We start from the raw sequence: 138,580 nt of genomic DNA, 5'->3' as shown, positions 1-138,580 counted from the left end.
GCCTTGCATCACTCCGTCATTCGACATGTGGAGCAATATTCAGCTGTTGTGGGGTTCAAAATACTCTGTGAAGCTGTATAACTCTTTCTGCTAGTTTTGTAGTTGGGGTTTGACATGTTGCCGTTTTGATTTTCAGGCTTCATGAATAAAAACTAAACTGATTGGCAGCTTCAGACGAAATTTTTTACATCTTATCTTAGCCTGTTAGCCCAGATTATTGTTTACCACATAAACTAAGACCCGTTTGATTTTCAGGCTTCAATGAATAAAATGATAGAAACTAGCTGATTGGCCACTCCATGCGGAATCTCTTAATCTTAATCTGGGCATATAAACATGGATTAAGACGTAGTTTCAAGTTTGGCAGATTTCTTAGAGATTGGTTAAGAGTTATATACTAGCTTATTATTATTCTTTTTTTTTGTCGGAGACGAAAATTGTTATGTAACATATTCTATCCTAAACTAGACAGGAGGTGGAGCGTAAAGAAACTTGTGTTCTAAGAATTGACTTGGTGAAATCTCCCATTTCGTATATCGTAAAAAGGAATGATCCATCGGGTTCGGGGACTAGCATGTATACAGATCTTATTAGATCAAAGGAGTACTTTGGCACCATTCTTGAATTTCTTGTGTTGGGGACTAGCATGTATACAGATCTTATTAGATCAAAGGAGTACTTTGGCACCACTCTTGAATTTCTTGTGTTGGGGACTAGCATGTATACAGATCTTATTAGATCAAAGGAGTACTTTGGCACCACTCTTGAATTTTTTTGGCTGCAGATGAGATTTGAACCTTCACCTACCGCCCAAGTGGGATTTCCGCCCAAGTGGGATTTATTGGTGGCTATTGAGTTTGACTTAGTGGTTACCAGTCTATTATATTATTTAGTGGGTCGAATTAATTTTTGAGGTTTTCATATTTGACGCGTTCTCTGACATTCTATTTGACTTAAATCAGATATTCACCTTCACATACTAATTATTGTTTGAGTATTGCATTATTGGCATATTCCCGTTCCACGCCTTTATTTATTTATTGGGGGCCGGGCCACTCAAAATTTCTTACCAGTATATATTTTCAGTAGCGCCTTTATGATTCGGGCATCTCGGGGCCAGCAAATCACGCCTTTGCTCTATGTTCAGATAATAAAGCGCGTGAGAAGCAGAAAGCACCCGCATGATGGCGGGCGGCGATCCGGTTCGGTGCCCTTATCCTCCTCTTTCTTTGTTATTCTCTTTGGGAACAAAAATAGAAAGTACTTATTCAATTCAACTCCAAAAACGAAAGCCAAATTGGAGTTTGTCTTCCCCTTGACCGTTTATCTGGGCTTTTTATTTCCTATGGGAGAAGTCTACTCTTGATCTCTAATGTTTAGCAAATGTATTATTTTAATCTTTAACAATGTTTGGTAATTTCACAATTTTAGTTCTTAAAAGTTTCGATAAATAGAATTTAGTTACGCATTCATCAAATTAATTTTTTTTCTTAAAAAAGAAGCAAAACAACGCCTGATTTTAAATAATGAGAATAACACTTGAAAAGGGTTTTTCACCTAGGGTTGATGAGATAGACAGTGAAAATGAGTTTTGGATCGATGAGTTGGACGCTTTGATTGGATTTAATTTTCTTATTTAACAATTAGTTTTATTGGTTAATTAGTCTTAATTTTGTTGTTTAGCATTAGCCGCTAGTTTGCTTCTTTATTTTTAAATTCTTAAATTCAAATTAATGGACACACTAAACCAGACTAAATCCCGTGAGTGAATTGGAAATTTTTTTTTTTCCTTGCTTTAAATTGGATACATCAAGAACCAATTTTATTCTTATCAAAATTTCAGGGACTAAAACTGTACAAGTGTTAAATGTTGAGAACTGGATCTATGTTTAGCAAAAATTTTGAGGACTAAAGCTACATATATACTAAATATTGGGGACCAAAATTACATTTTTCTCTTTATTTATTTCGGCTTTTTGCTCGACAGATTCTTGAGGAGGCAGTGTAGGTGGAAAGAAAGAAACTAAAAAGAGAAACAAAAAATAAAAAAAAATGGGAATTCCATCAGAAATGAGAAATACCTGGCTGAATAAAAGAAGAGAATCGTTGTGGATTACATCTCCAGCTGAAGAAGAGAAGATTCGTCGATCAAGGGAGTGCACTCGAGGTTGGAATCCAAAAGGAAAAAAGAATCCTTTCCTTTTCTTTTTCTGGGTTTTTTTTTTAGCTTTTTGGGAAGCTGATGAAGAAAAGAAACTTTCGTTGGTTTTAAGTTTTGCATTTTGATCATTGTTCTGTTTTTGGGCCTGTTTATTCTGCGATGTTTGTCTGAGTTTCATCAGGTGACCAGATGCTTTAATGAATCTTACAATTCCATAGGCATTTAAAAAATTCTTGCGAGGATTTCCTGATGTATTTTGGAGGAAAAAGGAAAAAGAGAAAGCAAGATGGGAACTTTATTACTATTTTGGGGTTGGAGAATTATGTGAATTTGAAGAGAAAGCTGAAAAGAAGTATTAAGGGATGGAAATGGCACATTAGCAATTGTATATTTTTTTAGGCTGTATATTCATTTTAAGGCATCAACACAAGCTATTCTATAGTTTAACACTACTGAGTCTTAAAAGAAAACTTGTCAGTAATTTTTTTTTTTTGCTGTTTAGCAGAAGGATGAATTTTGGACATCTTTGCTTGACTTCCCAAGCAAAAGGGTAGTAAGCTTTTGTCATGACTTTTGTTTTCCATGAATGATGACATCCTGTTAGTGTAGCTTTGGACTCCAACTTGCCAGGGATTGGCATTCCACTTCTCTTGATTTCCTTGTGTTGTTAGTAAAGCATGATTATTTTTACACAGTATCAAGATCTTTATGTCTCTGTACCTATGCATAAGTGACATGTTTCTAGAGCTCTTAGAAGCAAATAATCATGGTTTCTATGCACTCCTTGCAGAAGGTGTACGTGCAGGAGCCAAGGCAGCTGCAATTGCTTGTGTTGCCAGTGCTATCCCAACGGTATTGAATTTGTTTTGGAGCAATTTGTGTTACTATATGTGATTGGATGTATTGGGATGCAATACTAAGTGCACGTCTGGCTGTTGGTAATATGTCATAGGACTGGTTAGATTCCTGGCTTTTTTCCTGAGAATCCTGGCAGTTTATCGCTCTACAATTGTCTGCTTGGTTCCAACTTTCTAAGCATGTAAAACTGCCTTTGTTTGTCAGTGTTGTTAAGGATTTTAAATTGGAGGATAATGAGGTTTAATTACTGAGATTGTTTTTTACTGTCAACTGTGAACGTGGATCTAAGCTTAATATTTTCCCGACTTGTGCAATTTAATCCCTAAAGCACATACTCGAATATTTATTCTTTCAGCCCCTTGAAAGTAGAATGCAGATGGTGGGAGGTGGAGCTACTGTCTAGATGGTTAGGATAAACTTGAAATACCCAATATATGCTCATGCAGATCTTCTGCACTTTAGCAAACATATTCTTGTCCCATGAATGAGAAGATGGGCCAGAACTATGAGATGTCAGATCTCCATTAGATTCCGCATATTTGTCCTATTTCCTGCCTTTGGTGAAATGTAGAAACTCGTGCTTATCTCTGATAATTTTTTTTCTTTGGACTGGTCCTAACAATTTCAGTTGACTGCTGTTCGAACAATTCCTTGGGCTAAGGCAAATCTCAACTATACTGCCCAGGCACTCATTATATCTGGCGGTAAGCATGGGACTTGACTTCTCAATTTGATGACACATCTTAATGTCCATTTTAATGTAGTTGTAAAATGAGGGCCTTGCTCTGTTGCTTATGATAAATTTATACAGCGTTCGTAAGGTAAAAGCTGTGCTGCTTCCTTAACTTGCTAGTTACTCGAGTGTGTAAACTGAGTTGACGTGTTCTCGTTTTCACCAAACATTTTGAGGGCCAATAAGGTTTCACGACGCAAGACTTTTTTGAGATTTAATAGCGCATTTCAAGTAAGATATCAAGAAGAAAGAATAAGACCACTTCCTAGTGCATGAATTTAGACCTGAGGGAAACTTTAATTTGTAATTAGCAACCCACAGATTTTTTCATAAATGTATATAGATTTAGAACATTCAATAGCTATGCATTCTTCTCCTGAAGGAAGTGGGAAGACTTGATTACATTACACTGTGTGTCAAATCTGCTCCTGGTTTAGTTAACCCAGTAAATTCCAAGAACCACACAGTGGATCTGGGGCTCAACTTTTTTGTTATTCTCCTAAACTAATCGGTTGGATCTTATATATGTATGAATCTTTTCTAAACCCATGTAATGCATAAATGTTCTGCATCTCTTAGAAGCTTCAACAGCCTTAAAAATTTCCTCTACTTTCATCTTTCAACTGAGTACTGCTGGTATGTAGACTAAACTCCGATTTGCGTGTCAAGTTCGTTGATGGTACAGAAACTTTGGAAGGCGCATATATATGTCATGAAAGATGAATGAGAACGACTTTTGTCCTCTCAACTGTACATATCTTTTAATGCTTCCTGGAAAGATCATTGCAGTATACTTGCTGATATAATTTCAGTAAACACTTGAACTTGCATAAGAATTGTGCCCTTTTGACCATCATTGCTCACTGATGAAGATTAAGAAGTGAAAACACTCTCATTAGTTGATGTTAATTCATACTTGATTCGCAATCTCGTGCAGCTTCTATTGCAGCATACTTTATAACTGCAGACAAAACTATCTTGGAGTGTGCCAGGAGAAATACACAATACGATAAATCAGCTTAAAGCGAAGGAGGATCTGCTGGTGTAGTTGCAACATCTAGTAATTATGTACATCTCCTGCTATGGCCACCACCGCCTGCATTACTGCATATGAGTTGGATGTTGTTTTCCAAAGTTTTGTGTAATGCCTAACCTAAATCTTTCTTCGATGTCTCTTCTAGGTAGAATTCGAATCAGAACTGCCTTATCTTTATGCTTCACTTAAGCGCAAGGTGGTGGTTCCACATCTTCCTTGGTTGGTTGTTTACAAACGCTTGCTAAGGTGCTTTTTGCTTGGGTTCTAGGACAATTTCGTCATTCTTGATTTTCCATTTTCTGGATTTGATCCATTTAGCATCATCTTCGGAGGGTATTGCAAGAGGACCAGTAACTTGAATAATGCTGTTAATCAATTTCTCTGAGGGATGGTCTAGAATAAGTATGTTTTTCAAAAAAAATCAATGTTACGCTTGTGACTTCGTTAATTAAATCTTTTATTCTAAGAGAAAAGCATTTTATTCACAGCTCGTGACAACTGATTCCAACGGGATTTTACCAATCGGTATTTTCCAGCTTGAATCTCCTTTGAATTGCCTCGAAAGGAGAAAGCAAGGAAAGGAACTACAAAAGAAAAACATCTAAAACTTCAAAAGACCAGCCTTACTCATTTCAATGAATCAGGTTGTGGTAATTATAACTGCATTCATCAGTGCTCTACCCCCACCCCCCACCACCTTTCCCCCCACAAAAAAAAAATACAGGCACACGCATCCATTTGATGAGGTTTCTGTCGCTCTCTCCAAGATTAATCCCATGGAGGTCAATCATTTCTTTAAGAACTCTCTCCCAACAAGAATTGTATTTGACATAATAATAGTCATTAGACTTGTTTTTCATTTTGTTGGAGCAAAGAAAGTGCGATAATTCACTCAGGGAAGGAGGGCATATCTTCACTCTACAACTTTCAACCATCAAGTTTTGGAAGAAAATTTTTCTATTTTCTGATATATTGAAAATCTTAGATACAAATTTTAAGAAATGTATTCAACTATCTAGCATTTTAATCCCTCAGCAGGGTGCCATCCAGCCATCACTAGTTAGGTGATGGCAGTATTTGCAATTATTCACTGGCATAGTCTTGCTTTAAAATTCAAATACAAAGGATGTCAATTTTCTAGTCCTTAATATTTCTGAGTCGAGGCTTCTAAAAGTAATAAATTACTCCCTAACACTAATAATAAATAGGGAGAAAAAAATGGCACTAAAATAAAACCTGTAAGGGTTTCAAAAACTCTTCGCCCTATTAATTGGTGGAGTTCTTTCCTATTCTAATTGCAAAAATCACAAGGATATCATCCTTTAATAAAAGAAAAAAAAAAAGAGTTCACCTTAGTAACTCTTAAAATGCGTATCTGTAGATAGCATCCGCTGCACCATCTTCATCATTGCTCAGGCCAACCACATCGGCTACCGCTTTTGCCTTCTCAGATCCATTACTAAGAGCAACACCCAGAGAAGCCAATTCAAGCATCTCAACATCATTTTCCCCATCGCCAATCGCCATCACCTGATAATGGATGGAAAGTAAAAAGAATAGAACGCAAAAACATTAATGAATTTTTACCAATAAAGAACCATCAAATAAATTTGTTTTACCTAAACAGAAATAGTAACATTCTATGCAAGATGAGCTCTTGGATGACTGGATGCTAACAAACTCATTTAAAAGCCTAAGTTCTAAGTGTTTGAGAGTCTCTTACTTCTCAGGATACACACATTATGCAGCTCCAATGGAGGTTAATGCATATTATACCAGGAATTAGGCCTTTCTGACTCTGTTCCAGCAATTTCCCCGCTCAGAAAGGGGGACAGCCACTTCCAAAGAAAAGGCTGGACTGTCTTTCAAACCATACCATAATCAACTTTTTAAATAAATGTATCCTCAACTTATTCCAATCCGAAACATTTTAATATCATGTAAAAGTTGAACAATAATCTAATAATCTACATTTGGTGGTGGAAAAAGTAGTTTTGTAAATAGAGGTTTTGTTTAACTTTTACAAAAACTACGGATTAGAATAGTTTTGTAATCACCAATTGTTTTGTATCAAACCTTAAAAATGTTTGCTCACCATAATAGTCTACTATTTTTTTTTGTTTGGGAATGAATGATGTGAAGGATGAAAATTGAAATACAACAATCAAATACTATTCTTATCCTTTTTAGATTCCTCTCACCTATTATTTGGTCAGTGCAGACACTTTTTCAAGGTTACAATCCAGAAAAGGAAAGCCAGTGAAACTTTTTAGTGGAGATGAAAGCATAAACACCAAGACCAGTTGTAGCCAAGTATACATAGGAATGGGTTTTTAGCTTTTAGTACGATCTTGATTTGATCTCTAAGAGTTCTCTAACAATTAATTTGTTCTTGCGTAGAGGTTATAGGTAGCTTCAAGATGACAAGGGGTTACTGAAATTGAAAAAAATGAAAAAAAGGAAGGGAACATTTAGGCAAATACCTCAGTTGGGGAAGCACCCAAATGATCAAGAAGCAATCTTACTCCTCTTCCCTTTGACGTACCAGAAGGAACAATTTCTAGCATATCTGGAACAGCTTGAACTACAGATGCATAATCTCCAGTTGCTTCTGCCCAGTATGGCCGCAAAGTAGTAGCCACTCCCTCGGCGGAGTCTAAGAATATCAGTTTCTGAAAATCCAATTTCATGTCAACCCATGCAAACTTAAGAATATTTAAGAATATTATTGGTAAATATTTTACATAGTTATGCATTTCTCTGACCAACAAGGCCGATGATTTGAAATTTCACTTGAAATTTAAAAGCATCATTGAAGGCATTTGGTTCACATGTAATGCAATGTTAATGAAAGAAAATTTGGACTTTCAGAAATGAAATAAGAGGATGGCACACTATAAATAGATAAAACAGACGAGCAACATAACTGGTACTAGAATCCCATTAATAGAAACCAAGTATCAATTTAATGATATGCAACAATTAAATCCATAATTACACCACCCTTGGAGATTTGTTTATACAAGATAGATATTGGCATGATTGCAAATGTGGGGAAAGAAGAACAGCAAAGGAACCATAAAGGAATTGAAGCATGTAAGTTTAAGCACAAAGGTAAATTTGATCCTTGTTTACGTGAAATCTTCTAATACTCAGAGAAACCAGTGCAAAAAAAAGGAAGACCATAGATTAATGCTACAGTTTATTCTGACAAACACAGTGAGAAAGGATCAACATTAGTAACAAAGTTCTTTATACAAATATTTATGAGTAAAGGATAAAGAATCTGTCCATATTCAACAACCTACCTGTATATCCCCACCCGCCAAAAGCTGGTCGACTGTAGGTATGATCTCTGCCTGTCAAAAGATTACAGATAGAACACATTTAACAACTGAGAGATGAACTGATTGAAACTATTAACATGAGAATAAATTTGACAATTTAGGCACCTTTGGCTCAGAATATACTGTATGAAGCGAGTCTACAAGAGGGTGCTCAAATAATGTTAAGCAACGATCTTCACTAAATGCAATAAGAGGAATTTGATGCTTAAGAGAATACATGGATGCCTGCGAGCAAGAGAAGGCACACGTTTATCAGTATGAATGAAAGATAGAGAATTGCTTAGAACATCATAGGCTCTCCCCAATAACAGTTAATCAATCTCTCAGTTTACATGCTCAAAACCATGAAAAGGCGCACATTTATAGCACACCAGTGAAAGAATTAGAAAACAAATAATATTTCGTTTTATAGATCTGCACGTAAACAAGGCAAAAAATAGGCTATCATTATCAGGGATAACCTTGAAGCAAGTAATCATGCGGAGATACAAATAAAATGTGATTATGGACCTAGGAGTAAGCAAGAGAACATTTACCTCTCTGCAGACATTTGGATCTAAATTGCTTCGAAAAATTTCCCTGCCCTGTCTCCCATATACAAGCAATCCCTGAATCAACCACAGACAGAAAAGAATTCATTTAATTACATGATTGAAGCAGGAACTCATCTTCACGATATCATTTAGTTGCTAGCATGCAAACAGAAAAAAGCCTGGCATTGATGGCATACTCTTCACTGGGTTTGCAGGTATAAGTAATTAAATACAAGGTTCGCTTAAGATTTGTTCAGTCCTTGTTCATTCTTCTTCTAGTTAATTTCTCTCCTTCTCATTCATATTATTCTTCTTTTCTCAATAATTTCTCTACATCTTCAAACTGTTCAATATGGGTCGAGTTTACCCACTAAGAAACAAGCACATTTAACATCTTTTCAATAGCTTCACACAGAATTAAAACAAGACTCAGCAAGCTCTACTAAGCTAAGAAATATTTGAAGAAGGAACTTTAAAATCATCCTCTTTTGGGTCACTCCTCTATTTGGTAGCCAGTCCCTTTGCTCTCCTCAAGTTTGGGAGGCTAGTGAATCAATATCTACAGCCGCACCCCAATCCTTCATCCTCGGGAAAACTGAAATCTACTGTCTCCCAAGTATCCTTCAGTCAAAGCTGCCTTGAAAATTAGCATCCCTTTCTCTCCTCTGTCATTCTTAGTCTGATATCCCCCAACGCCAAGTCTACTAGAAAGGACCGTAGTAGGGAAACTAGAATAGAAAGTAAATTTTGGGCTGGCATTAATGCTAGGCAAGAGCACACCTTCAAATGAATGACTATGCCCATCCTTCCAGGCAAGGAATCTCTTTGCTACACCAGTACTACATTGGGAGGGAGTATCTGAATCGACAAGGTATGCACATGGAATAACACTACAAACAAAAGAACTTGAGCCAAAGGCCTCAGATCTACATGATACCAGGACTATTTCCTTGGAAAATAGGTTATTAGGGCAGAACATTTTTATGGGTCCTCATACCAAAAACCAATGAAAGAAGAATATATTGACGTACCTGTAGGAAAATGCCTGGAGAAAATTCTGATATGGCTCCGCCTTTTCCAGCCAAATCTACTTTCTTCAAAAGGCGGATGACAGCTGGACGAGTCTACAAATGGTACAGTAACCAACAAAATTTGTGAAATATGTACATAAGCAGCATATCCAACAAGAAACTATAGAAAACTTATAAAGTTAAAAGTGGAAGGGAAGTTGATCTATTAATTCTTACTTTCCCAGTGGCAATTACTATTTTCACACCCCTAGAGATGGCCACTTTTAGTGCTGTTGCATTTGATGTACTAACTTGACTTTCGCTGTTCAGCAGAGTACCTACACATTAAAAAGTTGAAATGAGGATATGAAAGTGACAAAATTCAGATTTTACAATCAAATCATCACGAATGCTACAACAAACATGCAATACTGCTGCTAACTTACCATCCATGTCACAGAAGATGAAGTTAAACTTTGGTCTATAAAATCGAAGGCTTCCTTCTCTCTTCCTGTCTTTTAACAATCCACATATGAGATTTAGAACTTCAAAGGGGCCAATAAGGTATTAACCAAGCTTGAATCCACCATAATCTGAAATTTCCAAAAGAAAAAAAAAAGGAGATAAGTTTACAATTGACCATACCATCAGGATAATTCAAAGGAGGACTTCCATTAGTCTCAGCATCATAAGCACTCTGAATTAATCCTTTCCCCTTCCACCCAAGACTCTTCAAAAGATGTTCTTCCTCTTTCTCCATTTCAGCTTCTGCCTTATCACTAATCTCATGGTCAAATCCCAGAAGATGCAACAACCCATGAACCTATAGGGAATAACAGAGAATAGCTCAACAATTTGATTTCATGGTGGAAACAGTCTCCTGCTGGAAGAAGACATCACCCAGCCTTCCCTTATATTTCTCTATATACACTATGTGATCATTAAGTTCATTTTTACTCCTCTTGCACATCTAGGCCATTATTTGAAGCTAACATAGCTGGTGATTCCCTCATGTCCTAAACTTGTGCATTTCTTTTTTCCATGCTGTATAGAGAGGAAAAGAATAAGTAATAATATACCCATACTAATAGCTTACAGGGAAAAATATTCCAATAAATCATAAAACTTTACTTCTTCAAACTTGAGCTGTCTATGCAGCCAGTGACAACTAGTCAGGGCTAACTGATCATATTCTATTTTTCAACATCGAGTTTGACTGAGATTGATAGCAACATCTCATTGCACTTTTTAAGAGATTAACAAGAACTAGAAATCAACTCAATAAAATACAAATTATTAGAAGATGAGACCAATGGAAGGAAGAGCACATGTCATTATGTTCCATGGCTTAAAAACTGAGCACCTAATTGACTGAGCATGTATTTCCCTAATAGGCATCTATTATGCAAACCAATAATCGGATAATATTACTAACTAAAAAGGTTAGACAACATAAATATGCTTGCACGCACCAATAGAATGCGTATCTCATCCAGAAGGGTGTGGCCTCTTTCCTCTGCCTGTCTTGCAGCTGTCTCAACAGATATTACGATATCCCCCAACATCAGCTACAAAGTAAGGAAGCATGTTATTAACAACATTCTGAACATCAAAAAAAAAAAGCCCAGATAACATGGGACAGAAAATCTTACTACTGGAAGCTTCAGTTCAGGGACGTGTTGAGACATTGAAAGGACATCAGTAGCATGGTCCTCACCCCGCCATTCTTTGTTAAGTTTGCAAATGAACTCATCATTGCAAAGAAGAACTGACAATTCAACACTCTCAAAACCGCCAACATCTGTAATTGAATTATCTCTGGTTTTATATACTGAATCTTTCAGCCCTTGGAGTCCTAATTTCATTGCCATTGGGACATTAACTCGAAGCAATTCTGCAATATCCTGCAAGGAGTAGAAGAAGTTACAAATATGATCATTTCTCTTAGCGAATAATTTCTCGGACACGTTCTTCAATCAGCTTGCTATCTCACAAACGAGCTATCCAATCAAACTCCACCAAAACGGATTCCAAAGAACTTCAAATCAATCAGAAGCTAATCTTTTTACACATGAGGGCATCAAATTAACATCCTTTGCGCCTAAAATTTCTGGAACAAATGCACACGCATTTACACAACTATTGACAGAAATAGATATGTATACACTAAAGTACCAGAATTTCAGGATCATCAGGCAACTGTTCTTCAATACAAATATTAACACTGAGCTCCAACTCCTTCTCTTTACTCTTGGCCTTTGCCCTGGCGGTAGGCGGCGCAGGCTTTCTCCTAGCCTTCCGATACTCTCTCCACGAAGCGAAAACTCTACCGAATCCTCGAGAAACGCTCCAGAACAGCCTTCTGTCGTCCTTGCAGCTCAATGCAGCAGCCGGCCCAAAAATCGAGGACTGCTGCTGCCAATAAAGCGACGTAGAAGGATAACGGAGCGGAGGAGCAAGAGGAAGAGAGATAGGATACCTGGAGGAGGAGGCATTTTGCGAAGGAGAGAGAGGCGCATGAGGAGAATTGGCCAGCGAGGGAATGAGGCGAAACGTAAGAGCACGCGCCGCCGCCATGGGCTCGGCGGCTATTTGAGAATGGGCGGGGGGCACAATCCGGAGGAAAGGAGATAATCGAGAAAGCATTCAGGTATGAGATTATTAGTATTAGTAGTATTATTGTGGTATTGGTTAATGAAATTCAATCTTCAGCGCCTTGATAGTGACTGCTTTTACTCTGTACTGCGAGGGAAAGGCGGCAATGTTAGAACGGGTTAAAGGGACTCGGGGCAGGGACTGACAAATTTCCTCTTCATCAACAGCGCGTAACTTCTTTTGTTCACCGTGTAACTTTTTTTCCACAGGTTGTATTTTCACAACAGATAGTGGTGGGCCCCACACTTGGCACGGAAATCGAGTTACCACTTGTTATCTGAGCCGCACATTTTTTTGAGGTCCAATCTGGACCATGAACCGTGCAGGGACGGTCACATTTTTTTGAGGTCCAATCTGGACCATGAACCGTGCAGGGACGGTCATATGACCGTCCCTGCACGGTTCATGGTCCAGATTGGACCTCAAAAAAATGTGCGGCTCAGATAACAAGTGGTAACTCGATTTCCGCGCCAAGTGTGGGGCCCACCACTATCTGTTGTGAAAATACAACCTGTGGAAAAAAAGTTACACGGTGAACAAAAGAAGTTACGCGCTGTTGATGAAGAGAAAATTTGTCAGGGACGGTTGCACCTGCAACCGTCCCTGCCCCGAGTCCGGGTTAAAGGGACATTGCAACCTCAGCCAGCCAGCTGCTACCGCTGCATATCTACGGCTGTTGTATTTTATGGAGGAGTTTTAGGTCGATGGTAACTATACACCAATGTACGAGATTCACAAATACTGATAGTGTTTGGATAACAAAAATATCTCAAATAATATTTCGCTTGCATTATAAACACATTTTTCAATCCACCCTTTTATATTTCCAATCACTTTTTTATCTCACATACATTACGTCACAAAAAGTACTACAGTAATTATTCCAAATAATATTTCAAATAATACTCTATCCAAATATCTAAAACTGTTCGAGACACAGTCAATGTGTGTGTGCAACTACAAAGACAATTCACGTTCACCTAATTCAAATGTGCAAATAGAATGTTATTTGGCAGTGGGTAGTCATGATACGAGGCAGAAGAAAATAATGACATGCCCATTTGACAAGTGAGTTTTTTAGATATTTATCTAAACTTTACTGTAACTTACTGTAGAAGTTGTAGAAAAAATTTTTAAAGTGTGTAGATTTTTTGATATTATGAAGTGTATAATTTAAAATTTTTGAGAAGTTTTTTGAGATTATTGTAACTAAAGTTGTTAAAAAATTTGTAGCAAACAAACTTGACTAAAAACTTGCTTGCCAAATAGTTACAAACGAGTCGAGTTGAGTTGCACTTTAACCTAATTGAGTTGAGTTTCGACTTAATTTTATCAATTTCGAGGTCGAACTCGAACTCGACCAGGTCTTAATGCAAAGTTCGAGTTCGACCACAACTCAAATTTGAGTCTAGTCGAGATCGAGGTCGAAATTTAAAAAATAAAAATAATTATTTTATTTTAAAAAAATAAATAAAATAATAATTTTTTTAACAAATAATAAACTATTAGGATATATATATATATAATTTTACTATTAAAATAAAAATATAAAAATATAAAATCTAGTCGACTCGCAAACTAACGAACTAAGTATTTTTGAACTTGAGTTTAACTTAGTTAGTTAAACTTGATGTTGACCGAGGTCGAGTTCAATTTGGTCAATTCGAGTTTGATTTGAGCTCGATATTGATCGAGTTCGAGTCGAGTTTTAATTTGAATTGCTCGTGATTGGCTCGCGAGCAGGTCAGATCGCGTGTAGCCCTAGTTCACACCAAAAGTCCCCCCCTCCCTTTATATATATCATACATGTTTGAATTGGGTGCAAATTGATTTACTTTTTGAGTAAATAAATTTATATTTTGTTAAAATGTATAAACCGTTCACTTTTTGGATTGGATTTTTGTAGGAATGACTAGGAAAGGCAGGAGAAGAAAATGATATGAACCTTCAACCGTTTTATTTTTCTTTTATAGGCAGGGGAAGGGTGTAGAAGGGAGGAATTGAACTCATATCTTTAATTTTTGAAGTCTCAATTTTAGCTAATAAAAGTTCACATCTTCAACAATCTTCCAAATGAGGTGAAAAAAAAAAGGAACTCTGCTAGTACCTAATAGAATAATGAAATATCTATACAACATACTATATAAAGTCAAAGGAATGGTAATTAGTATAAACTTTTTATCTCATTTTTTGAACTTTCAAAATGTTATTCTAAAAAGAAACTAATTTTTACCCTACTTATTTGGTCACATTTTTCCAGCATATCTACTTATAATCACCCTAAATATTGTAACTACTAAATTGCTATAACCTTATAAACCAGTTCTTTAATAAATTTATATAAACTGTATTTATGTGAAAAATAAAATTTGTATAAATTAATTCATTTAATTATTTTTAAATTGCACACACATTGGGTGTGCGCTTAACACTAGTATCCGTCAAAATCTAATGATCTTGCTCACCTTATATTGTTGAAGACTCTTTTGATTTTTCCCCAGAGGTCAGAATTGTTCTTATCTAAGTTATCAGGGATGCAAAGCTTGGCGGAATATTCTGGTTTACTTGTACATGACCAACTGGTGAAGCAAAGCAAAGAACATTGAATTGGCATCTATCAAGATTAAAACTGCTAAATGCATAACCTTCACCAAAAAATTTACATGATAGTATTACATTTTATACAGAACCCTGCATAACTATGAAGCATGTCAGACTCTATTACAAACCAAAACTAGTTAATAATTTTTCTGAATAATTCTCTTGAAATTAAAACTGATAGAAGTACTCAAAACATATAGCGCTGCTAAGATTGAGCAATTGATACTAAATCATTCAGCACTTCTTTTTTCCCTTCCTTGAGGGGTCAGGAGTTTTTTAGACACCGCAGCTGAAGCTGTCATCATCTTCATTCATTATCTTCTTAGACCTGCACTTGTAGCTTGAAAGATACTTGGCACTGCCCAGTAAAGGAGCAATGTCGCAGCCTGCCTTCAGGCCTCCATTATCTTCTAGAGGGGTGCAGCGATGGAGAATCTGCAGAATTTCTTTCATGGAAGGCCTACAATTCGGTATTGAGTTGGTGCATACAAGCCCCAATCTGAGCACAGTAGTCATCACTTCCAGACAGCGTTGCTCCCTGATCTCCTCGTCTATAGCATCAGCTATAGGTTTCCCTTCACCATAATGCTTCCATGCCCATTCTACAAGGCTTGTATGCTCATCCCCACCATTAGGTTCTCTTCCAGTCACCAGTTCCAACAAGACAACTCCAAAGCTGTAAACATCAGTCTTTTCATTCACCTTTGTTGTATAGGCATACTCTGCAATTCATGCAACACACCAGTTAGTCAACAGTGCCCATGATTAAGTGATTTGAGATTAAAAAGTATTTTAAGTTCATTTATTTACCTGGGGCAATGTAACCAAACGAGCCAGCAACAGCAGACATTGTGAGAGGCTCATCTTTCTTTACTAAGAGCTTGGCCAGACCAAAATCAGCTATCTTTGCATCGAAGCCAGAATCCAACAAGATATTGCTGGACTTCACGTCTCGATGGAGAATTGGAGGACTGCAGTCATGGTGCATGTAGCAGAGGCCTTGAGCAGCTCCATAGGCGATTTTCAACCTCATCGGCCAAGTCAAGACAAAGTTTTGAACTGGAGTGGTCAGTGAAGATGGCTTTTTCTTCTTCCCATGTAGCCATCTATCAAGACTATGGTTCTCCATGTACTCGTATACAAGAAGCTTTGAGTCTTCACTTGAAATACAGCACAACAACTTTACTATATTAGAATGTCTGATCGATCCCAGTATCTGAACCTCAGCAAGAAATTCACTCTCATGCTTGTGATCCAATTTCTTGCTACTCCAGATTTTCTTAACAGCAATATACTCACCTGGCCGGTGCACTGGGATTTTGTACACCTTACCTGAGCCACCGCTCCCAATCATGTTACCTTCTGTCAAACAGGACAAGATGTTTTCCTCTGTAAAATCTAGTCTCTGGAATGAGGTCAATTTCCATGTTGCAAGATCACATCTTTGCTTCTTCTTCCAAAACAAGGTCATCACTGCAGTAACTAGGAATGCAATTACTACCAGCACCAGAACAACCGCAAGAATTCTTGGTGACAACTTGTTAGACCGCTGTGATTTGACATTACAACTTGGTAAATTTGAGATCAAATTAATGGCACAAAGATGGGAATTATTTAAGAAACTCCTTTCAAAGGCCATGTTATCAAACTCACTGGGAATTTTTCCAGCCAGTCGATTGGAAGACAAATTCAAAGTGGTGAGTTTTAAACTGCCTAATTCTGGTGGTATTGAACCGGAAAGTTGATTCTCTGATAAGTCCAGATCAAGGAGGTCAGGTAAAGAACCTATCGCAGATGGAATTGGACCAGAAAGATCATTCCTTGAGAGATTCAAATTGGTAAGAGAAATCCAGGATATTATTTGTGACGGAAGTCCACCGGAAAGATAATTCCCATCAAGTGTCAGCGTGATGAGCTGAGAAAGGTTAGTCAGCTGAACTGGAGTAGGCCCTGAAAGCATATTGTTGCCAGCCTTGAACACAGTCAATTTCGCCCAAGACGATATCTCGACTGGAATTTGACCAGAAAACTTGTTATCATCGATCTCCACACGAGTCAAACTCCACGCTACCATCCTCGGAAGCCCACCTGAAAATGAGTTATTACTCAGCATCACACTTGTCATGTTCTTTAATGTCCAAATGCCTGCTGGAACCTCCCCCGACAACCCATTGTAATGGAGCTGAATTGTTCTCAAAGTATCACAAGTTTCAAGCGACTTTGGTATGCCACCATTTAGATTATTGGAGTAGGCGACCACACCAAACAAAGTCCCTCCTGCACACAAATTCTCCGGTATATTCCCGGTGAATTGGTTATTAGAAACTTCAACAGCTTCAAGTTTAGAATGAAGGCCTAATTCTGGTGGTAAAACACCACTCAATTTGTTATTGAAAATGCGAAAATTAATCAGGCCTGGAAGTAGGCCAATACTCGCGGGAACTTCTCCCTCCAGCTGATTGGAATACAGAATCAAAAACTGCAACTGCTGCAACTTGCCAACATCTGCAGGTATGATTCCTGTCAATCTATTAATGGAAAGATCCATTTGAGTCAAATTCAACGACTCGATCACCGATGGAATTGGTCCCGAAAACCAGTTTCTATACAAAAGAACAACGCTCAGGTTCTTTAACAAGAGTAGCCCACTTGGGATTCCGCCATCCATGTCATTTAGAGCCAAATCCAAATGCTCAAGATTGGTAAGGCTGCTAAAACTCTCTGGAATTTGGCCAATCAAGTTTGTACCCGCCATCCAAATGAACTTAGCTTTGCTTAGCTTTCCGAACTCTGGTGGGATTGCCGCCGGCAAGAACTGGTTATACGCCATCGCAAGGACTTCAAGATTGGATAAGTTCCCAATTTCAGCTGGAAATGTGCCATTGAACAAGTTTGAATGCAAAAACAGAGTCTTTAACTCTGTCAAGTTGCCGATGGCCGGTGGGATGTCTCCGGTGAAGTTGTTGCCGCTGATATCAAGGTACTGAAGTTTCTGGAGGCGGTTGATGTCTGGTGGAAGGTCCCCGACGAAGATGTTCTGAGAGAGGTCTAAGTATTGAAGTTTTGAGCACTCGTACAAAGATGTTGGGAAGGTTTGGAAGATCAAGTTATTAGCAAGAACAATAGAAGCGAGGTTTTTGAGGTTGCAAATAAAGTCTGGGATTGCTCCGGATATGCTTTTATCTGAGAGGTGAATTCCGGTGACCGTGCCACCGCCGGAGCAATTAATTTCTCGCCAGCTGCATGGGGAGGAGGTGGAGTTCCATGACTGGAGGGTTCCTGGATTGCCCCACTTCTCTTTGAGGTTGAGTAGAATCGTTCTTTCAGTAAGTGACGCTTGCGAATTTACCAAAAGGGGTAGGGAAATTAGGAGGAAATGAAGAAGAAGCTGTGGTATTTTGCTGAATGTCAAGGTTAGTTCAGTCATTTGATTCCTCGCCGGCCGTTGGCGATGGTGGTGGAGGAGGAGGAAGCTGAGGTGTTGTTAGTCAGTTTTCCCGGGGGAACTGGTGGGAGTAACGGTTAAATTTCGAAACTTTGGCCAGCTCTTGAATGTTTGCTGGGATTTATTGGTGTGAATAAGAGAAGAGGAAGCTTGTGTTTAATCATGATTCATTGGACCACATATGACCGTTTCATTATTACACGTTTTACTGGTTCGGTCAGCAAATCCTAAACAAAGTTAGTAAAATAAACTGATTAGTTAGTGGGAGACTGGGAGTGAAAGTGATAATGGGGGGCCGGAGCTTAGAGTTTGGTTTTTACACGGGTTGGACTAAGCTAATAAATAATTTCACGTGGGTCCGTTGTACTTTGAAAGCTAGGAATCTTATTTTCTAGCATGAGATTTTTGGATTAATCTTCACCGTCAATGCATTACAACTCATTTGAATTCCAAATTTTACTCATATGTCCGTACATACAACTGTGATAATATATATACACTGTGAGTATATAAGATTTATTCAAGATTTTTTTTTTATATTATGAAGCTTTAATGATGATTTCGTCTAATTTATAACTTAGGCTCTGTTTGATAATCTAATTCAACACTTAAATTTAATGGATTCAGATCTTAACACATTCAAACCGTTTGATAACAAAAATTTGAACATCTGAATTAATTAAGTGGCACTGAATTTCTTAGGCAAAACTTGCTTTCAAAATTAAGTGATAAACTATTTACTTATCAATGAATATGATATGCACTCAAATATATTAGATTTAATACTTAATAATTCAATAACTTAATTGATTCAGATTTCAGATTTCAGTTTTATCAAATGCACAATTAGAGTGCATTTGATAACCTAATTCAATGATGAAACTTGGATTTAACATGTTCATATGCGTTTAAATTAATTAAGTGACACTGAAGTTATTAGATAAATTTTGCTCCAAAAATAAAATAAGTGTCAAGTTATTCGCTTATCATTTAATCTAATATACGTTCAAATGTATCAGATTTAATACGATAGCTTAATGGATTTAGAATTTAGATTTCAATTTTCAATTTTCTGATTTCAGTTTTATCAAACACAACTTAAGACTTGTACATTTAATAACAATATTGTTATATAGGTATGTCATCTATGCAAAATATAAATTTAAAATTTAACTTAAAATTAATTATAATACATCCAAACTTGTCCGTGTATGTAAAATTAATTTATTTAATGATTTATTTGTTAATTTTGAGCAACAAAATTTAGGAGTCTTCCTGACTGATGCCGGCATCTGCACTACGAGTCTTCAAACTTCCTAGCAAAATCAAATGCAAATTCCAACCACTTTCACCAAAAGCCACGAGAAGAAGATCACGGTCTTCTTGTTGGAAATTGGGTTATTTCATCTTCCCAAACAATCTTTCTACGAAAACTAAGAGAATTTTACTTTGAGGTTTTCTTTTTTTAATCCTTCAATCCTTCTTTAAACCCTTTTCCATTGTCAGGCACATAAATTCAACTGCTAGCTAGACACATAATTCGAACCCTAAATCTGATTGTAAAAAAGATTTTAAGAACTCTCCTGTAATCGTCGTAGTCCCAAGTTTATAATAACTCCTCTTACTTTTCATGTGTTTCTTTCTTGTGGTTTTTGGTTGCCGTCTGATTTATACACATATCTTGTTTTTTCTCGCTAAATTCTCTCGAGACATGATAACTAGAAGTCTCTCTTGCATGGCTACGAACCAGGCAGTGCATTTGTATCTTTCCTTTTTCCTTCCAGCCAGAATCCGTATAAGAAGCTTCTGCCTAGCAAAGCCAATTTGAGGCCAAGGCAAAGGGAGAAGTTAAAATTTTCCTTTCAATGATGCATAATTTAGGCATTGATAGTGAAGTTCATAACCAGATTAAGCATAGGAAATTAATAATTTCTTAGGTAATCAAAGAGATTCCACCATAAGTCCACAACTGCTCCCAATACCACAAGCAAGCATAACGACATTCAAAGCTGCAGTATTTTAGAATCATAGAGATGAAGAAGAAAGATTTGTCTATTTCTAAATAAAGGAGAAAGAAGACTTAAATATTAGTACAATGAATCTTGAAGAGTTTTGTTACTCGTCATGAAATGAAGGTTCAACTTCTAAAAATTTTCATTCTCTTTTCCGTTTCTTATTAACCATGTTGTTAACCCTGAAACAGTGCTTGACTATTCATAAAGTTTGAAGAAAAAGATTTGTAAAAGCTTGAAATTATATTTAGCATGCCACTCTTTCGGCAATATTTTGAAAACCACATAAAACTTCTCCTATCATCCCTAATTAGAATTGAACAAAACTGAAAACTATCATTGGTAATGGAAAACCTCAAATTCTGGCCATGAAATGCTTGAAGTTGATGTGCATGAGGAGTTCAAAGGAAACTGTGCAATGTAAACTCCATATAATTGTTTTAAATCATGACATGTAAACAAATGGTGTATTATTATTTTTATCATTTTTTTCTTATCAAGAACTGAGTGGGACTTAAGAAACAATAAATGAGAGGAAGAAGGACAATTTGAACCCAGAACCCTTAAGTTCTAGGGCATTATTTCTATAGCAAATTATTTGGATGACCACCAAACTTTTAGAATCGTTGAATTTTGACCATTGAACTATTAAAAGTCTAGTTTTAATCATTAAACTATCTAAAGTTTAAATATCGAGCCATTCCGTTAGATTTAATCGTTAAACATTACAGATTTGAGTATTCGTACGATTCACGAGACAAAAGAAGGGAGCATATTTAACGATTAAATTTGACAGAATGACGTGAAATTTAAACTTTAGATAATTCAGTGATCAAAACTAGACTTTTAATAATTCAGTGATTAAAACTCAACAATTCTAAAAGTTTAGTGGTCATCCAAATAATTTCCTCTTATTTCTATCTCTTAGTACTGTAGATTTTATATTTTCCAGCCTGATTTTTTTTTTTTCTGTCAAACGATAGAAACCAACACACACGCACAATTAGATTACACTCAGAGGTTACACAATTAGATTTCCAGCCTGATTAGTCTAGAAAGGATCAGATTCAGGCCCCAGATTAATTGACAACTGCACAACATAGAGAATGGCCTTTTCCACGGTCAAAGAATTCAGTGGCCTGAAGACAAACAACGGTGTGTCTCACACCAGGGGTCCGCGACAAGCAAGTGGCAGCTAACTGGAAATTTAGGAGACTTTTGAGCTGATTGGTAGATTAGTCAAATTGATTAAAATCCCGTGGTCTATTATTGACTACCCTTGAATTCTGTTTCTTGATCCGACATTGATTTCACTCATGGAAATTTTCGTGTTGCTAAAATTTTCTACAAGGAGGAGAAGAAGAAAATAGCAATTGTTTGGCATGGTGGGGGCACATAAACGTTAAATAAAAGATTGATCCTTAAATTATTCGTCTGAGTTACTGTACTTATATCTAATCATTGAATATACAAAGTAGAATTGACTTGGATAGAATATAGGGTGTTTCCTAAATTATTAGGACAAAACACTAACAAGCCTGACGTATGTCAAATGTGTAAAAATAAAAAGGAAAATCGTTCAAAACTTCCCTCACATTTTATAAAATGATTTTTTTCGTCCATCACTTTTAAAAGTATAATTTTACGTCCCTTACAAATTCACATTGATCAAATTTGATCCTTATCTAGATTTCTGATTAACTTTTTATCGGAATCCACCACATACCTTGCACATGATCAATTTTTTAGGCACAAAAGTGTGAAAATCATATTTTATATAATTTGGTTTATAGTTTTCACATTTCATAAAATGAATTTTTTTGTCCATCACATTTTACAAAATGAATTATAACTTGATCACGTGTTATGCACATGGTGGATTCCGACAGAAAACTAGTCGAAAACGTAGATAGGAACTAAATTTGACCAATGTAAATTTATAAGAGATGTAAATTAAACTTTTAAAAATGAGAGATAAAAAAAGTCATTTTACAAAATGTGAGGGATGTTATAAACCATTTTTTCAAAACAAAATTTCAAATTTCAATAAATCTTAAGTGATATACATTCAATTCTCCTAGTATTAAAGAAAATTTACATTGAAAATCATTTTAAAAAATTCCTAGGATATAATACTATGAGCTTTTTCATTTCTAAGATCAATAAATGATCCCATCGGAAAGAAGGAAAAAGAAAAAGAAAACGAAAAAGTACAGCAAGTGTTACAGAGAAAAAAAAAAAAAAACTAGATTTTGGTTTTCATTTCAATGCATGAATTATAGCAACAACAAATGTGTGATGCGCAGCCAAAATAATTACGGATGGAAATTCAATAAGTTGAATGCACTTTAAATAAATGGGGACATCATAATTATTTGAAGTATTAATTTTTTGAGCTAATGCATATTATTATTTAGCAGCCGAATATATTCTTCACCAAAGTGCAGTTTAATTATGTTAGACGCATAAGCTCAGTTTGTAAACTTTTCCTTAACCAAATATCGAGATTACTCGAATATAAACGATGACTTGACCTATTATTTGCGTTTCTTCTATTATATGTGTGTTTTTATTTAAATGGGCATAACACAGAGCACAGTTCAATTTTTTTTTTATTATAATCTGTCTGTTATTTAGATTGGAGCTTAAAACACGAGGGACAATGCTTGAGAATGGTTTGTCGTCCAATACGAAGTTGTACAATTCTTTTATTCTTTCTAATCTACAAAAGTCGATAATTTTGTTGATAGAATCAGTGGCGGAGGCAAAGGCCTCTATTCAGGGAGTGCAATAATATTAGCTTAAATTTACAAAGTGTTGGATTGTAGATTTCTGAAATATTTGTTATAGTAAACATGCTATCATAAATTCATTATTTTTCAACTCATTCAATGGTATAAAATTATGAGTAAGAATATAAGATGTATATTCTAATTAATATATACAATTGGCAGATAATTTATACACAATTGAATTGTTAAATGAATGTTTCGTGGACTTGTAATTCATATAAATGGACGTGTAAAAAAAGTTAATATTAAATAAATACCATTTGCTTACAAAAAACAAATTACACTTAATGGAAAGGAAAAAAATAACATCATGTAATATAGTTTAGTTCAATGTTCACCATTGTGGAAATAGAGATGACAATTGTAAAAGATTTTAACAATTTTGGAAGGTAATTATGAGGTTTTTTTTTGTTTTTTTTATTTATCATTTTTTTTTGTCAATCGTCATCCCTCCTTCTACTCTATCCTAATCTAACTAGGGGGAGGCCCAACTGGACCTACAGGGAATGGATGAGAACAGAACCATCATCGGATCAGATGGGTGCGTCCATCACCGGACTGAATTTTTTTTTAAAAAAAAAACCATACAATGTGGCATTTTGGTGGGAGGCAAGGTTCAAACCCTTGCTTCCCACTCCACCAAAGCGTTAAAGGCTAGGTGGTGGCCACCAGCCTTTGGTAATTATTGAGGTTAAAGGGAACACTACCAAAATTCAGGGAGGGTAAGAGTGAAACTATATTATAATTTGTAAAATTTTTATAGACTATACTAAAGTTTTAGAAAATTAAGGGGTTACAATTCCACCCCTCGCCTCAACATGGCTCTGCCACTAGATAGAACGAATGATTATACTTAATAATTAGTCAACATATATTATTGTCAATAACATGCAAAAAATCTAACCTAACTAGTCAGATTTATGGTGAATAGTCAGTTTTCGATGTCTAAATTCTCTTTTTCATAACTTTGTGGGCATTATGTCAAAAAAAATAGATTATTCATTTAAGCGTCCACTTTGTTCCTCTTGTTTTTGCGCACATAGTTTTCCTTTTAGTTATTCGGCAGACTCCACTTCGCGCGAAGCGCGTATTATCAATACCGTGTCTATTGTTAGCAAAGCGTAGTTTTTCATTAAGTAAACTCATAAATATTAATTTAAGCAAACGCAAATTTGCCCAACTACCTAGTGAAATTAGTGGCTAGTCATTAATCAAGCGTTGAACCATAGTCCCCAACTCCTATTGCATAGGGCTAGGCCGCCACTAATTCTAGAACTTCTGCATGGAGCTTTACTCACCCCACAATACTTTTTGTGCTGTTGAAGTAGATTTAATAGCTTTATGTTATGAAAATACCATTGTGCATCGTTGACCCTGCAACAATCTGCTACAAGACTACATAATTCTTCTTCCTCATAATTATCATTACAAGCCTAGGAATTAGTAAATACAATTTTTTTGAATCAGAAATTGACTAAGATCATCCTCAGCCCCCCTAGTTAGCCAACAGGTCTGGGCACTGATAAACTAAGTGCGCGTTTGATAAAAATGAAGTATAAAACTGAAATTTGAATCTTTTAAACAAATGAATTATTAAGCACTAAATCTAATGCGTTTGAGAATGTATTGCATTAAGTGATAACTGAATAAGTTATCACTTATTTTTTAAAACAAGTTTTGTTTAAAAAATTCAGTGTCATCTAATTAATTTAGATGTTCTATTTTTTATCATCAAACGCTTCTGAACACGTTAAAATCTGAATTTATTAAGTTTAAGTACTAAATTAGGTTGTTTCACAGGGCCTAAGTTCATGCTTAGCAATTTCGTTATTATAATTAATATGAGAAAACTTGATGCTCAAATGCCCAATTAGCAAAGAGAATACGTACGACCACAGCAGTCAAGACAGTACTAAATTTGGGCAGGGAGGTCCCTTTCTGTAGCAGCGCGCACGGACAACTTTTCCAAGTTGAAAATGGCAGGTGACCTGAAAGCGTGCTCTTAAGCAAAAGTTTCATAATTAAGCTTTTGAGTGCGGTGCCGGCGGACCTTGAAAATTATGCTATATGAATCAAGAAACAAATTATATACTCCACATGGACTTGATTCATATAATAAGGCAAAAAAAAAAAAAAACAAAAGGATCAATTAGATATTGGATGATTTGCAAAATAGCTAAGTTAGGCAGGCAGTCCAACAAATACAGACCAATTTTTTTTTGCAATTTTTTACGTCATTTTCAGCTTGGTTTTGCATCTGCATGTAGAGAAGATAGATGGATGCAGGCCATGCAATGAGAATTTATTTATTTGTTTATTGATTGATAAGTTATTCCTCTACAAAATGTTCCATGACATTGATTATGTCTTAGGTTCGTTTAGATTGGTTGGTTTGAGTTTAAGGAAGGATTTGAAATGAGTTGACATGAGATCCATATTTTAATTTAATTGAATTACATTGTTTAATTGATATTATGTGACGAGGAGGGATTTGGAATCATACCTAAGTTTAGTGTAATTGAAATTCATTAGTTTCAACTCTACAAATTCCTCTAGGCTGTGCCTGGATTGAGGGATTCGATGAAAATTTTGAAATTTTCTCAAATCCCTCTAGTTGTTTAGATTATTTAAGAAGCATTTGAATTTATGAATCACCAATTATCGCAGTATTTAAAATATATTTCGATAATTGGTGAATTACAAATCCAAATATTTCTTAAACAATTCAAAATATTAAAACGATTTGGATGAATTTCAAATTCTTCGTCAAATTCCTTAATCCAAACGAATTTAATTCATAAATTTCAAATGCAAATCTCTTTTTAAGTCATCGAAACACGTTAGGGGATCTGGGAAAAAAATTTAAAATCTAGTTCCCCCCTAAATCCAAGGACTCAAAGACACATTTTTTGGATATTGTTGTGTTGCTAACAGTTCCTACAAGAAGGAGAAAAAGAATATAACAATTAGATCGCATTTTAAAACAACTAGGGCTCATAAACTCCACATAAAAGGATTGATCCTAAAATACTTTTAGTTCATGTGAGTTACATATGTCTTTTTTTTTTCCAAAAAGAGTTATATATGTTTTATGCCTACTTCGATCTAATAATTAGCAGCTAATCAATGAACATACAGGCTATAAAATTTACTTGGATAGAACACAGATTAATATTTTTCACACTGTAATATAAAATTTGTTTTAGACTAACAATTTGGGATATCGCGTGTGTAAATTTTTTTTTTTAATTTTGAATAAATCTTATGCAGTAAGCATCCAACTCCATTAATGTTTAAAGAAAAAATATAAACAAATTTTTTCCTTCCTAACCCTCTCTCACACCCAACTGCCAAGTACCAAATTCAAAATCTGATAGCGGGAAGACTCTAAAAATTCTCTCCTAACCACTAGGCTGACCCTAATAATTAAGAAAAAAAATATAAACTTTGACAAGTTAAGAAGCATACATATTAGGAAATAATAATATATATATTTTTTCATTTCTAAGCTGAATAGATGCTCTCATGGGGACAAAATTATGACAAGTATTACGTAGAAAAGAAGCTAGATTTTACAAAACTAAAAGTAAAGAAATATAGTCCAATTTAAATAAAAGATCTGGCTGACAGGTCGTGAGTAGGTAATAGTAGGTATTATGTAGAAAAAGAGCTAGATTTTACGAATAAAAAATTTAATAATATACCGTAGTCTAAATAAAGAGTTTGGCTAAAGGGTGAGGAGATTTGTTAGGTGTTAAATTTTTTGTAGAGACAAGTTAATTTGGAAAAATGTCTAAATACAAGGTTACGATAAATGTGTGTGTGGTAAGTTGGAATTTTTTTTTTTTTTTTACACAAATTATCCCATTTTTGTTCAAAATTATAGTCCAACTCTTTTAAATGCTTCCCAAAATAGATACTTTGATAATAGAGCTTTGAAGTAGCTACTTCAGATAGTGAAATCTCTACTTTGGGAAGGAATTTTTTTTTATATATATATGTATACAAAAAAAACCATATTGGATTTTCATTTTTCTAATAAGAAACCATATTATACAAATTAACAGAGAATACTACTAGAAAGCCAACTGGGATCTGATAACATTTCATCAACTCATAAACCAAGTGCATAATAAAAGAAATTTCTTGTTCTGGTTACTGTTGAATTTTGTAAGCCAATGTTTAACCACAAGTGCAATGCCCAATTAGAGAACAGAACACAGGAGTTCAGCAGATAAGATGTCGAAAATTTGGACAGGTTTTTATGGGCTTGTGGGCATGATTTCGTAAGTTGAAAATGGTGCAAGTGATCTGAATACATGCTAATGAGCAGCTTTTGTCTTCTGAGTGGACGAACACAGATCTTCAAAACTGTATGCAAATCAAGAACTGAATCAGTCAAGTCTGTAGCCTGCAGCCATATACTTCACTTGGACTTTAGGGTTCATGGATCAAGTAGGATATTATCGAACATAACAACAAGGGAAGGAAGAAAAGGATCAACTAAAGATTTGATGATCAGAAAAATAACAAGTTAGGCAGGCGGTCCAACAAATACACGCCATAGAAAGTGATCAAATTACTGTAACAGCTCCAGATATCATAGGATGGTGTTCTTCAATGATGCTTGCCATAAAAATCACTAATAGATAATTGAGTTTTTAATTAACAGAAACGGTGCCTTGAAACAAGACTAAGCATCCTAATGAGATCTGTAACCTTAAATTGAATGTCTCAATAGAATTTTCTCACTTACAAAATCACATAAGAAATCTGAGTACAATTTGCAGAAGGATTGAGTTCTTCGCATCATATGTTGCTCTATTTTTGGTTATTCAAAGACAAGATGATTTTCTCTTGAAGGAAACATTCTGGAACAGCTTATTTTCCAGGCTTCCTGATTCTTCAGTTCTTTTAACCGCGATGGATTATATTCAAGTCCTTTATTTTTTTTTTTGGGCATCAATGTTTAAGGCTCTAATGCTGAGTCAAAACTGTCTGCAAATAGAAAGATAGGAGGCTTGGATTGAGGACGGGTAATACACTAAAAGTTTCCACTGCCATGATTATTGATCAAGGAACTTTTTAAATTATGCTTCCATCAGGGAACATTATTAAAGATTTTGGCACATCACCATCCAGAATTAGAAATGAAATCAGGGCTTTTCATGGTTCCAGCATTTGTGGACACAAGTGTTAGGTTTTGCTGAATCTGCATAATCACTGAATTTCTAGTGGACAGTAAGTACAACAGAAGACTCCTGCCAAGAAGGAAAATTAATAGGACAGCTAAGAAGAATTTGCAAGATCTCATTCATGGCAGGCCTTTGAGAAGGTGAAGGGCTAGTGCACTTGAGTCCTAGTTTGAACACTGCTGTCATTGTTTCCAAGTAACATGGTTCCATGATTTCCTCATCCAAAGCAGTGATAATTGACTTTTCTTCTTCGTAATGCTGCCATGCCCATTGTACAAGGTTCATTTGTTCATCCACAATTATAGGTTGTCTTCCAGTTGTTAGCTCAAGCAGTACCACACCAAAACTATAGACATCGCTCTTCACATTTAATTTTGATGTGTAGGCGTACTCTGCAGACAAGTGAGTATGAAATTGTGAGCTTCTCAACAGAAAATGAGAACAAGATTCAATACTGATAAGTCGGCATGTAAAGAGAGGGCTAAACATTCCAACTCAATTGAGACTCGAGTAGAGAGTGCAGAAAAATATGGTTGAGGTTCACTCCTCTATTCTGAAGTGTCATTTAAGGTGAAAACCATAAGGGAAAATGGTGCAACCCGCAACGATGAATTTCTTAATGTGAAAAAAATCACCCTAGCTGCAAGAAGAGGAAAGGAGAGATGTACCTGGGGCAATATAACCAAAAGTTCCAGCAACTGCAGATGCTGTCTCAGGCTCTCCTTCTTTCACCAGAACTTTTGCAAGTCCATAATCTGCTATTTTTGCATTCAACCCCGAATCCAAGAGAATATTGCTGGACTTTATATCGCGATGTACTATAGGTGGAGAGCAGTCATGGTGCATGTAGCAAAGCCCCTGAGCAGTTCCAATGGCTATGCGCAGCCTTGTTGGCCAGTCCAGAACATCTCCTGGGGTACTATCACAAGCTTCTGAAGTTGTGCTTCCTGCTTTCTTATGCAGCCACTTATCAAGGCTCTGATTCTCCATGTACTCATATATGAGGAGCTTAGTGGTTTTGCTAGAAATGCAACCCAAGAGCTTCACTATGTTGCAATGCCTAATCATCCCCAGTACTTGAACTTCTGCAAGAAATTCCCTCTCAAGCCTTTGGTCCGACTTCTTGTCATTCCATACCCTCTTCACCGCAACTTTTTCACCAATTGGATTGATAATAATCCGATATACCTTCCCACTACCCCCTCTTCCAATCAGATTATTTTCTGACAAGCTGGATAAGATGTCTGACTCTGTAAAATTCAACTTGTGAAACCAGATGAATTCCCACTCAGGAATATCATTAGTATGTACTTTCCTTCTGTGCTGACCATACTTCTTAGCTAAGAAATAGACAGATAATCCACTAGCAAGTATAAAACCAAAGATGGCAGCGAGAATGTAGAGCAACATATGAGCTTTTTTTTTAGTGCAAAGAGGAAGTTGAAGAATTTTGTTGTCAGTACACAGGTTCAAGTTCTCACTGAAACTCAAGGTATAATCTGCTTTCTCATACTCATCAGGGACAAGCCCAAAGAGTCGATTGCTACTCAAGTCAAGTACTTTAAGATTTGGATTGACAATACCTGATGGTAGCGATCCAGAGAATTGATTGGAACCTAGCAATAGAGTTTGAAGATTGTGCAGTTTGTTAAAACCTCCAGGTATAGATCCTGCCAATCTATTATCTGAGAGGTCCAGAGTTTCAAGGTTTGTTAGATTGACAACAATAAACTGCGGAATTTCACCTATCAAATTTGTTTGGCCCATGGATAACGACTTCAACTTCTTTAGCCCAGCAAACTCCAGGGGAATTTCATCTGGAGCCAACCCCTCATTAACTGACAAACTCAACTCTTCCAGATTGGACAAATTTCCAATCTCCAGTACTGGAATAGTTCTTAAGCTATTCCACGAGATCGTCAATGATGTTAACTCTTGCAGCTGCCCAACGCCTTTAGGGATGCTGTAGAAGTTATTGTATCCTAAGTTGAGGTACCGAAGCCCTGATAAACATTGAATATCATCAGGAATTGGTCCAAGAAAATGATTCCCAGAGAGATCAAGATGATTAAGTTTCTTGCAGCTGCAAAGAAAATCAGGGAAGTTGCCGGGAATGGAGTTGTCGGAAAAGTCAATGCCTTGGAGATTCGGAAGGTCACATATGATTCTGGGCAGCGTTGTAGATATATTTTTGCGGCCAAGAGAAATGTAAGTGACTGTGCCATTGCTGCAAGAAATCTCAAGCCAGTCACAGGGTGAGGAGGATGATGGCTTCCAAGATTCTAAACTTGGTGGATTACCAAAAATCTGCTTGATTTTGAGTAGAATTCTCTGTTCTTCAATTCTGGTTGCGGGTGAAATTGCAAGCAAAGGCATCAAAAGACTTGTGAAAGCGAGAAGCAGAAGGAAATGTTGCAATTTTGACATTATTGTGTAGACAAATTCTCATAGCTCATTTAGTCGTCTAACAAACTTGAAAATTATGATGAAATTTATTTGGAAATGTATGCAATAGAAGTCAAGTCAGCTTAGCGTTTCAGTCCAGTCACTATGAAATAATCATGCCTATCTTCTACTCTTCTTTCAGTTTCGGTAGGCTGAGTTGAGGACAGCATATAGATTGATTTTGGTCAGCCATCTCTGCATTAATTGAGGCGGCCCGCCTGTTTGGATTGCATAACGTATAGATGAAGGAGGACCATTGGCCATGTGCATATAATAATTATAAATATATTATGTAATTATAGTAATATTATAGTAAAATATATAATTATAATTATATATATGTATATAATTATATATTAATTTTTTTAATGGGTGGCAGACGGGCCCCATTTCTAAATTGGAATCAGACTTGGGTTTTGTCCAAAACCCTCCAAGTTACTAGAGAATTGAGGAATTCTACCCTGTTTGGATTGCATTTTCCATCATTTTTCATGAAAAAATTACTGTAGCGATTTGATGTATGTGAGGGAAAAAGGTAATAGGAAAATGTGATCACAGAAAACGACGCAATTTTCTAGCAAAAAATGGCAATCCAAGCAGGGTGTATATATATGATTCCAAAATCCCGATTCTGATAATAGTAATCCAAACAATAATTATGGGATTTCTGTTCAAAGCTTACGTAGATCAATAGGTTTTCTCCCACAGACAGTAGAGGTGTCAAAATGGGTGATTTGGGCGGGTTTGAGTTTGATAAAATGAGTAATGGGTATAAGTGAGTCAATTTATTTATACCCATTTAATTAGATGGATATAAATGGATAAGTCAAAAAATGAATTGGATAACCTAATTACTCATTTATAATCCATTTATTTTAACTTTTTGTAAACTCATTTAAATTCATTTTTGCAAACTAAGCTATCATCAGTTTTAAATATTTACTTATTTCATTAGTTTTGAATATTTACTTATAATGTTCAACAAGCCTAATTACCAATTTTTTTTTCATCTGTACTCTATGTCGCAAAATTATATACTATTTAATAATTAAATAATAGTAATATAAAAATTTGAACTAAGTACTGTAAAAGTTAACATAAAAACTTAATCCAAAAATTTTGAACCCCTAACATTTTTTTCATATGTAAATTTAAAATTTCATTTTGGACAGGTAGGAAAAGAGGCTAAAACTTATCATAAATTGATAATGCTGAAAAATGAGCAAGTTAACAAACTAATAAAAAAATAAAATGATAAGATAAAACTAACAAATAATAATAATAATAATAATAATAATAATAAAACAAAAGTAGTTAATATCATGATAAAATGAAAAATCTGAAAAAAAAAATGGGTGGAGAAGAGAAGAGATTTGGGGGAAGATAATTCTAAATGAATTAATTGGGTTTGACGAGTTACCCAATAATACCCATTTATTAGGTAACCTATTTGTACCCATATGCAAAAACTTAAAATATCCATACCCATCCATTCATGGACTGGTACAGTAAATTTAGTTAAATGGGTGGTTTGACACCTATATCCCACAGTACTTGTACTTAAAGACTAATACAATTGCTACTATGTATTCAAGACTAATGGTATGGACCTCATATGGTGTTTAAACCGTACGTTGGACAAATTATGCAACATGCAGTAGGTCTGAACTCTGAACGAACGGACTCTAAGCAATTAGCCCTTGGATTGAAGTGATCCGAGTACACATTTGCCCGACATGTGCACATTTGCTTGTAATTCAGTATACTTCTTATTTAAATTAATATGCAGAGTCTAAGATGGAGACAGTGTTTGAAAATCTTCCCTCTTTTCAATTTCAACGCCAGCAAGGAGCTTAACAGGCATCAGATTGTAAGCTTGAGCTTACTTGGACAATATTGCATACAGCAAAGAGCTACAGTTTTATGATTGCAGACCAAGGTGTTTATGATTACTAGTCTTCGACCTTAAAAGGCTTGAAAGCATTGAGATCCTTGCTCAGTCCTTGAACTGAGCCACAGGCTGCAGCCGCAGCGACAAGCAAGCAGATAAAATTTATGAGTTGCAGAGCAATCCACCTTGAGGACCATCTTCCAACTTTCTTCTGTGCAATGTACATTTGTATAGGGAAATACACTGTCAATGGCCAATATCCAAGTGCTCCAAGAAGTGCAAGTATGTCATTGAAGAATGGCATTGCCATTGCAAGAACTGTTGCCAATACCACAAATAATGTTCTCCAGATGAGTCTGAGAAAGCTGGTGCTAAATCTGTATTTTGCGGAACCGCCTATGCTTATCAAGTGCTCTTCTGTGACAAACTTTGAATTAGGCCACATCCAGATAGCCCATGATTCAAACGCACTGAACAATGGTTGTGAAAACACCTGTAAAATAAAATTTAAGACGAACCTCTCAGTCTTAAACATGAATCTTTTTCATTTAACTTAGTGGATACAAATGTTTTAAGCAGATTTTTGGACCTGATATGCCCCGACTAGGTGCACCACAATGCAAATGTTGGCCATGTCAACCAGCCAAAATGGCTCGTAAAATCCGAAACCTGTTAGCAGGTTTCCTGGAGCATTGTCCCCAAATGCAGCGTAACCAAAGCAGCCACACATCATATAGAATGTAGTTGTGGTGAACACTCCCATAATATTTGCCTTTTTCATCACTTTGTTTTCTGATGGCTGTGATCTTAGTGTATCCTAGGGAGACAGAGAAAGTGATTGATAAGCATGAGTTGTGCTCATACTTTGACAAATCAGCATTTCATATTGCTGCCATATTCACTCATAAGGGACATCCAATAACCAAACATCAGGATCTAATTTAGGGCACTTAGATGCTGTCATCTGGCCTTTGGCCTGATGAGGCAATCATCTAGCAAAACCAAAAACACGCAGTAATGACTTTGACGACAAAAGCACAAGAGACCTTGATCACAAAACTGGTCTTAAATCTTTTTGTTTTTGTAATTGGCCATCACCGAGAATCAAGATGCATAGGCCATTCAGTTACCTGAATTTCAATCAGGATTTGAGAATATGTGTAGGCAAATGCAATATCTCCAAATGCTCTGAACATTCTCCAGGTCTTTTCAGCTGCTGATAAATTAATCCCAACTTCTACTCCTGTCAACGTAGTCCTCTCTCCTTTTCCTGCGAACAGAAATAACCACATGAATTTTTCAAGAATTAGAAAAAACTACGAAGTGATTAGAATCATGCACAAGTTCTCATATATTCCTGTCAATACAAACTCCTGCTTTACGAGTTCTCTGTGCCAGGATAGTAGATGACATGATACATGTCCAGAGGAGCAGCTCATGTCTTGAACTTGAGCGCCCTTTTTTTGAAGTCCCAATGTTCTTGTAAGAATCTTAAAGAGTACTGCAGATTTTTGTTTCACAACTCACAGAGTTAAGAAAACTTGTTCGAGCTATTTAGTCATTTTACCTGAAATGACTTTCGCAAAGGCAAGCCCCATTCCAATAGAAGAATAACTGAAAGACATAATTGCCGCAACGATAGAAAGCATTGACAACTTGTGGAAGTTCGGAATCTGGGATAGGAAAATTTCAAGGATTCCCAGCCCAATCATGTAGGGGTTATTTGAAACACTGCATGAAGCTTCATGGCCTCTTTTATGAAAGCAATCTGATTTTTGTATTGCCCTGTAATGGACCATCGATCCAACTAAATTTAATATTCAGTGACATGCTTTAATATGAAATGAAGATGCATCTTCAGGTAATCAAGTTATAAGCATTTCAGAGGGAACTATTCAAGGGCTGAGCAAGATAAAATCCAGTAGGCTACAATAAAGGTAATGAGCAAAATTTTCAGTTAGTCAAGAAGGCCATGCTGTTTTATTTGTACAAATTTGGAGGTGGGGGGGTGGCTGCCGTTCAGTTTAACTTTTTTTGGCCCCCATTTTTGTGCATGTGTTTGTGTGTGCATCTGCATGCTGATTTTGCCTGCGGAAATTATGTAGCTTCTCTATAATCTTTGGGAACAAGCATACTTACGCCATGCTTATTGATGCGGTAATGGTATAGCCTATTATCATCCCATAGAGATTGGCATATTGCACCATTCCGCAAGCAATATACATTTTTCCACCTGTTAAAGAAGCAAATAATAACATGTAAAAGCTCAAGCTCTCACGTGCTTTATCATGCTAAGTCCTTTGTTATGTTGATCAGAAATCTTTCATCAGACAGAAATCTACTAGAGGCGTCTAAACTTTTGAATGAATACCTAAGTTGTTCTTGACAGCTTCCATGTAAGTGTAGTTTCTCTTTCCAGTCTCAGGGGACCGGTAACAATCTGCTAAAAGGCTGGAGGTATACAGAGTAATCCCAGAAAAGACTACGAGAGTGGTGACTCCCACAATCCAACCAAGCTGTGCCACACCCCAGGCAAGTGATAGGACTCCAGAGCCTATAATGGCTGTAATAATGTGTGCACTTGCAGTCCAGACAGTTCCTGGATATATAAAATGGGGAAAGTGCTTTTTAGAACGAGATAGATGCACAGAAATGAGAAAACCTTTTCTTTTCCCAAAAAATGAAACTCAAATGTTGTTTCAGTTTTGATCAGAAAATGGTATTGGGATCAGTATTCAGGTTAGAAAAAGAAGCCAAGAAAAGACTGAATTCAGCATCAATGCAGGTTGTTATCATCTGAAAAATTTCCCCTGATCTTTATTTTACTCTATATGTGTGAAAATCACTCCTCTGATAAGCTGTCTGATGAGTTGGTAACACAACTCGCTATAGAAGTCAGCAAGCAAAAGTTCAAGAGTCAATTACTACCTTTGCCAACAATGAGCGCGCATGTTAAGCCTACTTACACGAGCTTAACCTTTTAAATGAGATAGACACCAATGAGAAAATTACTACACAAAACAAAGTCTGTAAGCAGACAATAAGCAAATTGTCAATGCGTGACTCCACTCTCTCCAATGACATAGTGACACAAAGATGCATGCAAAGCCTTTGAAGTTGGGTTGAAAAGACAATGAATGGGGAGCATCCCTCCAAAACAGGCAGAACAAAGCAGAAGTTTATAATTACCATAAACATGAGTTACTGTCTTTCTGATTCTTTTCCAAGCATAACTATGTAGAAAAAGAGAAAAAGTACCTCAAGTAAAAGTAAACAAATTATTGAAGCGCTAAAACTGAGGTGGGCAGAATGCATGATGCACTATGACTAATGAAGGGCAGCATCACACGGTAACTCCTTTCATGCATTCTTAAAACTTTGAAAAGAAAGAGAGCAAGATTGGTTTCTGATAAATGATATTTATACCTGTTCTTTTGGGTTTGCCATCATCATCTAGCAGCAAATTTGTGCCTTTCTGGACCTCCAGGCCATGTTCACACGCCTCGAGGTGGAATTGCATTTCATCAGCACTCACCATTGTCTGGTTCCCTCCTGATTTTCTCAAGTTAAACAGGGAAACTAGAACTAGTATACCTAGTGGTACAAATGATTAACTATTGTCTCTCTTGAATAATTAGTAAAAGTACATTTCAGTGGAATCTTTTTGAGGCAACTTATCTAGTGAAGAGATGACAGTCTGAGCCTCAGACACTTGCCCATATATATAGGCTGCGTGGTCTTGATAGTTATTCTCTTTCTTGTGCACCCTTTCTTCAAGTAGATGTCTGGGCTGTTAATAACAAAATATTGAAGTCTCGTGTTTCACAAAGTGGTGCAACTTGACTGCAGATGAGTCCTGTATAGATAGGGGCATGCAAGTTGGAAAACTCAACTTGCATAGCAAAACCCAATCATTATTTTAGGTGTAAATTTAGGTAACTTTATCTCTACATTGCCAAGCATTACAAAAGCATTTAGGTAACTTTATCTCTTAAAGCATGGCCTTTCCCACGCATAAGACTGTCTACATCAGTTTACCCTCTAATGTTGTTGTTTTTCTCGTGGGAAAATGTTAGTCATGTCAAGCTAAAATCCCCATCTTGTGGCTCTAATAGTTTATGTAAGCTACTGCTTTACATTGGTACAGAAATGTATTCATCTGCGAACTGTCCTTTGGCTTCATGGTTGGTCGTAGAATAGTTCTGCAACGCTCCACATTCTCTTGGGGACAATTCAAACAAGTCTAATGTTCTGTAGTGTTCCGTTTATACACTCCTCGACAAAAACTCAACCATCAGCTAGGGACGGTTGAGACTTCAGCACTGTGCGGCTGCTAGTTTCACGTAGTTGTACGATTGTTGTACTTTTTACATATAATTTAGTATAACATCATATAGATTCGTTTCGCTATACACGATTTGATATATGAATGCAACTTGGTTTTGGTTTGTAACTATACACCCCAACTTTGGAAAAAGTACAACAACTAGGAAACCATACAGAAAGTATTACTCCATTCCAATGTATAATTGAGTCTTGGAGTCGTTTGTAGCATTTGTAGCCTAAGAAACCTGTTCGTGGATGGTGTGGAGTTCGACTTTTACATGCCAATAGCCATTTCTTTGTCACGACACACTTAATCTCGCGTCCCCTCTTATGAAAAGGGAACCCTTTTTTTTGGTCGAAACGATAGGAATTAAAGTGAGCTCGAGACGGGAAAAAAATGGATGCTGCAATACAACTGTTATAGAGCACATCCAGAAATCGCAGAGTCATCCAGTGGCCTCAGTATTGCTAACCAACCCATCTCATCACATCAACTGCATTAGTGGAATTAATAATATAAATTCTGAAGAATCCATTTCCACATTCTTTCATGGGATGATTATAATCATTCACCACATATCTCCTCACCTTTTCAGTACAAATAAATCCAACTTTTTGCAATTTAATACTAACCAAACTCACGGCCGCCCGCCACTTGTTGGGTAGTGTGCGGTCCAGAAGAATTAAAAGATAAGCACAAAAGCAGAGAAATGACAAAAAGAAACTGAATGAGAAGTTGAAAAGAACTATGCAGTCTTGGTGCATTTTTTGCACTTTCAATGAGCATAAAGCGTCCATTATACTTCATTCGATCAGTCAAATACGAGGTCATTACAGAACCCATTCCTTTTTGAACAACCTTCGAACAAAAAGCTATGACCACGATCTCATGCACCAACACGGAGCATAAACTCTTGCCTGTCTTGATTGGACTTTCATTTAGGCAACATGGTTTGTTCAATACGAACTGGCATCAGTCTTTGGAAGATGGTGGAAAGATTCGAGTTAAATGGACAAGAATACTGATGAAAACCTTGTTCTTTCCTCCGAGCTACATGGTTCGATGCAGCAGATTCACCTCGTTAATGAAACTAGGTTGAAGATAAGAGTTCGCCATGTGGCTCGTAGAAGCAGCACAAACTGACCTCGTTGCTAGTTAGATCAATGGTGTTAAGCATATGGACTGATTACTCGATCCATGAACAAGTCTACTCAATCAATCGTGTAATTATACAGTACTGACAAGGGTCATCGTACAAGGATTTTTGAGCTCCTGGTAATTGTATGGGAAAAACGGGGAACAAGAAAAATTAAGATGGCGAGTGACTTTATCCAAGTTTTGAAAGACAACGGCTTAGAGTTTCATGAACATTTGTTATCATTCGGGAAGAGAGATAATGACAACATTCCAATTCTTGGATGGTAGACAGCATGCTTTGGGATTATTTGGACAATTTCAAAACTTCATAGGTTATCATTATATTAATACAGTCATCAAAAATACACAAAGCTTCCATTCACCAAAATTAAACGGCAACCTGTACTGCATTTTAGCTACTTCTAATCGAAAATCCGCACACGTAAATCAACAACAGTAGTTATTAGAATCTGTCTTCCCATCCTGTAAACTTCAAAGGCGCATGGATCAACTGACACCTTTTCTTTGCCAAAAGCCTACACAAGCAACCCACGAAGAACTCAAACACTTGGGAATCCAAAATTAGTCCAACCAAAAGTTATATTACCCGGAACCAGCATGAAAACTATTGATAAGGAGAAGCTTACCCACAAAATTAGGAACAGATTTTGATCATGACATTCACTCATCAAAGAAAAGACTATGGACAAGGCAAATATCTCAAACTGGCCTCTACCTTTTAGCAAAGTACTACAGTCCAGGTAGCATTCTTATGAGACGTATGCATAGACAGTTCAAACAATGTTTGTGTTCCAGAGAGAGAACAGCGTAAGAATCAAGTGCTCAGATACAGAGGATTCCCGCGCAAGTCAGTGTCACAAACAGAGAAAGAACAGAGGTTGTGGGTTATTTTCTAAAAATATCAAGCTCATGCAGTCAAAGTAAAAATCATGTATGGAAACCACACCATCCAAGACTTCCATAAATTCTGGGCATTCAACTAATGCTTGATCCAATTATGATATCATAACCATCAACATTTGTTGCTGGAAGAGAAGAGAGAAATCCATTAGATGGTATTGAGGAAGGAATTAACAATGCCCATGTAATGATGCACATTTTATTAGATGGTAATCATGTATTAAATGAACCACACCATGTATATTATCATTGCTCAAATAGTATATAGGTCACTTTATCCCTCTCTTTGTTACGTGGTTTTCTTTTACTTCCTTTTTGGGACCATGGAGAGAGAAGGGGCACACAAATAGCTCACTTTTGATACCTGGCTTTCTTTGTGTACCACAAAGTGCCTTGGCTTTCTTTATGGCTTTCTTAGGCATTTCTCAAACCTAGGAGTTCTCAAACTTTACACCAAAAAATATGTATAAAGCACTTTATCATTTACTGATAGCTAGTATTAGCAATGTGCTAACCAAAAAATAGAAGCCATTAACCCCATTGAGATCTAGCATTTTCTACAAATCAAACACCAAAATCATTGAAATTGCGTCATTAATACAAGGACATGATTCACTAAATTTAGAGGTAAAACTCACTTAATTTCTATCATTTAATACATGATTATGGATACTAAAAGCGAGACAGATTCAACTTGATTGAATAAAATGCCACTTACCAACCTTATTTGAACTCAAATGTTGGTGGGCTTGGAGCATCAAAACTCTCCAGGACCTGAGTTTTGCTTCCACTGCTCGATCCTGCCTCCTCCTCCTTTCCACCACCAAAAAATCCCCCAAACCACGATGATCCGGAGGATGAGGCAGATGAAGAGGACGCAGAAGATCCAGTTCTTAGGCCCTCAACATTTACAGGTGCTTGACCAGGCAGTTGACCCATTGGATATCCAGGTGCACCTGCCATGTGCGGTACTTGCATTTCCATCTGTTGCATCTGTTGAGCATTCATGAGTTTATTTACCATAATTCCAGCTCCCTCAATTAAAGCAAGCAATACCCCACCAAACATTGCAGATCTTGAAGCAGCACCAAACCCTTGACGCATCTGAAGAAGGCCACCAGTTGCTGCACCAGCAAAAATTGAGTTCCATGGATCCTCTTTCTGGCGAAGATAAACCATTGTGCAATCGAATGTGGAAAATAGTCCACCCCAGACAGCAAAACTACCCCCAACACGAGGTGCATTCATACGTATTGCTTGAGTACCCCCAATTAGGCGCTCACCTTTTGGAGAATTATAGATTCCTTTCAAGAAGTGGTAAGCAGAACCTCCAACAGCACCCATACCAAATGCTCCACCAACATCATCAAGTATACGATCAGGGCAAGGTTCTCGGGAGTGCTCTGGACTTCCCATGTCTCTAATAAACCAAGAGGCAGAAATGCAGGAAGGAGAGTACTAAAGCAAGATTTGACTAGTAGAAAAAGTAGAGCACCTAACTTGACACAATTAAGTCCTCCACAATTGGTTTAGAGATCAACCCACGTCCCCTGCATGTAAGAATAGGAAGTATCCCAATAACTTAGTGATTGTGGTACTTGCAGAATCCCAAACATTTATTTGGATATAGAATAATTATAGCTACTTAAATCCACTTAGACAACTGTCCTGAAAGATCGCGATATAACTGAATATCAAGTTCTCGAACAAATCAAATGCTATGTATAATTGAACTCAGAGTAAACCATTTTGATTTTGCAGTTGAAACTCTACCAAACAGTTGGTCAGAGTCCTTAAAAGGACCACCACTGCATATAGGGTTTTAATAAAAAGATTCACGTTTGGCATCATTCAAAACCTACTTTTCACTATTCTTTCAGTCCACCATCTGAAAGTTTCAGACTTTCAATTATAATCACCTGTAAACTCTTAAATGTTCATTTTCTAGTACTTTCTTTGTTATACATTCCCCGAATATTTTATTCTTAATGAAGTAGTCTGCAATCTCAGTAATTTCAGCATCAAGAAAAATATTTTCTAAGACAGACTTAGAACAGATAGAATCAAATAAACCAAATGTACAAGGTCATGAACCGTAAGCTTGCTATTTCCACTCTCAAGCCCTCCCCCTTCCCCTTTCCCCTTCTGAGGGTTAGAGTCTTCGGTTGAAAAAAAAAAAAGACTGACGAGTCATGGCTGATTCGAGCTGTCAGCAATACCCTCACTCATTTTCTTGTGGAAGTAACTTCTTCAATCTTCAGCCCTCCCAAAAAAAAAAAATCCATGACCTTATCTCAGTCCTAGTATATGCTCGTTGCACACGTCTTTCAAGTTCACCAGTGATCACCTATGTCCTTGATATGCCCTTTTTCTCATCGCATAGATTCAAAAGCACAAATACTCCAATAGTAATGCACCAGCTAACAACTACACATGAACAAGTTGCTACACTAGCTATGTGGTCCTAAGAGAGGATAAACACAAACGAATTTTGCAACCCAAATTGCATTTCAACATGGTAGAGTCTATATGTACTGCTACTACCTCTGAATAACAACCCAGACTAAATCAAAGATTCAAACTTTCATATTTTACAAAGTCAACGAATTCTACCCGCCACCCAATAACAACCCAGTGCCACGAGAGAAAAATCTAAATCTTTCATTTTAGTAAGTCAAGTTCAGAAATGTCACATTTCCTTAAATGGGGATTTGGAAAAAATAACTATGACTCAGGTGCGCTTATTCCTTTTCATACCCAATGAAAATACAAGCAAAAATTCTGTAAATTAAAAGACTCTGTAGAATAACTACCATACTATACCCAAAATAAAATATAAATGACAAAAAAAATCAAAACTTGGACTTTGCACTCCGCACCAAAATTTTCAGATTCTCGAACAAAAATTTGTGCATCTTTTTGCATATGTATTAATACCCCCGGCCGAGAAGAAGCCAGAAACCACAAATTCTCCCTACTTAATGTCAATTTAACGCAAACCCGAAACAAAACGGAAATAATAAGCACGACCCATTAATCTAAGAGTAGATTTCCTCACCTGGAATTAAATTTATGAAGAAAATTCTAAAAAAAAAATTGTGTTTGTGTCAGGAGAGATGAAATGGAAATTAATAAGAAAAAAGACCATAAAATTCAGAAATGAAAAATCAAATGCATCAAGAACATCAATACTAATATTATGCTAATGAAAGAAGAAAAGGATTTTCTTTTCGACGCACCGTTGAGGTTAACATCAAGGCAGCTTGCTATGGAGAAATCTTGGGCAGGGGGAGGGGGTCGAGGGGAGTGGTTCGTGGAAAAAGAAACAACGGAGAGGCTGAGACCTAAGAGATGCTTGATGGCGGTGGAAGACCGGAGTTTTAGTAAAAGTCAATAAAAGGGTTGGACTTTGGAAATGGGCTTCTTGGGCTACGCTACATCCGTTTGTCCAATAATATAAACCTTCACCTTTAAATTTAGAACCTTGCAATTCTTGGGCTACAAAGTAGCCGTTAACCCGACAATGCAAATCTCTCATCTAATTATTCGGGCACTGTTACTAGTATGTAAATATGCATAGAGGGATCGGTCTTTACTCAGCCACGCAAGTTTCCTGACCGCCAGTGAAAAGTTCCTTTTAGCCAATAGCACGAAGATACGTAAATTTTTGGGTATAAATCACAGGTTTTCCGTCCGTTTTATCGTTTGCGACTAATCATGTTTTTTTTCGTACGAAACTTTGGCACATTGAGAATGCAAAAAAAATTGAGTCAACAATAACTATATGATACATCAACAGGTTCTCAAGACAAGAAACTTTGTAACGATGATACTTTGGTTCGAGTAAGATTCAGAAAAGGAGGTGTTTAGTTTCTTTTCTTAACAATTTGGTTGCCCAACATAAATATTGGATCCCACCTTTATAACTGGTAACTCAAATTTCTAATCGACCCCCAATTGCAATAGAAATTTGCCTTTTGTCTCGACTCCTCTAATTTTATTTCAAAATTTCAAATTAATTCCTCAATTAAGTCCAACAAGAAAATAACCATTTTTGAGTTTTACTTGAGAAAATTAAAGACTTCTTAAAACAAGTAAAAGCTCATCACTGCGTGATTAAAGTTGGTTAGTTAACATTTTTGAAAAGTTTTCTATTTATTATGAAGAAGAAAGTTTTCTAATTGAAATTTACCCTTCATAGCGAAACTTCTTTCTTATCCTGAGTTTTGGAGCCAATGGATCGTCTTTCACTAAGTAGACAATTAAACTGCATTAGCACCTTACCTATCCGAAAAAAAAAAAGAAAAGCATAATATGGAAGCCCCATCTTTCTTATTCTAATTAATAGTCCACATATGCAAAATTCACATGCCAAAAGCTAATAATTAATCCAGAATACAATAATAAAACCTTATATGTTTAATTAAAATTCCAATTGCGAAATACTTTGTATACCTAATGGTAATTATACGTTTTGGAGTAGAAAAAGGACGTTATTTATAACGTGGAAGGACATAACAAATTTTGAATTAGTTATTTGCATAAAAAAATTCAAGAATTTTATGTCACATAATATACTGGACTAAGATTTTATTGTGAAATTTAAAGGCTCTTTTCTAGATTTTATTTTCATGTAAAACTCATACATTAACTGACCATAAGTAGAGCTGTTAATCGAGCCGAGCTCAACTCAAGCTCGTTAGGAAAACGAGCTTTAAAATGTGTTCGAACTCGGCTCGTTAAATGTACATGTGGCTCGAGTTCAAGCTCGAGCTCGACTCGTTTATCACAAACGAGTCGAGCTTCACGAGCTCAAGCTCGAGCTCGTGTAAATTAACCTTAATAAAAATCTATAATTTTTAATTTTTATAATTTTAATTTCTAAAATAACAAATATGCCCTTCATTAACGAGTTCTAACGAGTTACTCGAGTATCAAACGAGCCGAGTAGCTCGGCTCGTTAACTAAACGCATGTTTCGAGCTCGACTCGTCAACCAAAATTAATGAGTCGAGTTCTAACGAACTTTCGAGCTACTCGATTGACTTAACAGCTCTAACCATAAGTAAGTTACGGCGAGTGGTCTTGCTAAAATGAATTTAGTACTGGCAACAACTTTAGTAAGTTTTGCTTTTAACACTTATCTTTCACTTGCTTCAGTGACTCTAATCCAATTAGTTCTATTGTGTTAGTAACAAATGCCTCGAACTGTACTAATTGTTACGTAGACTAGATTTCATCCTCAAATTAAAGTTCTTTCAATGGAATTGTAAATAAATTAATCAAGTTTAGGGTATCGTATTTGATTTCGATTTGCATTTTCCTCATATTAGGCATCTCGACCATTGGCCTTCTATGTCGATCAGCATGTGTCATTTGCAAATAGAAACGGTGTTAAACCTCCAATCATTAATTTAGTGTACATTTTCATTTCATATAACAAATTTATAAGTCGAATATTTTTTTATTACTTTTCTTCAACTCTTCACTATTATTAAAATAAAAAATTATTCACATGTAAGTGTTTTTAAAACTAACTTTTCAAATTATTTATTTATTTTTATGGGCATTTAAGTATTACAAAAGGGTCAGGAGCTGCATCTCTGCTAAAAAAAAATTGAAAAATCTTATTTGCTTCATTATTTTATGTCAATAATTTTTTTATGCCATTAAGAGGTTGTTCGATTACATTTTTTGAAAAGCTTTTGAAAAAAATTACTTAAGCACTTTTTACCTTAAATCCATTACATGACTCACATATGATCATTTTTTGGGAGATCAAAAGGTTAGATCCCATTCGTAGTTTAAATAATGACCAAATTCGTATTCATTTTTAACCTTAAAAAAGTATGATCCAACCTGAACCACATATTTTTTTTATTTCTAAAAATGTGAAATCTAACCCAATCCATATTCATTTTTGCAACAAAAAAAAAATGGGATTTGACATGTGGTCACCTAGTTAATTTAGGTTAAAAAGTGGTTAAAAACTGAAGATAAAACCAACATTTGCTAACTTGAATGTATAAGGGATATTAACAATTCAAAAGATGAAAAATTTTATTTAATAAAATGTGAGTGACATTTTGAACAATTTCCCTTATTATGTTTAGGAGGATACATCTTGCATTTTTTTGGGATAAGAGAAAGATAGATATTTGCAAATAATCTTTTTTCCTTTTTTGGTTGGATGACGATAAAAATTTGTGTAATTCCCAAACAGCATTGGAAGTTGTAAATTTGTTCTTCTTTTTTTTCCTTGGGCAGGATGAGGCTAAAAATTTGGGTAAACTACAGGTTGTGACAATAGGGGATATAATCGTGCTAGGCAATTGAAGAGGTGGCAGGAGTGAAGAAGGGTAGAGGGATGGCCAGAGGAGCGAAGGGCAATGGGGGAGATGGTGGTGGGAGAGGCAAAATGTTAGGGTTGAGGTGGAAGCGGTGGCGGAGGGAAGAGCAATTGTGCTGAGAAAAAGCGGTGAATTAAACAGAGATGAACGCAAATAAACTTGACCCGATTTTATTTTTTACCCACATTGGATCTGCGTGTAGACCCGTATTTTAGGGTTTAGATGTGGAATTGGAATTAAAATACTTTTGGTCTAATAAAGAATTCAACTCATGGAATTGGAACCTCTTAGAATTAGAATTCAATGCTAATTCTATGGAAAAGTAGCATGCAAACACAAGAATTAGAATTGGAACTCCAATTCTAATTCTACGGGGATCCAAACGTATCCTTATCCATCAATCATCATCGCCACGACGAGAGATTCTGTTAAGCATTACTAGCTTACGTGCCTCATTTCTATTAGTCCAAATAGGCCAAAAGCGAAAGTTTAGTCACTTATAGAAGAATATTTTTTCTTTGAACATATGATATCCTAACCTTCAATGAGACTAATCTAGATTCAACCCGAGGAGTGCCTGCAGAGTCTAAGGGTCTGTTTGATAACATAAAAAAGTACTGAAACTGAATCTTTTCAGACATTCAGATGTTTTGAGTATTTGATAAATGAAAATCCATCTGCTGAACTTGTTAAGCAGTACTGAACTTGTGTGTGTTTTTTTTCAGCACAATAATCCTAACTGAATGTTTAATTTTGATAAGAATTAATAGAATTACTTCAATTACTTTATCTTATCTATCAAATCTACCATTGTTTGTTAATTATATTCAAAATTTTTATCTAATTAAGCAACCTTATATTCTCTATCTAACAGTTTTCTGTTTCTCTTTTCTCAATTTTTAATGATTTTTACATTTTTCCCATACTACTCATATAATATATTTCATCTTTTATATTAATTTGAATTTAAAAATAAATATTGTCATTTTCATACCTAACAATTTTAAACTAATTAAATCATAGATTCTATTTCTTTTTTGAATGAAAACATATAAGGGCAAAATTATCAAATTAAACTTATTAAGCATTCAGTTATAAATATTTATCAGGTTTAGTATTAAAATTCAGACATTCATATATTTCTTTTCAGCGCTTAAAATTTAGCAAATTAATTATTTCAGTATTCAGATTTCAGAATTTAGATTCAATTTTATCAAACGCAACTTAACTCTTACTTGGAAGTAAAGGTTTGGTCCAAAACTTTTAAGGGGCCACATAAAGTAGTCGAGCTTGCGATCTCATGTAAGCATTAGCAACCTGCTTACCAGCTGCCCCAAACTCCTAGATTATAGAAGAATTTTTCATGTTTTGAGGTGGCATATACTTTCCTATCGTTTGGACAAAAAAAAATAAAAGAAGAGGTAGCCTATACTTGAATTTCACATCTTGTGATTTTGAGGTCTCCAACCCATCCCCCTCTTGGGCACCCTTCTTTTTTTTTTTTGACTTCATTTATCCTTTGACGATTCCAAGACCTATAAATTACAAGTAAACCGTCTTATCAATTAATATTTATTTAGTAATCACTTTGATAAAAATTATGAATACTTTAAATGTTTGGATTAGATTTAATTAATAGCCAGTAACAAACTAGTACAGTCCAACTAGGGTAATGTGGATGGATATCAATTAATTCCATTCATCGTACATTGTAGCGAAAGGAGGAAAATCCAATACTTGAATTCCAACCATTGAAGAATCTGGAGCAAAGAGTCCACCATGCCAACTCTTTTAACCAACTAAATTCGGACCATGAACAGAGTCATTGCAGCAGTTAATGCGCATTTAGAATCCTTGCATATAAAAGTCTGAATTATTGCTTCTAAAGATATCAAAATTAATAATAATAATGTGTTTATGACGACTTCAATCGTGATTCGCATTTAACGGCATTTGTTTTATCACCATTTATTGTGGTCATCATCACTTGCCTTTTATGAAAACATCCTACTAAATATTATTGTTGACTAGCAAATGTACCATTGAGTGATTCAACTATTAGTACAATCTACTTTATCAGAAAAGAAAATAGTACTACTTGTTTAACTTCAAGTAAGAGTCACTTGACAAGAGCGGTTCAACATATTTTTCCTCAGCCAAGTTAGAAGACACTACTCCATTTTCAATAACTTAAAATTTATAAATAGCCTTTGTTAAGTACTTCCACCTTGTAATAAGTACTTTTAAAGTTCACAAATATGGACCTATGAACTTCCCCTTTTGTAGTTTGCTCCAACGCAGTTTAGGTAAAAATTCAGAGTTCGCGAACACGTTTCGACGTATATTACATAAAAACTTGAAATTCACAAACGTTGTTTCACTAAACAAACAAGTATTATGCAATCTAAGCGCTCTAAAGTTTCTTGTATAAATTGATAACTCTGATAGTTTTTTTTTTCCAAGTAAAGAAATGGATTCTTCTCAAGAAAAAAAAAAAAGAAAAAAAGAAGGAGAAGAAGGTGAGACATGGAAATGAGGAGAATCTATATAGTTTCCTTTTCAAGAATTTCCTTTTACCTCACAATCCTTTTTCCGAGTTTTCAGTTAACCGTCGACCGGGGTCAGGTCAATCCTCGACCCATGTTAAAATAGACCCCCATTTTCCCACTCTCAAAATTAGGATTAAACAAACCCAAAAGATAAAAGATTAAAAAAAAAAGAAAAAGAAAACCTCTCTTTTTAACCACTAAAAAGAGGCAGTAGTAGGAAAGCAGCGCAAGTAAAAAAAAGTAGTATAAAACCCTGCTTTTAGTGCCCGGTGCCCACTCTTCTCATTTTCCTTTTTCTTCCTTGCAGGGTACCTATTCTTCTTCGATCTCTCGGGTACGTTTCCACGCGCTTCTTTCGTTTGATTTTTGTCATTTTACACTTTTCAGCACTTGCATTTTAATCGAGCAAAATTCTCCTACTGAAGAAGAGTAACGTTAATTCAGTCTAGATATAGTTTTTTTTTGCTTGTAATTTCCGCTTATTTTCTTACTGTTTTTATATTTTTTTGTGGAATTTAGTTTTATTAACTTTCTGAGAAATGCTGAAGTGATATGTTGAAATGGAAATTATATGTGTGTGTGTGTGTTTTTTTTTTTTAAAGTAATTGGAGTTAATTTGTTAGTTGAACCGAGTTGATGCGTTGATTTTTAGTAATCCGCATTTCTAGTTCAAGAGAAATTAGATCGTTGATTATCGGACAAAATGTATGTTGATTTTCTGTTTCTGTTAATTTTTGTTTATTTACAATCAGATAAAGGCTTTGGAAGTTTTTGGTTTTTGTTCGGTAAAAGATTAAAAAGGCTTACGAGTTTGTTAATTCTTTATTTTTTTGATATATATTTTTACTTTATCTCTTTAATTATTTAATTTCCTATTTCTTTTTCTTCCTTCCTTAGCTTTCAGTATCTGCTTTTGTTATGGAAGATAATTGGAAAAATTCTGATTTTGTGTCTGCCTGGTTTTCTGCAAAATCTGTGAAGAATTTTGTAGTAGATTCTGTTGTAAAATATTGTACAACGCACCTGCATTTAATACCATGATGTGGGTTGCTGATACGAATATTGCTAAATTTTCAATGCTTTCTTTCGTCAGTGAGTCAGATTGCGGTGGACTAGATGGACCAGGTAAAGAACTACTTGATTAGTTTTGTTCAGTTTTTCATTTGTGATTCGTGTTAGTGTTGGAATGTGATAGTTTTGGGGAAAAATTGCAGTACGAGAAGGTTGAGAAGATAGGGGAAGGAACGTATGGAGTGGTGTACAAGGCACGTGACAAGTCGACTAATGAAACTATTGCTTTGAAGAAGATTCGTCTGGAGCAGGAAGATGAAGGTGTGCCGAGCACTGCTATTAGAGAAATTTCTCTCTTGAAAGAGATGCAGCATGGAAACATTGTCAGGTAGTCTGCTGACTCAGTACACATATAACTATCATATATATCATAGCTTTGTTTTGAGAATGTTTAGCATATGATGGAGGTTAGCAGATTGAATTTCGTTCTTAAAGTTGCATATTCATAAAATTATAGCTCAGACATGGACATGGATCATTGTACTTGTATTATGATCCTCTTGTGAATAATGTGGACAAATCTGCTGATTCAAGGTTGGAATGAAATATAGATTCTGATTTTACTTGTTCATGTTGTTAGTATAACCAAATAGTCTCTACTTGTTCAGTTTGCTGAAGTTTTATGATAGTGTAGGAACTGAAATTTTACTGCAGAAGTTCCTTTGAAGTGTCCATTATTCACACACCAAAACTAATGCTATCTGATGTTTATCTTATTTTTCAATTCTGTTCTGTAATTTTTCATTGTTGCTGCCTCAAATGGGAAGAAGAATGCATTTTTTTACGTCATATGTTTTTCTGTGTGCATGAGCTCCCTGCGCGGGGGGGGGGGGGGTGTTCTCAACCATCAATCACACACAAACATAGAACTGCATGATGGGAATGCCTATTCAAGGCCATTACTGAACCTTTTTAATACTGTACATGTTGAAACTCGTTTCCACAATACGGTCACAGCCTTTTTTCAGCAGATCCTTTACAATATTGGCTGACAGGTTGCAGGATGTGGTGCACAGCGAGAAGCGCTTATATCTTGTATTTGAGTATCTGGACTTGGATCTGAAGAAGCACATGGATTCCTGTCCAGAATTCTCTAAGGACCCACGCCTTGTAAAAGTGAGTGAGATCTTCCGTCTTTGCACTTGGTGAATATTATCCATGATAATCGATTTTTTCTTTCTGGGAGAGGAAATATGAGAAGAATACCGTTGAATGTGTAAGTTCTGGCTTTTGGCTTACCACTGTTTAAGCAAGTGAATGTTTCCCTCTCTGCAGTCTGATTCCAAAATCCTTCCCTAGATTTGTTTTGTAACTTAAAGCTTATCTGTACTCTATAAGGTTGGGCTTTTTGTTTTTTCTCTCAGATGTGCTAAATTGCCAGGTTGGGGCACATGCTTCTCCATGTGACTGGTCTTTTGTATCAAAGGCAGTATCCTATTTGTATTTTGTTCCATACTTGCATGGAATAATTGTGCAGAGAAAGTAGTGTCTTCAAGAGGGACATAAATTCAATCAAGTTCCTACTAATATTGCCTCAAATTGCATAATTCAGATTAGTGAACGTGGACTTCTGTGGAATGTTCATCACCATCTTACCATTATATGTTCTACTTTTGCAGATGTTTCTGTATCAAATCCTTCGTGGTATCGCATATTGCCATTCTCACAGAGTTCTTCATAGAGACTTGAAACCACAAAACTTGCTCATAGATCGCCGTACTAATGCACTGAAGCTTGCAGATTTTGGATTGGCCCGTGCCTTTGGTATTCCTGTCAGGACATTTACTCATGAGGTGAGTAATCATGAAGAAGTTGAGGGTTCTTTAAGATATTATAATTCAGAGTCATGGTAATTTTGCAACAAAGTTGAAATGACTTTCATGTAGGTATCAAGAGAGAGTTTAAAATCATGAAGCTTTTATAGCACTAACAAGTTTGATGTTTTTTTAAGAGTTGCTTTGACTATCCGAAAATTGTTAGCAGTTCACTACTATCCATCACAATTAATACTGGTTTTTGCATAGTTTTGATTTCAGTCCTTGTATTCTTTTATACACAACTTGTGAAACTTTTGTTTTTGGGCTTTAAGTTGTGAAGTTGTGACAATACTGCTAATGAATTAAGTCATAAGTTATAATAGGTTCTTTATCTTCCCAAATGTCTGTTAAACCGACGATTCTAACCAGCAAATTTTCCCTTATTGGGCCTTAATTAGTTTTATTCTTCCCAGGTTGTTACGCTGTGGTACAGGGCACCAGAAATACTACTTGGATCACGCCACTATTCTACTCCTGTTGACGTGTGGTCAGTTGGCTGCATATTTGCTGAGATGGTGAACCAGCGGCCTTTGTTCCCTGGGGATTCTGAGATAGATGAACTCTTCAAAATTTTCAGGTGTTAAATCTTCTCCATCAAGGTTTCCCTTCTCATCTTCACTGCTTGTTATTCAATGGATTGTTTCAGTTGCCTGCTTGGATAAGTTGGAAAAATATGCCCTTGTAAAGTTTCAAGAATTTTTTATTGATTGTTTTGCGACAGAAGAGCTTGATTGCTATGTTTCCTGGGGCCTCAGGGTTACAGTTTATGTTTAGATGAAGAAATTCTGGCACATTACTGACTTTTTTTGTGCTTATTATTGATTGTCCATCCAGAGTTATGGGCACTCCAAATGAGGATACTTGGCCTGGAGTAACCTCTCTGCCTGATTTCAAGTCTGCATTTCCAAGGTGGCCTTCACAGGTGATTACAAATCAATATCGCTTCATCTATGTGTTTTTGTTTTTTCCAAGCCACTCCATACCTTCTCTATCTCTCTCTCTCTCTCACACACACACGCACACAGAGACAACCACAAACAAACAGACACACACAGACTCCACTTTTGGGAGACTTAATTGGTGCCTCTATCTTAAAGGATCTGGCAACTGTGGTTCCCAATCTTGATGCTGCTGGTCTTGATCTCCTGCGTGTAAGTCCATTTTCTGAGACTGGTTCTATTACTGGACAAAATACTCCTCCAAAAGTAAAGATGCATCAGAGTCCTGTGTGTCCTGAACTCTGGCAAACACACACTTGTCAGGGCTATAAAAACTTTCAACCTGGAGTCACTAATTCTCATTTGTATGGTACTTTTATCACAAGCTAGTTGTGCGCTAGAGGTTTGATCACAAACTAATTGTGTGCTAAACGTTGTTCTTTTGCTGTGATTTTGTCCCTGGCATGAAACGGTATTGCTAACACAACACTGTATGCTCTTATTATGTTTATGGGGCTCATGCTTAACGTGATGCTGAAGGTTTTGCTTTAGAATGATTATGTCCTTCAATTCTCTCTCTCTCTCTCTCTCGCTCTGAGGGTTTAGGTCTGTTGCCAATATGTGTATGCTGTATTCTTTCAGCATTTCCTATCTCTGATATCTGTTTATTATTCCTTGATCTTCTACTGCCCTTCCAGCTTATGAATCTAGGTAGGCATTTAGAAAACTGTCATTGTTGGTTCTGGTAAAAGATATTGATGCAATGATGATTTCCTAATGCTGATTTCTTTATGCTTCAGAAAATGCTGTGCCTGGATCCCAGCAAGAGAATCACAGCTAGGAATGCACTTGAGCATGAGTACTTCAAAGATATCGGTTTTGTCCCTTAATATTGTCTTCGCCTCCTATTGGTTGCAAGTGTATATTGGTGTCTGTCATCCATGGGATTTTATTCAGTCATATATGTGTGCTCTTAGGGTGATTATTTTTTGTTCTTTGATTTCCTTGGTCGCATTCAATCTATATTGCAGTGGTTTGCTGGCGTGGAATCCAAATTTCTTGTTCTTTATATATGTTGAATTCCAGTTTAATGCTCAAAGATATACATTCGGTTTGTCAACCTCATTTCTTTTTCTTTTTTTTTTTTTTTGGTTAGTTTTCTTGTAAGGTCATTCCCAAAATGAAAGATACTTTTTTCTTTTGGGTCACAACCAAATTGAAAGATACGTTTTCCTTCAAATATGACATTATTATTTTCAGAGTTGAGCTTTCTCTACCGGAATGCTGCAGATCAATTATATCTGAAATGATATTCTCATCCGCCTCTCGAATACTAGATTCGTTTGGTGCTCCATGTACCATTCCTGAATATAGCTCCCAATCATTGAAGGAACCAAGAAATTTTCATTGTTTTTGGCATATTTTTTATTGATAATAAATAATAACCTCTCATCTTTCATGCTTAGCCTGACTGGTGATCTTACCCGCCTTCGGCCTGAAAACTTTTAAGCGTCTCGACTGCTCTAGATTACTAAATACTTGATGAAATTGCTAGCAGAAATACTTCTTTTGTTTACAAAGTATTTTGTTACTTAAAAAATTTTGCTTTGACCCTCTAGAGTAGACAAGCCAAGGCTTGAGGTTACGTCTTAAAGGTATTTTGAAGTTGTGTAGTCCTACTTCGGCAATTGTTTGCTAACTGGGGGCGGCCCTGGGGATATTCATTAGGCCATCGCTTCTTTCTAAGCACCCAGTTTATTTTCAAGGGATGCGCTAAGTTAGCACTTGTTTGAATTGCCATTTTTCCCAAAAATTCAGAAAATAGCAATTCAAACGGGTTCTTACTATCGAATGATAGGTCGGCGATATATTAGTGGATTAGTTTACATGAATCAGTATTTGAACCATCATATTAAACTCAATTGCCAGATGGATTGATAACGGAAAGGTGTCAAAGCTGGGAGAGTTTAGTCGGCTCTGAAGCTTTTCTTTTTTCATGCGGCTGGAAAATGCCGCGGGAGTTCATTTCCTTCTGCAGCATCCCTACTTACATACCTTTTTGAGTTTCCCCAAAAAGCAAAATTGTTACAAACTGGTGCTGAGAAATGAAAACTAAAGTGGAAACAATGTCCGACGATTTGATTGCGCCCCGAGCCAAGAGGTTTTGAGCTTATCTATTCATTTGCATTTAGCTTTCGCTGGATGTATGGTCTCTGTCAAATAAAAAGATTGATCTTTATTTCTGTCACGAAAAGAGGGTGATAGAGTGTTAGTGGTCCTCCGGAGCTGAGTTCCGAGAGCTAAAAGAAGAGGAAGAATGATCATTTTTGGCTCCGGGGGGGCAGGAGTGGAGGTAGGGTAAGTTGTGCGTGAAGTATATGGAATGAGGGAAAAAAGGGGTTGAAGTTGGACAGCTAGGGACACTATTGCACTAAATGCTTACTCGAGTGAGTTGTATAGTGCTGGCAATTTATCATATTGATATTGTGTCACTTTTACTACTTGTTAAGTTTTAAATTATGTTAGCTTGTTGTAGTAAAAAAATAAAATAAATTTTATGTGTTCAGATAGGAATTATTTGCTAAAAAATTATTTATTTACATCACAAACTCATTTTTCGTCACACTTTTTATCTTCTTAATCGTGTTTTATTTTATATACATCACATTGCAAATAAGTATTATAATACTTATTCTAAATAATATTTCAAATAACCTCCTGTAAGAACAGAATAATTAATGTTAGCTTATTGACTGTAATCAATGGACCTCTTATAGCTATGATTAGGGGTGCAAACGAACCTAGCCGACTCGAGTTTTGGTCTAATCGAGCCGAGTCTCAAGTTAATTTTATGAAACTCAAATTCGAACTTGAACTCGAAGAGCTCAAAATGTCAAGCTCAACCTTGAGTTTAAAAAATTTAAAAAATAATTATTTTTATTTTTAAAAAATAAAAAATAATTATTTTATTTTTAAAAATGAATAAAATAATAAATTTTCTTTAACAAATAATAAAATATTAGAGATATATATGTAATTTTACTATTAAAATAAATATATATATATATAATCGAGCTCACGAGCGGTGAGTTTAGTATTTTTGAACTCGAGTTCGACTTGATTAGCTCGACCTCGATATTGATCGAATTCATATTCGAGCCGCTCGCGATCCTCGATTTGTTTGCAATTCTAGCTGTGATCAAGTCATGCAGCAGCACCGGGGGTGGTCATTGGGTTTTACTCATTTCATTTTAGACCATTCAATTGATGGTTTTCAATTGTTCCCCTTGTGGATTTTTTTTTTGGTCAATCGTCATCCCTACTTCTATTTTATCCTAATCTAACTATGGGAGAGGTCCAACTAGACCAACGAGGGACCGATGGGGATAGGACCACACCCGTTTGGATTTTTTTTTTGAAGAACCACATAATGTTGCAATTTGGTGGGAGGCAAAGCCTTATGGGCTTGGTGGTGGCCTGTTCCCCTTGTGGACTTGGTTTCTGCTTTAATGCGTTGTCAATTGTCAACAATAGTATTTATCGTTTCATACCCAAAAATGAAAAAGAAAAAGAAAAAGAAGGTTAACAGCCCAAAAGGGGGCAGAATTGATGTGGCCCAGACTGGGACTGGGAGGCCAGTCATATAACTACATATGCGTACAATCAATTTAAATTTTAAGATAAAGTCTTTGGCAACGTTGTTATCATCGAAAAGTATAAAAAGTCTTTACAATTACATGAAATTCAGTAATTATTATTTGTCTGTTAAATTAAGAAGTTTAAAGACTTAGAAATATTTCTTAGTTGCGGCACAAATTAGTTTATTTTTTTAAATTCTTTCTAAAGAAATAACCCTAAATAAGATACTTAAATGACAGGAAAAATTGTTGTTTGCTAAGTAAAATCAATATGAAAATTCAAAATTTTCGTTGAAACTTGAGTTTGTTGCTACATTGGTCCTCTTCATTCACATGTTCTTTGGCAAATTACTATAACATTCATGATGGAGATTTTGTATTTCATAATTTAGTGAGGGCACAAATTATAATTATTAATAGATTTTAGCCTATTATGGTAATTTTGTTTCGTCCAGTGGGAGCACAAATTGTACTTAATAGATTTTAGGCACATCATAGTCGATCGTTTCCTTTTGGCTAGTGAAGGCATGTGCTGCCACAAACCAACAAGTACATCCAGCGCTCCTTGCAGTGTGGACAGCTGGCACTACTTAATTTGGATCCGTTTTATTTTTCTTTTTTGAATTTTAAAGTGGTGTGGATATAGTAGAACTCTTTGAAATTTGAAATTATTAGCATGCTATACTAATGATGAAAATATGGAGAATTAATTGAACTTTGTAGATTGAAACTATTGATGTAGAAAAAAAAAAAAAATTTTTGCACGATTGCATGAGGTTAGTAATGTTGTGCTATACTTTTTGTGATATAAGTAGTCTATGGAAAAACAAATTATAATACCATTTTAAATAGTGAATCTAATTATTTGTGCAATTTGAAAACATTGTATCCTTACTAAAAGTATTTTTAATAAGACAATTAGCAATGTCTAAAATCTTTATAAGTTTAAGTAAAACTCACAAAATTGTTTGGGAATGAGAAGAGATTCTACTTGTAAAAACATATCAAGTTAAAATTTCTCCTAAACATAGTTTTAATTTTTTTTATAAGTTTGTTTGTTAACTAATTTTACTTAGACATCTTTTTTCTTTATAAAATATCATAATTTCATTAAAATCTGCACTAACAGCAAAAATTACATCATCAAACATGTACAGATATCAAAGAATAGATCTAAAAAAAGGATACTCCAGATTTGAAAAATAATAAAAATTACATTATAAATATCCAAATTTAAAAAATAAGATAAAATAATTGTAACTCCACAGATATCTGTGCATACTTCCAATCATCAGATCTACTGATTAACTGTTTCAAATTTAGATATTATAGTGAGATCTGCCGAATAGATCCAAGAAATTCCAGATCTGATAATCAAAATCTGAAAATACTCAGATCTAATAAAAAATAAAAAAATTATCAAAAAATCTCACTAGGAATACCTAGAAGAGAATAAAACTTTCACTAAAAAATTTAGAAGAGAAACAAACTCTCACTAAATGACCCTAAGAAGAGAAGAAACTCTCATTATAAAATTTTAAAAGAGATTTTATTCACATAAATGAAAAGAAACTGTAGAGAGAGCTGGGAAATATATCTCTCCTATGAGAGAGTTGAAAGGAGTTTTAGTTAGAGAGTTTTTTCTAAAGAGAAACAAGAGAGCAAGAGGAGAAAATTAGACATCTTATTTTGATAAGATTGTTTACCTAAAAATTTTTTCCTACCTAAAATGTAAGGATTTAGAGATTTGAATTAAATTGACTAAAATAAAATTAGATAAGATTAGTCAAATTTACTAAAGAACAAAATAATTCAAAAACTTAAAAAAGTGACACACGGATTGTTCTCTCAAAATGTCAGAATCCTTCTAGAAGATATAAACTGGTGAACAATATAACTATAGATAGTAAATAGTATGGACTGATGAATAATATAATTTTAGAGAGTGTAATAAGAATGCAGTAGAAAAAGCTGTGAGCTATGATGAAAGGTCCTTTTCCTCTATAAAAGCCTCAATTCCCGCCATGGTAAAGAACACATTACACTTTCTATGTTTCATTATTGACACCATACATTTAGATCTTGACACAACCAAGTATCAAAAGAAACATTGTACCTTGAACTTTTGGATATTTCTTTGACAGATAGATTCCCTTTTCAATTCTATTGGTTAACAAAGAGAACATTCAAAAGATGGGATACTTTACCTAATCTAAGATGCTACTCCTAATGTTTTCCTCCTTTTCTACCATATCCAACTGTGCTTCTCTCTCTCTCTCTCTCTCGTGATGTTATGTCTACTTCCTTGTCTATTTTGCGCTCTTTTTCCAAAAGAGTAGAAACATGCTACTCTATGAGTGGTTTGGGGCCACTGGCCATTTGATCCAGTGGTCATCACCTTAATGGTGATGCTGGAGGTCAGGGGTTCAATTCCCGCCCCCACAAAAGTTTGCCACAATATGTGGCTGGTCTTAGTTGACCATTCCCCTTACCCCTTCCCTTAGGTTAGGTTAGAGTAAGTTATAGGACATCTATCGTTGCGAAAAAAAAAATATATATATGAGTGGTTTGAGACTTCAAAGCATGAAAAATGTAGCATGGAGAACACACTTGTATTTTCGTGAACACTGAATTCTATCCCCATCCTTCCACATTGTTGTACTGCTTTCTAATTATAGATACTGATTTTAGTACATATTTCACAAGCATCTCCATTTCTTTCTTACACTTCATCTTCTCAGTTTGAGTTATTGTTTGGCAAAGTTCCTTGGTTTCTTCAGTTTCTCGCTTTTCTTCAACAAGATCCCTTCTATAATTGATCCCTTCGGCATTCTTTTGGTTTCTTTCATTCTGCTATGTATCTGAAGCCGCATGTACTTAAAAACTCACTCTTTCTCAAGGTCAACTATAATAGTACTATTCACTATTGACATCATGTGGAAGCTTTTCAATGAGCAAGCCAAGTGTCATTTTCTAATAATTTATTTGTTAGTTTAATTTTAATATTTGAATCAATCCATTTGGGGTACAAAATTTCAAAATACTAAGTAAAGCCTGTCTGAAGTATTTTATTATGGATATATTATGTTGATCACGTTACAGATCCTTATGTTTACAAATTAGGGTTAATTTCACATACCTCCCCTAAGGTTTTTAACAATTGCAAAAAGCTCCCCTCAAATTCTAAAAATTACACCTACCTCCCTTATTTTCACTATTTAAGTAACATTTTAGGCCCAAAAGGCTATACTTTTTCTCAAAATTTCTATAATACCCTTGAATTATAATTCACAACAAAAATGTAAAGGAAAAAAATGGTTCACGATCTCTATTTCATTTATCTTTACTTGATATCACTATTACCTACCCATCAATATCCAAATCACCATTAAATAAATAATTATCTTTGTTCTGATGTTTCTCTTTTTTCTAAAAATTTCTGATGCAGACCATTGTATCAATTATAAATGCTACATCATATATCCAAAAATGTATTTACAATCTCATATCAATATTTTATTTTATTTCATACACAAAACTATTCATCAATATCCCTAAATTTCAATTCCATGTTTGCCACCTTTTTAATACAAAATAATCTAAATCATTACTTCTAATATCAATATCCAATATACTCCGTTGGCATAGAGTTCAAAATCAATCAAATTCTCTCTATAGGAATAACATCAATAGTTGTAAATCAAAAATAAAAACACAATGCAGTTATAAATATATATCAAGAATACTTTTTTTTCATGGCAACCATAACAGTATAACCTATATTTAGTTCCTATTTCACTTCCTATCCTTAATTTTTATTTTATTTTTATCATTGTCACTATCATCATCTTCATCTAGTTTGATAATGAAATTAGCACTCATGATGAGAGAGCACCAAGGCTTCAAGTTGCTGATTCAAAAGGCTCGAGTGAAGTCCTAAATGCTCCAATGATAAACCTTGGACCACTGACTTGAGCAAGGGCAATGAAAATGCGAGAGTCTCTTCAAACATTTCTACAAGTTGTTCACGCTCGTATAGAAAAGATTCAAGAGACTCACCACACGTTGGTGATTCTACTCCAAGCCAAAGAGGAGGTCACGGACTCCTAGGAGCATACGGATTGCTTCTTGACTTTCTTGTTCGAAATTAGTAGCTAGTTTGTAGGCATGACAATAAGGTTGAATAGCTCATGTTGAGCCTTAACCGACCAGCTTTTAGTTCATTAGGGACGAGTTAGTAATTTCGAGTTTATTTGAGTTAGTGAGTTTTTCCAAGATACGTTAGGATTAGGATTATTTTTGAGTTAGTAAAGCTTTCCATTACAAGTTAGGATTAGGGTTAGTGAAGCCTATAAATAGAGGCTTGGCCGAATTGTCTTCAATCATCAATTATCAATATTAATTTTCAGCATTAAGAGCGTTTTTTCTTAGCTTTGTTTATCCTTTGAATATCTTAGATTTGTTCTAAGTGTTCTTCTTGGCTTATCAAGCAAGAATCACACTTGTTTGTGGCACCATTCTACCAAACACTATAAGTTCCTTTAATGACTTCTTGAGGGTCAAGAATCACTCTTAGTTCTCATCCAAGGGATTCTAAAGGGTTTAGGGTTCCGCACGTTCAAGTCTTGGAGTCGCTTGTCTAGATCCTGCTTGTTGGAGTACGAGTTCGCCAATCGGGGTTGGGTTCGTATCAACTCAATTTGTTATTTGACAATTTCAATTTGTTCATACCTATCAAAAATTGGAAACAAAAATGGCCGCAAGGAAACTATTTAATAATAGTGAAAAATTGAGAATTGGGAATAGATACCAAGATATGTAAGTATTCGTAGTTTGGTGTGTATGGTGATTTTATTAGTAGCGGTAGTACATATTTGGTTGATAATAATAAATAAATGAGTTTGAAAAGAAAATAAATGTAGGAGGAAGAGGATAGATAGTTAAATGAAAAATACTGTAATTTGAATAATTATTTGTTGTTAATAGATGAGAGAGTTTTAATATTTGATAGAGTTTTTCAATGAGTTTACAATTAATAAAAGGCATTGTTTTTTTTTTAACACACCAAGGGAGGTCTCCGTAATTATATAAACATTAAGAGAGCAGAGTGAAATTGTCGAAAACCTCAAGGGAGGTTTCCAAAATTATCCCTACTAATTACAAAAGTCCTGACAAATTCTACCAAATCTTATTGCTTTCAAATTTAACAAATAAATAATACTCCCTCCGTCCCAATTAGTTTGTCAGTTTTGAGGAATTGTGTTTTTTATCAACAGTGGTCAAAGAGTGAAGAATATATTATCTTTTGTGCCTAAATCTCCTTACAAGTAGGCATGCTCTAGTATGCTTCTGACTCATCTAAATGTTAGTACCATCCACGTGCTATTTGAACATATTTCTTGAATGTATGTTGCAAAGAGAAAGTGGGACCTCTAACATTATTTAAAGATTTCTTGTGCAAGTGCATGAGGGGTAAAAATTGGAATGAGTTACAAAATTATTAGCCAAATTTGGTAAGATGACATAACTTTGAAACAGACCAAAAAGAAAAGCCGACAGTTTTAATAGGATGGAGGGAGTAATAAATACTTTATCTTAATATTAAATCGTTATAATCATTTTTAGCACGGAATATAAAGCCAGTTTTGACTATTCTTGAGTTGTTGCATTGTAGAATCCCTGTTTCAAAAGTAAAACCTCCCTTCAAAGCTCAACCTTTATGCTTTATGTATTAATGAATATTCCAATGACTCTTTGCTGTCTGTAGCATCATACATGGGACTCTGATATTATACGTGCATGGACAAGAAAAGGGTAATGGAATTGGTCAAATTCATTGAAGGAAAGGGGAAAAGAACGGAGAGGATGTTCAATTTTTGCAGTTCGAACTAGCTACTTTTGGGGGAAATGGCGGAACCCGTGGAGCAAAAAAGACAAAGAAAAAAACCCACAAATCATCTTTGAGCAATTCTAGGTATAGGCTGGATAACTATTGTCATATTATATCCGTAATTCTCAGATAGGTAGAGATATACAGTACATATATATGGATACAATTTCACGCTTCTCACAACTTCATCATGATGATTGAAGCTGCCAATTATTTCTTCTTTTGCTATTGCTACTCCTCTGCATCTCTGACTGTATCGAGAATGAAAAGTAACGCCATGCTATAGTATTATTTGCTAATGCTTTTACTTTCCGTAAATATCCATCCATGGTCATGGATGGAGATCCTATAGCAAGTGAAATGATATATCTCCCGATGCTGTAGTATTATTTGCTCGTCATAGTCGCGATATTTGGAAAGCTTGCTACGGGCGCCATATCTTTGTCTAGCTAACCCGTCCTTGAAGGTGTTGGGCTCACCTTCAACATTGCCTTGTCAACTAAAATTGCAGTGAAATCAGAGCAAGCAGAATTTATCAGTCATAATACGCCAGAACTACTTGTGCATGTTAATATGTATGTAATGACAGAGCCATGATTCGTAGGATTGAGTGCATGAAGTATAAAGGATGCAAGATGGTAAAACACACCCTTCCCTCTCCCCCACCACGGGCAACCTCTGGTACCGGGACCGTATTTCATATGTTTGTTTTTGTGAAGATTTGTGGGTGTTTTATGATGTTACTGAAAATGGTTGTCTTAAACAAAATTTGTTTTTCTATCTATAGGTCTTTTTCATGTCAACACTCAACAGGGTGTGTTGTGGATAAGTATTCAGAGAATTAATGCTACGGCGGTGAGTACTTGTACTTACGTTTCTCAGTGGTAGTTTTCCTTTTCACCTATTATTTCTTGGTAAAAGTAGGAATCTAGGAATTTCTAGATGCTACAGGGCTGAGAAGACAAAGTAAGATGTTTATCAAGTACAAATAATTTGCGTACTACTTTTGGCGGATTCCGGATCATCGTACTTTGGCAGTTATCGTAAAAGTTGGAAAGTGTGGGTCAAAATTGTCCTAGCATCAACGCTACTGCTTGAATGGTAGATTCATAAGGAAAGATATGCATTGTATTTTGGCTTAAACCGTAAAGAGATGGTGCATGCGTGTTCTGTCCATATCTGTAGGTAGAGGAGGGAAAGAGAAGTCGGAAAAGACACCTGAAAGTAAGCATCTAGTTTCCCCTTTAGGGTTGCATGTTCTTGCTTCACTGCTTGGAAGGCCCCCATGCATCTGCACGACCAATGAATCATGTAGCAATAGATCATCATTTAGCTAGGCTCATATAGGTCACTAAAAAAATAAAATAAAATCAAATTAAAAAGCATGAGGGAAAGATGTAAGCTGAGCAAAGTCAACTTGTACCCTTCAGGGTCCTCTTCCTTGCAGTAGTCTTGGAATCGGGTGCATTCCCTTTTCACCTTTTTGGCACCAATGCTGCATCAAGATGAAGGACAATCAGGGTGCTATGCATATGGTTAATTTGAATGATCAATCACTACCAAGAATGTCTACTATATATCTAGCAATCGATACGCAACCTTCTCAGCTGTTGAGATTGAAACAAAGAAAAGTTTTCTCTTCTGAAATGCTAAACCAGTTTACAAAGAAGTCGATTGCATCCAATTCTTGGAAAACTTTGATTGCCTAAATCCTTGTTTTAAGACTCAGATGCAGGGCCGAGTACTGTCTGTTTCGTTACATGCATGCACGCACGCATGCATGCATGCATGCAGATGTTATATATGTCAGTATTGATCGAAGAGCAAGAGTAGATCTAGCTTGCCACATGATACATATGTGCATTGGGGATAGAGATACTCATAAATCTGAAACTGAAACATTAAACTTTGTGCTAGGGCATCTTGGATAAGATTTTGTGTTTTGTCTGCAGTTTTTCAATGGACACGCGTTACTAGAATGGTGTATCAAGTCAGCAGCGTTGGGTCGTTTACAGCCCCACCTCATCCATATCACCAAATGTTGCATGGAATCTCTAGAGCCCGACTGAAAGATGGTGACTTCTAAAAACTCTTTACTTATGAAGCAAAAATTGCTTGTGCATCGACAATTTCTATCACCAAATGTTGCATGGAATCTCTAGAGCCCGACTGAAAGATGGTGACTTCTAAAAACTCTTTACTTATGAAGCAAAAATTGCTTGTGCATCGACAATTTCTATCACCAAATGTTGCATGGAATCTCTAGAGCCCGACTGAAAGATGGTGACTTCTAAAAACTCTTTACTTATGAAGCAAAAATTGCTTGTGCATCGACAATTTCTATGATGTCAATACGCCAAACAGTTTGTTTTTATGCATCCCGTGCCAAAAAATGTCAATACAGACAGCATCCTTTTCCCAGCTCCTAGCCCCACGGTCCCCGCCCCAAGTAAAAGAAATCCTGTGTAAAGATCCAATTACCAACTTTTTTCTGCATACATCAGTAACATATGTGTATATATATATATATATGTCGACATATTACCTCCTCTAAGATTATGTAAAAGAACTTAAGTAAAAGCAATATCAAACCAATCTAAAACTAGCCACAATTATCGTAATGATTTGCAGATACGAGCATGTTATTCTGGCTTCTATCAACGTGGACGAAATTACATCTTTGGAGCTCCAGCTTGCAAGTTGCAAGCGTGAGCATCTTTAATATTTTTCTAACTTTTCAATCCATAAGGAATATTTGGAGCAGTTGAATTTTTCTTTCAGTCAATAATATATTTGATGGGATGTTTTCAGATGCGTGCATTTGAAGAATAGGGGATCAGAAGTATATATGCTATTGCTAGCTATCATTTTTTTTTTTTGGCAACTTTATTCCAAGAGATACCCTCTCGCTTACTTAGCATTTGTACGTGTGCTTTTCACAACATTTTTTTTCTCTACTTATTGTTTGAGTCGACCTTAAAGTAGTTAGTCGAGTGTTGAAAACCTTTTCCATTTTCCAATAGACAAGACACCTTCTAAACATGGTCAAGGCCTCTCCCAACCCTTTTGCTTTTCACCTTTATTTTCACTTCTAGCTCTTAAATTTGTTGATGGGAAACTATTAAAAAAAAAAAGGAATAATGAAGAAAGGCTCTCTGGATATCAAGTTCTATTAGTGTCCGATTTTTCCAGGATGGATGAACATATCCCATTTGAATTGTTTTTTTTTTTAAATTATTATTTTAGAATTTTTATAGAAAAATGTATTATAACGATTTGATGCATATATATACATTAAAAAAATAATTAGAAGTCGCCGCGTTCATGAAAATCGTAAAAACTTTTCCTCTTAAAAGACTGCAAACCAAACAAGGGCACTGTTCTAGCTCCTCACTATTACGCCATTTTAGCACACTACTATTACTTCCAAATAACTACAGTTTACCCTGAGCAGCTACCCTTGAACTGGTGCATGACATCATCCAACTTGCCAAAGTCCATAGGGTTTTTTCCCCTGCATAACAATAATAATGTAATTGACAGGATTAATATTTACTAATTGCATGCAAAACCAAGAAACTAGATTGTTAAGGATGGGATTTTTCTCACATTGCCATTTCAATGTTACGGATCAATCTTGCTGAATCATTGTAGAAAACCCTGACAACTTCCTCCACAAAGTTAGGGTTAGCATCATCCTGCAATTCTTCCAGCTGAATAAATTGCTCATCAAGATAGCCCTGCAAATTAAACCACAACTCAGAATCAGATATTAGATATGTGGGCATCCATAAGAATAAGATACAATATCCTTCACATTTATTCACTTGGAATCTGATAAAAAAGCTTCTCTCGTCAAGATTCCTAAAAAAAGACCAATAAGCTTTTGGCTAGGATACCGTTTGTGTCCAAAGTATCAAATGACCAATGAAGTTTAACTTCGTACCAAAAAAAAAAAAAAAGACCAATTAGGTTTAATTGTATGACTTGCACATAAAAAATTTGGAATTCATATTTACCATTCCAAGTCCTGAAATCACTCAGGAGATTACGTTATACCGAAAGATAAATTATATAACTTCTTTAAAGAAAAAATGATATAACTTCTTGATTCAGCCTAACGGCCATCTTCTTTTATTGCCATGTTAACACAGATCGATAGTGGAAAATACCATCTTCCTTCGCCATCCCAGTTCTTGCTTCTATACTCAGTACTTACTCTTTCGACAACCATTTGTAAGGTAATAGTATTCCTAATTGTACAGACTCTGGATTTCAAGAATTTTTATGATCAAGGGCATAAAAGCTTTTTAGACAAAAATAACCTGATCAAAAAGGGTTCTCCTCATGTGGGTTGCTTGCCGTTGCAGTTGATTTCCCTCCATTATTAGTACTGATGAAAGGGAAAAGTTTGAAATGAACTGGCAAAAGGGAAAGCAAAGCCCTCAGAGAATTGAAGGCAAGTATGATATGTTGTTGCTGTGAAAATTTGTTGTACGAGGCGGAAGATTTGGCAGGTTTATATAGGAAGGTTGAGAGGACATAAGGGGTCCACATCCCTATTTCATATTAAGTTAGCTGTTTTTGGGATGTTTTTGAAAAATTTTACTATAGTTGAATTTTTAGAGTATATTTTGGCATATTTTTAGAATATATTTTGAAATATTTAAGAGTAGCAGAGTTTTTAAAATATATTTTGAGATATTTTTTAAATATTAAAATAATTTAGACTACCTTTTAAGGTATTTTTTAAAATTTTTATAGTATTTAAAAAATTAATTTTTGAAAAACTAATGGATCCAAAAGAACAAATTTCGGACTGTAGCTTTTTGCTTCACCACTTGGATGTGATCCACCAGATAAAGTTGAGATGCAACACTGTTTCACTGTGTGTGTTGATAACTTTGGCTACGATCAAATCTTCCGTCCTTCGCTTTTTAAATCTCTCCATTCTCTTATTAAAAAAAAAAAAAAATTGAAAAGAAAAAAGTTTCTCTTTTCTCCTTTCCACTTTTCAAATCCGCCGTCCCTCCCATCCTAAAAAATTTAAAAAGAAAAAAAAAACTTTGGCTCCATTTGATTGGTAACTTTTCCGAAAATGATTTTGTTTTATCTCATAGGAAATACTCCCGCCGTCCCACTTTGATAGTCCTGATTCTTTTTTCACACAGTTTAATAAAAAGTAGTTAACTTTGTTGGAACAATCAATTTAGGTAACTATTTTTCTAAAATACTCTCACATTAATTAGTGTACAACTTTATGGGAACTTGAATTGATGGTAAAAAAAGAATCAACTTTTATTAAATGGGGTAGGTTTATAGTAACAACAACTTACATTGAATAAGGGTATTTTAGGAAAATTAAAATACAATTACATTCTTCAATTGGAAAGTGGACTACAATTTGAGACAGACGAAAAAGAAAAACAGGACTATCAAAGTGGGACGGAGGAAGTAATACAATATCATGTTTCATAGCTATCTTTTACATGTGCCACTTCCATAATAGCTTATATAATGACATATTTCCATCTGTCTTTTACATATGCCACTTCTATATATAACAGGCTACTCAAATCTTCAATTATCCACCATCCTCCGTGGCTCGTCATGAGAAATTTTTCAATCCAATATATATATATATATATATATATATATTAGGTTTATGAATAAAGAATCGTGTCCCACATTAGTTCGAAAGATAGAGAAAGAGCAGTTAATGGCTTAAGCTTTTGGGTCAAAGTTGGATTCCTGACTTATATATTGGGCTCTTTAGTGGGCTCTCTCGAGGTATTTCTCCCATATCAAATAGGTATCAGAACTTCAGGTTGCGAGACTGGACCACTCATGGACAAGTGGATTCTTCTCGGAGTTGGACTGGTGAAATTCTCTTCTTGGTGGTGGATCAAAGTGCTAAGGAATTTGGTTAGTGTTGGACCAAGTGCGGCATGAATTTGGCAAGGGGTCTAGTTGGTGTTAGACCAAGGAGTCAAGGGTTGGCAGGGGTCTAAAATACAGTTTGGATGTTAAAGAAGAGTGGGTCCATATTTGGGAGAAGAGGTGATCTTAGATGATAAGGTGAGATTGTGTTGAGTATTAAAGTGGATTCGGAAAAGAGCTTGTAAATTTGGATTTAATATGAGGGGTTACTCGTAAAGAAAGAGATTTGTTAGATTCATAAATAAAGTATTATATCTCATATTGATCCGAGAGATAGAGAAAAAACACATCAATATATGTATATGCAAAGAACGCATATTAAATAATCAAATAAGCGTTCGTGTAGATTAAGGTGTAAAGAACTGTATTCATGCAAATAACTCTTCTCCACCGTGTTTCCCGTTAATCAAGTAATGGCATATTTCAGAATATTCCTCATTGTATAATTCCATTTTGTGTTTTTAGATGACTAAAGACTGTTATAATATTCCTCATACGAAGAAGCTAAATTCACACCTTCTACAAGCTTCAAAATTAATTTTACAAGTTGTAATTAAAGATTTGAATTTAGCCCTCTCTCTTTCTCCTATCTATCACACCCATCTCGTGTATTTAAATAAATGAGAGATCTTTATCATATTTCTCATATGAGTGAATTTTCAGTCTGCGTTCTATTTTCTCCAAAAGAGTAAGAAAAGACCACTTCTACTCTGTTCTCTCTCTCTCTCTTCTTTTTTTTTTTTTTTTTGAGGTTTTCTCCAACAGCAACTTCAAAAAGTTTGAATAAAGTTGAGATTTGATAGACTAATAACAAAGGTTTTTTTTTTTTTTTTGGGTAAGTGAGAGGATTTAAATCCAAAACTTCCTACTCACAATCCTTCTCTCCTTGCCCCAGGCACCGACCCAAGAATAATAACAAAGTTGAATCTCAAACAAACAGTCATTTTTCTTTTTTTGGTATTATTGGATTTTCCAGAACAATAATAACTTTAGAAAATTTGAATAAAGTTGGGGCTTGACAGAATAATAACAGAGTTGAATCTCAAACAAACTGATCCAGTTGCTTGATTCCTGTTAGTCCCTCTGAATCAAAAGACAATTGATGAAGCCACTTTCCAGGTCACAAAAAGAAGAGATACTCATGAAAAGGTTACATGGCCATCAGAAAAAGCGCTAAAAGAAGGGGAGTAGATTCTAAGCAACTGTCAAATTTGAGATCTTCGCAATGAACGGCTGTGGAAACTAAAAATGTGCTAAATCTTGCAAGAGGTTTTTATGTGAGAAAATACAGTAAGCTCGCAGACCAACTGCAAAAGCTAATTTGAGAAGACGTATTCTCCCAATAAAGGGGTTTGGCCGCTTGAGGAGCATTTCAGATCATATTTCTAAAGGTCCTAGGCATACCCCATCAATATGCGTAGCTGTTTTTGCAAGATTGATCTCAATCACTTCGATCATGCTTTGCGATCAATCAAATGCCACATAAGTACTATTTGTCACAATCCTATCAAATACTTCCCTCGTCCTCCCCACCTCCCCCACCCCAAAAAAAAGAAAAAAGAAAAAGAAAAAAAACTCTAACAAGATTAAATCAATTGTTAGTACCAAGCAAGAAGTTGAAAGCAAAATTTTTTTTTAGTTGAAAAAATGTCAGCCATCGAATAGGTTAATTACCTTAATCGAGCTCAAGGAGGAGAGACAAATTCGCCCTGCCTGTAGGCATGTAAGATTCAAATCAAAGATATATATATATATCCCTTTTTTACTTTATCATAATTTTCCTTTAATTTGCATATACAATCCTCGTGCCTTTCCAACTAGTTAACTATTACCAGGTGGGGACTGCATCTATTAATCTGCTGCTGTGTGTCGAGCCCTGCCTGCATCAATGTTCATTTTCCATCAATTTTAACCCGACCAAAATTTATGGCAACTTGAAGGAGTAGTAATGTACATAAATCAAAGGCCATTAGCATCTAGTTATAGCTGCATATGCATGTCTAACTCAACCTACATAAAGAACCAACGTTTATGTAAGGTTCTCACTTCAAAAAGACTAGTAGTGTTTGGCACAGAAAGGGAAATGGTCGACCATCCCGGAAATAGTAGTGCAATTTAATCAACCACGAAAAATGGCCATCTCCTACTTACAATGCTACTACTGAAAACAGGAAACCTTCACTGGCTATGCAAAACCTGAAATTCATTCAGCATGTAAAGTACTACTGGTAATTTGACAATAAGATGCAGAATAAACCACGGCTGACTTTACAAATCAAATTGAGCAATCAACTACTCAGACGAGTGCTATGCAACGCACGTCCATATAAACTATTGTTTCAGGGTACCTAAATCGTCTGATTACAATACGCTCAGTTTATGGTTGCTTCAGATTTTCAACAGCTACAGAGAATTTAAACTGAAATGCATGCATGTATGTGCATAAATATGTAAATAGATGTATATACAATACATGCATGCATGTATGTGCATAAATATGTAAATAGATGTATATACAATACATGCATGCATGTACAACTAGCCTAACAAAAAGCATATATATATATATATAGTATATTTTACAGGCAACATGATAGAGCACAAACTTGATGCATACACATTCCGGTATAGAGAAAACTTAGATACCCATCCAAATTTGCACATCATGCTTTCATGCATATAAGATTGCACTGTGGGATTAGTAATATAACCATGTAGAATGTATACTGAATACCAGTGATTGCTGTCCATTTTTTATTATAAAGAGTACTAATGAATGGTTTTATGAGAAACAAGACAATTTTATAGCAGACTCAGAAATCCATTAAACAGCCAAAGGTTGATACTAGAAGTTGAAAACTAATGGAAACCGACCTATAAATCACTAATTTATTATAAAAAAAAAAAAAACTCAGATGAATAGATCGAGAACCCCCGGTCCATGACCACCCATGAGGGAATCTGCTTTGTAACCGGAAGCGACAACATGTCTCTTCAGGAAACGTAAAAGCAGTACCATCATATGACCAGCAGGAATAATCACCGCATATGACCCAGTTTTCTGCGCCGAAAATGAACTGCTTTAGGAACTCAAGATCTATCTACTTCGGGTAAACTTAGCGCAATAAGAAAGAGTAACTTAGGAAAGTGGAAAGTTTCAAGGAATGAGTTAATACCAGGCTATGACAAAGAGATAAAAGAGAGAATCTCAGTAATCATTGAAAAAGAGCATATCCTTTACATTAGCAGACAGTAATCCTTTGTCCTGTCCGACACTGTTGAAGATCCATTTTAGCTATCCCAGCATATCATGCAAAGCAAAAGTAACTGAATGAGATTTACACCCTTTATTCCCTTGCCGCCCATCAAGAGGTTAGAGGAGAGAGTGGTAGCAAAAAATTACAGCTTTCACAGGAGGACCATTGACCTCTCTTTCACGCTAAATGGAGCTGTGTGGTCTCCTACTTGCCTTTCTAAAAGATTCAAAAGCTCTAGGTGGGTGGGTTACTAATCGGGCATCAGAACATGATTAAAACTTTTCCTCTTCCTTCTACTGGGACAGATGGATATTCTTCCTCCCCAGTCACCATCTCCCATGTTGATAAGGAACCCAGGGAGGATGTGGCAATTCTCCAAACAAATTTCAACTTGGCTCACATTTATAAGTGAGCTCCGAACAAAAATTCCTCACGTCCACATCCAAAAGTTCCATGCCACACGATAAGAGCACGACATGGATTCTTCTCTCTTGCTCCAATCCTGCCTTTTTCACTTTTATTTGATTTTCTCTTACCTTTCTAGTCTAGTTTTTCAGGTCAAAGATTAAAACAATTTACCATGGACCCAAAACCTGAAAACGAAAAAAGTGATGGAGGAGGAGCTTTCGGCACATCCGAAACCCTTTAAAAAGAAAAAGTTTAAGGAACCAGCAGATGGAAGTATACCAGAACTTACAATTACAAGGGACGTTGAACTAAAATTCAGCAAGAAACAATCGAACTTCCAATTGTAATGCCATTCATTTTCTTTTAAGAAGTGCATCAGGGATGCTAAACCTTGATTATGCCAGATAATTCAAGTGGAACGGAGCAAAGGTGTTTTAAATCCTTAAACTGACCATCAATTGGCATAACATACTGCATCTGGAATTGCAGCTACAATTTACATTGATTTATAGGATGATCAAGAGGTGTACGTTTCGTATATACCAATAAAGGCAAACTCCTATCAGAAATCATGGTATAGATTTCAAAGAATAGGGAATTAAGGGAATTAATTCAACTGCTCAAAATCCATCTGCTCACGCCCTTAAAAGGGAGGGGTGAGGATAGCGTAAAAGCTTTAATGCTTGCCTTTTTGGATAAATTATTTCTCCCCTCAACAGTAACGACTCATGATGATGCATGTTGGAGAATATGGAATTTGAACTTTTGATGAGTGAGCTTTTAGGTTGCTATCGAGCTGACCCTTTCAGCAAGTTCCAGAAGCAGCATGGGTTATATTTATCACCGCAAGAATCCCATAGCTTGGTACACATTTTTGAGGGTATTATCTGCAACGTCTGCAGCTTTTCTAGCACCTTCAGCCAACACTGAATCTAGGTAACTTGCATCAGACATGATTTCCCCATAACAAACCTGAAAAGTTATAAACTATAATTAGTGATGCACATGCCTTATGTGTGATATCCACTATAAAGTACCAGTCAGTGCAGGCAGAAGAAAATGTAAGGCCAACTATGAAGAATTAATTAGGTTGAAATGACATGGGATATAATCAGTCATCTGAGAATACATGATTGTCAATGGCTTGGGTTTAACAAACGTGAATTGAAGCACAAGGGAAAAAAAATTTGAACTCAGAAAAGGACAAATAGAAGAAAGAATTTTTGTTCGGCTTACAAGAAAGAGCACTACAAATTTTAGCTTGAAAAAAATTGGGCATATGGATGGTAGAAACATAGTACACATATACAGGTTACACGGAAAAATAATTGTCATGATATCGGGGAAGCAGGCATGCCTCTCTACATAATTTCACAGCCATGAAATAGTGTTGCGGCTACTCTTCGATTTTAACTCTGCAATTTTTACTCCCTATGCTAGGAAAAGTATTCACATCCCGAGCAGAGAATCAGTATGACTAATTGACTATATCTGATTGTCTGGCTTGGTAATGAAAATTCTAATGTAAGAACAGAAACCTGGATGGGATGTAAGTGAGCAATCAAAGCATCTGTAAGGACAGGTTTGAACGTCCCCCAGTTCATATCTCGACATTCTTCAGCCACTTCCTGAGGAAAGATAAAGATCAATGGTGTAGAAGAACCTATAAATGAAAGCGTATAATTGTTTTTAAAAGATTGTATTAAAGTTGTATGCATGATAAGGAAACATGAACACATCTTTCATAAAACAATAAAAAATCTGAAAAGATGTCACTTGTTTTTCTAGAATCACAATCACTGCATCTCATTTTCATAAATGTTTAAAAATATGTCAAAATAAGATGCACTAACCTTTCGCATTATAGGTGTTTTTTGTGTACTTTTATTTCTTTTTTTTATAATTATGTTTTTAAATTTTTTATCTCGTTTTTAGGTGGGTTGTGCCACGCAAAGGACGTAGTGCAAGGCCTAGGCAACGTTCAAGAGTCCTTGGTAGCAAGCTACCATAATGAGCTTTCCCCCTTGAAAAATCGAGTTAATATCATGTGGGCCATTGGCCCATGTATCAGACATTAAACTGATAATTACAGATACTACATAATCATTCCATGAATAAACAAGTTTCACATTGGGTCCACTTTAATATAGGACCTACAACAGCAAAAATACACATTATGCTTTAAGGTATTGAACCTGCTTTGTCTTCCCTGTGACGAGCTGATAAACTGAGAGAAGATTGTTACATTCAGGTCTTTCAGAGTTATCAAATTCCAGGCTGCATAATTCACCGCAGAGAAACAAGCACAAGAAAAAGAAAAATCAATCTAAACAAGCTTGTTGAATCAAAAAGCAAAGAATGAATGCAAAAGTATTTTCATAAATCAAATAATTGTTCCAACTACTAAGGTCAGTAAGGCACTGAATACATACCCAGGAAATGAGTCAGTCTTGCAACGCTTAATTTTATTATTGACAACCTGCGAAAAGCAAAAGAGTTCAAATCAGCCCATAAGGTAATGTATAACAACAAAAATCAGGCATAAGATTATCTCATCCACATAAAAACAAATGGAACTCAAAAATTCAAATTCAGCACTTCATTGACATTGACTTTCCAGAAAACTTGGTATACTAGCAGCACATCAAGGCAGTAAACCAATTTAACTCACATCTTTAGGGTCAAGCAAATTGATTCGAGACTGATCAGAAGGCGCCGATTTGGACATCTATAAACAAAAATAAATCAGTCACATAAAAAGTATCAAAAACAGCAATTACAAAAAATATTTGAAAAAAATAGAGCACCAATAAAGACTAGAGTCCTGCAATATTTAATTGTACCATTGTGTGTTGCTGCCATTTATGTGGTATCAAATTCTCAAGTTGAGGAACAAAACAAAAGGGCAATGTGCAGAGTTAAACACATCATCTTGGCTACTAATATTGTGGGGGGAGAGAGAGAGAGAGAGAGAGAGAAAGTTGTGTTAGAGAGAGAGAGATTTAAGGATCCATTTACTTTGTCTAAGGCCATCATAGTTATGTCCTCAGTTCAATCAGATCAATCTCTCATAGTGCTCCTAAGTTCTGGTTGCAATGGTGTTAGCCATGACTCACACAGGGTAGGTGAGTGCTTGTTCACATAGCAAGGATTCCAGGTGCCTCAACAGGGGATGATGAGGCGCAACAAACACACACAGTGCAGTTGCCCATGCCATCCTACCCATTTTCTTTAACCAGAGAGTGACAAAGGGCAGAAAAGCATTCAAATAAGAAATATCCCCTTTTAAATAGTCTGGGCCATTGGATCGGACTCCCTTTTAACCAAGTGATGTGGCACAATCTGGGCCATTGGATCTTTGAAGACCAGGTCTACCCAAGTTTTGGCCTTATTTAAGTAGTCTTTTATGGTGTTGTATTTACAGAGTGAGACCTAAGACAGAAAAATAACATAACGTAGTATAACTGTAAAACTCCAAACCTTTGAAAGACCATCAGTTAGGGACATGACTCGAGCTCCAGTAGGTGGAATAAGGGGTTCCGGAACCTACAATGATTATGCAAAATCACATGAGTCATTCCCAGAAATAAACACATATGAACTGAATATACGTAAAACCCTCAAACAGATAAGGAAGAAAACAGCCACCTTAAAAATTGCACCACCTCGCCTGTAACAAAAATTTGAAACCATGAGTAACTGTATCAAATGAAAGGCAAAGGAAATTCTCAATGAGATATTCAGCAGGTGCTCGACCCTAAGCAAAACTTGTCCCTTACCCTCCCAATTTCTTCCACTTCCTTCCTCCATAAAGATAGTTAACACGCTGAGCAAGTTCTCGAGTTAACTCCAGATGTTGTTTCTGATCATCCCCAACCGGGACATAATCAGACTGCAGGGGAATGCTGCAATGTATGAGAATCATGGATCCTCAGGATATTACCATCAAGATGTATAGGCAGCAAAAATTATTGAAGTAATAGCCTTCACCTCACAGAAAATAAATTCTACTGATGCTATATTAAAAAAAAAAAATCTAGCAACAAAAGAACTAATTTGGAAGCATGAGTCGTTTCCCTGAACTTTAAAATGTAACCTTCAGCTTTGGAATGAACATACACGGCTTTAAAGATGAATTCTCCCTATACCCTAACACAAAAATGCAGCTTCAACTTTGGAATGAACATGCATATGCTCAACTTTAAAGATGAATTCTCCCTACACCCTAACACAAAAATGCAGCACAGGACAACCCACCTGGTATAGCAAAATATCAGATGCCATTAGGACAGGATATGTCAGCAGAGCAACCCCAACATTTTCATCTCCCTACATACAGAAAAGATAAATCAAAACAAAATAGCAACACCATGAAACAAAATAAAGTGAAACCCCAGTGCCTGGCAACTCCTAGTATCAAACAGCTTCCAACTATAAGGTATTTGATCATTATTCTTGACAACTAAACCCAATAATTTGGACTAGGTCCACTCAGCTGAAGAGAGATTGACCAAGATCTACAGAACCCTGAGAAAGGTTGAACAAAAAATTCAGTGTAGTCAGCCTATATGACCCTAGGGGATGAGAAATCTTGAACCCTACCCAGTAAATTTGCCTATTTAAACATACAAGAAATCTGTCCCCAAAAATATGCCTAATTAACATGCAAGGCTGCTGCAGACCTATAACTAGAGAGTTGTCCAATGATTATCACTTTCTAGAATAAAGATATCCATCGTTTTCTTTCAATTTTTTGGTAGGGTATAATTGTATCTAAGTTTAAACGATAGCCTATTTACCTAACTGCATATATAAAATATAGGTAAAAGACTATCAAGAAGCTTCGAAGGCAAAAGCAACACCCATAGAAAAGGCTACATACAGCAAAAACGCACCGCTTTCAATGATTTCTCCTTGAATTGGATCATTCTATTCAGCCAACCAATTGGGGTTGTAGAACTGAGCAGCCACATCAATTCGACATGAGCACGGACATGAGACTGCACAAACACTGAAGCCTGAACATGAAAACAGAATCTACATTTAGGTTTAGCCTACAGAGATGAATAATTGGCAATATAAAAATAAATAAATACATAAAGAGAGCCAGACCTTGGAGGGATCCACTCCACATGCCAAGTAAATTGCTGCTGTTTCTTTTGTTGCTTTGGATAGCTGTTGTGTGTCATAAGGCAAGGTGATCTATGAATAACATGCCCAAACTGAAATTAGATAATTCGTTTCCATATCACAACCATAGTAAACCATGAACTGATGTCCTATACACACACACACACACACACATATGTATGTATGTGTGTGTTCGTATGTATATGTATATGTACATGCATATATATCCCCCACAGTTGAAAGAAGTTAAATAAGAAAATAGCTACCAGGTGAAAGTTCAGCTGGTCAGCAACAAATCACATGTCAAAAGAATGAAGATGAAGCACATATTAAAGACAGAAAATTTCCAGACTTTGTATATGATTACCTTACTTTTCAGTGACTGAATTTGTTCCAAGATTCTATCGTGCAAGTTCAAGGTGACAGGATAAAAACTTGAAAACCTTGTGATATAAGGCCTAGTTTCACAATAAAAACTATCTTTGATCTAGCTCTAAGGACAAAAAAAAATGCACAGCTATTTATTCCAATTAAATTTCATTAAATTATCTCTATGATTAATTTTTCATGCTTATCAATACAACCAGATATTCAGAAACAGTGCTTCCTTGTACCAGATGGGTTGTTCAAGGATAAATGAGTTCAGAAAACATGTAAACACAAAGAGTTATGGTCTTCAGAAAAATTACGGGAGATAACAAGTGATTAACAAATGCCAAACAACAGTAGAAGCAAGAAAAACAATGAAAGTGTGATTAATCAGCAGTTCAAAGCTACATAACAACAATCACAGTCCACAGATATGGACATACCGCATGCAGGTCCACAATGAAGAAAAGGGTGTCATATGCATTCTGCAAAAGGGAAACCAGAAGATGAACACAAAATCACGTTGAATCACGTGAATGATAATCCAGAATGTAACAACGTTTTCAGAACTTATAATTGCTCAAACAGGAGTTCTTCAGGAAGCATAAGATGCTAGACAAAACTCATAATAAGAACCCTCAGACCAGCAATTTATCAGGATGAACAAGAAAAGATGGGACCCTAAGTAGCACATTCATTTACCATGTCAAGCTATACCGGTTTGAAGATTACAATTAGTAAATGGTAAACAGAACACTGTAACTAGTTAATAAAACAGCATTTAGCATTATTTCAACTGTTTCACATCCAACCGGGAATGCAAAACCAACTTAACTGGTCATTAAAAATTGAACAGCAATCCAGAATGCTCAGAACTTAATCAAGTGAAAGTTATTGAGCAAGTTTCTTTTAAATAAAACTGTGGATTATTAGAGCATAAGACATTTGCAGGCACATAGAAGAAACATTTTCTGCAATTGCCAAGAAACATGGCCACACTGTCTTACCAATAATACGAGGCCAATACTAATGGCAAGCCAACTGTGCAAACAAAATGCACCAAAGCTTCTTTACATATAAAACCAAAAAGACAAACTGTTCAAGTTTCCCAAACCTGTATTTGAACCTTACTTGCAAGTCAATCCAATTTTTTATAGCCCCAAGATAATTGCCAAGATGTATGGATCCTGTGGGCTGCACACCAGAGACCACCCTCTTCCTATTAAATAAGAAGAAGGAAAGAAAACTTAAGTTCCACATAACAAGTTTTCTAAAATGAAGTAGAAATTTAGTACCTCCTTCCTTTCCTATATCTCATAATCATTCATCTTGGAAGTCCCAAAATGTTTGACACATGCGTTAGAATGTAACTACTTATTTCTACACTTTCCAGTGTTAGTAGTTTTTTTCACTCAAAGTTACTATATATGCCAAATGCAATACACATGAAATAAAACTCTTTCCACCAAAATTCAGAAACATATTTTGGTCAACAGTTAAAAAGTTCAAAATTTTGAAGATGTCATAGCCAAAAAAAAAAGGAACCTTTGGAACTCTCCAAATCAATCTTTATTTTCTTACCCATCCTCAATGATTCGTCAACCACATACAAAGTAAACTTCAAACAATAAAAGATAATGCAAGGAGATTTCTAGTTGAAAAACTCATCCACAAAGCTGAAGTCAAAGAAGGAAGGCACTTTTCTTCCTCAGCACGAAATACTAATCAATCACACAGTTAACCTACTATATTTCTCAGTTAAAAAAGAGTGCTCCTTGATTACGTCGTTGCCACAGACACATTTCTCATTCTCAATGATTTACAAACAAAAGATAATAATCATAACAGCAGCAGCTAGTATTATGCACCACCTCTAATCAATATACCAAACGAATTTAATAACCTTTGAGCTTTAAAAGATAAATGAACGAGTAAAATACACTAACGACTTGAGAAATACGTATTTTAATTACTTTACGGGAGTGGAAGACGGTTCTGAAGTCGCAGGCTCCGAGACGGCTACGCTACAGAGACATCGCAAATTTTCGCGAATCGGCGGAATTTTTGCGGTTCCGTTCAAGTATTTCCTCGGATTCAATCTACATGTCCTGCTCAGAATTTTTAGAGAGAAATCTTAATCAGTAAAAAAAAAACACACACACACAAAGAGCACATACAATAGAAGAATGGGGAAAATGAAATTGGAAAATGGAAAGAAAGTGAGATTAGTACATGGAAGCTCTGAAGTGAGGCGCGGCCGTCGTTGACAAAGAGAGGAATTGCGAGAGAAGTGCGGGTGCCCGCCCCATTGTTACTTTCTTCTTCTTCTTCTTCTTCTTCAGCGGAGTAGCGTTTCTCCCTTTTTGTTTTTGCTTTTTTTTTTTTTTTAGCAGGATAAGAAGCACGAGGTTTTAGTTTCCACTCCCAGAAGTAAACCTCGCGTTTTTCTTTTTATTTTTCTTTTTTTTTTGTTTATCTCAATATTTGTAATTCAGGAATTTCTTTAAAACAAAAATAATTTAAGATTACTTAAATGCTCCTAATTAGTTAGAAATCTACTTACAATGAGCCCGTTTAGATTGTATTTTTGGAAGTTTTTACAGAAAAATAGTTGAAACACTCTTTTTAGGATGGAATGTAGGTAGGATAAAAAATATATATGAAGAAAGATTCTCATAAAAATTAAAAGATTTTTCTGCAAAAAATGCAATTCAAATGATCAATAATTAGAAATAAACAATATTTTTTTATTTGTTGTGAAGTAATTCAACAGTGCACCTAATTTTTTTCATTTAAATATTCGATCATAAATAAGATATCAATTTCTTGAATGATAAATAACTAAGAGACAATTGTTTGTTTAGTAGGAGAAAAATCTAAAGAGACACTTAATATTATGTACCTAATTGGATATATTTTTGTACAAAACTTTGTACCTTGATATATTTTTCACTACAAAACATCATAAATTTCATCAATCCACTTAACTTTCAAACTTGCAATATTTGCTTGTTATTTTTTGTTTTTAAATAAATAAGCTAATTTCCATTCACCTTTGTTAAATTTTGATAGAGGGAAAAAAAACTTGGAGCTTTTTCTTGTATTTTCTTCTCTTTTTTTGTGTTTGGGAAATTTTCAGGTAAACATTTTGGAAATTCAATTTTGGTTGCACAACGGAACCCTTTTGCTAAATGAAGAAATTCATTCTCACATATCCCATTTTTTGATGGAGTGCCCTTCTCATCTGGCCAACCACTGGGCCAATGGCACAGTGGCCACGACGGGGGACTTGAGTCCTTTCTTGGGTTGTAGGTGAGTGTTCAAATCTCACCTGCAGTGAAAAAATTTAAGAGTTGTGTCAGAATAATTTCTTGATTTAGTTGGGTCTGTATATCCACAAGCTCCCTATCACACCCTCCTTAGCTCCCTCTCCTTCTAAATTAAGATAGAGTAAGTTATACTGCTGATAAAAAAAAAAAAACCCTTCTCATCTGGCCTTTACTCATGAGTCATGACGTATGTAAACATGACCTCACATAGTCACGCACTCACGCACCAATTGCCACACACTCACACAGTAGCAGCTATAACTGCGTGTGTTTATGTTTATAATAGCGGGTGTCTGAACCCCGAAGAAAATTGACAAATTGAAGTAACTAAAAAGAGGAGAAAAAAAAAGAGAGAGAAAATGGATGAGGAGAGAATTCTAGAGAGAGAAAGGTACCAAATCGAACAAATACGACAGCTCGAATTGGAGGAATTGCAGGTGGAAGAAGTCGACTCCGATGACTCCGACGACGACAGCTCATCGGAGAACAAGTATGTTTGCTTAATTTACACGTTTTCGACTTATTACTTTGTTTTACCTTTTTTTTTTCCTCATTTCAGTTTTTTTGTTGAATTTGTGTTGAATGTAGATGTATATATTGAAATTCTGGGCATGAAACACCAAATCGGTTTGGATAATATGACCGTTTTTGCTTAATTGCAGTTCCGAAACCCTTGATTTTTTTACAAGGGTTTAAGAATCTTCTCTTTTTGTGGTAATTTTTCGGTTTAAAGTCCAAAAAATGTTTCGGTTTAGTATACTAGTACGGATACAAATTCCACGTATATATGCATATTTTTCTGTCTTTGCCTGTGGCGAATTTGGTTTCAGTTTTAGATGCTAGCCTGCTGTGGGATCGCCATGTGACTCAGATAAATTCGAAAAGGAATTAAGTTTTATTTAGGTTTTTGTTAGCTCGAGATGGTTTTGGCACATGTTTCTGATGTATTTACAGCTTGGAGGTGACTTACAAATATGTTATGGGTACCCATGAAATTTGATTTATCTAAGGGACAGGGATTTGTCAAATGGTAAGGAACAGGTTGTAGATAGACGTGACGGAGCTAGCATTTCTTATCAGTCTTGTACTCTTTTGTGATGGACTTTTCTGTTGGTTTCCATTTCACATTGCTTATATATTCTGTATCTATGTCATATTCGCAGCTTTAAGACTCAGAATTGAAATTTGCAAGCTATTTGCAATTTCACCTGGTACTTTTAAACGTCTCCATTTGGGATTTTGGATCAACTTAATAGATGATAGCGTAGTTTTCTGAAGTTATCTAAGGACATTTTCCTTCCTTTTTATGTGCTGTGCTAAGGTTGGAATCCCTCAACCTCACCCCCAAGAACCACAAGTATAAGAGGCTGTATGAGAGGAAATCTATTCATGCTCAGCTATGTGTGTGTGATCCTGCCCTAGAGTTTTTCATGTTAAAAAATTACTTAGGGTGAAGACTTAGGTATGTTATCAACAGTTGAGTTCAAGATGGTTTGGTGTGTAAAGTTGATGAGAAAATTAAACAAATGCAAGAAAATTTATTGGATACTTTTGTCATTTCAGTTAGATATCAGCGATCCTGATTATTTTTTGGTGGATGAAGAAAATGTGGTTGTAGGATGTTGTCCTTGCTCTAGTTGAACCTACTTTTGTGTGTATCTGCAGGCACTGATTCTGTGATGAATTGGCTTTTTTGTTGTGGTTCAGTTATCGTACTTCTGGAGGAGCTTCAGCCTCTGGTGAATTTACTTATGACACCTCTTTGGTGGCTTTGCACTCCTACCTTGGTGGTAGGTCTTTCTTGGGGGTGTTAGGTACTGCTTGTATTAAAGCTCTTCAAGATCTAACAGTTTGTAGTCCCTGAACAGATGTTGAGGACACCCACAACAGGCTTGCTTTTTTGGATGGTGGTGCTGTATTGAAACTTCCCATGTTCTATCTTGAAGGTATTTTTTGTCCTTCATTAATAGCCAGTTTTGCTGGTTCTTTCTTTCGAATTTTCATATCTCAGATGCCGGATTACATACTGTCTGTTGAAACCTCAGCTACTTACTTCCATTAATTCTATTTTCTCAGGGGTGGTTCTATTTCCGGAGGCCACACTTCCTCTTAGAGTTGTTCAGCCTCATTTTATTGCTGCTGTTGAACAAGCGATGACTCAAGTTGAAGCCCCTTATACCATAGGTGTGGTAAGTGGGCTGCTTGTGATGCTTCCAGTTCATGTTCCTTTGTCTAATACTTGTTTCACTTGTAAAGGAGCTTGGTTTTGCGGTATGCCTTTCAGGTTCGTCTTTACAGGGATTCTCCTGATTACCAGAGACCGAGATTTGCAATTATTGGGACCACAGCTGAGGTAGGGTGGCAGAAATCTTGTACATAGTTTTCCTATATGTGCTTTTAGATGCAGAGTAATTTTTCTTTTAATGGTTTCATTGCACAGGGTCTCTAGTTTGGGAAAGATAAGAAAAAAAGTAGGATAGTAACTCTCTCCTGGTTTCCTTGAAAGTTTTTTTTTTCAAACAACTATGAGGCATGGAATCTTATTAGTGTTGTGTTTTTAGATTCGGCAATATCGCAGGCTGGAAGATGGCTCAGTGAATGTTCTTACACGTGGCCAACAGCGTTTTCGCCTGAGACGCTGCTGGATTGATGTGGAGGGTGCAGTAAGTGTATTAATGTGCTGAACAAGATGAAAATTGTATGAATCTTTTGGCTTCAATTGAAATATGATGTCGTGTTTTCTCTTCTGTAAATAGACATATGGGGAGGTTCAAATAATCCAAGAAGATTCACCATTGAGGACTCCACGTGAGGCTGTTGGACGGCTGGCACCGCTTATGAACTTGCGAAGTAATATCCTTCAAAAACAACCTTTATACAGTCCTAGAGCTTGTCGGTTAGGAGATTGGGATGGAAATGATTCAGATGCAATGTCTGAAGAGTCTTTTGAGAGTGAACTTTCTTTGCATGAGAGGGGATTGCATCAGTCTGCACTATTTTCGTCTTACCATACAATTCATGAGCCCACAAGTAGTGAGGATGAGAAACTTGATCCAGATGGAGAAGTGCATCAAGGGAGCTCTCGTTTGGACAACCTTCTGGGACCATTGAGAGAATATAATAGTGGGAGAGATAGTACTAAAAGTGCTATTTCTGGTAATTCTGGTAATCTTTCATTTAAACGGATGAAAGCTGACAAGTGTGCCTTAGACCGGCTACGTGAAGTTCCAAGAGCCTTCTGGCCCAATTGGGTTTATCATATGCATGATTCATATACCCTCGCCCAAAAGGCAGCAGGTTTGTCACTTTTATTCATCTAGAGTTACTGCTTTTAGCTGTACTAATATTTTTAACTTTCATTCTCTACCTCTTTAGCTATTTAGTAAAACATGCAGTAATGGTATTTAAAAGGTAAGGGAAACATTTTATACACGCCAGAAAAATGCTTCATATGCTTCATTTCATTTGTTTTATTGTTTAGGAATATGTATTCTTGACTCTCTCTCTCTCTCTCTCTCTCTCTCTCAATTGATGGATTTGTTGACTGTGAGGGGACTTTTTTGTCCTAAAAACGAGTAAAAAATGAAATGGAGTGTATGAAGCTTTTTCTTGGGGTGTATAAGTCATTACCCAAAGTATGGGCATTGATACTGATGGATTGCATGATAGATTCCAATTCGTGTTACATAAATCTGTTACTCATAGAGATTTTTTACTAGTCAGATAACTCTTCAGATATTATGTCACGGATTTAGCATACTGCTCTTTTGGACAACCCTAAAATTTCTTGTTTGTCATGGATTTTGTTGATTCTTTCCTTTTGTTTTTCCTTAGGAGGGGCGGGGTAGGAAAGTTGGGGGGTTTCAAATTTGTACTTCTAGTTGAAGATTGGTTAATGCACAATTCTTTTTTAGCAGATATGAAAGGGATATATACTCTTAGGACATTAGGTTCCAATTAGAAATTGCGATCTGTACGAGTATTGCCTCATTGAATCCTGTTTTTTATTTATTTAACCAGAAAAAAAAGAAGACGCCCTTTAAGGTTGATAATGTATTTCAGACAGGTGGAAACATATAGTTAAGGCACCAAGCATGGACGGGTTTGTGATGAAACCAGATCTTCTTTCCTTCCATATTGCCAGTAAGATTCCTGTGTCAGAATCACTGAGGCAGGAGCTTCTTGAGATTGATGGGATTTCATATAGACTGCGGCGGGAAATTGAGTTACTTGAGAGTTTTGATCGTGTTCGATGTAAAACTTGTGAGGTAATTTGGTATATATGGGAGCATATTTGAAGTTTTGCTCAAATTTATGCAGTATTGTTTAACTTGAAATTATGGCCTTACTATTTACTGATACTGTCTCCACTTTTTGCCCCTTTTAGAACCTCATTGCCAGGCGAAGTGACATGCTGGTTATGTCCAGTGATGGTCCTCTTGGTGCTTATGTAAATGCACATGGTTATGTGCATGAAGTTATGACCCTTCATAAAGCTAATGGATTAGCAGTCATCGGAGATCCAGTCAAAGAGCATAGCTGGTTTCCTGGGTAAGACTTCTTGCTTTGCTATCCTGTTGAAGTTAAATTTCTCAACGTCAAGGAGATTATGATTTTTTCATAAATTACTGTGATGTTAGTCACACATAACGCATCGAACTTGAAAAGCACTCTTTTTAAGTTGATTACTGCCTGATAGTTTGTAGCTGTTAGACAGCGGTGAATGGTCGCTTTTTTTCGCAAGGCAATGACAAGACTGTTCTTACAAACTAAGGGTTCTTCTGCAGTAATTTCTAATATTATGTCTAGGCTATGATGTTTTGGCTTTGAAGCATCTATTTTGTATATAGTGATTGTAGTCTTTTAGATGTAATTTGATGCTGATAAGATAATCTTTCCGCAGGTATGCATGGTCTATTGCCGAATGTGCAACTTGTGAATCCCAAATGGGTTGGCTTTTTACAGCCACAAAGAAGAAGTTGAAGCCTAGGTCGTTTTGGGGCATTAGGAGCTCCCAAGTTGCTGATGACACGCGATGAGAGTTACATGATTAATGTGCCTTATATAATATAAGTCAATCTGTATATAAAAGTATTCTGCTATATGTTCTTGGTATAGAGCAGTTATTGTTCCATATTAAGTGTTTTAGATGGAAACGATGCTGTCGGTTGTAATATGAGTTTAAGATTGTGGATCCCAAATTCCTGCTCGAGTTGCTACGTACCACACTTCTGCGTGCCTTTTATGTTGTCATTTTCCTGGTATGTTCTTGCTGCTGAGTGTACTCCCTGCATGCTATTGGTATGTCAATAATGTTACGATGTTATGGCAGAGAGACCAGGTAACGTCCGGTTAATGTCGTCCAAGATTCTTAACTGGATTTCTTGAGATGGTTACGTCTTTGTAGGACTCTTCAGAGAACACACGGGTACACTAAGGACACAGAGAAAAAAAAATTTTTGGGGCTTTTAAAGTACAAGATGACCTTGCTCTAGCTAACTTCTTGCTCCCACATCAACCCTCGGACTCGCACTGGCATTAGAGAAAACAAGGACAGTCTGTAACATGCATATTCACAACAGCAGAAGAAGGAACAAGAAGCGATTACATTCTGAAGTTATAGAAACAAGAAGTATTGGCATTGTGTACAACCATATTGATTGAATGGGCAAAATATATTTCCAACTCTTTGTTTACTCGTAGTTATTTAGATTTCTATAAAACCATTTACAAGCGATTACCTGTCTTCTCATTCTCATACTTGATTATCATTGTACAATTTTCAGTGAGAAATGAAGCAGTATCTGCTTCTGGGCTCAGGCACGTTACAGGTTGCCAAAACATTTTTACCGTCTGGCGTAAAAGAAGTCGTCGGCTCGAGCAACATAAAATAGGCAACAGCAGTCAGGCCAAAGCTTCTGCAAAGTTGCTGCAGCAGCATGCCTTGCAAGGAGGAACAATTGTGTCGAGACAGAAAAACGCACCTTGGCCCATATATCTTCTTCCCGGGCAGGAAATGTAATAGAAAAGGAAGCCAACAAATATTGCCAGCAGAGAGGGCAATGCTGCAATAAGATGCTTTGCTTATCCGCAAAACACAACAGTGGATTAATTGAGTCTTAAATAATTGATAATCCAATCCACTAGGAGAATTCAACTGTGAAGAACAGATTTGCAATGGATGCAGCTCTCGACTTATTGTAGCTGTGATTATAGAGGATGCTAAACGAGCACTTGAGTTTGCGAACTGATCAATATAATGCCCAGTTGGTTGATTTATGGAAGAAGAAGAAAATGGACCTCATCAACTGCGTTTTGTTGAATATGGACAAGTAAAAGAGCTAGGTAGGTATAATTGCTTTGTAAGTTGCAACTGACAAAACAAAGAAAGAATGTTCTTTTCCATGTTTACAGTTTGGAAGAATTATGGGAAGGATACACAAAATTCGAACTGAAGCTGTTCGTTGCTATTTGATCAATTACTATTAACTCACAGGGCAATCACCACTTTTCTCATTTGTGTGGACAAACTGAGGACCTATTCTATGCGAGTATCATAATAAATTATGCACGGGATCTGCCCCTTTCCTTTGCTGTTGACCAATGAATAAATATAGCGTGCCATTACGCTCGTACATTCCACAAAAATAAAACAAAAACTTTTGGTTTTATGTATTTTCGTAAAAATTAGACCTTGTTGCCCTCAAGATTTTAGAAATCCTTTTATATCCCCTTAAAACATTAAATTAATTGTTTTTTCTTATATCCTTGTAAATATTAGATTTTGCCCTTCAAGGCTTTTACACCAGTATAAGGATGTCCTTGAAAATACTTCTTGAACCTCTGCTTTTCTCCACCAATGCTTTACAAAAATAGGTTGCACCCTTCATTCTTATGATCTTTAGGCCTAGCTCTGTCTAGAGGTGCATTCTTAATTTCACTTCTCACACCTATAAATCAGTCAGTTACTTATAATCAGGTCAGTTCGGTTGACCTTAGGTCAAATTGTTGTTGGATCCCTAAAGTTTGAGAAAACTAGAGTCGAGCCGTTTGACTCCAACGCTATAGGCTATAATTGAGTATTTGGGAGATGGGATTTCTCAAAAAGTTCTTTTCTCAAAATTCCAAGTTCAGGCACCCTACAATTTGTTCTCCCTCCTTCCCGACATGCTAAACTTGAGCGAACGAACCAAAAAAAAAATGTTTATTTAAAGTTAGTTTAGCAGTTGTTCGTTCGTAGATCATATGGTCAAAATTGAATCACATCACCTAACATGGTACTTTATTTTTTTTATGTATAATCACACATTAAAGAACGTAATTGGATCTGGATGAAGTGATAATGATGTAATTCAATTGCTAAAATAGATCTACGCAAGTATTTCCCCAACCAGTATATTTAGATAGGTTTTAGCTTCTCTCGTAGCTCCACCTCCAATCTGCTGGCTTCATGGGCAACTTATTTAGCTGTTTCAGCAAGAAAAGAAATTAAAAGACGACTTTTTGAGCAGTTTCCTTGGCATGTGACACAATTAAGCTACAATCGGAGGATCTATTGTTATGAGAGGATTGTCTACAGATAGCTGCAATTACGTTCATTGACCATCAGAGCACTAGCGAATGCAGTTGTTATTTGCCATCTGATATGGCTTCGAGGTTCAAGCTATAGTTGAATATCATCGCACACCCTTCTTTGCAGGAGGGGCCATCAATGAACAAGAATAAAATTCTTTCAAAAGCATGTCAGGATCAAGAACTGCATGTTGGAAAAGGATCTTGTTTCTCTGATCCCACAACAATTAATGTATACTATCCATGTGTTGTACTATATTCTTTCTAATATAATTGTGTTAACTATCTATACTAATACACGGACCAATTTCAGATCAAAAATGAGAAGTTTAATGTGTCGGGCAAAATTGGAAAGAGGAACAGGAAGCTGAATACTAGTACCTCTCATTTTCTTTTGTTTAGGGTACAAACACTTTATATAACATCAGTGCTGCTAGCAACAAACCATTAAACACTAATGATCCACCTAAAAGAGTAATGAATAAGCATTGATCTGGGTTCATTTTTCTAAACAGAGTCAGAGAAGTAATTCCATGGCTAGAAACAACTACAAATTGAACTGTCAAAATTTCTTCTGCTCATGGTATGAATCAGCCAGTGTGTTGAATGTAAACTCTAAAACGAATTGCTGCATATGTATGCTTAAGGACGTAGAGGCCAACATTAATGACTAGTTTCCCACCAGCAAACTCCAAAGGAAGCAGGATTTCTGAGATCAGCGATATTGGCGGTAGACTGGAGTGTACATGCAGCTCTCTGCATATTTAACGAGATCCTGAGGGCGAGGGAGACGGGTAGCCAGACCTGAGAGGCATAAGCAGATAATAGTTTTAGAACACTTAAGTTTAGGATAATATTCCTAGCTTAGGTAGAACCAAAAACGAGGAGCTCACCAAGTTCATAAGCCTTTGCTGCTACATTAGCTGCAATATGTGCTGATATCTTTCTAATATTAGAGAATGGTGGATAGATAAGACCCTTCTCATAGTTTTCCTCTGTAACTTGACCAGCCAAAGCTTCCGCTGTTGTAATAAGATGAAAAGGTTTCACCAGAGTTAAATCATATACATTCATTTGTATACAAAAATCTGTTTACAGAAATGAGCAGGTCAGTTGTTTTTCTGGTTATCGTTTCCTTCTATTATGTACATCAGTTAATTTCTTAAGCTCATGAAGCACTCCAGAATTGCTTACGACAGTGGGCTAAAGCATGTGTGCGGCTATCCATCTATGGGGCATTTGATCTTGACTAGTACCTTGAATGCTTTATGCTCGTGCATATGGCAAAATTTCTCAAATTCAAGGTAGGACATTAGTGCCTAGTAATTTTCTACCATGTCCAACTTTTAATGCTGAAATGATATTTCATACAAAAAAATGGAAATTATCAATCACATGTTACAATACTTACAAGCTGCCAACAAGAGGTCATCATGCACACGTATTGTACCAGACATTATAATGCCTAAGCCAAATCCAGGGAAAATGTATGCATTATTTGCCTGCACAAATCAAGAAAAGAATCAAAGTAGGCCTTAAAACTTGTGGCTATGAAACTAACCACCATTATTGGTATAAACAAGCACCTGGCCAGGGATAAAAACTTTGCCATCATATTTGACAGGATCAAATGGGCTTCCACTAGCAAAGATAGCACGTCCCTGCAGGTTGCAGTATTGCATGGGGACACTTAAAATATTACATTTCTAAGGCAAGGTTTTGTACACAAAAAATTCATAAATATTGGGTTAAAAATTCTATTTACCTCAGTCCATGTATAAGCTTCTTCAGCAGTACACTCGGATTGTGAAGTTGGGTTAGATAGAGCAAGAATGAGAGGTTTCTGACAATCATATGATGTAATGAGCTCCATATTTTGAGAACAAATTAAGGACTTGTGGTGTATCTCTTCATTTAAGTGCATGAGAGAGAGAGAGAGAGAGAACCTCATTCAGAGCTGCCATGGCCTCCACAACTTCCTTGGTAAATGTTTTTCCTACACCTGAAGTTCCTATCAGAACTGATGGTTTTATAGCCTGAGAAATGGAGGATAAAATGAAAAAACCAAGAAAGAATGCACTTTGAGATATTCGACTGTGATATCATAGCTTAAGCAGATATAAAACTCCACACCTTCACAGCATCTACAAGCTCCTTAATGGGTTCATGCTCATGAGCCCAGGGCTGCTTGAAATGCTGAATGGATTCCTTACGAGAGCTAACAATCAGTCCCTATCAAGCAAGTCAGGAAACCGTGAGCTGCAGCCGGAAATATGGCAAGGTTACCTGATACTCAGGATCGTATTATAGGAGTCAAATAGTCACAAGCATCAAACTTGATTGTGACCCTGATACCTTTGAGTCAACGAGCCAAATCTTCTTGCGGGCCTCTTCCACTGGAGCTTTTGTCTGCCAAAGCAAACACCCTCAATCAGACACCATTGAATATGTGCAGAAGTGCATGTTCGTAGCTAATCAATACCTTCTTAGATACTTCTAGTGCTATGAGCTCTGCTATACCAGTTCCAGCCTGTAGAAAGCAGATGGAGAGTTCAGAAACGATATAAAGAGAGAGAGAGAGAGAGAGAGAGAGAGAGAGAGAGAGAGAGGCCATGGAGATGGAATAAACTAATATGCATACTTGCACTAATGCTTAAGATATGAATTTGCAGCCAATGGCAGATTCAGAGTGGTGAAAGCAAGAGGCAACTCTCCAAGCGTCCCCCACTAAGGCCCTTTATTCTAGAAACCTCATAAATTGAACCCTTTGCTCTCATTATTGAGTTCATCAACAATTTATTTCACTAATTAGTGATTTAGTGTGTATCAGAAAGATGATGATCTGCTGGAAAAAGGCAAGTTTATTGTACATTGAAGTGATATTTATCTGCCAAAGTATAAAAAGACAATCAAAGTATATTATCATTGTCACATAACCTAGTAAACAAACATCGAGAGTTTATGGCATCAAATTTCCTATCAACTTTCAGAGAGAATTTTCCAATGCTAATACAATGATATATTTATTAAGAAGAAGAAAAAGAAGATGATGATGATGATGATGATGATGGAAATTTACCGGGTTTAAAAATGTTGAGGAACAGAATAAAGAGTGTAGCATCACTCGTGGAATTTATCAAGACGAAAAGATAAAGTAATGTACTGAACAATGGATTAGATATTGCTCTCAGTGTCCAAAGATGTAATGCGCATTAGCATGCTGAACACTTCTGAACAAGATGTGCCAATCTAATAGATATTGCTCTCAGGGGCCAAAGATGTAATGCACATCAGCATGCTGAACGGTTCTGAACAAGATGTGCCAATCTCATAGCAAGATACTTATTACTCTCCGCCCAACACGAGTCACTATTGAAGTGCAGATATCCCTATACCCCCACGTAAGATGCTGAACTCTACAAAAAGCGATGCAATTCCTGTGCAAAATAAGTAAAATGCAAGTAACTATCACCTCTCCAGCACCCAAAAATAAGAAAGTATGGTCAGCCAAAGCTCCTCCCACTAATCTTAAAGCGGCAACAAGTCCTGCTAGAACAACAGAGGCGGTACCCTGCACAAGAACAAGATTTAAAATCCAGAAATGGATGAGTATAAAAGTTTCACCAGAACAGAGAACCACAAATTTACCTGTATATCATCATTGAATACAAGATGAGTTGTCCCATACTTTTTGAGCAGCTCAAATGCATTATGATTTGCAAAATCTTCAAACTGGCAAATTAAAGCAATATTCAGGAGAATGATGGATCCAAGTTCTCTAGCTCAGTAGTACCAAATTGTACTAAGTTAAAGCAGCACAGAAAGGGATGATACTCATAATACAGACTGTATTGGGAGCAAAGAAAAGCAAGTTTAAACAAACCTGTACAAGGACTTTCTCCCCATAGTTTTGCTTAACTGCAGACATGAACTCATCCAGAAGCTCAGCATATTCCTGTAAGACCAAACAACAAACCACCTCATACTAAGAAAAAAAACAAGACAATTGACAAAGACTTGATTTCTATGCTCTTCACTTGAATACCAAATGTTCAAAAAGGAAAACAAATCACCACACCTGCCCAGTTGCCCTCCTCTGCCTGAGTCCAATATAGAACTCATCCTCCAGCAAGTGCTTATTATTTGTGCCAACATCAATTGTTACAGGCAGGCACTGTTAAATAACAAGAAAATGTTACACTGCCACACCCATAAAATTCAAATCCTCATCCTGTAGGGCAGGGGATATGAAAATTACTTTCCTTCCCAACTTGCTCATAAAAATTGAAGTGCTAGTTGCAGAAGTAAATGGCATGCCAACAGTAATGGATATCCAAAACATCAAAATCATGCATGCTAAATATGGTCATGTTAAATAAACTTTCTGATCAACTAAACAGATATCTTTTATTACAAGTAAAATACTTTGCTGACAACTTTCTTTCTTTTTTTCTCTTTTTTTGTTTGTAGAACCAACATGAGGACAACTTTATTGAATATCAAGTAAAAAAGAATAAGAAATCCCAACAACTTGAGTAGAATCTTCACGTAGAAAAAAAAGGTTATGGTAACACTTACTACCGAAGGACGAACTCCTCCAAGGGCTGTGTAAAGAGAAAGCTTTCCAACGGGAATACCCATTCCCTGCAACAGTTTCCAGAATTTGGTCAATCATATCAACAATTAACTGAGGGCACAAAAAAATAGTGAGTGAACCTAGATTAAAAGCAGATTTCCTTCTCAATAAGCTATACTGCTTATGATTTGATTCCAAAGCACAGGAACAGGAAAAAGTTTACCTGGCAGCCAAGATCCCCAAGCCCTAATATTCGCTCACCATCAGTCACGACAATAACTTGGATACTCCTCTCAGGCCAATTTTTCAATACTTCAAAAATTTTTCCCCTAAAAATTAGCAGTAATATAAGCAAGTTACTTAAACAAAAACAATCTTAAAAGCCAAAGCTTCGGTCTCACCAAATCAAAAGAACTTTGATAATTTATGCCAAAGAAAACCGAAGGAGAGGAAGCAGACAGTACTTCTCTTTTAAGCTGATGTAAAGACCCTGTGGACGTCTGAAAATGCTGCCATACTTCTGACAAGCCTCACCAACTACTGGGGTGTAAACAACAGGTAAAAGCTCTTCAACATGGTCGATGAGAAGCTTATAGAACAGCCTCTCATTTCTTTCCTGCAAAATTGAGCAAAACACATAAGTAAACTAGGCAATGCTGCGAGAACCATAACTATTTTCAGCAATCACCATCATGAACTACTAAAGTCAAAGATCTTATTACAGTCAACACCAATCCAAACTGCGTATTCGCAAATCTTTGCACACTAATAGAATGCTTGAAGAGTACAGTATGGAGTAATAAGAAAGAACACAAAAGCTTTTTAGTCATTTACTGCAGATTAAGTACTCTACCAAATCAAACCAGGCTGCTCAACTAATCCTATAGTTGTTTCATCAAATTTACCATGAACAAATTTATGTCCAACTCCCATAAATTGAACATAGAGTATTTTTACATTTCTTTCCTAGAATTTTGGAGAAAAAAAAATGCTTGACCATGCCAGCTGTTACTTGTCCAGCAAAAAGGTTAGACAAAGATAATTCTGAACTTCATGTCCTGCCCAGCTTTAGCTAGTTATTGCATTCTGCTAAAAAACAGAACAGACCATTTTGCGGAGCTAGTCAAATTTATTGACAAACTTATCCCAAACTTATGCAGGTAACATGTGCTTAAGTAATTAGGATGAGTTTTAGTTTGACTAAGTTATACTGTTTCCTGAGTCTATTACTATAATTTTTATAGAGGGGCACATACCTGGAGATCCATCATAGCCATGTACCTATGGAGGGGAACTTGATATTGGCGAAGAGTGTGCATCAATCTCTTCTCCTGATTAAAAATCAATAAACCAATATTAATAAGGATTTTCCATTTCGTGCAGGGCAAAATAAATTATAGAAACTTTATTGAATTCAGCAAGGCCTTGAGGCAACCTGATGTTCCTGAGACAGTATAACTGGAGGTAGAAGACCACGCAAGTAATGAGCATCTCTTTCTGCTTCAGTGAAGGCAAGGCCTTTGTTGTAGCGTGGGTCTCGCAACAAACTATGACCACTGCATCACAAAAGAAGATAATCCTCAACTCAGGCTCAGAGAACCATGAAAAATCTCCCATTGATTTCATAGCTTTTTCATGTAAATGCTAACTAAGCAATCATTTATTGAACTCCTTGACTATGGGTATAGATACGTGAAAGAATGACTAATAACATAACGACAAAGCAACTCAACCCAATGCCCTAAATACTGCAAGCAACTATATCAAAAGACTGATGCTTGCAAAACCATAATAAACATAAAGGCAAAAATAAATAGGTCAGTTATTTAAACATTAATATTTTTCATCCAAATTACGGAAATATTGGTAGTTTTATTTAGCTTCCATAAATGCAGAAACCCATCAAAATTAAAATTGACTCTGAAAAGTTTGACTTCTCTTTGTTCACACCCAACACCAGCATACAAGAATGTAAGCAAACTCTTTCTGACTCCTCCGGGTTGAAATCAATGAATATCTTAATATTGCCTGTCAATTTATAGTGATTGGCAATTATGGCAGAAAGTAAAATCATTGGATTGAACAAACTGCAAATCTTGCTACTAGAATACCGGTGTCCTTAGGATTGACATTGGTGAATTTGAACACATCATCAAGGGCACCAAAAAAGATATACAGTTGCTGAGGGATTGAGTGCATTGCCTCAGCAAGTATTTGAACAGACCACTCACCTTGATATATTCTTATTCTATTCCCTATCAAATAGAAGAATACTCTATGTCATGCATAACTCTCGAAGAAGTTCTGGAACTAAATGTCCAGATTATGATGAAGTAAATAAATTTAGAATGAGTGGACTAAAATGAACAAGACTGTTGCTGATACTTTTGTCTTAGCCCCAGGGAAGAGTATGAGCAACGTGTATTTTTTATGAAAGGAGGAAGGTGTCTTCTTATCACAGAAGAGGCACACATTGCCGTAATATACAATAGCACAAGATTGGTAACAATCCACTCATCAGACCAATTGAGTCGGATGCAGAAGAAGAAGAAACATAAACTAGATAAGGGAACAAGGGGAAAAGTAAACTGGGCAAGGAAAGAAAGCGAGGTCAATTTCTAGGAAATGGAATTCTTAAGGTCAGAATCTTTAAAAATTGGCTTTTATTAAAAAAAAATGGCTTTTATATCAATAACACGTAAGAACTATGAAAAAACACGAAGGAAAAAATTATAAAGCTCCTTATATGTTATGTTTAACATTATTCCCCTGATCTTGTGAAAGCATGCTTAGTACAAATCAACATTTAAAAATATCAATCACAAATGAGCACTTCAGCATTAAAACAAAAGAGTCTATTCATATATCAAGATTATTACGAATATGTCGTAATCGGAATCAAGGGTTCCAACATCTAGTTATAAGAATCCAACTGAGCAATTTCATTATTGCAAGTTCAAAAATTACATAAGAATTTGACACTGAGCAGTTCAGACATTTGTGGATAACGGGGCAACAGTAAAACAGTTCAGACATTTGTGGATAACCTGGCGATAGTAAAACTCCAGGGGGTTAGAAGCTGATCCTCTGTGGCTCTATCCTCCCCATAGATATCCCCAACGCCACCACCAACTCCTCTTTCATCAGTCATATCGAGCACAGATTCCCCATTCCTCATCTCCTTCAATGTACTCTCCATCACTCCACTGATCTTTCTCTCTCGTCTTCTGATCAAACAACCAAATGCCTTTCTCTGCCAATGACAGAAACTAAACAAAACAACAAAGCCTAAAAATAACAAACAACCCACAAAAAAAAACACGGAGTTTTCTTGAAAACAATAAATATTGTCCCTTTGCAGAAAAAACTCAGGGAACACACCTTTTCTAAGCAACAGCAAAGAATAAAATGGCGATGCTTGACAGCAAAGGCTTTGTTGCAATCCCACTTTTTATATATCAAAAAAAAGTGAACTCTTTCTATGTGGGCTTAAGTCAAAATTGAAAATTTCTGACAAATATGAACTAAAAGATAAAAAGAGAAAGAATTGATGGGATTTATATCGTCCATTACCAGAAAATGGGGGGTGTTGGCGTTGAATGAGAGCAGCATGGTGAAAGTTACGTGTGGACACAGGTTCTCCGCGTATTTGGAGAGAGAGAAATTCAGAGATTTCCACGTTTTCAGTGAGATCGATAGAGAATGTGATGAGAAGTGAAAATTAGTTAGCTGAAGCTCTCTCTCTTCTTTCTGTTCTTTTCTTTCCTTGCTAGTTGCTGCTATCTTGTATTCTTTTTTTTTTTTTTTCCCAAGTACTAATTTTTTTATTTTTTTAAGTTAGAGATCTGAAATCCGAGGCTTTGAATTCAAGTCTTCTACTTATAATTCCTCTCACCTAACCATGCAATCCAACCTTTTTCTATCTTAATTTGGCACATCTTCCCTATGCGTGCTTAATCAAAAAAAGAAAAAAAAAAAGTTATCGATGAAAATTTATCAAATACCTACGTCCTATGCCTACATTTCAATTTTAATGTTTTATTAATTTTGTGTGAGCTCTTTGTACAATTTTATTCTTTGGTATAGGAGTAATATCAATGTTTAAGTGTCATTATTTGGGTAGTGGTTTGGATGCAAGTGACAATTTTTCTTTTTTTTTTTTAACAATTGGGGCGTGATTTCTACGGAGCAAATTTAACTTGTTCTTCTATATAGGGTTCGTATTTATATATAGGAAGTTATTAGTATATTATTTATCTTAATTATTTTCCAAGTCTTAGAAACTCGGACAGAAAGTATTTTCTTTTTTCAAGAATAAATAGGAGAAAGGAGGAGGAGGGAGGGCAAAATTCTTGATTTATATACCATGTGCTTACTCTCTTTTCATTTAGATGGCTCTCGTTCAACACCAAAAGTGCATTGGGACATATATACAATACTAATATTAATACCCACTTTTAGAACACAATGAAAACACTACCATTTTTTCCCCCATTTTCCATGGATTGAATTGAATGAAGATCCACCTAAAACGGTCACTTTATATATATAGTTTGGTTTCTAAACATAATAAAGAAATTAAAGCAACTAAAACAATTTAGTTTGGGAAAGTTTTTTTAACATACAACATCTAACGTGTTTGAGATAGAAACTACAGATCAAATACAAAAATGTCACCAAGAAAGAACATGTGAACTGAAGTAGCAGCCCAAATTACAAGAAATAAAGCTCCAAAATGTTAGGTGCCTGTGGGCTAAAAGCACCTAATTTTTTTGGTAGATGAAATCATGAAAACATTCAACTCTCGTTCCTTCATTTATTTAGACGTACCTCTTGCTGGTTCTCTCCATCTTCGTCTTTAGATTCCACAAATAGCAGTAGACGTCTCTTAATTACTGACAAAAGTCGTCCTTTTTTTTTTTCTCTCTCTCTCTTAAATCTGAAAAAAAGAAACAGCAACCAAAAGAAAAAACATGATGGGTTTGTCTAACTTTACTAGCATATCGAACTATACACTGAATTCTTTTCTTTTCAACGAAGGCATTCCCATGCAAATCAAACAAGTTAGCTATTCTTTATTGAGAAGTGGTCGTGTGGCTTGCACATGCCAAATAGTTGATTGCATCATGTTGGACTAAATCTCAAGTTAAGTCCTGCCAATCCCTCCACATCATTTGTTCGTCTTGTTCTTTCTTTAGTCATTTTTTTTTTCTAGATTTTGGATCACATGTATTGTCAATTCATGCTCATGCAATAATGCATATTTTTTTCTTTCTGATGAATTAGGTGATCTATTATGAGTAATTGGGGTCATGAGGAGCTAATATCGATCACATCACTCTTAGCTTTTGTCAAATGCATCATTAATCGAATTTTCCGTGTAATTGTGCACGAAGAGATCAAGTTGATGTGAAAGTTAAAACAATATCAATATTGGATCGTGCCCAGGTTGGGATTCAAATCCTTTCTTCAAGTTTCATGTCAACTTTATTTTTTAATCCAGTTTCAATTGCTATTTTTAGAGTTTTTATAAAGACGTAAAAAGATGATGAAAAACATGTACTGGCCTGAAAACTAACATTATTCTTAAACAGTTGAGTTGGTAGCCGACATTTGACGAGGGAGTACCATTTTGAACAGCCCAAATTCTTGAATATGACTGGTGATATCTGCAGTTCAGTGTGAGAAGGAAGGCACGCACAACCAAAATTTGGACCTTGCTATGAACCATCAACCAACCATTTCTACCTTGCAAATGTGAAGACTAAGTCGAACTCATACATCAGATTTCAGGCTTCCAACTTGAAACTGTAGTCTAATCTCACAACCGAGGAAAATTTTCATTAGTTGATGCAATCTCCACACAGGAATGTCCTCTTATTGAAAAGCAAAAGTCAAATAATCCTAGCAAGAAGGAACGTACAATGATACAAAGGTGGTTAGCTACAATCCCCATCTTTGGACTTAAGTTGCCTAGGAGCACAAGTCCTTTCCACTAGATCATCAAGTCTTAAAAAGTGGGAAATTTGGTGTCATCTGAATATCTGAGCGGCACGGCGTCCTAGCATTTTCATTCATTCCATCTTATGGGGATATATCTATTAACCTATTATGTATGTAGCTCTAAGTTCATTCATTAATTGAATAATTATTATGTTGATTAAGCTTTCGGAAAGACTTTTACACTATTTTAACTTTTTTTTTTTTGAGATTCTATAGTCATTTTTGAGTATCCTACCCACAAGTGAAATTCACTGTTGAACGGTGAAATAAGTGTTATTGACCCTTAGGTTAAACATTGTTAAATATTTAACATTTGAATTATTATCTTTAGTGGAAGATATAAGTTGATAGAATGATACCCAAAAGCAACCATAGAATTTTCCTTCTTTTTCCTTCCATCTCAATACAGAACGGTTAGAGAGCTCCATTCAACCATCGACCATAAAACACTTCAAATCATCTGTCTCGAATTTTGTCTCTGTCCCGTCTTTGTTTAATTGTCTTGCTGCTAAACTTATTCTCCAATAGAATTCTAAGAGTTATTGATTATTTAACTTATTCACAATATAATGTTAAGAGTTATTAATCAACACACGTAATAGTTAAACCGGAAGAAAGGGACAGTACAAAGACAAAATCCAGAGCAAGCGTAGGCCATGAAAGCCATGAGGCTGCGTCCTAGTGCAACTGTTCATTTTTCTGGGCCAAGGAAATGTGGGACTATTATTCCTCCGAGGTTAAAAAATCAAGGGTATGCCTTTCTTGGGCTCGGCCCAATTATTTCAGTTGTGATTTCGAATGGTTGTGCTCTTTTGTCCATCAGGACCCAATTCAAGAGGCAACCATATTAACAAGATGACCGTAAAATCTCAAATTCTCTAATTAAAAAAAAAATGCAACTACTTAGGTAACTTTTCCCTCAATGCCTCCAAAAAAAAAAAAAAAAAATTGTCTTAGTTAGAATTAATGATTTGTACAATTGACCATGAAACTTGTGCAAGTAAGAATTTAACTTTCTGAAAATTTTTTAGTATTACACAAAAGAGAAAAACTTTCTTAAATAACAGAATTCAGAAAGTGCCCCCATAACTTGTTAGGGTAGGTAATGTTAAAAAAAAGGCACAAACAAAGGATAAATGTTTGAAATAAAAAAAAAAGAACATTTTTTTTGGTCAAGAGAAAGAAAAGAAAACATGATTTGTGTTGATTATGTCTCTACAAGATACAAATGATAACCAACAATAATTTAGTAACTTTTCCTCTTTAGTAATTCTCCCAATTCTCTCAATTTTCAAGTTCATGTTATTTCTGCCAAATTGGAAAAAGTTTTTAGGATGAACCCTTTTTTTGCCCTAAATGAATCCAAAACATGGGCAAGAAGTGGATTATGGATACTCGAGAGGTGTGAAAACAGAACAAAACTTGAGTAGGTGTTTAAAAATACAATAGTAGTTGTTTGAAAAAAAATTTAATAGTACAAATTGTACTATATCATTTAATGAAATAATGTGACAAAATCCAGACCACCCAAATGTGAGTAGTGAACACAAAAGCTAAAAGCTATAAAGCTCAAAGAAAGGATAAAAACAAGGTAAAAGCTACCCAAGCTTTTTGCCTAGGTATGAAAAACCAAAGTAAGAGTGCCCGATTCAGGTGTTTACTGGTTTATTGACCATTGGTTAATAGAAAGAGAAAATGAAAAAGAAACAATCAGAAATGAATGAATGTTTGTAAAGGCGCCCAAAGGACAAAACCCAATTTCCCGTGGCATATTGAGTACAAAGAACCTGCAAAAAAGCTTCTCTCATTCTCAACAAATGCAGCTTTTTAGGGGGCTAGGGTTTTGGCCATTTGTTAGCTTCAACTACAAATTTAATCACTACTAGTAAAATCTTTCAGCTGTTGACTGGAAGGAACAACTTGCTTCCATGGATCTTCGTCCTAGGCAAAGAACACCCTTTTCTGGGTTCACAAAAGATGAGGTCCTTTTTTTCCCCCTAAAACTTTTTCCAAAAATCTTGAGTTTTTCTCATCTGGGCTTGCATTAAAAGGTTCTGATAATCATCTAGTTTTATGTAGTTAGCTCCATTTTTGTTTATGAGGCCTGAGTTTGTGTATATTTATTTGTGTAGATGTTTATTTTTCTGAAGAAAGCATGATTGATTGCTGAAATGTATTGACCCCTGCCCTGATGTTTGATCAGTTGTTAATCTGCTTATTACCTTGATTAGAATATTAGTTTACTCTGCATTTATGGATTTTGCTTCTATGCAATTACATGTTATGCGAAAAATGTGCAACTTTTTTGTAGTCTCTCATTGGAGAAATTTTAAGTAGTTTAAAAGTTTGTTAACTTTTTTAGTACCTCATTAATCTAAAGGCTGTTCATGCCAACAGGTGATCCATTGAAAGGAAGGGGAAAAGAATCATGAAAATTTTCCGTACGAAACTAATGTGGCTATTTATTTTTGTTGTTTGTTTAGATTTATTTGAGTATCAAGTTACAAGAATGAATATGTAGTCTGTGTGTTCCTTTCTTTGTAGAGGAATCCAGTAAAGACTGTTTGTATATGTCATGTGTTTTCAATTTCTTTCTCAGCTGTGAAATTGGTCATGTACTGTTAGATTACAGCAGATTTGTCCCCAGTCAGTCAGTTTGAGGTAAGAATACCACTTTGTTGAATAGCATCCCTTGAAGTTGGGCCTACAGAGATTCTGTTGTGAATAAGATTCCATGGCATGATTCTAGTGTGATACTTGCCAAATTTGCTACCTTGCTGTCATAAACATGTAAAATTGCCAGATGATCAGGAAACAAGCTAATGCGATTGTTTGTAGATTAGGGGATTTTGTGTGGTTCTTCTTTTCTAATGACTTTAGTAGGCCTGTCGTAATCTCTCAGGTTTCTAGATTTCTGCCTGAGAAAATGAGTGCTTGTGGACTTTTGTTGTTTCAAAAAGTTTGCTATCCAACATTACTACCATTCCCTTTTTTGTGGTGTGAAAGACTTGGCATTAACATTGTTAATTATCACTTTTATGTTTAATTTCCTCATGCTATTCTGGCAAGAGTTGTCTTACGTGATTCTTTGTAATGTTAAATGATGTATTTAGAGTGAAAGAATGGAGCATTTCCTTAAAGATGCAGCGGACCGATCTTTCGACCGGGATTTTTGTAAGAAGCTGGCAGGGCTTTTCAAGTAATCTTGGAACTTTTTGTGCTTTTTAATTGTTGGAAAAGATCAATTTGATGAATTTCTTATTGGATGGTTACTCCTTCCTTTGACATGCTAAAATTGCAGCCGTTCTAAAGGTCGTGCAGGAAAACCTGTTGTAAAGTGGATTGAGGTACTCTTGCTCTGGCTTCTTTCCAGACAGGCTAGTGGTCAAGCTGATAACGTTTGATGTGTATATTAACAATACTTATGTCGCTGGATGTGTATTTAGGTCCATAATTGGTTTCAGAAAAGGCAGCAAAATTATCTCTCTGAAGATGCTTCAGCTGATGCAGCAAGAAAATTAACTCCTTCTCCAGAAGCTGGCGCTTTGATCAAGAAGAGTGAGAATTCCCAGATGCCAAAAGGTGCTTCTTATAAATATGCCGTGCTTTTGTGTGGGGATATAGACAAACAGGGTTTGCTCATGGATCAATCCCAACCCAAATTTCCAGAGATTTAAGCACGATTTTATGGTTAATATATTTATTCCACATGCAAGTACTTTCCTACTACCTTATTCTCTCAAAAAGTCACCTTTAGATCTGGTTGGCCTGATAAGAGGACAAATTTCCTGGTTACAGGTTGATGAACTAAAATTTTTTCTGTCTTGTATGATGCAACTTTGCGAGCTATTATATTCAATTAGCTTATAGATTTTAACAATGTAAAACAAGTAATAACTATATTCTAACAAATGTGAGAGAGCTTTAAAGCTGATAACTTGTATTTCACTCCTTTATTCCAAATGGATGTCCTAGCTAGAGTCGGCACTGCTTTAAAATGGACTTGGATAACAATAATGTGTGAAGCTTAAATAAGAAGTGGGAAACACATGGATTGATTTATGAATTGAATTTAATAAATGGAGAAAGTTAGGAAGCAAGTGCTCAATGGTAAAATTGAGAAAATAGTTACCACTCTTTTTACTTATTGCTTTTTATTGAAGAAAGTGAAAGTGATTTTTGCATGGTGCTAAATGCAAAGTTAGACATCCATTTGGCTGAATAGGGAGTAAGTGGGGATCTCAGTAGATCCACAGAATTTTTATGTTGTTGGATAAGATCGAGTTCCCTAAGCCTTTACAAGTCAAGCTGGGTACCCCTTCCTTGTCTAATTTTTAGGTATAGAACTCAGGTATATAGAAGTTTATCAGGTACAGAGGTATTTGAGGACAAATTCTGATTTGATTGTATTTTTCAGTTGTCTTGCTTGTAAAGTGCTAGGGTGGTCTTGTTCCTTCAACAGCATGTATTGTCTTTGTGGTTATCATCTTTCAAAGTCCATTGCCTTTTAGTGCTGTAAGTGAAATCGTCTTTTAGTAGCTTGCGTATTGATTTGCCAACTTGCAGTCCTGCTATTTATTAACAAATCATGTTAAAAAATTCAATCATTATTTGTCAAAAATTTTATCATTACTTTATTCAGCAACTAGCTAGAATGAGTTTGTACTTTTCCAAAGATTTTGACCGAAGGCTTGTGAAAGCAGATGAAGAGGTTCCAGATGTATCAAAGTTGGAATTTGAGGCAAGATCACCGAAAGATGGGGCTTGGTAAGCTCGTTAAACTAAGTTTTTCTTTTTCCCCTTGTCAAAGGAAAGGGGACTTGTTACCAAGCTTCTCTCTTGTTTTCTTTTTTCTGGATCAATACTTTCTTTACTCATAGGGCGTGTAGATTTTATCTTGTGCTAAGGTTTCCTTCAATTTCAAGTCAATTTAATGTGAGTCACAATTAGTTTAATTTGGCGAGTTTGCTATGTTGTCCTATGTGATCACGTTGTTTGTGTTATGAATGTACACATGCCTTCACAGTTTGCTCTTTTCCTTGGATATTTGTGTGTTATGAATGTACACATGCCTTTGCAGTTTTCTCTTTTTCCTTGGATATTTTCTTTCCTTCAAGTGAAACTTCTTGAACCTTTCCTGTTTTCTCTAAAACTATTTTCTAGTTGGCACGCAATAGTAAGCTTTTGCAATTGATGCTTTGCATGATCTTGAAGCACAAAGGCAGGACATAAATCTATTTGTGATCTTAAAGGGCTCAAATTGTTTATGTATTTCTTCTTGTCCTCTTGATTGTATGATAAGGTAGTGTTTTTAACAATTAACCATATAGTTTGTTTGCATATACCAGATGTAAACCTAACATGGGAAAAGAATTCTTCAGGTCTTAGAGTCATCTTTCTGGATCAAATGTCTCATTTAATAAATGCTCATGAATTAACCTCTGTCAAAGTCCACTTAGGTTTGACTTGCAGTTGAATGAGAGTTCATTTTACAGTGTAAAGGAGGGAAAATTCTGTACTGTGTCCAAAACTGTTAGTTTGTGGAATGCTTACATCAATAAGGCAAACCATAAAGGAGAAAAATACCAGATGTGTGCAGTTCTACTCTGTTTTTGGGCTTGAATTTGAAATGCTTACATAAATAAGGCAAAACAGGCATAACATGCTTATGGAAAAGTTGGTCCCTGTCGTTACATGGTAAAGATTGTCATTCCTGAAGAAAAGGCTGCAATTTCATGCGTAAGACTTGTTCTAACCTTTTTTGATGCCTTACAGGTATGACATCGAGACATTTCTTGCCCACCGAATGCTCGACTCAGGGGAAGGAGTAAGTGCTTAAATTTGATCAAAGGATTTCCTAGTCCTAATAATTTGTATATATTTCACTATAGCGGTGTATATGCCGAGTTTCCCCACACTAATGTTGAACCCACAGATAAATGCTTCATATTTTTTAGTTTTAGGATGCAATGCTATTTGGTGCCAGCATATTTCTGTTGCTTCTTTTCCTCTTTGAGTCTTAAGGCAATATCTGTCCTGTAATTGCAGAGCCATTGTGTGAAGCAACATTATAGTAACCATTGGAAAGGTGCAAAAGCACATCCAAAGGCTGATTGCCTCATATTTATATCCTATATTTCTTGCCTGGCTATGTCTATAAAATCCAATGGCACTGAGTCCACCCAAAAATTACTATCATTCTGCATGGGTTTCCTTGTGCCCAAGGTTTGATCTTTCTTGGTTTATTACAGGAGGTTCGAGTAAGATATGTTGGATTTGGGCCTGAGGAGGATGAATGGGTAAATGTGATAAAGTCAGTACGTGAAAGATCTGTCTCTTTGGAACACTCTGAATGCCACAAAGTGAGAGTTGGAGACATTGTACTGTGCTTCCAGGTACCTCAGTTTGTCACCACCTTCTCTGTTACAGTCCAGTTGGAGGAGTTCATGACTCTGCCATTGTTACAAATGAGTGGAATTATTTAATCCACGAGGACTGGCCTACAGATGGCAACCTAGGATTTATATGTGGAAAATAATTGGTTGTGAACTGTAATTGCACTTTCTGTCATCTGAAGTCCATTACTTCTGTGACAATAGCAAAAGTGTTTTGAATGTCAAAAATCATGTTGAGCAAATAATACACAGAATATTCTCACTAGTTCAAAGGCTCACATTAGTGTGTAATGATTTTTATTTTTAATAGTTCAAAGGCTCAAATTATTTTTATTTTTTAAATTTCATTAGTGTGTAATGATGGGCTCACATTTTTTAATTTTTGCTGAATAACATCAGGAGCGAAAAGATGTAGCGCGATACTATGAAGCTGAAGTTGTAGGAATTGAGAGAAGGTTGCATGACATTAGAGGTTGTAGATGCCTTTTCACAATTCGGTACACTCATGATAAAATTGAGGTGAGTACCATTTCCAGGCAGTGTGCAAAATCCAGGTTTTTGGCTTCCTTTTCAGTTAGATGATGTATTGTTTCTTAAACACATTCTTTTGCTTAGCTAAGGTCTTCCGTAACTTTTTATCCTTGCAGGAAAAAGTTCGTTTGAGGAGATTATGTTTCCGGCCGAGCATATTAGGGGTTTCAGGAAAGCCTTAGCCAAGTAATTATGGTGCTGAAACAAATACATTTTTGAGCTTTTTGAGAAGTGGCTAATCTTTGTGAGGTTTGAGTTCAAGTACACCAAGTAGACAGCTGAGACTATACCAATTATACATAGACTAGGTCTTTCTTTGCAGAGAAAGCTCTAATGGTAATTAGTGGAGTATAATGTGAAATATCTTAAAGTAGTGTTTTTCTATTGATTCCATGAGGTTGTGCTTATGCATTCCTCATTTGTAAAGCTATGGTTTCTTGCTTATTTCTCGGAAACAATGAGCTTGAATGAAGACTACTAGTCTCAAGAAGGCAACTATTGTCTGAAATCTGCTATGCTGTGTTTTTTTTTTCTTCTTTTAAACATGGATTTTTGTAATTGGTGTCAAGCTGTTTGAGTTGTACATTGGTTGCAAAATGAACTGGATGCTGCTCTGCTCATCCCTACCTTGTTAAATCATCAGCTTTCATGTGCTCCTGTGTATACTGTAATTGTGTTGTCAAGTAAACTCTCACCTTTTTAATTTGTCAGGTTGAATGGAAATTTAGTTGAAGTTCATTTTTGCCTCATTGGTTGCAATTTTTGTTTTGTTTTCCCCATATTTTGCCACACCTGTTGCACTTTTTTTTTTCTTCAATTTACTTAGAAGAGAAGTCTCTCTCTCTCTCTCTCTCTCTCTCTGCTGTTGATCATTAAACAACAACAATTGAAAGAATGTATAGTCGAAGAGACGTATGATTTAGACGGATGGTCATGAGATAGAATCAACAAATCATTTGCCAACGGTGGGATCCTTTTGATCTGTGATTTGATGTGCCTCCGTAGTCCTCTAAACTGCTGTATGGACGTCAAGTATTCCAGCAAGCACCGCCCTCGATCAAGATTTCAAGATGGAGACTTGGAATTTTCGGGATCCTTTCAGGCCAAAAGGGCCCGCATCAAGAACATAATAAAGGTCGATGTGGGAGCTTTATCCTTGTTCTACTGGCTCTGAGGCCGTAACTAACAACTCCAGCTGAGGAGGAGGAATGGGACAAGAAAGCCATGTCCGTGCATAGGACATACCTGGTGCCAGTGCCTGATGGTGATTATCATGTTTCCTCCTCCTCCTCCTCCTCCGGCCAGCTCCTTTTTATAGATAGGCACGTTGGGGGCGATGTCAAACCTGATGGTACTATAGTAGATCCAGCCGAAGACTGACATTGGTTGCGACTTACCTTACAAGACTTGGACTTTTGACGTCTCTTAAAGTTTTGAGATACATGGAGGATTCTCTGGAAGATCATGCCATTTTCGTAGGTTTGAATCGAAGTTTCTGGCTCTCAGCAACCGATTTCCCTGGATTGAGGCCCAATTCCATTTACGTCGCTGATGATTAACATTTGGAGGCCATGATCTTGGCATTTTTAACTACAAAGACGAGACTTTTGAGCCCTGCTGTTATCCCTGTGACCGCAAGACCATTAAAAGGATTGAACCATAGCCAGTTTGGTTCACTCCTTAGCCGCTCTAGGCCCCTTCTACTTAGTTACTAATTATGTTTTTTCTACCTTAGTAAGGATGCTTGTCTATTTATTATCAGAAAAAGGACTGTTTTCTTGATTGACCTCAGCAGTTTCAGTTTCAGCAGCGTATTTCTTGATTAACCTCAGGAGTTTGTGCGCGTGCTAGCATTGGAGTCGTCGTGGCCTAAGTTGATAGTAGTAGATCTTTTTCTCTCTTTTTTTTTTGTCAGTTTCAAAAACTTTATATATTTGAACTTCGTTGCCAATATAAGTGATACATTGATAGGCGACCTGTCTGTAAGAACGTATGGTTTCAAAGGTATGTCCTAACTCGTAATGATAATCAGAGCTGAAACCGTTTAAACTTTTTATCATCAAAAAACATTTTAGCACCAAAAAAAAAAAAAAAAAAACTTTTCGCACCTTACTCTTCTTTTTTTGCCCCCGTCTGGTTCGAGGAACAGAATTTGTGTCCCAAGTTGGTAATTTCTTGCTCAATAAATTTTTCCTCCTTTGTTCCTGTTGCCCTTCTGTGTCTTTTTAAATATTGAACCTTTGCTGCCATATTCATCCATTTCTCTTAAATCAGAGATTTGAGAACATTCCTGATGTTGCACTTTCTTTTTTGTACTTTCTTGTTGGGTCATGGGTGCTGTCTTACATGTGGTTTGTGTATTCTGATTTGAACAATTTGGAAATGAAAAAGAAAAAAGTGTGATATGGGAGGATTATGAAAATAAGAAATTAGACAAGCCAAAACAATTTTTCCTTTTTTGGTCGAAATGCATTGAGGCTAATCACATGTGCTGAATTTCTATATATTGATCTGTTCTTTATTTTTTATCAATCTCGACTATTATTGGTCCTACTGAGTTCGCAAGTGTATGAGAGCATGCCATGAGGTCTTCATAAAGTGCATTGATTTTTGGTTTCAAGTTCACCTTCTTTTTTGTGTTTTGTTGTACTTTGTCGCATTAAACAGCTAGTGAATGTATTTTGTTACATTACTTGCCCTTTATTTGCTCTCTTCTCTGCTCAAGAACACAAGTGGAAAGCATGGGGGGAGGGGCAACAAAATCATTGTGTAAGAGCATTTCAACAAATTACACTCTTAACTATACACCCTTGAAACCTCTAGAAGGTTCTGCCCAATTCTAGTTCCTAAAGTCTCTTATATACAAACTCTAGACCCTTCTACCTCTTTCAAGATTAGCTCGGAGGAATCCGGAGCATTTACAAATTTTATCCAATTTTTAGCATGACCTCGATGCGTTTTTCTCAAAACCTCTTTGCCCTTTCTTCCGTAGTTTTCTTGTTGAACCTCGGAGGCTAAAGATCATAAATTTTCCCTAGCCAAAAGCCCTAAAGATGGTGCACATCCGATGCCTGTCGGGGTAAAACATGTGCAGACTGCATTGCATCACATGGAAGCCAAAGTAGCCTGTCTCGATGCCAATATTACCATAGCAAGGCCACATGCATGCTCGTACCACCAAAGAGTAGGAAAAATTACATTACAGAGAATATAAGATGCACTGATAAGAAGATTTCCCGAGTCTCGTGGATGATGATTATTCGGTGCAGAAATAAGACAAATACACCTAACGGCATAGCCTCCAATATCATTTTTCTCAGTAGCGTCTCCTCCGAGCTTGGCAGTCATATCAGACGCACCGAATCCAGGAGCAACAGACGCAATGAGAAAATAAATACTCCCCTCACAGTAGTGTTCTGTTGTTACTAGTGTTCTATGTAAGCCATTTTCAATCAAGATGGATTTACATTTCTCCTCCAGAAAGCAGTCACATTGCCCCCAAGCTTTTTCAACGGAACAGAACTTTTTTTTGCATCACAGAGACCAGGTGTAGAAAAATGCCCATAAATAACGATCTTCGGTAATTATCACAATCAACATCTCAAAGTTGTCAAATCCTAAGGATAAAAGTTCGAACTCAGACAAGGACCCAAAAGTGGAGAAGGCCATCAACTGATAACATTAGGACTTCATTGTAAAATACTAATCACAAGTCCAATAAAGCTATCAGCAACACGGGAGGCTGTGCACTTTGCAATAGATGATTATTGTTTTATGACTATACAAAGCTAGACCAAAGCCTAATCTACCCTATTCTCAAACTTGACTAAATACCTAAAGCATGATCAGGATTGACATCTGGTGCGCATAAACCACCACACAATGATCTGATAGCAGGACTTTTGCATACATTAACTCCCTCAGATGATGAGTCAGGTTGAAGAGAAACAAGGCAATATTTCTCTTTAACAGAAGAGAAGGCACTATCTTGGTTCATACAACAGAGCACTCCGTAATGCCCATAATAAATTCATAGCAAAATTGTGATATGCTTCAGGAAACAGTTCGCCCATAACATACGGATGCAATATAGAGATTCTTAGCCCATTTCTCCTGCAGTAACATCACTATAGTTCAGTACCAAAAGGGAGATTATCAATCAGAGGAAGAACTTAAAAGACAAACTAATGTATGGTCAACCTTGACATGTGTGCTGGGAAAAGCAGAAGTTCGAAGAGTCTCTTGTGTCTCATCTGCAGGCTTTCTTCTTGGAACACTAAGAACAAAAGCAGCTTGATCCCACGTAGCAGCAGTAGCTGTGATGCGATACCCAGCATCCCATCTCCTATGAATACCTTCACTAGGGTACAGGAAGTCCAATTCCACAACCTGAAAACAACACACACATAATTCAGAAATTACAAGTTCATCAGCAGCCGCAAAATTAGTCATAAGATGCTGCATCCCACAAACCTGATCAGAGAATCCAGCACCACGGGACATAACAATTGCCCATCTAGTTCCAGCAGTTGCCATGGCAGTAACATAGAAACCCTCCCTCCATTTCTTATTTATCCACTTAAATGGAAAAGACTCGCTCACTTTATAGGACTGCTGTAAATACTGAGTACCTATTTTTAAAGAAGCATGAACAAATAAGGCAAGTCTGCAGCACAAAATTTATCATAAATTGGCATTGACCTTAAGAAGCAGCACTAACCCTTTGACATAACAACCAATGAGCTCCCATTGTTTGCCCCTGCTATTGCACTAATGTAGTAATTCTTCTCCCATTGTTCCATAATCCATTCCTACACCAAGACAGTAAAATAGATGAGCATGTTAACGCCATAATAATAGATATCTGAAGAACACAATTAACAGCGAAAGCACAAGATGGCTGCAAGTCAAGAAAAATAGAGAAGACACCTTGTGAAGAAAATAAGCTGAGAGCTCATAAACTTGAGCAGTGAACCCAGTGCCGGCGTCCATTATCAGGGCCCACAAGTTTGAACAAGAGGCCACACTGCTGATAAAAAGACCATCCTCATTTCCTTTCTCAATATGCTGAGAAAGCCTCATATCTGCCACATTATAGTGATACCTGCAACACCAACCAACCACCATTATATCAATTCATTACTCAACAGTGAACCTGGAACACGGAGACCTGAAATTTAATACCGTTGCTTCATTGGGCGACGAGCATTGTAAACGCTAATCCACTGGGTTGCCGGCATTCCCATTCGAACTTTCTTCTTTGGTTGCTCATCGTCATCATCTTCAATTGTTAAACGACCTCTCTTATGTCCAACTTGAAATATAAGCTTCATGAAAGAGAGACCAAAGTTAGGAACAATCTGAATCACTTTCCAGAAGATCTCAAGCTCTTTACCAGGAAGCAGTAAGGAGAATGGCAATAGAAAATGCAAAGAACCTTCTGAGCACCATCAGTATTAATTGGCCTGATGTCAGGATTTGGGCCAACTATCCCGTCAAAAAGGGATATATACTTTGCATAATTAGGCTCTTCATCAAACTTCAAGTTCACCACATACTCAACAAACTGCCGGAAAGGTGCAGGACAGAAGCAACAGAGTGTATCTGGAGAGGTTGCCATCTTCTTTTTGCAGACAAGGAAGCCTTTATTCTCACCCTATATAAACATTGTATAAGAATAACAAAGTGTATAGGGTAGAGTTCAAAATATTAGATTTACAAGCAGTCAACCTGGTATCCTTGCCAAGGAAGGCGACCACGAAGAAGAAAGATGAGAGTATAAGCAAGAGATTCAAGATCGTCCCTGCGGCTTCCAGTTCTTCCAAGATGGGCATGAACACTTGCATAACGTACGGTTCCTCTGAAACATTCAGCCTTCTGTGTTAGCGAGCAATGACATGAAAGTAAAAGAAAGAAAGCAGGCCACGAATCACATGTAAAAGAAGCGAAATATTGCATTATTACAATACCTGAAAACATCTGGTCGCTGATCATAGTCAACATGAAGGCCGGTTGAACTATCACGCCACCGGGTAGCTGAAGGGCCAGACGGCATACAAAAATGAGAATTTGACTTTTTCTTATTAGTGATTGATAAAGCATTGATACACTTGGATGTTTACCTAGTCCAAGATCAACAAGAAACAATTTTTTCTCGTCAGCCGTTCCAGGTGGACCGAGCAAAAAATTCTCTGGTTTTACATCTCCATGCACATATCTGCAAAGTTCAGCCGTTACAAGAATAGAACAAGTAAATTCCTCGAGTTGGAAGGGAATCAATAAAGTTATTAATGCCTCTGAACTTCACATGGATATAAATCTGCCTAATTAGCTTTAATAAAGACATTGCTAATGCAAAGCCTTGGATAACCAGAATCATGTAACCACTTTAGCCAACCAATACAATCAAGCCACACATTATTACACATACACCAGCAATTAAATGAGAATCTGTATGCTACACTTAGCAACACAAAGGAACACTGTAATCCAGAAATTTTTTTTATTACCATGTCAATTAAATTCGTATACTCAAAATTTCTTGTAAGATACTAGCAGTAAACATTCTTATCCAGTATTTCCATGTTAAACTTTTCACAGTTCTTTCCTGCTACAGATTAAGAATTCCTCTCTAAATTCGATAAATCCCAGACCCTGCACACTTTTTGCTTGCACCAAATACTAAAACCAAGAAAGGGTCAAGGAAGGACTTATAGCAAGTCACCTTAGGTATCTCGCACAACATACTTTTAATTGAATATAAAGGCAAGGAAACCTAAGACAGCAGAACAATCTTTTTCTCATATAGGACCCAAAAGGATAAAGATTGCATGTGTTAATGACAGAAAAATTACCCTCGGGAATGCAACTTCTCTAGTATGGAGATGGCTTCAATGGCGATACAAGCAACCATCTCAATAGACATTCTGTAATCGAAAAACAAGAACAGGCATTATAAGTTAATCAAATGATTCAGTATTAAAAAAACAGTGATCACAATCATCTCCAAGGCCCAAAAGAGAAACTAACGTGTGAGAATTGTTATTCCAGACATCCCATAAACTGGGACCAAGCATATCCATGACCTGCAAAGAAAATAACGCTTTTCAAATATAAGTTTCCAGTTATAAATATGTAAAACAAAAGTATTGAAATGGAAAATATATTATAAGCTTAGTGGCATACCATAATGTAGTAGTCACTTTGCCGACCCTTGTGATGCACACGTGGTATGCCATGACTCCCACCAAGTGCACTAAGAAGTAAAACCAAGGAAATAGATGGAGGCATTGCAGCAGCAAATTACAAAGACAAAATTTCATAATGATAACAGCAAAGATGACTTACGTGTACACTTGCCACTCATACGGTGGTCCATAGTTACAGCCTTTGCTGCTTCTATGCTCAAATTTCAAGGCAACCTAGAATTGGACATTGAAATACTCCATCTTGTTATCATGAAAAGAAGTATAGATGCAGCTACTATGCAGAAAAAGAATGACAAATGCCATACCTCAACAGCTCCTGATCCCGTTCTCTCATTTGGATTTGGAGGATTAATTCGACGACCAACATAGACCTGCCCAAATCCTCCTTTTCCCAACTTCCTCTCAATCCGATATGCTGGTGAGCCACTGACCTGGACCTATAGACACAAACAAACAGAAATAGATATTCCAATCTCTGTAGGACAGCCTAACAGCCTTTGACAACTGACAGTAATACACACAGAATTCCACTGTGAAATTAATCATTATATGCAAGCACCTCCTAGAGAAAGCAAAAAGCAAAAAGGATTAGTTTGCATCAATCAGGTAAATTCACCTACTTCAGTACAACTGATCTTTATCCAAGAGGAAATGAAAAAGAACTTACCTGTTGAATAACTAATTCACAAAAGAACTCTTTCTACTAAAGCTGGTTTAGAAAAGTTCAATTCCTCACAAACTATATACCCAATCAACATTAAATTTTGAATAACGCAACAAACTTAGCAACAGAAAAATGAAAATTAACCAGCAAAAACATCACAGTCCCCAAATGCCCCTCCCTCAAACTGCACAGTTGAACACTTGTTCAACAAATTTCTTAAAACTCTGGCTTGCAGGCAACTCTTGACACCAACTAAACGCAGAGCTGAGTCATTTAGAACCAACTACTTTAGCGTCCCCAAAAGTTCATTCTAGACGGTCACATAAATTTGAAGAGAAAAACACAAAATTCCAAAGTATCAACTTGAAACCTCATATTAGCACCCTTAAGAAATGAAACAACACCTGCACCCACCTTTTGTTTTCTTCTTTTACTGGTTCCAAAATTTATTCAAATAAAACATTTGAACTCATAGTGTTTGAAATTTTTTCTCCTGAAATGCCTCATTAAATAATCATATCAAAACCACCATAGTCAATCTAACAACAAAAATACCAACTTTACCAAAACTTGCACAAAAAGTTGACAAGTTGGACCAAAGGGAAACAGGATTTTGCAGTTTCAAGTATGATATGCAAGGGCAGTAGTAAAAATAGATGTACCCTCTCGGGAAGGGGAGCAGTGCTGCCTTCGTCATCAGCCCCCAAGCCCTTATCACCACTCCGACCTCCGCTATCGTATTCATCCATTATTTCCTTTTCCCCTACCTCTTCCTTCAAGTTCAAATTAACTGCGTCTCTTTTATCCTCTTGTTCACCAACCGACGCCGTTTTCTTCACAGCATTCACATCATTTCTCTGCTCATCATCAGCATCATCATCCACCCCAAACACTGGCAACGGCTGCTCCGCCTCTTCCTTCTTAATCCTATTCTTATTTCTATTATTAATCCTCCCTCCGGTTTTATTCCCTGCTGTCGTTCGCCTCTGCCGAGTAGTCCTCACGGCTCTCTTCGCCGGCGTTGCAGCTCTCCGGCTACTGTTTCTCCTCGGCTGTTCGGAAGGCTCGTCCTGTTTAACGTTAGCAGCAGCAGCAATCGGCGGTCCACGGCGGCCTCGTCTCACTCCGCTACGCAGTTGAGGCATAGCGATCGTCCATCAACTCTTCTTCTGATGTGAATTCGCTAATCCGACCTTCATCAAATCTTCTTCCGATCGGCTAGGTTAAAATCGAATCCAAGAAAACAGAAATGAACCAGAAACTCCGCAGGGAAAAAAAAGGTTCGTTATTCCACGATCGAATCTCACTTGATCGATGAATTAATTGAAAAATTACGGCTTCAAAATTGGGAAATTAGAGATCCGAATTAGGGCCAAAAAAAATCACAGCAAAAAATTAGTGAAGAATGGTTCAAGAAATAGAAAGAGACAGAGATAGAGAGAGAGAGAGAAGCATATACTTCTTTTCAGTCGTCTTGATTTTTCTTTAATAAAGTATAATACCCTTACCCAGGCAATTATTTTTCGTTTTCTAGTGATTTTTATAGTAGTACAATTTAGGAGCCTTTTTTTAATTATTTTGGAGGAGGTTTATTTTGTGGATGCGCTCGTGTTTAACCGGGGCATGGTGACGTGGGTAATTTTCATTGGTTGGTTGGAGATTAAAAATTTGATCGATTCTTCGCCAAGGTTTTGAAGTGAGAATACGATACTCGCGGTTGGTCGAATAAGACGGTGACAGGTTGTGGTGGATACACGATTCTTTGGGGATGGGGGATGTAGGGTAACAAAGCTCCAGGGGGTTTTATGTGCGAGAGGGCAGGAATAGAGGTGCACACCAATCGAATAGCTTGAATCGGGCTCGCGAGTAGCTTGATTAGCTACTCGACTCGAGATCGATTTTGTTCGATCTCGAGTCGAGCTCAAGTAGCTCGAATATATGAAACGAATCGATCTCGAGTAGTTAGGATGAGGCATTTTTAGTTCGTCGAGTAGCTCGAGTAGGGGTGCATGATTAAATCGAGCTCGAGTCAAGTATTCGACTCAATATTGAGCTCGTGTTAAGGGTGCAGGATGAAATCGAACTCGAGTACTCGACCTCGAGCTCGAGCTCGAATGGCACGCCGAGCTCAATCGAGTCGAGTCGAGCTCGATTTTTATTTCTCGAACTCGAGCTCTGGAGGTCAGCATCGAGTTCGACTCGGCTCAATTTCACCCCTAGGCAGGAAACTGAGAGGGGATTCAAAATTTTTTGCTGTTTTAAAGAAATTTACCTACATTTTACCTTTTCCCTCCTAAATCCTAGGTATTCGTTGGTTTCATGACATGGTAATAGTCACTAGTAACAAGTACGTACTAAATGTACTAATACACTATTGTTAGTAGGATACTTGTTAGAGTACCTCTTACGAGTAGAAATAGAATATGACGATTAACCAAAAAAAAAAAACTAATAACTAGAAACATATTTTCTTTGACAAATAGAAGGAAGAAATAACTAACTGGGAGCTAACGGGCATAAAGAGCATGCGATAAAATTGTGTTTGGACCGAAGATTATTTGGAATAATTTTATGAAAAAAATATTGTATCACTTTTTAGATGTGATGTATGTGAAATAAAAAAGTGATTAAAAATATATTTATGATGTAAACAGATAAAATTGTGTAGATAATGATTATTAGGCAATAAAAGCAACAAAAATGAGAAAAAAATTGTAGGTGCGACACTACTAACTCTAGCTAATGCTAATGGCTAAATAGTTATCGATAATGCTATTTCCTACTCTCTTTTTTTTTTTGTTCTTTTTGCCTCGTTGTAAATTTCGACTGGTGCAGAACTCAGAGGCAGCAAGAATGCAACATATGAATATTTCTTTTGCGTGGATTTTGACATTTTGAACCGGCGGATTCCTTTGGACAAATTGATGAAAATTCGTGTGGACCAATTGAAAGGTAATAAAAAACCTTGAGAAGTTGGAATCCAAGTATAACTAGCGTTGTCATTTTAATGAGACTGAACTAATGAACATTTTTTTTTTCAATTTCGGTACTCCAAAAAATTCTTTTTATTTCACAAAAGGCAACGGAAGCCAAGCAGATATACAGGTGATGGGAAATGCAACTGTGGGCTATTGCTCTCGGGCTGAACTTGGGCGGCAGATGGTCAAACCACTAATTTGGGCTGACTGTTTAGTTTTACTCTCGAAACTCTTGACTCTTGTCAAAATGGTCAAACCACAAATTGCTTCAAGCTGGTGCCCTGGTGGTTAATTACAACTTATCTGGTATTGGGTTATAAGGATTGGTAACATTGGTAACCCTCTTCAGGTGTATCAAGAGTCTTGAGGCAATTGAGCTTGAATTTACGGGCCGACTTGATGGACTAATCCTAGGCCACAACATTTTTAAAAGCCCCATGACGGGCTAATTTTTTAACATTATTCTCCACTTTAATGGCCGGAGGCCCAAGGCAGTAAGTGTGTGATATTGTTGGGCCTGGACACCAGATATCTCTGATAAAATTCGGTCCACAAAGTGCAGCTCTATGTGGCTTTGGTTTATTCTTTAGGAAAATGGAGCAACCCTTTTGTCACCTAAGCCATTTGGAGTTAAGAAGATGTGAAAGCGCGTCAATCTCTATAAGAATGGCTGTGTTCCAAGGTGCGAAGTGGGAGAGATGGTACAAATCTACTGATTAATTTTATATGTATTGAAAGTGTATACACTAATAGGTATAAATGCGTATCATCTATTTTAATTTTAATTATTATACATATAACATGCATTTATGCCTGCTAATAAGAAATAAAAGAAGCCAACTCCTTATCTTAGCATAAGCATTAGTAGGAATGAACTTGAACTTAATTTTTTCAATTTGGCACCCAATTTGATAATTTTCATGTTATGCCAATAATTCATAAAGGTGGTGTAGATGTCCATCTGGCTTCTATATATTATTGTTTGTTGAATAAGAATTGTACACTTTTTAAGAGGTTGAGGCCAACATTTCTTTACCACTTAGTATCCTTACTCAATGGAGCAACCAATTTCCAAGCCCAAGTGGGAAGCCAAGGTGTCAACAAAACTAGCAAATGCAAGTGCAGACCAAATATGGCCATTTCTTGAAGATTTCTTTGGCATACACAAATATTTCCCCAGCCTCGCCGCTTCTTACGGCATCCATGGAAGCAATGGAGAGATTGGATCGATTCGATACTGCGAAGGGTCATCAATCCCATCCCAAGAAACCAAAGATAACAAAGAGAGATCAACAGTCATCAGCTGGTCCAAAGAGCAGTTAACAGCCATTGACCCTGCTGAAAAGTCCTTGAGCTATGAGATTATTGATAGCAATACTGGGTTCCATTCTTACGTTTCGACCATTCAGATCAACAAGAATCCGATTCCAGCAGGGGATAGCACTATTGTTGGATCTGGTGATGAAGATGGTGGTCGACTAGGATGTGTTATTGAGTGGTCATTTTCAGTTGATGCTGTTGGAGGCTGGAGATTAGAAGACTTGGTTAAAAAATATGAAGTGGGGCTGCACCGGATGGCTCAGAAAATGGAGGATATCCTAAACAATTCTGGGGAAGGTAAAACTTATAATTAGCTATTATTATGGTTGTGTACAAGTTTCATCAAGTGGGTGGTGGTAGGAATCCACTCTTTTTTTTTTTTTAAGTCAGTCATTGCTTATCTACTTTGCATCTATTTTTACGTTTCCTACTCTAGTCTATTCTAAGAAAGGATCCAAAATTGAAAGAGACTAAACCACCATCGGACTGGACAGATGCATTATTATGCACCCATATGTAGGGGTGTGAATCGAAATCGAAATCGGTAATTCGGAACTTTAAATCAGAATTTTTCGGAATTTTGGTATCAGAATTTTCGACCGATTTCGATTTCGAATTCACCAATTCCGAATTTGAATTCGTTCCGAATTCGAATTCGGAATTCGGTAAATTCCGATTTCACCGAATTCGTGAATATAAAAATTATTATTATTATTATATAAATATTATATTACATATATATAAAAAATATTATATATATGTGTGTGTGTGTGTGAAAACGAAATTGAAATCGAAATAGGAATTCCGATTTCACCGAATTCATGAATATAAAAATTATTATTATAATATAAATGTTATATTATATATATTATATATATATATGAAAACATATTTGAAATCGAAATAGGAATTCCGAATTCCGATTTCGATTTCGATTTCGAATTGTGAATTCGAAATCGGAATTTATGATTTGAAAAATATCGTTACCGAATTCGACCAATTCGAAATCGAAATTCTAATTTTCATTCCGAATTATCGAATTCGAATTCGGTCGATAAATCAAAATTTTTCGATTTTGCACATCCCTACCCATATGAATTTAGAAGAAGCCACCTCAAGTGACAAGCCGCATATAGTGACTACGTGATGGGGTAGGAAGCCACTCAGGATATCCAAATTTCGTTCCTTTCCCCTCTTTCTGTGCGTGGATAAACTCTTTTTGACTAATCAGCATATTTCTTTTGGCTTGTATTCAACGCTAGGTATAAGCTGTTAAATTTAACTTTCTCTTCAATATTGGAAGTATAATTAAATCTCGATTGCTGGAAGTGCTATATTCAATCTCCTTAATCTTTTGTTATAAATGCTGAGCTTTATGGGACTAAAACTTGATTTCTGTTATATGGAAATGGCACAGTGAAACATTTTAAATTGATAAGAATTAGTCAATTACTGGTTATAGTCATATAGATTTTGTTTTTATACACATTCTAATATCTTCTTCGGTTGGGACCATTTTCCTCATATTTTCTTATACCAACAATTAATGACTTTGTCCACAGGTCAGCTGCTTATAATTGGTCATAAGCAATTAGGCATCGGACATTGTTGTCGGCCAAGTTTTCTTTCTTTTTTGTTTTTAAGTATGGAAAAAATCATTTCATTCAGTAAAATTCCACTACTGATAAAAACATATATCAAATCAAACATAACATAGATATAGACATATCTGAAATTAATAGATTATCAAAACAAGTGAAAATAACATTAGTACTTCAATGTATTTTCCATCTAGATGAATCGGATAGATTTGTGCGTTATCTTTAAACAGACATATTTGAATAAAAATTGGTTCAAGCTCAAGAGAAATTTTGTCAGATAATAATACATTCATGGAAGCTTCTGGGTGGAGATTTAGCTTGCCTTGTTTGGATCGTGATTTTTTTGCAGTAAAAGTTTTACATTTTTCGTGAATATTTTTCAATCACTTTTTATTTTACATACATCAAATCGCTACAGTATATTTTTCTGCAAAAACTCTAAAAAATAGGAATCCAAACGGGTAGTTAATCTGAACTCTCGTTTGAATCGCTATTTTTTGAAATTTTTATTAAAAAAATGTACAATACTAATTTGATATATGTAAAGTAAAAATGTGATTAAGAAACCCATTCACGAAGAAGAGTTACAAATTTTATTTAGGGAAAATCATCCAAAACGTCCCTCACATTTTGTAGAATGACTTTTTTCGTCCCTTACTTTTAAAAATGTAATTTTATGTCCCTTACATATTCACATCGGTCATATTTAGTCCCTAACTAGGTTTCCGATCATTTTTTTGCCAGAATCCATCACGTGCAAGGCACGTGATCATTTTTTAAGGGTACATTTGTCAAATTATATTTTACATAATCTGATCTATAGTCCTCTACATTTTATAAAACAAATTTTTTCGTCCCTCACATTTTATAAAATGATTTTTTTCATCCCTCACATTTCACAAAATGAATTTCTCCATCCCTCACATTTCAAAAAATGAATTTTTCATTTCTCACTAATTATGTGTGTGAATACATTTTTTTTAAACACATGTATATGTCTATTTGATTTTGCTTAATAATAATAGCATAAACACATGTATGTGATTAGATCCAACTTGTGGGCTATCTTCTCTTTTTGTATGATTATGACTAATATTTACCAATAGAACCTTAATTTACATATTTCCCAGCTCCTATGGAGCCTAATTAACAAAATTCTGCCAAATGTCCGGAGTTGGTCTTACCTGGGCTGTGATTTTCAAAAAAAAAAATTATATTTTTCGTGAACACTTATTTCAATTATTTTTTTTATTTTATATATATCAAATCGTTGCAGTACATTTATTTTATAAAAACTTTTAAAAGTTCTAATCCAAACGGCGACGAGAGACTTTAGTGTCAGATAGAGGTGGCAAAATGGGCGGGATGGGCGGGATTTGCTTGGGTTTGTGATGGAACCGGGTCATATGGGTTTGGACCCAATCTTACCCATATGTATTTTGGAACTAAGTTGGGCGGGATCACTTTGGGATGGGTTTAGATTGATCCCGCCCAATACCCAAATCTATTTTCTACATATTTTTTTCCTTTAATTCATTTTTATTTTTTATATAATTTTAATATTTTTGATTTATTAAATTTTTTTTAATTTTATTAAATAAACATGCAAGTGCTTTATACTCAGGATTCCCATAAAAAATTGGATTAACAAATAAAGGAAAAAATAGATATACAGTCATATTCCAACATATATCAAGATGGCCAAGGTACTTAAGGTATTGAATATTTATTCTCATCATTGTCCAAAGATGACAGGTCTAAATTGAATGAAATGTTGAAAATTCTTGTGGATAATGACTAGGAAAACTACTAGATTATATTCTCTAGTATGACTATAAAAATTGTTAAAGATAATTTTTGAATCTAAGACTCCGTTTGGATTGGCTATTTCTTCAAAAATTAAGTTTTTCAAATACAATGTTACAGTAATATACAATAACTCAAAAAACATCCCATCCATATTAGTATATCAAATATTTCAAAAAAAATTTATAGTAAAAATATTTCATATACACTGCTATAATAAAATATTTCAAAAATACCCCCCAAAAATAGTTAAACCAAACAGAGCCCTTGTTATTTGAGCCCAATGGGTACCCAAGTATTTCCCAAGTATTCCCATCAAATAATGGGTACAATTGGGATTTGTCCCATTTTAAACCCAATATCAAAATCCAATACCCATCCCGCCCAAAGTCCCCATGGGCATGGGTAACCCATTGGGACTTGGGACAAATTGCCACCTCTAGTGTCAGAGTTGAGCCCGGTTCCCTAGTAGAGGCAAATGCTACGTAAATTATCTTCATTTCTTTCAACATTGGATGAGACCCATAGTTTGGCCTGATTCCAACATTGAATAAGACCCATGGTTTGGCCTGATTCACAAAACTCTATAAATTCCATGATTCACGAAACTCTATATAATATTCAAGAATGCATACAAAATCCCAATCTTGTCAATAAAATTTCTTCTCGACAGGAAGGAAGACAAACGATAGAAAAGCTGATGAAGAGAGGTGAGCCCAGCTGTCTAATTTACCAAGACAGACAAACAAGGTGGAAGAGTTTTTTTTTTTTTTTTTTGTTGATAATAACGAGGTGGAAGAGTTAAAAAGGCTAACTTGATTAGTTGCAACACTTGGCAGAAATTTGTTAAGGGGGCTTCATATGGGGGCCGAGGATTTCAACCGGGAAATTAGGAAAGTTTGTCCCTTAGTGTCAGGGCTTCAATACATAGCATCTTCGTGTTTAGATCTCAACAAGCCTCGTTTTACCCGTAATTAGCGGTTTAATAGCACATGTTTATGGGGCTTTTTCTATTTTGCGGACAAATTTAATACAATTAAACCCATGACTTGTTCTACTAAAAAGTATCTGCGGTATGGTGACTATGAATATGGATGACATAATTATCTAGAGGTGTCTTCAAAATTTATTTGATTGCATTATCGACACATTTTTCAATAATTTTTTTTATTTCACATATATCACATAAAAACAATACTGTAGTATTTTTTTCAAAAAAAAATTATCCCAAATAATCTATTTTCCCAAATAACCTTTGTTATGATGTGATATATGTGTTTATGATACAAACAGAATAATATTTTAAAAAAAAATTTTCAAATTACTGTACTGGGTTTTGCTCTCCTTTTCTCTAAAACTATTTTCTTCACATTCTCCATAGAACTACTCTAGTCAAAATCTCCTTAATTTTCCGTGAGAGAGGGAGCAAACAAATAAAGTCTTTTCCGTGGGTTTTTATGTAAGAGAATTTTTTTAAAAAAATTTTCTGTGAAATCCAATATCTTATAGATTCTCAATTTTTGGAAAGCCATTTTCCCCCAAAAAAATGTCAAGTTTTCCGTGAATGCATTTCCATAATCATCTTTTTATCTCATATATATTAAATCGTTACAGTATAATTTTCTACAAAAACACCAGAAAATAGCAATACAAACAGAACCTAATTTTCAGCACTTTTTTTGGTATTGGTGGTCGGCACCCACAATCCCCCATCCTTGGGTAGGAGAGGTGCCAAAGCTTTACATAAGCTATAATCATCACCATGAATTAACATTCCAAAGAGGCAAAGGCTCAAGAAAAAAAGGGTGAATATTGTCCTTATCATGAGAATTCAATATCAATGTTGTCCTCACAATCCCAGCCATCATACCCCAGGACCACTCTCTATGGAACACCAAATTGCTTTTGGCTTACATTCCGTATTCCAACTTCATGCAACTTTTGTCGGCCCCTGATTTCCAGAACTGCAGAACATTTTGCCAGAATGATGCTTCGTTAAAGCCGTTTAATTATGCTTTAAGACTTACTACTTGGTAATTTGATGTTAATTATCAAGTGTGGTAGTTTAGACAAGACTTGGAAAACAATAGATTTAGATTTAATTGGATCATTAGCAACAATCATTTAATTAGTCCTTAATAGATTAAATCTGTTGCACTGCTAAAACAATAACCGCACCAGTGCTAATTTAATTACACTAAATGCCTTCACAGGACCCAACTCAGCTGACAGGATCATTAACAACTTTCTATGAACTAACAGTATACTAAATTTTTTTTTAACACTAACAGCTATAGATGTATGTCACATATACATGATTTGAATTTTAAATTTAAATTTCTTTATGTAACTATAATCTAAATCTGTTAACATAAAAAAAAACTATATATATATATATATATATATTGACAGTGTATAAAAAAACTTATTTATAATTAATTAGATGATTGGGAGATTTCTGACTTTATCCACCGAACGCATTCCTCAGAGTGATTGGAGAAATATAAAACTAAAAAAAAGAAAAGTCAAACACCTCACCTCCAACTTAGAATATATATTTATATAGAGTTTATTGCCAAAATAACTCTTCTTTCAAAATATATTTCCAAAGTAACTTAATTTTAAAATTTATTACCTTTGTGATCCTTTTTTGCCACTTAGGCTGCATATGTGTCAGAGATAAAGACGTCCTCTATTTCTCTTTCTCATCTAATATCTTCTCCAATTTTCTCTATAAACCTTCCCACATTTTTTTCTTTCGTTATCTTTCCCTTGTCAAACATAATCTAAGAAGCCAATCTTTATATTAACAGCATCTAAAAAATATGTTTCGCAAGTCGATAATCTTAAAGTAGATGAAGATTATTCTCGTCTTTTCAAAGAGTAGGAAGGATAACATAAACAAATATGATAACCTTGAAATTTTTGTAATTGCTTAAAATTTTCGTTGCAATTTTTGTATTTTTAAAATTATTTTTTGAAAAAATATATGCAATAGGTTTGATACATTTAACAAAATTCAGAGACTAATAAGTAATAATAGTAAGGTCAATAATGGTAAAATTTATTTTAGATAATTATAAAAGTTATGCAATCTTCTTGTGCCTCTATAATAAAAAAATTTAAAATTTTAGTTAATGTTGGAAACTATAAACTGGATTAGAACTTTCCTTTCTTGTTATCCTACATGGCAATCAGGATAACTAGATGGGAACAATAATATCATTATGGTAATAAATTTTGAACAATAATATTTTTTAGTAAGAGTGTTATTGTGGCAAAAAAACTCTATTTATATATATATATATATAAGCATTCATGACTCATTAAGGAGTGATTATTGCGTGTTTAGTTAGTCTTTGTCTTTATTGATTTTGATTTCGTTCTTCTTCTCTGGCCTCTTGTATTAAAAATTTGTCACGTAAGGTCTGGCCAACCTAAATTAATTATCTTCCCTCTCCAACTCCAGCCCCACGCACCCACAGTTTGTAGTGCGCTACTATATAAAAACCATGGTCCTAATCCAACTCGTCGTTTAGTATTTGTTGTTATACATTGTCCAAGCTTTCTGGTCGTAGATATTCCTTCCTGCCAATCCTCCCTCCTCGATTCCTTCTCGTCTTTCTCTCTCAGAAATTAACATGGCAGCACAAGAACAAGTGAAATGGGAAGGCAAAGCTACGGCAAAGCTAAATGGGATTGGAGCAGAACAGGTATGGCCTTTACTGGAGGACTTTTGCAGCTTGGACAAATGGCTCCCTGCCATTGATACCTGTTACCGAGTTGAAGGGATCAATGGGCAGCCTGGACTTGTTCGCTACTGTGCCTGCAAACCCCCTTCCTCGACTTCCTCACCGTCGGACGATTTTGATGATGATGATGAAGAAAACAAGAATCCTGGCATGACCAAGTGGTGCCATGAGAAGTTGTTAGCCATTGATCCAGTGGTGCGTTGTCTGAGCTATGAAGTTCTGGACAATAATCTGGGATTCAAATCTTACGTAGCAACCATCAAATTGTTGCCAGCAAAGGGTGATGATGACAAATTCGGGTGTCAGATCGAATGGTCTTTCTTGGCTGATCCTGTGGAGGGGATGACTTGTGATGTTTTATCATCTTACCTTAACTTGTCCTTGCAAGGCATGGTGGAGAATATGGAGAGAGCTTTGCACTCAAATTAGTCGTCAGATGATATATATATATATATATATATTGATCCATATTTCAATTGTATTTTTCGACAATCTACTAGTACATGTTTTGCTTTGTTAATTTCCTAGGACTCGTCGATAATCAAGTTTAACAGAGCTAATTATGTTGTTGTTAGTTGTACTGTGAGAATCATGTGGTGTTGAAATTGTAAGCCCAGGGCTAAATTAAGCACATCTCTTGCAGTTTGGTAGTCCAACCATAACACATGATATATGCAACATTGTTTGGATTGCTTGTTTCCGTCCGAAAATATTGTCGTTTTTCGTGATCACATTTTCCTATTACCTTTTTCACTCACATATATCAAATCGCTACGGTAATTTTTCCATGAAAAATGACGGAAAATGCAATCCAAACACAACACTTCCACCACCCCAAATTACAAGGGGAAGTCATGCACTAATTTCTGATTCTTAAATATTTAAGACTCTTCCAATTAAGTGCTGGTAGAATTAGAAAGAGACATAATCAACCTCAAAATCTGGAGAAGAAAAATGTATGTATGAGCATTGTGTAATACCATGCAATTTTTATATACCACCAAACCTATAGAACCCCATGTTGAGTTATGGATATGGGGGGCAAGACTGATAAAGATGAAATATTTCAGGGGAATGCCCCTATAGTTTTCTGAAAAGTTTTCTCAGGCAAAATGTAATCTTTACAAGGATTTAAGTAAAGATTATAAATGTTTTAAGCGGATATTAAAAGACTTCACAAATTCTTTTCTATTAGGGCATAAATGAATGAAAATTTTTATTTTTGAAAGGATGCCATAGAATTTCTCGAGTCTGGGGTGTCCTCCTGCCCCACTTTACATTGACCATACTTTACCACAAAGAAACTCTGGTTTGTTGTTTAGTTTGTAGTTTTACTAGTCATTAGTCCGTGATGACTGGTGCTCCACCCTGCTTCCGAAGGTATTAAAGTCCAAGATCCACCTAACTTGATGAATAATACTGCTCAACAAATGTCACATTACTTAATTCAAATATTCAATAGCTTTGCAATGAGAAATGACCTCAAAGTCTACAAAAAATGAGAAACGTTTACGGCCAGAAACGAAATGGTAAACACACAAGAATCAGACAAATGGTAGTCTTGAGGACAAATTCAATGAGTGACATCTTTCATTTTGACAGAAATAGGAGGTATAAACTATTCTAAACAAATCTTGGATTTTAGTGTTCAAATTTAGTTCATTATTTTGACAAGTTTGAAATTTGTTCAAATTTGGCTTATTTACTTCTCGATCTGAGTTTGAAAGAACTTTTGTCCAGCCAAACTCGAGTAGTTGGAACTTTTTACATGTAAATTTTACTTATATGCTAATCGAGCCAAATTTAAAAGTTTATCAAACACAAATTATTGTTGAAGTTTGATTTGATTAGTTGGCGATCTAACTACGAACGAGCCTTCTTACCGAATCGAGCTCGATTCCAATATCTGATGAGTAATTTGGTTTGTCTTTCAGCTCGGGACAGAAAAAGTCCATCAGCTTCATTTTGCAAATGCTTGAGCGCAAGCAAAAGCATTTGCTTCATCTATAAGTTCAATAGCTCCTGCTGATAGGGCATAGCTGTATGCACCTCTCAAGTTTTGATAAAAATATCCGGAGTAATTTATCGATCGTCCATGTCGCATCATGAAGACTTGCTCTAAATTGTTTGTTTCTTGCAGGGATAGAGTTCTTGCTGGACGCAATTTCGTGGAGGCATTGCATACGTCTCTGAGCAAATATGTCAAGATCAATGCGGCATTTTGCTTTTAAAGCTATCGTGAATATCATAATTCTCATTATTTGAGTTTGCTTTACCTCCGAGTCTGCAAGTAATTTTTGCATTGTGAAGTCAGTAAACATTTGTCAGATTAGTACACCAACCCACTTAACTAAATTTACCCATACCCGCCCATGAATCGATGGGTATGGGTATCTTAAATTTTTGTATATGGGTATAAATGGGTTATCCAATAATACCCATTTATTAAATAAGTATTATTGGGTAACCCATCAAACCTAATTAACCCATTTAGAATTCTCTTCCCCCAAGTCTCTTCTCTTCCCCCAACCCCCTTTTTTTTTTCAAAATTTTCATTTTATCATGATGTTAACTACTTTTATTTCATTATTATTATTATTTGTTGGTTTTATCTTATTATTTTATTTTCTCTTAGTTTGTTAACTTGCTCATTTTTTAGCATTACCAATTTATGATAAGTTTTAGCCTCTTTTCTTATCTTTCTAAAATGAAATTTTAAATTTATATATGAAAAACATATTAGGGGTTCAAAATTTTTGGATTAAATTTTTATATTAACTTTTATAGTACTTAGTTCAAATTTTTTTATTCTTATTATTCAATTATTAAATAATATGTAATTTTGCGACATAGAGTATAAATGGAAAAAAATTAGTAATTAGGCTTATGGAGCATTGTAAGTAAATATTTAAAACTAATGATGGGTACAAAGAGAGTTATAAATTGATAACTTAGTTTGTAAAAATGAATTTAAATGAGTTTACAAAAAATTAAAATAAATGGGTTATTAATTAGTAATTGAGTTACGCAATTCATTGTTTGACTTGTCCATTTATACCCATCTAATTAAATGGGTATAAATGGATTGACTCACTTATACCCATTACCCATTTTACCCAACCCAAACCCGCTCAAGTCACTCATTTTGACACCTCTAAAAAAAAGGACAAGTAGATCAAAAGCCAAAAGATATCTCTAAGCAGGCAATGTTTGATGAAGGCCAGATGCCACGAACACAATGTGCAACTCTATAGGAAAACACAAGGGGGTAGTTATAAACAGTTCCGCAGCCAAAGCATGATAAATTGGAAAATCTCACCAAATATGTTGCAATTATAGCAAAACAGAAATCATGGGTTCAGACATGAATTGTTTCAGTACACCACTAGCTTCTCACTAAAACTTTTGAGCAATAGCCACAGCACTAGATTCTTGCCAAAAGTTTTGTGAAATATATCATAGAGCTGACTCCAACACTGAAATCTATATAAGCAGTAAGGGAACTAGTTGATGTTTCCTCTTAACAATAATTATTTACATTTTCAAGCTTCCCAGGGCTCAGTTTTTTCTCCATCCAATCAATAATATCCTGGCCTATTTCTTCGCGCTCGGGTTCAAAGAGGAGGTCATGCAAAAAGCCATCATAGAGCTTTATGTCCTTAAACTCGGAAGCTGCCTCATTGTACAGATCTTGGGAAGCTAGCGGATCTGTGACTCTATCAGCAGTTCCATGAAGGACGAAAAAGGGAACTGTAACGGACTTGAAATTACGCGTCAAATAAGAAGAGATGCGCAAAATCTCATGGCCTGTTCGGACCCTCATTGGGCCAGTGTAGACCAATGGGTCAGAATATTTGGCCACAAGTGCAGCAGGGTCCCTTGAAACTGGAATACCCCTTTTATGAGAACCTTTGAACTGGTACCTCGGAGCGACCAGTGAAAACAACGGAGCTACAGCCTGAATAAGAATAAAACCCATACTTTTGAATCAGTCACCGGGGGGAAAAAAAGCATTTTCAGACAATAGTCCAATACAAAAGGCAAGCCAACAAAATGACAACTCAATAGGAGCAAAAATAAATGTCCCAACACAAAAGTACAGATGCAGTCCTTCCCTTTCCACTGTTCTTTCTCTTAACCCTGCCTAAATTTTGAATACTAGCCAAGAAGTGGGAAAAGAGAAGAATGAACTTACGCTAACAATTGGATGTGCTGGCGTCACACGCAAAGCTGGTGAAGTCAATATGATTCCTTCCAACATCATCTCTATTTGGGGATATGAAGCTGCCTGCTCAGAAAAGTAGACAACTCAAAATTTCAAAAGGCAATCAGAGGCCAAAAATTCTAACTCATTTTTAGGTCTATTAAACAGACTTGCCTTCAGAACCACAGCCCCCCCAGTTGAATGGCCAAATAGGAAGCATGGTATACCAGGGTGACCCCTGTTGATCTTTTCCAAGAAAGCTCCCTGTTCAGCAGAAGTAGCACCTAGCTTATTGATTGACCAAAATAAAGCAATCCACCTTCAAAGCACACCCCCTACCCCCTTAAAATCAACCAAAAAAAAAAGAAAAAGAAAAGGAGAAACAAATCAATTTGTCTAATTCAACGATGGCATATTGACCAGATATGAGGAAGCAGATGCACAAAGTTGTGAGGAAGCAGAAGCTATAGCGAAAAGGTGGTGAGGAAGCCAGAAGTAATATGACAAATATGGGTTACAATCCCAAGGACAACAGACTTGACAAGGGAAATAATTCCAGAGATTGGATGGTAAAACTTTTAATGCACAACACAGGGAAGCGGAAGGATCACGGGAAAGAAATCTATGGAAAAAAACTTACAGTGTCAGCAACCACATAATCCAGTGAGGGTACATAACCATGCAAACCATCACTCCCTCCATGACCTATCACAGGAATGAGCACCTCAGTCACCAAAGGCAGCGTTTTCTCAAGGACAGACAATAAGCGTACATTTGCAACCGTTTAAGAGACATAACATGATAGTGTCCTTAAAAAGTTAACGAATAGAATTACATGAATATGACCAAGCCTAAAAAGCAAGAAGTATGAAACAGAAAATAGAAAAATCTTAAAAAAGTAAGTTGAAAAGGAAACTGTCATCAACAGGCGGCCACCGACAAAAATACTGTTCAACTAAGATGCTATTTCAATGAAAATAGCTCTCTACATAAGTACAACAATGTATTGTAATAATAACCCCAGCCATCCAAAGATGGGCCCCTAAACTCTTGTAAATGAATTTCAAGGATACTGATCCAGCATTTAGATACTATTCCGCTATTAAGTCATTATCATTCATTAATGGGTTTGCAATCCTATAAATTGTTACTAAGCTTCAGCCTACAAGGTATGTATATACTTAAAGTTTTAGAGATCATAATCCATTGTTTGCACAAATACAGCACAACAGGTACCAAATGAGCAGAAAGATGATTAATGAGTTACAAGAGAAATGCTGTTAGAAGGAATACTGCTAATAAGCTGGCTTGTTAAATACCAAAATTTGCAAGTGTACGAAAATAAATGACATGATATCAAGCAGCTACCTATCCAGTCCATTGCATAGACCCCAAAGTTATAGGAGTTAAGTTGTCTAGCAAAATCAGCATAGCGGCCACTGCACATGAAAAGAGCAGAACAAATACCTCAGTCTTGTTATTTTGACTAAATATCAGAAGTGGAAACCAGTTTAACTGTCAGGTAAAAAAAGATATAAATTGCAGCCTGATTTGAGAGGCACTGAACACCGCCAGCCCCTAGCTGTCTTGCCCAAAGGAAAGGTTATTTTCAAATTATATACGTGCCTGTGCTCATTTAGTCCGTGGATGATGATCAAGATGCCTCTGAAATAATAAACAAGTCCATTAATACAGACATCCAAAAAGGAGCAAAAAAAGTAGCAGCTGAAAACTGAGATATGTACATGTTCTCAATGTGCAAGAACTCAGAGACTAGCTGCACCAGAGCCCATTAGGCCTTTCTTCTAGTTTAAATCCTGGTTATCCAGAATTTTATTAAGAAAAAATGAATTGTTGCAGTGCAAGATTTGCTTAAAGTGACAAAGAACTGACAAGAAAAAAGGTGTCTCTAAAAGAAGAAAGACTTGCCATATATCCATGGAAAATATTCAGACAAAACGCAATACATTAGATAGTGCAATGCACACAAGAACACTGGCAAATAAGATGCCAACAAGTACGAGCTATCAATTCAGTCATGAATTAGGTAATGGAAAAGCAAGAGCTATAATTGATTTGATGTACAACACACAATGCTTTCCCTACAAAATTGACAAATCATTTGGCAGACAGTAAACATGATACAGCAGCTGTCTAGGACATTGTTAACATAAAGCCAATAAGCTAACTTCTAGCCAATTGTTAAGATGTCCATCTTCATTGTCCTAAAGAAATACATGAAATTGACCATCCCAAAACTTGTATTTTTTAAGTTCTTTCTGCATGAACTTTGGATAGCAACTAAATACGGAACCGCATTACCTACCACCAACCGCATTGATGCAACCAGGAGACTGCATAATAAATAGGTGGATCTGTAATCAAATTGTGGTCCAAGATGGAAGATGCCCTCATTTCCAAGGTAGAACAAGTGATAGAAATCAATATGGCTCACTCTAAACTAAATCTTTCATCTTGTTTAACCAACTATGAGTGAAAATTAAGCAAATTAAGGTGGATCCCAAAAATAGGGAGGAAGAAATAATGCTTGATAAGTGAAAATTACATATAAATAATCTTTTGAAAAACATATGGACAAAAAGAGGAGGTAGGTAGGTGCCCCAAATTTTATGTTTCAAAATGCTCATAGTATATGCACATGTTTGCTATACAATAACCATATCCTTAATGATTAGAGGACCACCATGAAAAACAGATAAGTCTACTCATAACATACAGAATTTGCAGAACAAACCAGGAGACAGGATGATATAAACCACAATTGCTATATCCCAAATATCAGCAAGACTGAAATATTGGGATAACTAACTATAGACTAGTAATTCGGTTTTCAAGCTTGCATGCTATACTCCGATTTCTGCTTTGCATTCTCAACTCTGAACTGTCCACTGATTAATAAAGTTCCACCCAGAAGACAATGAAGCAAACCACTTACATCCAGAAGGAGAAAAAGCAAACTATGACCACCTATCTCTCACAAGATTTCAATATCAACAAAGAGTTGATTGCCTTCTTCAAATTTCGCTAAGTCCTTAACAAAGCACCTCTTACTAACTAAGTTTTAGTACTTTAGAACAAATCATGATGGCGTCTTGACAAAATTAATAAAATCACGGCATGTGCAGATGCCATGCAGTTCCAGATCACTAAGAACCACATGCTTCCAGCAAAAGAATATTATAAAATTCAGTTTAAAAATTCCAAAGACCATGTCCAAGTTTTGGTTCCTTCTTTAAATACTACTATTAGACAACTCTTAACAGAAAAATAAAATACTCAACAAAATCCCAACTACCATAGAAATTTTGCATCTTCCAGCAATCCACAATCCTCATCACTAAATATATCCAACAACTTATTTTCCGTAACAAACACGTAGACATGGAAAATTTGAAGCTTCAAACGGCCATCAGGATTCAAAACAAAAACTACACGGAAAACTCCTAAGACTGCTTAACAGATTTTTTTTTTATTTTTTAAAAAATAATAATGATCACAAAATAAAATGAAAAATTGGAAATTTGAGAGCGTACTTCAATTCACCGGAAACCGGAAGCCACGAGCGACAAAACAAAGCATTCCTTCGAACTCCAGAGAACAAGGAAGTGCTCCAGAGGCACCGGCTATTTCCATTTCCGGAGGCGCTCTCGGACTCCATACCAGCACCTGCATCTGCAGCGACCATCTGCAAGGCCTCAGCTAGAGCTCTACGTCTAAGAGTATCCTCCTCGTCTTTCCGGAATTTTCTCTTTTTCATCAACCACGCCTCCGATGCGGAATCCGCCACCGACGACGGAGGCGAGCAGTGGCGGTGGGGGAGGAGAAGCACAATCATCCATAAGAAAATAGACTGGATTAATATCAAACCACGCCGCACCGCGTCGTACGAGAAAACCGCGCGGCGGAGGTTTTTACAAACCGGAATTATGCGACCGCTCGCACCCGAGGTCAGCTCCTCCACCTGCACCGCTTCCATTTCGGTAACTATTCTTGACTGAAGATATAAAAACAAATTAACAATTTACAAAGAGAGGGCAAAAAATAAAAAATGAAGAAGAAGAAGAAGAAGAGATGGAGGAAAAATATGTACAGGAAGCGGATAGATTTCTGGTGCAAGTAAGAGTATATTATTAACGTACGCGGGCCGGTGATGAAGAATAAGAGGAAGAGATGAAAGGGGAAGAAATGGAAGAAAGGAAAGCGTGTTTGATGGCAGTATTTTATAACGGGCGATTTAATGTATAATAATACTACTAATAAATACTGCTTTCTTTAGTAGACCGTCTTGATTTGACCTGGTATACGGGTCTATCAGCATGGTGATTGACAATTAACTATGGAAATAATTACGGGTCAAGTTATAACTAATTTCATAACAATAAATGTGCGTCTTTTTTTAAAAAAACAATTTCACCTACTAATGAATTGAATATGAATGTTCGCATTGTAATTTTTCTTTAAAAAAAATATTACATTTTTCATAAATATATTTTTTAATTATCACTTTACCTTATATATATATATATTAAATTACTATATTATATTTTTATAAAAATTTCAAAAAATAGCAATCAGAGCGGACTATAATGAACAAATTTTTTTGACACTGCATAGAATTGGAAAATGACATATAAATGAATCAAAGATAGTTGAGCTTACGTTTAGCTTGAAATTGGACTTAAATAAACTTGGTTAAAGATAATATAGCTGAGATATAACTTAAATCTCAGCTATATTATCAAATGGGAGAAATAAGTTAAAAGGGTTCATCTAATAGTCTTTCTAAGAAAAAAAATTAGAATACAACTATATTCGTCTTTTTTTTTTTGCATAATATCGAATATTATGGAGTATGTTTGGATAGAAAATTATTTAAAAAAGCATTTCAATGAATTATTATTATTATATTTTTTGTGATATGATATATAAAAAATAAAAAATAGCTAAAAAGATTTTAAAAAAGGTAATTAAAAAAATTATATTTACAATGCGAGTATATAATTTTATTGCAAATAATGATCAATCTAAATTAACTAATACCTGTGCTATTACTAGTTTATAATTGAGTGGTACAGTCACTATGTTGAATAATTCTTCTCTGCTTAAAAAAAAAAAAATTTCTTCTCGTTTGTGGTGACAAGTATTTGATATTTGTTTGAACTTTAACGACATAATTCTTGAAGTATGAAAATCAATGGTCTGTGTTCGAATTTAAATCCGTTGACAAGCAGAGTATCATTAATGTGGACACGGCAAGAATCGAACCAGTCGGTGGTTTCCGGGGTGGTTTTAGGCCTTTTTTTTTTTCGGTCAAAAGGTCATCACTGGGTGGTTCTAGGCTAGGGATGGGCATTCTGGGTCCATTCCACAGAGGGAAGGCCTTGTTAGTTTTGAGATTTAATGTTTGAGTTTTCTTAACAACTGTTCAATGTGCATTTATTAATATACTTAAATTTTATTTAATCTATTATTTATATATATACATATTAATAATTATTATATTTTTTTAATTAATCATATTTTTTCAAAAATCTAACACATGAATTACGTCTTAATGAATATTCAATGACACTCATTAATGTACCTAAATTTCATTTAACCTATTATTTATACATTTTTCATATTAATAATTATTATCTTCTGTTACATTAATACACTTTTTATAATTGATCGTATATTTTCAAAAATCTAACACATGAATTACGTCTCAATGAATGCCCATTGGACGCCTCATTAAAGTGATCCTCAATTTTTAATTCTTGCGTTTCAAGTCCTTGCACATGACTTGCTACTTGTTGATTGTCAGGACTGGAAGGACTTAAGTGTAATTAGTGAATAATAAATACATGTTTCTGTTTCTGTTGGGTCGGTTACTCAGGTGGTTAGAACTAATGATGTCAGCAGGTCAGTTAGTTAGCAGACGGTTAGCTAGCTAATCTCCTTATAAGGAGCTCAGTACACGAGATGATCATGATTAGCAGAATAACAAACTTGATTCTATTTTTCTCCCTCAATTCCTCTCACTTACTCTTCTTCCTTATTTCTTATTCTCTCTAAATTCTTTCCACCCTTCCCTGCGCTACGGCAGCTCAGTCTCAGGAATTCTACCTGAATCCCTGACAAGTGGTATCAGAGCTGCGAATCCTCGGATTATTGCAGCTCATCACAATGGCAGAAGGCACTCGATTAAAAAATATGGAAGATCAGCTACGGAAACAGGAAGTTCGATTGCAGGAAGCTCTGCAATCAATCCTTTCTCTTCAGCAAAACCAGCAGGAAGTTCAACAGCAACTACGAGGGGGAATGGAGAACTCCAATAAGGAGATGAGAACAATGTTCGCCGGCATGGACCAGAAACTCAATGCCTTGGTTCAGATCATGGCCAGAGAAAGGAATGGGGAAAGAGAGGAAGCAACTCAACTAGAGAAAACCCCCATTCTACCCACGCCGCCACCACACACGAAGCTCCAACCGGAGTTTGGCACCAATCAATGCTCAAGAGTCAAACCTCCCAAGGTATTTTTACCCAATCCACCAAGGATCGAATTGCCTTTGTTCACCGGAGAGAATCCACGCATCTGGCTTCGCAAGTGCCAGAAGTACTTCATAACTTACCAAATTCCACCAGAGCAACAGATGGAAGTAGTCGAAATGTTCCTTGACAGTAAGGCAGATGTATGGTACCAAGGCATCAAGGTGGAATTTCCAGATTTGTCATGGCAGCAGTTTGCCGACATGCTCAGCGAGAGATTTGCAGAAAAAGGCACGCGCGATGTGGTGGAGGATTTCAATAAGTTGCAACAATCTGGGACTGTGGAGGATTACCAAGAAAAGTTTGAAGAATTGAAATCACTAATGCTGGTAAAGAATCCTCACCTCTCTGAATCATATTTCGTTTCAAGTTTTATTAGTGGATTACGAGAGGAAATTAAAACCATGGTAAAAATGTTGAAACCAAACAAAGTGTCGGATGCGATGGAATTAGCTCGATTGCAGGAGGAAGCTTGGAAACTGCAGCAAAAATCTGCTAAGCTAATAACAAAATCACCTGTTGATCCCAAGTTTGGCCTGTTTAAGAACACTGCGGTTGTTTCTAATGCCTATAAGGTTCCACCATCTAGTATGCTTCAAAACGAGAATAATGAAGCCACGCCAACTAGGAGGATATCTCCACAGGAGATTCAATTTCGGAGGAACAATGGACTGTGTTTTAAATGTGGGGAGCGTTATGGTGCGGGACATCAGTGTAAGAATAGACAGCTGAATATGATGGTAGTTGAGGAGGAAAACGAAGGGGAATTCCTAGATGCAGTAGGGGAGCAAGATGAAAAAACGGGCAACCCAGGGGAACTGGTGGATGTTTCTTTGCATGCACTCTTTGAAGCATTGAAGAGGAAGACAATCACTCTCCGAGGAGAAATCAAAGGATTTCCTGTGTACATTTTAGTAGACACAGGTAGTTCAGAAACCTATATTAGCCAACATCTGGTCAGGAATCTAGAATTACCATATGTAGTCACTAATCCCTTCACTGTGGTCATTGGAGATGGTTCGAGTGTGACAGGTTGCACCAAGTGCCCAAAAGTGCTATGGTCCACCAACAATCACAAAATTTGTTTTGACATGAGGATTATAGAGTTAGGAGGGTGGGACCTGATCTTAGGAGTGGATTGGATGACCCATTATAGCCCCATCACCTTTGATTTCCACAAACTACATATAGCTATCCACAGTGAAGCAGACGAAGTGACCCTGCAGGGATGTGTAGTAGAGGCTGAACTTGATTTACTGAGGAATAAGGACCTACGAGACTACATCAACTATAAGCACAGTTGTTACAACCTAACATCTGAACTCCAGCAAGGGAGCTCAGATACCGACACACCAGCAGAGGTAAAGGAACTATTGGACAAGTACAGAGAAATCTTTGCTGCTCCTATAGGGTTACCACCTGAGAGGAATCTGGATCATTCCATACCTCTTCAGGCTGATGCTCATGCCTTCAAAATCAAGCCCTACAGGTATCCACACTCACAAAAAGCTGAGATAGAGAGACAAGTCATGGAAATGCTAGACAGTGGGATCATTAAACACAGCAATAGTCCCTATGCCTCACCTGTGCTGCTTGTTAAAAAAAAAAATGGAACCTGGCGTTTTTGTGTTGATTACAGGCACCTGAACAAACTAACTATTAAAGACAAATATCCGATCCCTAACATTGAGGAGCTGATAGCTGAGCTAGGAGGATCTAAGTACCACTCCAAGATAGACCTGCGAGCTGGTTATCATCAGGTGCGAGTCAAAGTCCAGGATGTGCACAAGACTGCTTTTCAGACCCATGAGGGACATTATGAATTTCTGGTGATGCCCTTCGGGTTAACCAACGCACCAGCCACCTTTCAGGCCTTGATGAATCAGGTTTTTCAGCCTTACCTACGCAAGTTTGTATTGATATTCTTTGACGACATATTGGTTTATAGCAATGACTTGGGCCAGCATGTACAGCATTTGGATATGGTGTTAAAAGTACTGAAGGAAAACCAGCTCTATGCGAAGCTATCTAAATGTTCTTTTGCCCAGCAAAGGATTGAATACTTGGGGCACATAATTTCATCAGAAGGAGTGAATATGGAAGATGGGAAGATAAAGGATGTACTAAATTGGCCTACGCCCAACTCAGTTAAGGCCTTAAGGGGATTTCTAGGCCTTACTGGTTATTACAGGCGATTCATCAAGCATTATGGCATCATATGCAGACCATTGACAAACTTACTCAAGAAAGATAGCTTCTGCTGGAATGAGCAAGCAGACGTGGCCTTTCGAGAACTGAAGCAAATCATGTGCTCTTCCCCAGTCCTAAGGCTACCAGACTTTGAGAGACCATTTGTAATTGAAACAGATGCCAGCAATGGAGGTATCGGGGCAGTTTTACAGCAGGATTCTCACCCAATAGCCTATCTCAGTAGAGCTCTCTCACCCAGAAACTTGGGTTTATCTGTCTACGAGAAAGAATTAATGGCCTTAGTGTTAGCTGTGACCAAGTGGCGACACTATTTGGTTGGATATCATTTCATTGTTAAGACTGATCACCAGTCACTGAAGTACTTATTGGAACAACGACTGACCACTCCCTTGCAACATAAGTGGTTGACTAAATTGCTGGGTATGGACTATGAGATACAATACAAGAAAGGAAGTGATAACAATGCTGCAGATGCTTTATCCAGGAAGGTCTGCTATGCCCAGGGGAACCAACATGAACACTCTATACTGGCACTCTCTGCAGTGAGACCCAAGTGGATGGAGGATCTATGTAGTAGCTATGCAGGGGATGACAAATGGCAATCTGTTATAGCTCAGTGCTTGCTGGACTCACAAGCTGAGAGTGACTATCAGGTCGTAGATGGAATAATTAAGTATAAAGGGAAGCTGGTTGTGGGATCAGCCAACAATATCAGGAACTCCTTGCTCAAAGCAGTACATGACACTGCTTTGGGAGGACACTCTGGTCAGAGAGGGACTTATCAGAAACTGAAGAGCTCATTTTATTGGGAGGGGATGAAGCAAGATGTGGCCAAGTTTGTCAGCTCTTGTGAGGTATGTCAGAGATGCAAACATGAGAATGTGCCTTATCCAGGCTTGTTGCAGGCCTTGTCCATTCCTGATAAAGCGTGGTCTCATCTTACTATAGACTTCATCGAGAAGTTGCCTATTTCTCAGGGGTTTGATACTGTCCTTGTGGTTATCGACCGGTTCACTAAATATGCCCATTTCTTGGCACTCAGGCATCCCTTCTCAGCCACACAGGTTGCACAGCTTTTTCTAGACAATATATACAAGTTGCATGGATTACCAGTGTCCATTGTAAGTGATAGAGATAAAATCTTCACTAGCAAGTTTTGGCAAGAACTCTTTAGACTAATGGGGGTGGAATTACATTTGAGCTCATCCTACCACCCCCAGACAGACGGGCAATCTGAGAGGCTTAATCAATGCCTGGAGAACTTTTTGAGGTGTATGACTAGTGAACATCCCACTCACTGGCATAAATGGTTGTCATTGGCAGAGCTATGGTACAACACTACGTTCCATTCAGGATTACAAGCCACACCTTTTGAAGCTCTCTATGGTTACAAGCCAACGCACGTACCACTGGGGCCTTACC

At 36.2% G+C, this 138,580-nt stretch overlaps 16 protein-coding genes, 1 long non-coding RNA gene and 1 pseudogene across 22 annotated transcripts in view; 6 read left to right on the top strand and 12 right to left on the bottom strand.

Moving 5' to 3' along the window:
- The window catches only part of LOC113779474, a 1,312-nt gene extending 819 nt beyond the window's left edge, over positions 1 to 493 (bottom strand). The window contains exon 1 of the long non-coding RNA XR_003469481.1: positions 1 to 493. This exon is cut by the window's left edge and continues 14 nt beyond it. This is a non-coding gene — a long non-coding RNA (uncharacterized LOC113779474).
- A 1,492-nt stretch (positions 494 to 1,985) lies between these two features.
- On the top strand, positions 1,986 to 5,083 carry LOC113779702 (early nodulin-93). Of its 2 annotated transcripts, XM_027325390.1 has the most exons (5): positions 1,988 to 2,167; positions 2,952 to 3,013; positions 3,648 to 3,723; positions 4,690 to 4,820; positions 4,934 to 5,083. In XM_027325390.1, exons 1-4 carry the CDS (start codon positions 2,053 to 2,055, stop codon positions 4,773 to 4,775), a joined length of 339 nt encoding a protein of 112 aa, XP_027181191.1. In that variant the 5' UTR covers positions 1,988 to 2,052; the 3' UTR covers positions 4,776 to 4,820; positions 4,934 to 5,083. The 2 variants fall into 2 exon arrangements, with proteins under 2 accessions (XP_027181190.1, XP_027181191.1); XM_027325389.1 differs by having other exon boundaries at positions 1,986 to 2,167; positions 4,690 to 5,083.
- A 721-nt stretch (positions 5,084 to 5,804) lies between these two features.
- LOC113781341 (endoribonuclease YBEY, chloroplastic) lies at positions 5,805 to 12,409 on the bottom strand. Its single transcript, XM_027327259.1, has 12 exons — positions 11,854 to 12,409; positions 11,331 to 11,582; positions 11,151 to 11,246; positions 10,324 to 10,501; positions 10,125 to 10,193; positions 9,916 to 10,016; positions 9,700 to 9,792; positions 8,672 to 8,743; positions 8,241 to 8,360; positions 8,097 to 8,147; positions 7,272 to 7,460; positions 5,805 to 6,318 (listed from the first exon to the last, which is right to left on the bottom strand). The coding sequence occupies exons 1-12, from the start codon at positions 12,322 to 12,324 to the stop codon at positions 6,151 to 6,153; spliced, it is 1,860 nt and encodes a 619-aa protein (XP_027183060.1). The 5' UTR covers positions 12,325 to 12,409; the 3' UTR covers positions 5,805 to 6,150.
- Positions 12,410 to 14,953: 2,544 nt separating this feature from the next.
- LOC113781616 (receptor-like protein kinase HSL1) lies at positions 14,954 to 18,455 on the bottom strand. Its single transcript, XM_027327578.1, has 2 exons — positions 15,745 to 18,455; positions 14,954 to 15,656 (listed from the first exon to the last, which is right to left on the bottom strand). The coding sequence occupies exons 1-2, from the start codon at positions 18,359 to 18,361 to the stop codon at positions 15,211 to 15,213; spliced, it is 3,063 nt and encodes a 1,020-aa protein (XP_027183379.1). The 5' UTR covers positions 18,362 to 18,455; the 3' UTR covers positions 14,954 to 15,210.
- Positions 18,456 to 28,363: 9,908 nt separating this feature from the next.
- Positions 28,364 to 30,907, bottom strand: LOC113781645 (receptor-like protein kinase 5). The gene is made up of 2 exons (XM_027327602.1): positions 29,047 to 30,907; positions 28,364 to 28,770 (listed from the first exon to the last, which is right to left on the bottom strand). The coding sequence occupies exons 1-2, from the start codon at positions 30,803 to 30,805 to the stop codon at positions 28,415 to 28,417; spliced, it is 2,115 nt and encodes a 704-aa protein (XP_027183403.1). The 5' UTR covers positions 30,806 to 30,907; the 3' UTR covers positions 28,364 to 28,414.
- Positions 30,908 to 32,630: 1,723 nt separating this feature from the next.
- Positions 32,631 to 36,261, bottom strand: LOC113781646 (amino acid permease 8-like). The gene is made up of 7 exons (XM_027327603.1): positions 36,141 to 36,261; positions 35,086 to 35,313; positions 34,854 to 34,947; positions 34,282 to 34,499; positions 33,845 to 33,984; positions 33,304 to 33,531; positions 32,631 to 33,207 (listed from the first exon to the last, which is right to left on the bottom strand). The coding sequence occupies exons 1-7, from the start codon at positions 36,250 to 36,252 to the stop codon at positions 32,776 to 32,778; spliced, it is 1,452 nt and encodes a 483-aa protein (XP_027183404.1). The 5' UTR covers positions 36,253 to 36,261; the 3' UTR covers positions 32,631 to 32,775.
- Positions 36,262 to 38,434: 2,173 nt separating this feature from the next.
- Positions 38,435 to 42,461, bottom strand: LOC113779377 (mitochondrial import inner membrane translocase subunit TIM17-2-like). 2 transcript variants are annotated; one of them, XM_027324944.1, is made up of 3 exons: positions 42,339 to 42,461; positions 39,818 to 40,649; positions 38,435 to 38,714 (listed from the first exon to the last, which is right to left on the bottom strand). In XM_027324944.1, the coding sequence occupies exon 2, from the start codon at positions 40,513 to 40,515 to the stop codon at positions 39,823 to 39,825; it is 693 nt and encodes a 230-aa protein (XP_027180745.1). In that variant the 5' UTR covers positions 40,516 to 40,649; positions 42,339 to 42,461; the 3' UTR covers positions 38,435 to 38,714; positions 39,818 to 39,822. The 2 variants fall into 2 exon arrangements, with proteins under 2 accessions (XP_027180745.1, XP_027180746.1); XM_027324945.1 differs by having other exon boundaries at positions 39,822 to 40,649; positions 42,339 to 42,460.
- Positions 42,462 to 48,242: 5,781 nt separating this feature from the next.
- On the top strand, positions 48,243 to 52,948 carry LOC113779884 (cell division control protein 2 homolog A). 2 transcript variants are annotated; one of them, XM_027325650.1, is made up of 9 exons: positions 48,245 to 48,331; positions 49,091 to 49,122; positions 49,212 to 49,396; positions 50,064 to 50,184; positions 50,688 to 50,861; positions 51,299 to 51,462; positions 51,720 to 51,807; positions 51,983 to 52,036; positions 52,624 to 52,948. In XM_027325650.1, the coding sequence occupies exons 2-9, from the start codon at positions 49,114 to 49,116 to the stop codon at positions 52,711 to 52,713; spliced, it is 885 nt and encodes a 294-aa protein (XP_027181451.1). In that variant the 5' UTR covers positions 48,245 to 48,331; positions 49,091 to 49,113; the 3' UTR covers positions 52,714 to 52,948. The 2 variants fall into 2 exon arrangements, with proteins under 2 accessions (XP_027181452.1, XP_027181451.1); XM_027325651.1 differs by lacking the exon at positions 51,983 to 52,036 and having other exon boundaries at positions 48,243 to 48,331.
- An 8,490-nt stretch (positions 52,949 to 61,438) lies between these two features.
- On the bottom strand, positions 61,439 to 65,827 carry LOC113780984 (histidine-containing phosphotransfer protein 4-like). Its single transcript, XM_027326792.1, has 6 exons — positions 65,677 to 65,827; positions 64,961 to 65,091; positions 64,797 to 64,865; positions 62,775 to 62,846; positions 62,570 to 62,642; positions 61,439 to 61,850 (listed from the first exon to the last, which is right to left on the bottom strand). The coding sequence occupies exons 1-6, from the start codon at positions 65,734 to 65,736 to the stop codon at positions 61,833 to 61,835; spliced, it is 423 nt and encodes a 140-aa protein (XP_027182593.1). The 5' UTR covers positions 65,737 to 65,827; the 3' UTR covers positions 61,439 to 61,832.
- A 5,370-nt stretch (positions 65,828 to 71,197) lies between these two features.
- On the bottom strand, positions 71,198 to 78,815 carry LOC113779916 (tryptophan--tRNA ligase, chloroplastic/mitochondrial). The gene is made up of 15 exons (XM_027325701.1): positions 78,688 to 78,815; positions 78,429 to 78,563; positions 77,587 to 77,674; positions 76,899 to 76,940; positions 76,069 to 76,158; positions 75,852 to 75,974; positions 75,214 to 75,285; positions 74,736 to 74,848; positions 74,605 to 74,626; positions 74,437 to 74,502; positions 73,628 to 73,684; positions 73,389 to 73,435; positions 73,152 to 73,233; positions 72,495 to 72,584; positions 71,198 to 71,928 (listed from the first exon to the last, which is right to left on the bottom strand). Exons 1-15 carry the CDS (start codon positions 78,762 to 78,764, stop codon positions 71,797 to 71,799), a joined length of 1,236 nt encoding a protein of 411 aa, XP_027181502.1. The 5' UTR covers positions 78,765 to 78,815; the 3' UTR covers positions 71,198 to 71,796.
- Positions 72,892 to 73,076, bottom strand: LOC113781822 (annotated as a pseudogene).
- Positions 78,816 to 80,094: 1,279 nt separating the features above from the next.
- On the top strand, positions 80,095 to 85,029 carry LOC113781540 (protein cereblon). The gene is made up of 10 exons (XM_027327497.1): positions 80,095 to 80,274; positions 81,492 to 81,574; positions 81,653 to 81,730; positions 81,861 to 81,973; positions 82,069 to 82,137; positions 82,346 to 82,447; positions 82,541 to 83,081; positions 83,847 to 84,052; positions 84,172 to 84,335; positions 84,688 to 85,029. Exons 1-10 carry the CDS (start codon positions 80,144 to 80,146, stop codon positions 84,821 to 84,823), a joined length of 1,623 nt encoding a protein of 540 aa, XP_027183298.1. The 5' UTR covers positions 80,095 to 80,143; the 3' UTR covers positions 84,824 to 85,029.
- Positions 85,030 to 87,706: 2,677 nt separating this feature from the next.
- LOC113781188 (NADP-dependent malic enzyme) lies at positions 87,707 to 95,640 on the bottom strand. Of its 3 annotated transcripts, none has more exons than XM_027327064.1 (20): positions 95,506 to 95,640; positions 94,980 to 95,185; positions 93,368 to 93,488; positions 93,189 to 93,263; positions 92,397 to 92,548; positions 92,156 to 92,261; positions 91,935 to 92,000; positions 91,435 to 91,530; positions 91,240 to 91,311; positions 91,005 to 91,088; positions 90,829 to 90,927; positions 89,839 to 89,886; positions 89,712 to 89,765; positions 89,490 to 89,588; positions 89,303 to 89,392; positions 89,122 to 89,199; positions 88,943 to 89,017; positions 88,768 to 88,858; positions 88,250 to 88,378; positions 87,707 to 88,160 (listed from the first exon to the last, which is right to left on the bottom strand). In XM_027327064.1, the coding sequence occupies exons 1-20, from the start codon at positions 95,542 to 95,544 to the stop codon at positions 88,072 to 88,074; spliced, it is 1,869 nt and encodes a 622-aa protein (XP_027182865.1). In that variant the 5' UTR covers positions 95,545 to 95,640; the 3' UTR covers positions 87,707 to 88,071. The 3 variants fall into 3 exon arrangements, with proteins under 3 accessions (XP_027182865.1, XP_027182867.1, XP_027182866.1); XM_027327066.1 differs by having other exon boundaries at positions 94,980 to 95,201; positions 95,506 to 95,633; XM_027327065.1 differs by lacking the exon at positions 95,506 to 95,640 and adding an exon at positions 95,314 to 95,438 and having other exon boundaries at positions 94,980 to 95,201.
- Positions 95,641 to 99,567: 3,927 nt separating this feature from the next.
- LOC113781730 (protein SAWADEE HOMEODOMAIN HOMOLOG 1-like) lies at positions 99,568 to 105,571 on the top strand. The gene is made up of 9 exons (XM_027327713.1): positions 99,568 to 99,917; positions 101,049 to 101,134; positions 101,237 to 101,282; positions 101,382 to 101,517; positions 102,639 to 102,702; positions 103,711 to 103,762; positions 104,187 to 104,330; positions 104,730 to 104,849; positions 104,978 to 105,571. Exons 1-9 carry the CDS (start codon positions 99,864 to 99,866, stop codon positions 105,041 to 105,043), a joined length of 768 nt encoding a protein of 255 aa, XP_027183514.1. The 5' UTR covers positions 99,568 to 99,863; the 3' UTR covers positions 105,044 to 105,571.
- A 2,840-nt stretch (positions 105,572 to 108,411) lies between these two features.
- Positions 108,412 to 114,222, bottom strand: LOC113779152 (casein kinase 1-like protein HD16). Its single transcript, XM_027324626.1, has 16 exons — positions 113,396 to 114,222; positions 112,375 to 112,506; positions 112,209 to 112,282; positions 112,047 to 112,116; positions 111,891 to 111,946; positions 111,716 to 111,787; positions 110,984 to 111,078; positions 110,831 to 110,897; positions 110,592 to 110,721; positions 110,299 to 110,517; positions 110,046 to 110,188; positions 109,791 to 109,965; positions 109,582 to 109,672; positions 109,335 to 109,492; positions 109,062 to 109,250; positions 108,412 to 108,974 (listed from the first exon to the last, which is right to left on the bottom strand). The coding sequence occupies exons 1-16, from the start codon at positions 113,876 to 113,878 to the stop codon at positions 108,915 to 108,917; spliced, it is 2,214 nt and encodes a 737-aa protein (XP_027180427.1). The 5' UTR covers positions 113,879 to 114,222; the 3' UTR covers positions 108,412 to 108,914.
- A 2,509-nt stretch (positions 114,223 to 116,731) lies between these two features.
- On the top strand, positions 116,732 to 117,456 carry LOC113781235 (lachrymatory-factor synthase). The gene has a single exon (XM_027327139.1). The coding sequence runs from the start codon at positions 116,767 to 116,769 to the stop codon at positions 117,343 to 117,345; it is 579 nt and encodes a 192-aa protein (XP_027182940.1). The 5' UTR covers positions 116,732 to 116,766; the 3' UTR covers positions 117,346 to 117,456.
- Positions 117,457 to 123,920: 6,464 nt separating this feature from the next.
- Positions 123,921 to 124,821, top strand: LOC113779708 (lachrymatory-factor synthase). The gene has a single exon (XM_027325398.1). The coding sequence runs from the start codon at positions 124,080 to 124,082 to the stop codon at positions 124,617 to 124,619; it is 540 nt and encodes a 179-aa protein (XP_027181199.1). The 5' UTR covers positions 123,921 to 124,079; the 3' UTR covers positions 124,620 to 124,821.
- A 2,670-nt stretch (positions 124,822 to 127,491) lies between these two features.
- LOC113779263 (monoacylglycerol lipase) lies at positions 127,492 to 132,631 on the bottom strand. Its single transcript, XM_027324801.1, has 8 exons — positions 132,506 to 132,631; positions 131,949 to 132,409; positions 130,021 to 130,059; positions 129,763 to 129,833; positions 129,035 to 129,099; positions 128,569 to 128,658; positions 128,386 to 128,478; positions 127,492 to 128,148 (listed from the first exon to the last, which is right to left on the bottom strand). The coding sequence occupies exons 2-8, from the start codon at positions 132,389 to 132,391 to the stop codon at positions 127,711 to 127,713; spliced, it is 1,239 nt and encodes a 412-aa protein (XP_027180602.1). The 5' UTR covers positions 132,392 to 132,409; positions 132,506 to 132,631; the 3' UTR covers positions 127,492 to 127,710.
- Between the last annotated feature and the right edge of the window lie 5,949 nt (positions 132,632 to 138,580).

Source organism: Coffea eugenioides, chromosome 8, assembly GCF_003713205.1.
Source record: "Coffea eugenioides isolate CCC68of chromosome 8, Ceug_1.0, whole genome shotgun sequence".
Lineage (NCBI taxonomy): Eukaryota > Viridiplantae > Streptophyta > Magnoliopsida > Gentianales > Rubiaceae > Coffea > Coffea eugenioides.
The sequence above is the reverse complement of the archived record's forward strand: the minus strand, read 5'-3'. Positions and strand labels throughout refer to the sequence as shown.

Excerpts from the sequence above, each read along its gene's own strand:
- LOC113779702 (XM_027325389.1), top strand. The coding sequence starts at position 2,053 with ATGGGAATTCCATCAGAAATGAGAAATACCTGGCTGAATAAAAGAAGA. Across the intron at positions 3,014-3,647 it reads TTGCCAGTGCTATCCCAACG|TTGACTGCTGTTCGAACAAT; the intron begins GTATTGAATTTG and ends TAACAATTTCAG. Across the intron at positions 3,724-4,689 it reads GGCACTCATTATATCTGGCG|CTTCTATTGCAGCATACTTT; the intron begins GTAAGCATGGGA and ends AATCTCGTGCAG.
- LOC113781341 (XM_027327259.1), bottom strand. The coding sequence starts at position 12,324 with ATGCTTTCTCGATTATCTCCTTTCCTCCGGATTGTGCCCCCCGCCCAT. Across the intron at positions 11,583-11,853 it reads CTGATGATCCTGAAATTCTG|GATATTGCAGAATTGCTTCG; the intron begins GTACTTTAGTGT and ends TACTCCTTGCAG. Across the intron at positions 10,194-10,323 it reads TCCTTTGAATTATCCTGATG|ACAGGAAGAGAGAAGGAAGC; the intron begins GTATGGTCAATT and ends GATTGTTAAAAG.
- LOC113781616 (XM_027327578.1), bottom strand. The coding sequence starts at position 18,361 with ATGACTGAACTAACCTTGACATTCAGCAAAATACCACAGCTTCTTCTT. Across the intron at positions 15,657-15,744 it reads GTTTGGTTACATTGCCCCAG|AGTATGCCTATACAACAAAG; the intron begins GTAAATAAATGA and ends CATGAATTGCAG.
- LOC113781645 (XM_027327602.1), bottom strand. The coding sequence starts at position 30,805 with ATGTCAAAATTGCAACATTTCCTTCTGCTTCTCGCTTTCACAAGTCTT. Across the intron at positions 28,771-29,046 it reads TTTTGGTTATATTGCCCCAG|AGTACGCCTACACATCAAAA; the intron begins GTACATCTCTCC and ends ACTTGTCTGCAG.
- LOC113781646 (XM_027327603.1), bottom strand. The coding sequence starts at position 36,252 with ATGGTGAGTGCTGATGAAATGCAATTCCACCTCGAGGCGTGTGAACAT. Across the intron at positions 34,948-35,085 it reads AGCTGTCAAGAACAACTTAG|GTGGAAAAATGTATATTGCT; the intron begins GTATTCATTCAA and ends CTTCTTTAACAG. Across the intron at positions 33,208-33,303 it reads ACCTAGTCGGGGCATATCAG|GTGTTTTCACAACCATTGTT; the intron begins GTCCAAAAATCT and ends TTTATTTTACAG.
- LOC113779377 (XM_027324944.1), bottom strand. The coding sequence starts at position 40,515 with ATGGGAAGTCCAGAGCACTCCCGAGAACCTTGCCCTGATCGTATACTT.
- LOC113779884 (XM_027325650.1), top strand. Across the intron at positions 51,463-51,719 it reads GAACTCTTCAAAATTTTCAG|AGTTATGGGCACTCCAAATG; the intron begins GTGTTAAATCTT and ends TTGTCCATCCAG. Across the intron at positions 51,808-51,982 it reads TTCCAAGGTGGCCTTCACAG|GATCTGGCAACTGTGGTTCC; the intron begins GTGATTACAAAT and ends TCTATCTTAAAG.
- LOC113780984 (XM_027326792.1), bottom strand. The coding sequence starts at position 65,736 with ATGGAGGGAAATCAACTGCAACGGCAAGCAACCCACATGAGGAGAACC. Across the intron at positions 65,092-65,676 it reads GGAGAACCCTTTTTGATCAG|GGCTATCTTGATGAGCAATT; the intron begins GTTATTTTTGTC and ends TTTAATTTGCAG. Across the intron at positions 64,866-64,960 it reads CGTAACATTGAAATGGCAAT|GGGAAAAAACCCTATGGACT; the intron begins GTGAGAAAAATC and ends ATTGTTATGCAG.
- LOC113779916 (XM_027325701.1), bottom strand. The coding sequence starts at position 78,764 with ATGGGGCGGGCACCCGCACTTCTCTCGCAATTCCTCTCTTTGTCAACG. Across the intron at positions 78,564-78,687 it reads CCTCACTTCAGAGCTTCCAT|GACATGTAGATTGAATCCGA; the intron begins GTACTAATCTCA and ends AATTCTGAGCAG. Across the intron at positions 73,685-74,436 it reads TAACTGATGGTCTTTCAAAG|ATGTCCAAATCGGCGCCTTC; the intron begins GTTTGGAGTTTT and ends TTTTGTTTATAG.
- LOC113781540 (XM_027327497.1), top strand. The coding sequence starts at position 80,144 with ATGGATGAGGAGAGAATTCTAGAGAGAGAAAGGTACCAAATCGAACAA. Across the intron at positions 81,575-81,652 it reads TTTGCACTCCTACCTTGGTG|ATGTTGAGGACACCCACAAC; the intron begins GTAGGTCTTTCT and ends GTCCCTGAACAG. Across the intron at positions 84,336-84,687 it reads GAGCATAGCTGGTTTCCTGG|GTATGCATGGTCTATTGCCG; the intron begins GTAAGACTTCTT and ends ATCTTTCCGCAG.
- LOC113781188 (XM_027327064.1), bottom strand. The coding sequence starts at position 95,544 with ATGCTGCTCTCATTCAACGCCAACACCCCCCATTTTCTG. Across the intron at positions 93,489-94,979 it reads TGGAGTTTTACTATCGCCAG|TGGTCATAGTTTGTTGCGAG; the intron begins GTTATCCACAAA and ends TTTGTGATGCAG. Across the intron at positions 92,001-92,155 it reads TTGGGGATCTTGGCTGCCAG|GGAATGGGTATTCCCGTTGG; the intron begins GTAAACTTTTTC and ends AAACTGTTGCAG.
- LOC113781730 (XM_027327713.1), top strand. The coding sequence starts at position 99,864 with ATGGATCTTCGTCCTAGGCAAAGAACACCCTTTTCTGGGTTCACAAAA. Across the intron at positions 101,283-101,381 it reads CTGTTGTAAAGTGGATTGAG|GTCCATAATTGGTTTCAGAA; the intron begins GTACTCTTGCTC and ends ATGTGTATTTAG. Across the intron at positions 104,331-104,729 it reads ACATTGTACTGTGCTTCCAG|GAGCGAAAAGATGTAGCGCG; the intron begins GTACCTCAGTTT and ends GAATAACATCAG.
- LOC113779152 (XM_027324626.1), bottom strand. The coding sequence starts at position 113,878 with ATGCCTCAACTGCGTAGCGGAGTGAGACGAGGCCGCCGTGGACCGCCG. Across the intron at positions 111,947-112,046 it reads AAAGTGACTACTACATTATG|GTCATGGATATGCTTGGTCC; the intron begins GTATGCCACTAA and ends TTTTCTTTGCAG. Across the intron at positions 110,518-110,591 it reads TTCCTTGGCAAGGATACCAG|GGTGAGAATAAAGGCTTCCT; the intron begins GTTGACTGCTTG and ends ATGTTTATATAG.
- LOC113781235 (XM_027327139.1), top strand. The coding sequence starts at position 116,767 with ATGGAGCAACCAATTTCCAAGCCCAAGTGGGAAGCCAAGGTGTCAACA.
- LOC113779708 (XM_027325398.1), top strand. The coding sequence starts at position 124,080 with ATGGCAGCACAAGAACAAGTGAAATGGGAAGGCAAAGCTACGGCAAAG.
- LOC113779263 (XM_027324801.1), bottom strand. The coding sequence starts at position 132,391 with ATGGAAGCGGTGCAGGTGGAGGAGCTGACCTCGGGTGCGAGCGGTCGC. Across the intron at positions 128,659-129,034 it reads ATTATGTGGTTGCTGACACT|GGAGCTTTCTTGGAAAAGAT; the intron begins GTAAGTTTTTTT and ends TCTGCTGAACAG. Across the intron at positions 128,149-128,385 it reads CAGCACATCCAATTGTTAGC|GCTGTAGCTCCGTTGTTTTC; the intron begins GTAAGTTCATTC and ends ATTCTTATTCAG.